The sequence below is a fragment of the Lissotriton vulgaris genome, chromosome 11, assembly GCF_964263255.1.
Source record: "Lissotriton vulgaris chromosome 11, aLisVul1.2, whole genome shotgun sequence".
In the NCBI taxonomy this organism is placed as follows: Eukaryota; Metazoa; Chordata; class Amphibia; order Caudata; family Salamandridae; genus Lissotriton; species Lissotriton vulgaris.
Genome location: NC_141699.1, coordinates 617,970,110 through 618,114,288, shown reverse-complemented (window position 1 = coordinate 618,114,288; position 144,179 = coordinate 617,970,110). Strand labels below are relative to the sequence as shown.

Here is a 144,179-nt window from a genome sequence, read left to right as displayed (position 1 = left end):
ACGTCTACTACTGTGGAGTTAACGAGGCCTACTGCTCAGTATTGGCCACATCGTTTTTGGTTGATTCTTTCATTTGAAATGAATCTGGTGCTTTTATCACGGCAGGATACGGCAAAAGTGCAGTTCTTGTTCCTTTCACTTTAAGGACTGGCACATGTATTTCTGTTATGAGGGGCCAAATTCCTTTGTGTCCGCGATCTTTTTCTCGCTCTGCCCAGATCCCCGACTTTTGGGATTCAGACAGGTATTGCCGTGATTACCTCGACTTCCCTGTGGCGGCCTGTTTCACTTTGACAGAATCTTTGTTTCTTTGTTTCCTTTAGTTCCTGCTAAACAGCCAAACGATCATAGATACAGAATGGTTTTCATCCGCCACTGTGCCTTCACATTTTTGATCAGGTTCCCACATTTGTAAATTGAGTGACACCTCCTAGAGAGCTTCTTGGCTGAGTGTGTATTGCCCCCCTGAATCCATATAAGTGTTTGACTCCACCAATGTCCCACCTAATACCCTAGCTGTTAAGGATTGCTATATGCCCCAGTCCTTCCTCTCCTCTACCTTAATTCCCTCAGGATGGCGTTGGAGAGGAGTATCGCAATACTACGTCCATCCCTTCAATGGCCTCTTAGTACGCTCGAGAGCCAAGTGTGGAGCCACAGTCAGGGTGTAAAGTTGATTGCGTATCTCCTGTTATGGACTCTCAAATCTTTCTATAACAGTTTTGAGTGTCAGCCGAGTGCTGAGGCCATACCTATTGGAAACTTGAGCACGGATCCACTGCCATCAAAATGTATTTTAAAGCCACCTCAAAATTTGAGGGGCCACAGTGGTCTGTTACATGACACGATCAAGTGGACAGTCTGATGCGGTCTAGCAATGGGACCTGCGCGGTTCTTGTGATGGTGTAGCCTGGCATTTGTTTGCAGATGTTGCAGTTCAAGATAAAGCCAATAGTCTGACTTCTTATCCCTGGCCACCAACAGCACTGTTGCAATGAAGAAATAGTAGCTATGACCCCCTGAATGCGTGGAGCCCAAGCCCTTGTGTGTTTTAAATAATTAATTCCTGCCCACTATCCATATTTGGAAATACTCTATCCCCCACTCCAGGAATCTGAGCATATGGAATGTTGTTTGCACCCAACTTGTAGGAGTATTTGAGTGGACATTTCTTAGCCACTGCTGTGCTGCCTTTGCGTGAAGCAATTACAGTCACCCTATTCTAACCATCTATTCTTGTTGTTGGATGTGTGCGCGCAGCTATAGCAGCGGTGTGAGCAGCCCTTTTGTGGCTTCAACAGCCACTGAATTCCCTTCAACGTGCACACCATCACGTTGATGACTCTGCATGTTAATCATGTGAGTTTTTGGTAGGTAGTTTTTCAACTGCACTACCTGTTCCCATAATTTTTGCGTTTAAATATGCCACCTTTTTTCATCTTTAAACCCATTTTGTTACTAATGGTGTAAATATTTATTATATCATTGCACACAGTAAAAGGAATCACACACAATGAGTGTGGGGAATTCGCGATCCGTATTTACAAGTGCAAGTATCAGGGCTTTTAAAGCAGCCAACCAAGCCGTGCTATTACCTAGAGGTAGTTTTTTGGTGCAATGAGGATGGAACTTGCCATCCAGCATCTGATCTTTAACAAAGGCGGCTGGTGGTTCAGACCCATCAGTGTAATTTTTTTTACATTCATACTGATCTAGAGGCAAGATTTCATTTGATAGATGATGTTCTTTTTCATATTGCAGGAATGCCTGTGTTTGGATTCAAAGTCTGATGCAGCAAAAGAATTAGCTCTTTGTATCCATTCTGGATGTAAGGATTTGGCTTTAGGAATGCTACCCCCAGTACCGAGTGACGACAATAATGCATCTTCCCATGAGCTAGTGCTCTTTCTTTTGCTACAGCAGTCTGAATGGTTGTCAGAATTTTTTTCTGTTGAATTAAAAATATTTTTGTGTTTGTGTACAGATGAGATTTGTATGTGATTGATGCAGTTTCACCTTCAATAAAGGTTTAATAAGTGTACCCGCATTGACCCAAAATGATATTGAGTACCAAGTGGTGCAAGTTTACACGTGTTTGTGCTTGGAAGCAATAATATCTTCCTGGAGTGAATAAAGAATATTGGTGTGTTCTTGTATCCAGCGTTTGACTGAAAAGTCAGGTTTGAAAAAGGTCGTAGAAAGGTTTAACTCTCTGCGAAATCAAAAATATATGTTCTGCCAAAATCTAGGAATCCCAGTACTGACTGGAAGTTGTTTAATGTCTTTGGTGGCTGGAGCAGTGCACACTTTTCTAAAAAGTTAGCTGCTAGGCTTTTCCCTTCACTTGAAAGTTCATATCCCAAAAATAGGACACTGAGGTGGGCAATTTCTGATTTCTCAAAATTAAATTTGTAGCCTCCAGAGGCGAATCCCATAATAATGGTGCTCACCCTGGTCAAGTGTTTCCCCAATAGGTTGTCCGTTAGATAAATATCATCCATATAGGACAACACTTCTTCATCAAAGTGCTTTAGCAATTCAGTAACTCTTTCAGAAAATACCCCATAGCTGTTCTTATACCCAAGGTGGCGATGACAAAAAATTGTCGCTGGGACTCTAACATACTAAATGCTGTTAGGTGCCTGCTTTCAGGTCTGTAGTTTGACAGAAAAATCCATTTGAGATTACTAGTGTCTTTTTGTATTTTTTCCAACATACCGTTATTCATTAATGCGGTACTATCTGCATGTTGGACAGCATATGTCTTTGTGCAAGTGTCCAAGTGTCTGTAAATGGAAACTAGACGAAAAGTATTATGTTTTGATAAGTGATGCAAGGGATTGTTCATTTGTGAAGTGCATTACAAATGATCTCCTGGTATTCAAGTTGATCTAAGATCTCCCTGACCTTTGTTTTTAGCTCCTTGCTCAATAGGATATGGTCATTGAGCATGTGGTGAAACTATTAACGGGATCACATGGTGGGTTGAGTCCTCATCCCATCCAGCGTGATATTTATACAATGCTGGAGCTTGGGCTACTGCCCACTCCCGTGCATATGTATGTATAAGGTGAACAGGAACATGGTTGGAAAATGCAGGAAAAATATACATTCTCCCTTTGGGCGCTCCCTGACTAATGCTGGCGGCTCATCTTGTTCTGCTAACAGTATGTCAAAAACAGACGATAGGTCCTTCGCAAAGAGACACTTTACTTTCCTGTGTTTGTCCTCCTCCATGCAGGGTGTTATTTTATATACCTTTTGTGGGACTTTAACCATTTTGTCTGGTGTTTCCACTGCGATTTAATCATTCAATTTTGCAGTCCAGAAATTCCTTCAGGTTCTAACAAGCTATTGTTACTTCTGCTGCTCTGTCTTAGCATTGTCTGAGCCCAATCCCCGTTCAGAAGTTGAGTCCTTAGTATTCTGTGCATGTCTACCTTTGAGACCTGCAACTTTCTTCTTTTTTTTATTTTTTAAATTGAGGTGTGGCTTGTCTTCTGTTCTAGAAGAGTCCTGAGCGCGCTTGTCCCTGGACTGCTTGCGCTCTTCTTTGTGTGCTGACTTTCCTTCTCTCCCTGTGTTGTTTGTTGAGAGGAATGTCTATCAGTATCCTGATACCGGCCAGGTTTCCTAATATTATCCATATTCTAAAGGTTATACCTCTTTGCAGAGGGCTCCTGTTGAGGAGACCTACCTCGGGACTGAGAATCTTTTCTGAAGAATGTTGTTTTTTATTATTATCCCACTTCTTTTTAGAAGAAGTAGGTGTCTACTTAGAAGTGTCCTTCTTAGGGCTGCCCATTAGCTGAGGTTTTAAAAGCTTTTCCACCCAAACTGTCCCTTCCCAGTTCTGCATATGTAGTTTTAATTATTTTGGGAAGTTCTTTTGGTTGGTCCATAAGACTGACCTCTCTTAGGTGTTGGCGGATCGTCACTGAGGCTGCTTCCCCTTTAATGTTATCTAGTATTATTGTTGATACCTGGTCGTAATTACTTAGTAATTTCATACCTAAGGTCAGAGCTGGTTCAGCTCCATACTTGTTCTGTATCTGTCGTAAGACATCTGGAATTACCGCCAAGGAAGGACTACCATGACTTCTGGTATATATGGCAGCAAAGACTGTACCCCAATTGGTGCAGTCCTCCAACTGTGGTGTTTTCCCCATGGGCAAGCAGAGTGTTCGCGTTATATGCTTTCAAATGGTGTGGTATTTAGAAATACTGCTTCTAACTGGGTGATTTTCTGAGCTACCCAGAAAGGAATCTGTTCACGTTTCTTGGGCAGTTTACCCATTACTGTGTGTGTGTTTTGTGGAGTGATTTTAATAGCGGTGCTCTGTGTAGGAGCTGTATTATTTGTAGCTACCTTGGGCTGGACACTAAGGGTCCTCATGACGAGGTGCATCATGGCTCTCTAAGAGTTTTACCAGCTCTTTGTGCTGTAAGAGCAGTGCATCTTGTGGCATTATATCAATGTCAGGAAGTGGTGTGTAGCCAGCTAATGTCGGCCATGTAGCTCCTGGTCTATCTAGTGGACCGAGCCTGGTTTTATTTATTTGTTGAACGGCACCATTAAACCAAAAATTGTGGTCCTGGTCAGTGAGCGGAACCTTAATCTCCTCCAATGGAGTGTAGACTTTTTCATGTATGTTAGAATGAAAAATTCTGAGTTGTTGCATGCACTGCTGAGAATGTAACCAAAGAATAGAACACATCTGTTTGATAATCTGTGTGCCTCTATTAATATTACTGTACCTCCTCAGTGTGTCAAACCATGTCTGAGACGTTTTTGTGTGAGTGTATGCCTGATTTTGGGTGAAAAATTTATTGCATTTGCTTCCTCTTTGTCGTTTGAGACCTGTGTCCCAGTGACAGGAGCAGGTGCTTCAACAGATATTATGTTGGGAAAAGATAAGGTTTTAAAAGGGCACAATTGTTCGGGAACTTTTTCCTACAAGCTTGATTAACCAACAGCCAATACATAGGAAGTTTGCCTACTCAGATGTGGTGGAATTATGTGCCTACCCACTCCAGACGTCTCTGGAGTTTTGCGAGTATGGGTCTCTGAGAATAAGCATGACTGAACAACTCAGATTCTACTCTTAAATAAGTGCCACATTAATGTTGGGCGCCATGTAGTGTAGTTCCTATTTCCCTGATAGGTTCTGCGCATTGGAATAACATACACGATAGGCTTGGCATAAGACTGAGGTCAGTATGCCCCTATCATGTATATTAAACTTAAATACTGTGTACCAGCTAGCTCAGAGGCCACTAGAAACTTCTTGAAGACAAGAAGGGACAAGCTTCTGGCAACCACATAACATAAAACCCTGATCCCTCAGGATCAAGGAAACAATATACTACTGTTCATTCAGTCACTCATCTCAGAGAATTACATAGAAGAAACAGTCGGGTGTGTTTACAATAAAATGTATTGCACAGTTGTTATTCTAGTACTGGTTATATGTGCTGCGACAACTGTTGGACAGTAGCACAGAAATATGGCCAGCAGTGTAGTTAAATAAAAAGGCATTGTATAGTTCTATCATTTTGCAATAGTAATTAACACATACATGAAATACAGAATGCATTAAGATAAAGCCTATACCCCTATGATGCCAAACTAGATGTACCCAAGTGTACATAGCATGTGTGTAGGTCTTAGAGAGCCAATAATCCCCCTAGGATTTAGTCTAACCCCATTACCTTAGTGGGACTTCATCCTGATCTCGAGCTGGACCCTCAAGGGTGGGTGGATGGACTTCTGCCAGCTGGAGCTGTGACATGACACAGGTTGCAGCGTCTCAGGTCCGAATGTTGGCATGGAAGTCTCGGTCTCCTCTGGTTTACTTGGGCAAAGGGAGGTATATTTATACCGGATAGGTGCCTTGGAATGTTAGCATTGACGTAAAGTCAGTCAGAGGAAGACGTTAGGAATAAACCCTTAGGGAATAGTGGTTCAAGCACCAGATAAAACAGAGGTGCTGCCAATTACTATCTCTGGCAGCCCTTGGAACGATCTATTCTGGCCGAAGGAATTAGGGCTGTTCCCAGAACCGGCAGTAGCTGTGAAAAGGTTTGGGTATCTACATAGATGGCAAACTGACTATGACGAATCAAGTATCTTCAGTCGTCGGAACGTGTGCAGGCCTTTTGAGACAACTCCGGAAAATCTCTCAACTTCTGTCTCCAGCAATTCTGAGGCGCTCCGTATCAACCATGATTTTGTCGCGCTTAGACTATGGCAACTCACTGTACGCTGGTCTTCCCCAGCACCAGTTGACTAGGCTACAAACAGTTATGAATGATGCAGCCAGATTGGTCTTTAAAAAACCGAGGACACATGTAACTCCTTTATTGCGTAAGCTACACTGGCTGCCAATCAGACAAAGAGTAATGTTTAAGGGACTTTGCATCACCCATAAAGCCCTATATGGAAACACGCCAAGCTACATCAAAGCGCGTTTGGTTACATATATCCCCAGCAGGGCTCTCAGTTCAACCAATGCTACTCTTTTGGCCCACCCACACTTTAGACTAGCTACTATGGGCGGGCGTGCTTTTTCAAATGCGATCCCAGTGGCCTGGAACAATTTGCCAATACATCAGCACAAAGAACCAAGCCTCCTGCCTTTCAGGAAGATACTCAAAACTGTGCTCTTCCAGGAGGCATGGGGCTTGTTTTAAGGTGGCTTTGGCCCTGTGAATATTCTGTGTGTACGTCTGGACAAGCATTTAGAGACCCCTGGGTGATAAATCTAAATAAATAAATAAAATAAACTAATAATGAGTTCTTGGAGAAATCAATAATCCTGTGCTAGGGAAAATCCCAAGAGCTTAAGGGTCCATTTCCAAGTTACTGTTGGACATGGAGATGACGTATTTAAGATGGACCGTCTTCTGCGGCCAGAGCACACGTCCAATAAGGGACAGCCCCTGTTGCTCATTATTGTGAAATTAGGGCTAATGTAGGTGAAAGGGCCTGCCGGTCTTTGTGGCACGAAGGATTTGTGCCTCTGAAACGGCGCACCTATGTTAGGGCCTCAATCCAACACATAACAATACCTGCTAGGTAAATCAATGTGACACACCCTGATGTATACCTTGGATGAATGTATTGGTGACTGTTATTAATGACACTTCATTTCTCACTCAGGTGATCGCGCATATGCCGTGTGGGCATTTATCCTGACTCCGTATCTCAACCCATCTACCCCAAGTGAGAGAAGATACAATGTGGCACATAGATCTACGCGCAATGTTGTGGAGCCTACATTTGGACTCTTAAAAAGCAGGTTCCGCTGCCTCCACAAAAGTCAAGGTGCAAGTCAGTACTGCCCCATCATCTGCTGTAAAATAATAGCAACATGTGCCATGCTGCATAACCTTGCCACAAAGAAAGGAACAGCAGTGGAACTTACTGACGACGAGGGTGAGGATTGTTCACAGCCAGAACACAGCGCAGCAGTTGTGGCAGCAGCACCAGATGGGGAGAGACAGACTGGTTGATATTACACGCAACTATTTCTAAGTAAGGAAACACAGCCAGTAACTGTAATTGAGTGATGGTGTTTTATTAACCTTAACTCCGGCAATAGCATAGCACACTGCAACAACATCAAGGCCTCAACATGCCATGCGAATATTCTATGGACATTCCAAAGGCGATATGGGTTACATCACCCATTTCACAATGCCAGGTGATGGCTGTCATTATTGCCCATGCGCAGCACTGCTGCGCTCCCTGGGTACACTGTCCTCAATGGCGGTATGTCCTGTGGCAGCGCTGTGCCATTTGCTGCGCCTCCTGGACTCGGTTATCGGGGTGTGATGCTGCTGCGGCTAGTTGCCTCCTCACTATCCCACCCCCAGCACCTGTAGTGGCTATTTGGTTTGTTTGGAGCACTTCCAGTCAACTGGTCACTGTGACCAGCCCCCTTGCCACGTCACGGCTGCAGTGGGCCATCTCCTCCTGCATGGCCACTTAGCGCCTGCAGAGCAGAGGTGGCAATGGAGAGGCGGTTCACCACCTTAGTGTAGCTGTCCAATTTCGGCTGGTCCCTGCGCCTCGCCAAACGATCCTCATCCAGTTTTCTGCAGAGCAGCCATACTGCCTTTGACATGTCCCTCATGCCCTTAGACACAGTACTGTTCATGCTGTTTACGCCCTCCTTAATTTCCAGCATGTGTCTGTTCATGTGGACCATCTGCTGTTGCACTGATTGAATTGCTTTGCCTTGCAGGCGCAGTACCTTTCATAATATTCCCCTCGAGACCGTCGAAGACGCTGGAATCCTCGCCTTGTGCAACAGGACTGGCTGCCCTTGCTCTGTGGCGTCCGACACCTGTTTGGGTACACTCGGTGGGGGACTGTGTGCCTGCAGTGTTGTCATCCTCTGCCAGCATGGAATGTTGCCCCCCCCCCCCCCAAGCTGTCCTCCTCGGACACCTCCATCTGCTGGAGGCTAGCGACTGTATGCCTTCTGGCTGTCGATGGTGGTGGCAGTGATGGTGGTGTGGGTCATGGTGGTGTGTGCTCTGCAGGCGACAAGACCTCCTTTGTGTTGAGTCTCCTGGGTTCCTTTCCTGTGTCCTTCAGCAGCCTTGCGCGATGTCTCGCCAGTGGAGACAGAATGTACATTTGCTCACTTGTCTGGCAGCATTGGCGTAATAGTAAATTTCATGACTGCCAATCAAACTGACTGTCCTCTGCTTGCTAATTGCTGATGTGTGTCACATGCCTTTGGGTTCAGTGGACTGACTTATGATGTTACTTCTGACTACATCTCCCATAATGCATTACTGGTTTTTAGGAAAACACGTACTGAGTGGGAATCATAATGCCTCATTGGGGATTGTGGTTAGGGAGTGGGTGGCACGGCATGGTGTGCATGCATCTTACCGTGCCTGTTGCCGGCTCTGGCTGAGCGGTCTGCATTTCCAATCCCACTCAAACTCTCTGGCTGAAGGGCAGACTCCACCAAAAGATCCAGGGCAGTTGGTACAGGTGCTGTAGATCTCCCACCACCTGTCTGCTTGGCTTGCTTCAACCTCTCTTTTGCATGTTTTCTGAAGTCCTACCAGCGTTTTTTTAGTTCAATTGTGCGCTGGGTTACGCCAATGGCATTTATCCTTCCCTAGATAACCAGCCATATCGGACTCTTCTGTGATTCAGGGTATTTTGTCAAACAGCTTTTCATGGTCCTTTGCCACCTCCTCTATCAGCACCTCCAGCTCCCTCTCACGGAATTTGTTTTCTTTTGCGTTCTCCTGCCTTTTTTTCCTTCTCCTGGTTGTCCATTTCTGGTCAAGCTGCTCCTGTGTGGTTTGCTGTGCTCCCTGCCTCTCCAACAGCTTCAGGATCAGTGCAGCTGCATGGGTGTGGCCACTTCCTGGTTGTGAGGTCATCAGAAAGCACAGGATTGGCCGATTCACCAATTTGCGATTTTTCTAAATACCGAATTCGCTAATTACCAAATTGGAATTAAAGAAATCTGTGATACCCATTCAGTAATGGAGAATCAGTAAAAAGAAATTGAGATTTTTACTGATTCGCTAAATTTTACCGATTTTGTATCTACATCTGAAATACTGAGTTCTTAAAAATGAATCAGTAAAATTTGCTATTAAGAACTCAGTATTTCGGTTTTACCTACATATGGCCCCAAGCATCTTGATAAGGTGTTGGGCACTCTGATCCATAATGACCAGAAAGGTTTTATAAAAGGAAAGCAACTCTACAATCTACCTCAGGATATAATAGGAGCATTAGACCTGGCTGGGAATATAGTAAACCTTTTACTGTATTGACCTTCGACGCAGCAAAGGCCTTCTATAAGGTCTGTTGGCCCTTTCTGTCCAGGATGTTTCAGCAGTTTAATCTAGGAGAGGTCTTCGTAGTGGCAGTTTGTTGTACAAAAACCCCTCGGCCAGGATTTTGGTTAATGAGAATCTCACCAAATTAATAAATATTGGAAGGGGAAGTAGGCAAGGGTGCCCTCTCTCACCTCTCTTTTTTAGGTTTCGCTGGGGGACGGAGCCGTTAGGCTCCTCCTCCAGAGAAATCTATTGAGTACAGTAAGCACTCTGGAACACGCCCCCCCGTCCCATTGGCTAGCTCCATAAATGGAGCCTAGCCATTGGACGAGGGGCCTGTCCATCAATGCCGGACCAGACACGGGGGCGTTCCCGAGATTCTTTGGCTTTTGCCGACGTCACGCGACGCCGGGAACGCCCCCGAGTCTCCTCCGGCCGGGCCGTGCTTGCTGCTGTCCTGCCTTGTGTCCCTCCTCCCGCCGTCCCCACGTTTCCCGCCTCCCTCCCGACGTCCGTGTCCTTTCCCGCCCCCCTCGTCCTCTCCCGCCCGCCCCCCTCGTCCTCTCCCGCCCCCCCCCCCCGTGTCCTCACAAATTGTGGTATCCCGTCCCGCCCGGGGGTCAACCGGCAGCTGCTAGGCACCTTGGCCGAGGCACGAAGGGGCTGCGACCGCATTGGTGGCTTTTCGGAGGCTCGTCGGCAGAGGCGCGCTCTGATTGGCCGCTGCAGTGGGCCTGTCCCCGTGAGCTGCGCCGCCGTTGGTTGGAGCCTCGCCGCGTCATCAGGATCTGCCCCGGGAGCCGCGCTGTGACTCCGGGGGAACCCTCGACGTCAGCGGAGGCCAGTGGGAGCTGCGACGGGGGCCGTGCCTGCGAGGGTGAGTCTTCGGCCCAGAAGCTGGGGGAGATCGCCTTCCACCCCGCACCCGCTGAAGAGAGGAAGTATGTTATGTGAATCATGCATGATTTATACATTAGCATTAACGGGTCATTGCAACAGTCGTTTTGGTAATATGGATGGCGTTCCAGTGGGTGATGTACAGTAGCTGCTGGGAGGGTGCTCTGAGAATGGACAGTGGAAATGTACATCAGCAGGCACTGGCTGGACGCTTCATAGGGGACTTTAGGGGGAGTCGCTGTTTACCTTCTCAAAGCTCTCACAGCTTCCCAGAGGACTCCTCTAAGGCCTTCTCACTACTATTGCTAGGGCCGTCTCACTAGTAGTGCGTGACTCCTTGTCTTTTCTCCCCCTCTCTCCCTTTCCGTGGTACAACAGGCATTCTCCTCACATGAAAACTGCACACTGTTTGCGTTTCTCTTACCTCCTCACACAACCCAACCCTCTCCTCATTGAATGCACATCAACGAACCATCCCTCCTCTAACCACAGCGCTTCATAGATTGCTGACTATGCCTGCCCCAAAGCCACGGCAAAGCCCACATCCTCTACTATTACACCCACAACACTGCACACTCCACCCTCCGCACATGCATCACCAGCCATTACCCCATCCTCCCTGAACATAACTGGGACTGGCAGCCCTTCTCTCACACACATGCTGGCCTTCTTTCATGCATATTTATACAATGCGTCTTCCTCAAGCCACACCCTCTCTTTGCACCTAACCAGCCCTCCCACTTTCATTCCACGTCACTGTCCTTTCCAGTCCCTTTACACTCTAACCGTACCTCCTATAACGCGACACCATCGCACGACTCTCCCACCAACTCACATGTACTCACCGACCTTACACGTTACACGTTACACAGATGCTGTCAGCCTGCTCGTTTTAAACACACCTATTTTCTCCATCTTCAGCCTGTGATGGAGGCAGACATAGTGCTGCTTATTTCGTACATCTCAAGCCTGTGATGGATGGAGCTGCTTCTATGCTGCATCTTCTCTAGAGTGGCTTTCCATGGTAGGATATTCGTTTTTTCTGCCCTTTTCACCTTCCACTCTGCATGCAAGACCCTTTCTTACCCTTCCATTATGACAATAAAGCACTACTTTGAAGGAGAACGCTCCTCGTATTGCAGCACCATCTCCGGCCTTGCTGTGTCCACTTCATGTTAGGTCTTTGGAGGTATGTGCCCTGTGGTATGGCAAACGTTCCTCTGGCCCTAATGTAAACAAGGAGAATGAGTCCTCAATGTACCATTGGGCCTCGGTGCCACTGCACCTGAAAACTATTGATAGCTATACTCGTTCTTGTAACCCTGTGCCTTTAGCCTCTTATAGCGTAAGACAATCCACTGTAAATAATGCCTGGAAAACTAGCTGCCAATCAGGACAGTGGAAGCAGACCTGAGTGAAAACCCTGTGTTGTGTGAGCATCTATCTTGTTGGAAGAACCTACGGTTGGCATTGATTACATATATCTGTGTGGAATAGGTGGCATGATACATGTGTACACATCAGCAGAGTGACATGCCATGTATAACAGTAGCATTTCACAAGAAAGCACCTGTTAAAGCAGAGTAGAGTACTGTCATGTAAGCACCACTTCAGGCACTATATGGGCCACTTTTAGCAATCCTTTGCATTACGGTGCTCACACCCTTCTTTTATCGAGCCAGGGCCCTTATATCTGCTGCACAACAAATCTGGTGGAACAGGCAGGATTCTGCTTCCTTCCTTGTCCATGCATTCAAAATACACGTCCTTATTTTGCTCCAGGCATCAGTGGCCATTGTGTCGACAGTCTCTCACTGCATTGTAAACGGTGTGTGCCATTTTGTCTCCATCAAAGAAACCTATAATGATTTTGTATGAGTTACGCAATGCATATAGCTATGAGGATCACCTTGCTACTAGTTGACAAGCTGTGTGTATACAACAATAGCAGGATTATATATATATATATATATATTTTTTTTTGCAAAAATACGCCGCACTCAGAAATCCTTCACTTCAGGTATTTAATTAAGTAAACAGAGCCAGTCTGTCACACCGACCTGTTTCGGCCACGCAGGGCATTTCTCACTGTTGGAGGACACTACTTTATAGCCTGATAACATTTCTTGCTAATAAAGAGATCAAAGAGGGGTTCTCAATACCAATCATTAAGAAAACAACTGAGATGCTAAAACTTACAAGAGCAGGTGGCACAGATAACTTATCAGCAGTAATAATAAAAACAGCTATTCCCCTTGGAACAACTTGCTCCACCTGCTTTTTCAAACAAATTCTCCTGAAAAGAGCTTCCTAGATTGCTGGAAGGGGCAGTCCCTCGAATCTGGGGTACACCTCCTCCACCTCTGGCCAAGTTCGACCCCCCGCCCCACGTATGGAGCTCTCCCTTCATTGTTTACCTCCTCTCTTTCATCACTTCTCCCTTACCCTCCCTCTATTTCATGCTAGAGGCTTCATGCGAGCCTCAGCTGGTGAAACTCTGCTTCTGTGCCACCCCTGACCTCTGCGTGGGGCTCTTTGCATGTGTGTGGGGCTCTTTGCGTGTGTGTGGGGCTCTTTGCGTGTGTGTGGGGCTCTTTGCGTGTGTGTGGGGCTCTTTGCGTGTGTGTGGGGCTCTTTGCGTGTGTGTGGGGCTCTTTGCGTGTGTGTGGGGCTCTTTGCATGTGTGTGTGGGGCTCTTTGCGTGTGTGTGTGGGGGGGCTCTTGCGTGTGTGTGGGGGCTCTTGCGTATGTGTGTGGGGGGCTCTTGCGTGTGTGTTTGTGTGGGGGCTCTTGCGTGTGTGTGTTTGTGTGGGGGGCTCTTGCGTGTGTGTGTTTGTGTGGGGGGCTCTGGTGTGTGAGGGGGGCTCTTGTGTGGTGTGTGTGGGGGGCTCTTGTGTGTGTGTGTGTGGGGGGCTCTTGTGTGGGTGTGTGTGTGCAAATGCAATACGTCTTGCATTTGCGACAGAGTAAGCTATTGGCATTGTAAATGAGAATGCCATTTATTTATCTGTTTTCAAAACCAACACATAAATAAAAAGTTTGTCATTTACAATGCCAATAGCTCAAACTTTTCCGAAGGTGAAACCGTTGCATTGTAAATGCTTGTTAACCTTTACATCGAATCACAGGCATGCAGATTGAGTGCATGTAGGAATAGCTCTCCCTTTGCCTGTAATGGATGGGAGAGAAAAAAGTTGATTTATATGCCGACGATTTACACTGGAGACTTGCCTAAGTCCCTCCCCGAAATTTGTGAGATTCTGCAAGGGTATGGAAGGCTGTCTGGATATTTCAGACAAAAAGTGGTTTTCTTTTGAATGCGGTTTGTAGCACATATGAAAAATGTGCGCAGCTAGAAAAAGAACGTAATGAAATACAACAGGAGTTGGTTGAAGTTAGAGAATTCTGATATAATGTGTGAAAATAATTATATAAAAAAATAATTTAAAAAAAAGAGTTGCAGATTACCAGCAGCGCGAGATCAATAAACTGTGTGTATGGCTCTGTCTAAAATACTGGACTTTCAAAATAGCCAGTGACTCACCGACACAGAATGTGGTTCAAGGAGAACTGCAGGTTAATTTACATTGCTCACAGAAGGTTTTAATCAATTCTTTGGAGGACTTTCCTCAGTTAGAAATTAATGGTATTTTGGAAAGATGTCAGCAGAAATCAGAGGGGGATTTGATAACCTGGTTGGTGCATTTGTTTGATTTAGGAGCCTCTGAAGTGATGTTAAATGGAGAAAATGGACCACAGTTTTATGCATAGTATTCATTGTAATGCACAAGAATATTTTAGAAATTACAGAGAAGATAAACAAATCAGCCTGTTACAACTAGCGGTAGTTGGTTGCAGTCACAAGTCAGACTGGTCAGTGAGTGCCAAACCTTTGATTTACATGGATAGCTACGCAGCAACGGAAAGAAAAAATCATGATAAATGCCATTTTTGAACATGACTGAGTGGGGAGAGATACAGAAATGTGCTTTTAAATCTGCATAAAACGCTATACAGTGAGCTTCACATGGGTGGCCAATACAGAGAGTAGACATTGTGTTACATATAACAGTTCAGGGGCAGTATGCCACTTAGAGAATGTGGGAAAAACAGCTTTTGGATTAAAATATTGGCAGATGCTCAAGAGTGCTTTACTCCCTTTGGAAAACAGTGTTTGTTTATTTTTGTGCGTTGACAGACACGGGGCAGATGAAAAAAAGGCATACTGTGATTTTGACATTTCTCTATTGCAATGGATGATGAATTACATTAAGTTTTACAGAACAGGTAATGCACAAGAAGCAAATGTGATCACGTGGTACATTCAGGCAGAAACTGCAGTTTTGTATGAACAGCTGGTGCAGGTCCCAGTAGAAAATCCAGGGGTTGTGTTTGAGGTACCCGAGACACGGGATCCCCTGCAAAGTGGAACAAGGAGATGTGGCAAGATGGGAAATGTTACAGCAAAGCACAGTTATTGTGTATCATGTAGACGCTCATTATCCCATAAATTTACAAGACACTTTAATTTCCTTACAGATGTAAAGCTTAAAATCTTGGCGGCAGAAGGGACGAAGCATTCAAAATTGGTGGGAATTACTAAGTTGGGACACCAAAAATATGGACATCTGAGAGATAAAGACACAAACAGATGGGCAGTGAATGAAGACTTACTTAGAACTGTGATTTCTGTGTGTTAGCACCCACAGAACAGACCACACCCACAGGAGGTGATGAGTCAGTTGGAGAAAAGAAAATTACCAGCGCAGATAGGGGAGATGGTTTGCCTTGGCCCCATGCCAGAAGATCAACAATTTACTTATTCAGCAGTGTACGGAGAGATAGTCAGGAAGGGGACTGTCCCAGCGGTTCTCACTGTGCGAGGAGAAAAGAGGGTTTGACTTCACTATGAAGAACACAGAGGCCAAAGTGTGGGTAGAATGCTCTGATAAATCCCCCAAACCAGCAGAGAACAGTGCAGAGATTGCCAAAACTTTGACCCTAGACTCAAAACAAAGAGAACGTGTTTTCTGAAAAATATTTTTTTGCAAGAGTGATGCTGGTTTATTTTTTTAGATCATACTGCAAAGTGTTGGTGTTCCCGATGTCCCTGCAATGCTTGTGGGTGCTTGTGTTTGAGTGGGGCTGTGAGCGTGTGGGAACCCCCAACCCTGAAGTGACCACCTGACAGCACAGACTGACACAGTTGCAAACATCCTTTGGCTGAATCAACCAGGTGAGCTTACCCAACACAAAATGTTTTTGAATGCGCTCAAATGAGAATGAACTGATCCTGAAAATGAAAAATTGTTATTCCAAGCTTACTTTTGAAAGAAAAATGTGAACGGATATAGGTTTAAATATAGCAGGAGGTCTGTGTAACTTCACAGTTAGAACTGATGGAGGATACTTTTATTGTATCCCGCATTGCACATCCAGTGTTACAAGCTAAACTGTTCATTTTGATGAAAATGTAAGGTACATGTATTATTTTAGGTAGCAGATAGGTTTGTCTGCTGCAATAGTTGAAGTTCCAGGATTAGCCATTTAAAACCCTAAAAGCATTCATAAGTTAACATGTTTTACTCTATTTGTGCATTCATCACACATTTATTTCTGTAGCTGAACTGTTATTGAATATACATGAATTATTTTAGATGGAACCCTTATAGTAATGTCATGATTTCATGTCAGTTTTAATGTGTGCTTCGTTTTATATGTGTGCTTTCACTTAAAAAGTTGATTTTTGCTATGCATGCAATGATAGTCAAAGGACATACGGTGAAATATAGTGCCAGAGGCACACCTATGTATTGGACCATGTGAGGACCTTTGACCACCATTGTTTTAATTGATTTTGTGTTTTATTTGCCTTGGCACTTGCATTTTGTGTTTCCTTAAAGCTGAAGAGTGGGAGGGTTTTCAAAGAGTAGAACAGCCTTGCCATCAACAGAACGTGTGGGATGTGTTTGAAGCATGAGAGAGAAAGGTGTGGAATGTACTTCTGTGTCTCGGTAGTGTTCTATTCAGTGGTGCTAAAATGTGCATTATGTTGTACATTTGCAAGTTTTATGAAGTTTTCACAATTGATATGTCATCTTGAATTCGGACTGTCTAGCTTGCGCTTCGTGCACACAGGCAGGCCCCCGATTACTCATGTGGTTTAGGCTATTCATGTTCAAGATTGTTTTCTAGATGCTTTCTACTTTCTCAAGCTTCACTAAGATAAGGGGCTGGAAGATGTGAGAGCAGAGGAATGTCCGAACTCCTTTGCCTTTGAAATGCTGGTGGGAGACCAGCCAACTCCAGTAGGTTGTTTCCTTAGCGCAGAGGTGGTCTTGGAAACTTCAAGTGCATTGCGATTATAAAACTGGGGTGTTAACTTGGAAAGTGTGATTTTTGTTTTGACCTGAAGAGGCAGATGTGCCCTATTCAGTGTAGCAGTTCCTGGCATGCGCAGGCTCTTGACCACAGCTGTGAATCCCCCAGTCGGGTGTTGGCCAAGATGGAACTTATTGCAGCCGGTGATTTATTTTCTCTGATTATTAGCATTGTTATGTGCGTGTGTGTGTGTACATTCAAGTCGCCAGTGGTTATAATTATCTAATGTATTCTGTGTATACATCTTTTCATGCTTTCCTTTGATTGTGCCCGATTACTTGTATTCGACTGTGTCTATTTCTTGCAGTGGAAGTGCAGTATTATCTGCTTGTATTTTATCCCATTAATTTAATAGTTGCATTTGCTTATGTGTTTTATTACTGCTTGCACACACATATATACCTATATATACACATACATATATAGTTTAATTTGACATCAGGCAAAGCATTTCTGTTCGTGTTGATGTCCCTCATTTTCCGAGAGTGAAACCAAAATTTCCAGGAGTTTTTCTTGCTTTGCTGCGTTTGTGCCTCCGTGAGGGGGTGAGGTATTTCTATTATTTGGGAGTGCAAAGTAGGACAATTGGTACCAGGAGTGGGGTGGATTTCAAAAGGAAAAGGGGAAAACTTTTTCTAAAATGTCAATGTTTTCAGTTGCATGTTCCCAGATGCAAACTGAGCTATTGGGATGGGAAGTTGCCTCTAATGTATGTTTAACAGGTGAGGGGCAAGTACAGATACTTAAATGTTTGCAAAACGTTTCCTTTGAAGACGGAAAACAGCTTGGTATTTCAGAAACAAAGTTGTTTTCTTTTGAAGGCTGTTCATAGCATGTATGAAAAATGAGTGAACCCCATTTCCAGGTGTTTTTTCTTGCTTCACCCTGTGTGTGCTTCCGTGTGGGGTGCAGTATTTCTATTATTTAGAAGTTCGAAGCATGACAACAGTTAAGACTTTTGACTAGATGTTCTTGATCTCCAGTTCAACAGTTAACCTTTGTTGCTTTTTGATGACTGAATGAAGTGAGAGAACCTCCAGGGCAGGGTGGTGATGGATCCAGGCCACTGGCAGAAGACAATCCAGGAATATGAAAGGGGTTCTCAATTGCTTTTTACTCATAAAGGTAGGGGAAACCACCGTCTGAACCAAATAACTGCTGTAACCCTTCTCTGCAATTCTTCCTTGAGCAACCTCTGAGCCTTCCTCCGGAATCTGTGTTGGTGGGGGGGGGTCTGCAGGTGGAGGAGTAGGTGTTGCCCTCAACTCTACTTGCAGCTCCAGTGGAGGTGGCACCTGTAGCTTCTGGGACAGCACATACAAAGTTTGTAGTTAGCCACTGAGGTGAAGGCAAGAGTCAGAGTCTAAGTCAACAATGTAGGTTGTCACAGGTTTTAACCTAAGACCCGGATGGTTCTTGGCAATGCAATTATAATGAATATTGCATTAAGGAAGGCTGCTGGATTAGTGACTGGTAGAATCTATGGAGGAATCAGGTCATTTGGTAAGTGAGGCACTGGTGTCAAAGGATCTGGAATGATCGGGGTCTGTGCTGATGCATGCGGCGCAACAGATGCCAGTAAGATCAGGCTGCGGAATAGACATGGAGCTAACTTTGTAAGGCTCCAAGGGGTCTAACTACATCATAAAATCCTGTGGGAGTCAGTGCCGCCTGTGAGTTTTACTTTTCCACAAACGCTTCTTGTGCTCCTGGTCTTGAATGAGGAAGGTGATCGAGTGAGGGTCAAGATGATAAGAGGACAATGTTTCAAGAAATCGCAAGCTCTGGCCTCAAGCTCCTTGGTGTCCTTCGGGTTCATGCGCACAGTCCGTACAGAGCTTGAAGATTGAATGCTTGAGTGGAAACATTGTACTGCAACAAAGATCCAGATCAAAGTTGTGGAAAAAAGGAAACCAAAGTGGTTGCACCATGGTGGGAACTATAGGGCTTCGGGGTAATCTGATGCTACTTTGGCTTTGATCATAGCCAGCGTCCGCTTGCAGGGGACGTGAGATTTAAATTTTCTGAATCCAGTCCGATGCCTTGGGTTGTTCTACAGGTGAGTAATCTGCAGTTAGAAGTATCTATTAGAAGTACATGAACACCCTCACAAGATTGAGTGTTGCAGAAAGGGGATAAGTCCTGCTTTTACCTGTGCTTCTTTTTGGATTTGGACCACAACAAAGATCTGCAGTGGGAGCAGGACTTTCCCTTCAACCAGTCACAGTGTGGGGTTTCAGTGTTTGGCAGCATACAGGTTTGCCTCACAGTTGTAGAAGCCCATTGGACTCATCACGTCACTACAGGCCTTGGAGTTGTGGTCCAACCCAAAACACAATGACAAATCTGGTGGGAAACCGGTCACAGACCATTGCTAGCAAAAGTCCCTACAATGTTTGGACCCGGTAGTAAGAGTGTAACATCCCTTCCACACTAGTATTTTAGGTCCAAATTTTTGAGAAAAGTGGTCTTGAAGTGATGGGGGGTAACTCCACACCAGCGCCTGGTGTAGCAGAAAGAAAGTAACTGCCATAAGTACACATGGGTGAAGTCCATATGCAGCTTTGCAGGTCACTTAGAGGAAAAAGGATGCTGGTGGGGAGTCGCATACCATCTACTGGTGCAAAGGGGTGTTGCTATTGATTTTTCAGTTCGTCTGACGCCTGCAAAAAATTCATAAGGTGAGGAATCTGCGGTTAGAAGTATCCGTCAGAAATATGCTTTTCACAATCAGTCATGCTTTATGCCTTCTATCCCAACTTATCATTATAAGCAAATCAAGCCTATAATATTCATCAGGGGTGTGTCATCATAACCAACCTAGACCCATGTTGGCCATAAACCTACCCATAAGGCAACTATCAAGTATAACATCACGAAATGCCCTTATAAAAGCCCAATTAATAGACTAATAAGGATTCTCATGCTGCAAATAGTCTATTCCCATGGTTAGTTTGGGGGGGGGGGGGGGGGGGGGCTCACCAACACCAAAAACCTTGCTTTACACAATAAATAGGTCTGGCCTACTGACTATCATATCATATCATAATAAACCGATCAGTCCTATAGCCATAATCAATGGCTTACCACCATAACCAACTAAGTCCTACTGTATCAAGTCACGTCCAAAAGGTGTGATAAAACAGTATTTACTGGAAGCACAAATTCAGCTCAAATACTATATTCAGGGCAACCAATATGTGGGAGGTGCCAAAGCCCCTCTATTAGTACTCTAGGGGAGTCATTTCGATGTCAGGTGGAATTTCTTCCGCCCAACACAGACTCAGTCATGGGACTGACAGTCACCCGGTTTGGCAGTCCAGACCGCCACATTACGATGCGACTCTACACTGTAGAGTTGCATTCCTAGATTTCATCATGGGAACATGCACTACGGACATACAGCATGCTCTCAAAGTGAAATGGGAGGTGCAATTCATACCAGGACCCCATGGCAGGCACCACTTTGTGCAGGGATCAACCGGAGGCAGTGCACCAAAGGGGCCCTGCTGGTTGCCCCCAAACACGCTTTCAAACATGGTTTCCATGTCAGACAGGCAGGCATGGAAACCATGTCAGAAACTGTGCATTGTAATCTCAAGGGCAGAAAGGCCCGCCCTGATAATACTAGTCTGCTTCCAACTAGCAGAAGTCAGCCGGAATGACAGGCCAGTTTTCCTTTGACCGCCTCCATCATAATTAAGGCTCCCTGTTTTCCGTTTTTACGGATTCTTACAGATAAATACAGACAGAAAACAATGTGTTTTCTGTCTGCATTTATTTTCAAAAGTGAATAAATACAGAAAATAGTGCTCTTTTCAAGTGACTCTCCTTGCGGACTTTGATGAATTACATGCCAGCAGCTGTTATGGATAGTATAGGAATTTGAAAAATAGGATGACATTTCTTTAAATAATGGCATATGTCAAAATACATTTATGGTATAACTAGAGTATTACCAGTGGATGTATTGGTATGTAATAATTGACAGCTTAAATGGCTAAAACACAACAGACATCAAATTATGTGTGCGCATCAGTTAAATAAATATGGAAATGTACAGTTTTTCAACTTCATTTATCCTCAAAACACAAAATAAATATGAATACATACAAAATGGCCCAAAAATAAATATGGATAAATGCATGTTGAAAAAATAAATACCATAAAACCGGAAGCCTTGATCATAATGAGGCAATCTGAAAGGAAACAGAGCGGCCCATTACGATGCTCCCCTAAAGGGCGGAGCCTTTACAGGCTGCATCATAATCGGCCCCAAGTTCATTTTGGATGATCACACAAGGTCACGACAGACGAAACAAATCCATGCAAGTATAGTTCTGGGCATTCCACATCACCCTCAAACACAAGTCTGCACTCCAAAGTCTAAACTAAAGTTAATGACAGATGGGGAGGATGCTGGTACTGCAGTACATTCCTCATGACAGCCCTCCGAAAGCACTTTCACTAAAGTATTATTTCATTTCAAAATTCTTTATTCTGCTTTAGATTTAAAACCATAAAAGATACAAAACTCCATGTAGCAATTAAAACACACAATTCATAGCCATAATAAAAATAGAGGGAAATAATATCCTTAAAAAGACAATATATACATCTAGCGCAACGAATAATTGGATAGAAAAAAACACACAATGGGGGTGCCTACCAACTTTAAGGGTTTGCTAGCTCTCCATACAGATCCTGGATCTCAATGAGGATTTTAGAAAGCCTGCTATAAAAGATATACATTCTGGTTTCAGCAGTTGTAAATAAAAAAGAGCGGGGCGGACCTGAATAAAGTTAAACTGCTCTAAAAGAGGTGTTAAAAAATATCTGCAAAGTACTTCATAAAATTTACAAAAAAACAAAGTGCAGCAAATCCTGAGGAGACACTCCATGGCAGCCACGGGATGCTAACACCGGACCTCTGCAGCTCCCTTTTGGGACAGCAAGCAACAGATGAAAATAGTCTAATCAGAACCTAATCAATAAAAACCGCTCATGAGAAATAAAGTATTACTTTGCAATTCATGCTCATGAAAGTTCACGTCCAGGAAGCCATATAATGCACCTAATGCAGCGGCATAAATTTAAAAAAGAAATCAATTAAAAAGAAAAATCACAGCTGCACGTGTGTAGCACACATTTGAAATATGCTCCTGGTTACCAACATGTGGGCTGAGCCAATACCCCTCTGTAGCATTCTTTGCTTTTTTTTTTAGGCTAATCACATTAATTCAGTTGACAGCTGTGCTATGAAGCCCGATATAAAAAAGCATCCAAAATTGTAACTTAAAATAACTCTATTCATACATTACTTATTTTAGGTTTGTACTAGTTTAATTTAAATTGGGTTTTAACTAAATTGATTCATAAACGTTTTCAAAGTTCATTTGTAATGTTTTGCTCTTGCTGATTAACAATTTTCTTTGAGGAAGGTCTTGCAACTTTCGACAAGCTACAACGTTTTTAAGCAGGGGAAATTTCACCGAAACTAAATTACTTGATAAGAACCTGACAGTTTTGATGCTCTGTGAACAATTTTGTTTTAGACACATACTTTGCCTTTATGCACTGGTTTGCTCTCCAAGATCCTCCCACAGATCCCCACCAGCACAAATGTTCTGCATTGCAACGTGTCATATTAAGATTTTTAAATCCAATGACAAAAAAAAATTACTAACACTATTACATAGATCATTCATTTGATACCATTTTTAACACTAAGTCACAAGAGAAGTAATACAAAACATGGAAATTTGAAAAGGTATTCAAGCTGTGAGAAAGGATCAAGTGTGAAATAAAACACGTGTTTAGCAAATATTGCTATCTAGATAAGAGCTAATCATATGATTTTGGCACCAACACTAAACACAGTTATAGAGAAATATAGCGGTGTTTAACGTGCTGTCAGCTCTTTTTCCAGTTGGTACGAGCATACCCGTAAAAGTTACTCTCACTTTGTCTAGGATGTTTCCTGTTTCAAGAGGATATGCTTTAAGTTGCATACCTGCAGTCGGATAGGATTTTCACCAAGTTTGCTGGTATGGATGGACTTTTAAATTATTGATCTTATTCTATGCTGCCTATTCCTTATATTCACCTGATACTATGCATTAACTTGCATGATGGATCATGCGAAGTGGCCTATTTCTACACTGAGCCATGTACGAATGAGTGTTTTTCCTCACGAGCAGTCTATCACATCTAGGCAAAGAAACTCCCAAATCAAACGTTATAAACACATATTTACATTTGCAATGCCAAAAAGAACATTAATAGACAATTAAGAAATATGAGACTAGTTTAAGTATTGTTTATTAATCAGTCATTAAAAGCTGAACAATCAACTTTCTTGAAATATAAAGGCACAGAAGACTGTCTTTGAGATTCTGAAATTAAATAACTTTTAAGACATATAATGCACATAAAAACCTCCAATAGTCAAATCATTCTCAACATATTGGATGGTTCACAAAATATAAATCACTATTGACTAAGTCATGATTGGTGCAAATCAAACTAGATTTATTGCTCTGTACATAAACTCTGTTTTGATTGCATTTGTAAAAGGAACAAAACATCAGCATTTTGGAATGGAACATTTGCCAGTAGTCATTTCTTTTTAATTTACCCCTTAAGAAGCAGACATTTTCCAAACTACAATTGTATGAAGTTCATTGATGAAGACCTGCCTCTCGAGGCTGCCAAGAGTTACCAAACACGTTCAGAACAATGGCTGTGTTCAAAACTTAAGAGCCAGGAAAGAAACAACAAATTATACACTATACAAATTAAAAAATATGTGAAGGATTGTAAAAACAAGCGGTTTACCTGGAAATAACTAAAAACTTCAGACACATTTTTGTAGTGGGAATGCAAATTGACTTAAGTGCTTTACAGTTCTTGAAGTACAAAAATATTCAAGCAAACTTTCTTTTGAGAAGCTAAAATCAGCATATTGGTTATGCATTCTTTAGCCTACGCAATAAAACACTGCAGCATCTTCAACAGATTAGTCAATCAGCTGGCAATTTACTTCACTCGCAACATGCTAATCTAATTGTGCACACGCAGTAAATACAATATTTGCAAGTCACAATGCATAAAACGAGTGCAATGGTGATCCCTTTTCAAATTAAAGGACATTTTGAAGCCAGCTATGTAATGCACTCCTTGGATGGAATGTATGTAAAAAATTTATACAAAACAACCCATAAACTGAATGAGTCAGAAACCGATGTGATACATGCAGAACACAAAAAAATATATATCCATGGCAAAGGTTTGCTGACATCCTTCGCATAGGCCCAAAACTATGGGGGATTTGAATGCAGTAAGGATTATGGACAAATCTTTGCGTGACTGAAATGCCTCGAACTACTAATGCTACACAAAGTCAGTCTTTCAAGAATGAAAAGCAGTAATCTCCTTTGTGGTTAGATAGCCTAGCGAAGCCCCCATAACTTGAGTCATGCAAACTAAATTCTTGATGAAAAGGTTACCAGACAGCAACTGTGGTCACAGTATAATTAAATCTAAGAGCAATGTAACCCCCACAATAAATGACATTCAACCACTCCCAATTTTTTAGCCATCACCATCACGACTAGTAGGTCCAGATTTCCTAATAGTTTGTACCAGGTTGCATCCCAAAAGGGACTCAAAAAATGGCACAGTGCTTTTGGGGTTTGCAATCCCGCAAAACGTCTTTTGCACTGAAAAATAGCACGAAAATAATTTAAAGAGTGGGTGTTTTCCATGGGCACTCCCTTACATCACCCACAGAACAGCCCTATTTACTTTACGAAAAGTAAATGCCACCGAATTGCACCAAAAAACATAAGCCTCTAAGGTATGAGAAACATTGTCGAAATTCTCTTGTCTAACTTTCACCAAATTCACTTGTGTGATCTAATGCACAGAACATATACAAATGTGCACATGTTTTAAACTGTATAACAATAGTATTTTGCACTGAAGGATACCCTTCCATTCCAAAACTTATACTAAACTTCAAGCACACACCGTAGCATTTAGGTGCAAGTGTGCTTCCATGGCGAATGCCTGCCTAAAGTTCGCCAGTGGGAGAAAGAACACCATCACAGGATAGTGAATATCAATCATAGCCAAATAAATATGGCACTACTCTCTCACTTTTCAGCCAACAAGCTCAGTTGCTGAGATTTGTTAAATGTCAAAACTCTGCACTGTAATTTGAGCTAAAATATGCTTGGTGCCGTTTGCTTCAAATAGAAAGAAAAGCTGGCCTTATGGTCAACCAAGACAGAAGGCCATTTGACTGCTACTGATTGATGCAGCTTCAGTTTGGTGATTTTTCTACAAAATTGGTAGTTTCTGTGGTTGAAACTTTTTACTGACAACCACCACTGAACAGAGCACAAAAACACTATTTGTGAAGCTTTGTAAACTAGAGCAAAGAAATAACTGATTACTGAAGAGGAGTACTTTGAATTTGAATCTCAAACCCAAAGTTCTCAGACCCTCTAATGTGAATTTGGCCTTCAAGTTACACTAGTCCAGCTCTTTGAGGGGGAAGTCGGGAAAACATTTTACAGAAAATGGTCATATCCTTATGAGAGGTGGCTAGATTTAGTTCATTCGGACAGCCAAATGGATAGGGCACTTACATTTCCACATATCTGATCAACCTGGGAAATTGTCAATGAGGACAGAACAGGGTTGTCCACGTTTGGAATATTTGATGATTAAAGGTGTTCTGTCAAATAAATAGGATCAATGATAGGTCAGAAGCTCACAGCGCTTCAACAAATTTCAAATCTGGTTAGGTATTTAGATGCCATATAGTGGCAAATTAGAGTAGCACTATATCAAAGAAAGCAGAATCATCCTCAGTTTAGTACGAACTGGGATTGAAATCTGGGAAGGAAACTTCAGCAATGCACAAATGTCTTTGCTCACATTAGATTATTATGAGGTTAGAAAATCTACAAAGGTGGTGTTATGACCTGAATAGGATGTCAATATTCAATGAGAGACATGTGAAATGTCCTATGAGGTGTAATAAGGAACAGTCTACCTGTATTTGGTGGCATCACCTGGTTTTACAACCTCTTAGGCCGAAGTTCTTGCGTCGATCAAATAGGATTACAGAGGAGTTTCTATTTAATCAATTAAGGATATTTTTATGTGTTTCCACAAAAGGTCAGAATGACCGTAGATGCTCTGGAAAGGTCCTAGAGCCACTCTTGGTAGGGGAATGCTTTTTATTTGTGACGGTGCAGATACCCATCATTACCCTACAACAGAAAGTGCGACATTAGATTTATCAATGCTTGTTCTACATTTTCTTTTATAGAGCCACTGCTTTCAGTGACTTGCAATGCATTAGCTAGGTGGATGTATGGCTGTGTACACACAAGGGAATTGTAGCGTGGCATTCATGGTGGGTTAAAAGACATGAAGGACGACAACCTACCTCCTAAATCTAGCTAGACCACTCTTGTGGAAGGACACTACTGAACTTTTGTATTAAGAAAGATTTTAAGATGTAAAGGTAGTAAAAAAATGTTTGACACTCTGGGGGTGGGGTGGGGGGGCCCACAAGGTCCAGAATTACAAGCAGTGGATCCATAGACTATGGCACATTCTGGGGCTGTAGAGGCTCTCAGCCATGCTAAAACAGCAAATAGACACATTCAGGGAGGCTTGGAGTCCATTTATAAGCTTATTATCTCAGGAGTTCACCATATTGACTTGCCCCAGGTATTTATGAATATTGAGATTAACCGACCCTATGGCCCAATAGAATTATCTAGTACTCTACACAGATTTCAGGAGCCCGAAGATAAGCAACACATTCTGGTTAGGTACGGGGAGGTGGGGCTCTTATTAACTAGAGAGGTGTAAGTGAGCACAGTATGGTTATCAAAACTCAAATTCCATTAACAATTTTACTGGACTCCCCAGTTTACTCTGTTTCGGAAGTCGGTTTTTAACTCAATTTTTTTTTAAGTTTTTAAAAGATTACTGAATGATGGAAATCTGATTAACTCAATTTGTTGCGCCAAAGCGGTTTCTAGGGAAACTAAAAAAATGTGTTTAAATAAATAAATTAAAAAAACTCTTGTGAAAGGTTTGAGGGGAATTCAGATGGTTTGAGCTCTCAGAATTGAAATGCTTCCAGTTTAAATGTCCCCACAAGTCTGCATGGTATTTGCCTCATTATGATGCCAGAACTTACAGAAACACAACCGTTTAATAAAGAACAGCAGTATCGGCAGAGCCATTGAAATAGCGGTTCTGTAACCACAGAGTCTACTACATAATTCACCATCATTTGCATAATTAGCAGATTAACCAAAAAATTGTGTGAACTGCATGCACTTTTACAGCCTGCCCAATTAGATTCCGACATACTGAGCAACTGACGTGCAACGGTCACCTGCAGAAAAAGGGCCAACTGATTGGAAAACCTTCAACATGAGGTCTTCAATTGTTTTAAATTAATTTTATCTGTCTGTGCCCCCTTCAGTGCAGAAGGTTTTGCTTTATTGCTCTCGCACAATGTTGGAAGTCTACCATTGTCTTCTGACAGATGCAAGTGTATATAATTATACATGTATGAATGTAGCCATCAATCGGTCCTAAGATGCGCATGCATGTATGTGCAAAAACTATCTGAACAGATAGTTCAATTGTGAAGGACAACCTGGCAGGGAGGCTTAAACAAAAAAGCTGGCTTGGGCAAACTAGCATGACTTTCAATGTCAAAGAGTTCTGTAGTGTGGCTTCTGCCTATTCTTTGGTTATTGCCAAAGGTGCATCACCACTGTTTTTCCAGAGGTGAGATATAATCTGGGAATTTGTCAAAGAATTAAGGATTAGCCAATTAAAGCAAATAGTGCAGACAACAGCACTAAAACAGATGTCACAAGTGTATTTTTATTTAGTTTCCATCTCAATGCTGCCAGCAATGATGAATTACAATTGAGGCACTGCACGCATTTGGTGCAAACAAGATCACCAACTTTTAGAGTAACATATGGGGATGTTTTCCTTGGGCTTAAATTAGATAGCTGAGCAGCCATCTAGGTTGTCGAGCACGAAAAAAAACAAGAAACATGAATACCTGCCTTGCTCTACCAATTTAGGTGGTTTTAACATTTTTTCAAGAGACACCGGAGCAGCAAGTACCCTGTAATAAGTGAAACAGAAAACTAAAATCGAATTCTAATTTTAACATTTTGGACCACACCGCATGAGAGGCAGGGCAAGGAACCCACCACTTATTCTTGCTTTCTCCAGAACATTTGAGTAATCTTAAAGACCAACTACTGTAGTGTCCTTAGCAGATCATTTGACTACAAGACTCAGACTGCAGCTTGCTCTCTCTGGCTTAGGTTGGATTCCCTCCACCATCCCAAAAGCTTCACGTGCTCAAAGTCTTCCACTCAAAAACGAATACTTGTGTAGATGCCAAGGTGAACCACCAAGGAGACTGTTCTGCACGCAAATTCGGAATGCTAATCTACACAAGTATAAAATACACTAGCAGTGCATTTTAAGGAGGGCAAATTACCAAGATTACAATCTTGCGCTGAAAGTCCTTACTCTTACAAAACGTGCTCTGCTTAAGTGAGTGCGACTATACACAACTTTCATAAAATTCAGACTGTAGCACAGAACAACTGCCTAATAGTCAAAGCTTAAAGTTTAGAGAACTTAGTTTTGAAAGCTGAAATAGGCTTCCTCGAGAAAGATAATAGCCGAAGGCATTTGAGAGAATTATACACTTCTGTTCAGATAAACATAGTGTTATACTTGAAAAATTAGGAGCCACTTTCCAGCCAGATTTGTTTGGACAAATGAACATTTTTCTTTTCTGCAACTGGCTGTATCCAGATTACACAGACATTCTGGTGTTGCAGCATTTAACCCTTACAATTAACGTGAAAGTCATGCTCTTAGGTTTTGCAAAAAGAAAAACGGTTAACAACATTTGAGAACACAAGCTACTTTTCATGGACGCAAATGGGGTTTTAAAAAAAAAAACTGACAAGAAAATAAGGGCCTATAAAACAGGCCATTTGTCCAACTTGACAATCCAAGTAAAGGCATCAGATTCACAAAATGGATACCAATGCGGTGTTACGTCAAGTATCATGTGATACAGAAGTCCTTAAGCAAGAAGTCTAGACTCCAGGATGCTGAAGTCGAACAAGCTCGCACATCTGTTCGATTGAGGAGCACAGTGAACAGATCAAGTGGGAAATGCACATATTTTTCGTAAAGAACATATGCACTCTCCAAACAAATATCGAAGTTAGTGACTTATAATAAGCAGTCTTTTCACAGTTGCCCTCTTTAAAGTGAATCCCGACAGTTTTACTATGGTGCCTCGGGATTACCTCACGTTATTGGTGAACTGTGAAAGGTATTCACGCAACTCCTTTGCTGCTTGAAATCGACCATATCGCTTCTTTGGATTGGCACACTCATCCAGTAAGGCCTCAAGACGACCATCTTTGGTGATTTCTGCCGGAGGATCATGAAGAAGTCCTCCAGACGTGCCACGCCAAGTTGCATGTCTGGACAAAAGGTTCTGACAGATAGCATAGTAATTGTGGTCCACATTAGTACGAGAACAGAGAATTTCTTTTGAGAATGACAGGCAAGCTTCTTTATCACAGTCATCAAACTTGCTTTCATACCAGACATCCCAATTTTCAGGCTTATCTGTAAAAGAAGCAGAAGAAGGTGTCAATACACTAAGAGGGCAAAAATAATTAAGCATTGCAATTTAGAGGTTAAATCCGTGCAAGCAAAGGAATGCCTTTTCACTTTATTTCACTATTTAGGTCCAACCAACATTCACAAGTACATTCCACAGCTCACAGCGGAATCCCAAACCTTTTATTAGGGAAAAAAGTGATTCTTAGGACTCAAAACAAATTTAAAAAATAGCTAGTCTGATTCATTCATAATTTTTACACTTCATTTCTTGGAGTTATCCTAGCCCCTTGATATAACTATGTAAAAAAAAAAAAATCTTGTCAAGAGATTTAAATTTTTGATTTGTGTTTTTGTATCAGAAAGATTAGCTTGGGTAGACATTGCTAATCCTGCCGCATTTTTATGAACAACATTTTTTAAATGGTGGATGTGTTGCAGTGATAATGTAATATTTCAGGAACCATGAAACCTATATACTTCATGTTGGTGTCAAAACAAAGGTTTTGGGGGTCAAGTAGTCTTCTAGAGAGAAAATAACTTCTCCAACCAACCCTTTGCCATTTTCCAACAAGCATTTGCAATGCAATAGGTCTCGCATTTACGCAAGTTTAAGCTATTGGCATTGTAAATGACAATGCCTTTTATTTATGTTTAAAGAAAAAAAACAAAAATCAAAGGCATTGTCATTTGCAATGTCAAAAATGCATGGCTAAACATATAAGGTCCAAAATGCGAGACCTATTGGCTCTGCAAATGCTTGGTCTTATAGCACCAGACACATATCCTCATATTGGCCACTCCATGCCAAAACATTTTACGAATGGTGTCTCGTTAACAAAATACACATTTATACATTTTCTTTCTAGGAACTTTCCATTAACAAAATAATGTGACTTATTTTTCTCTGCATTCTAATGCGGGTTTGCGCCACCATTCTAATTTCATTTACCATTTCTCTGGCTATTTAGAGTACATTTGCATAAGAGCATTATAAATTAAATGCAATGAATGAACACGGTTTAGGAATTGCTCATGATTTCTGGCTGTGGTAATTTCTGTTCTTAGGTAGGAGAATCAAGTTTGTAAATTCTCCCCAAAAGGTACTGTGCTAGTTCCAGATCGAACGTTACTGAACAATTAACTTTGCCTCATTTATCATATAAACACCAGTTGGGTACAGCTGCCAACCTATTCACCGCACCTGTTGGAGCCTGTGAACAACCCCCACCCTATTCTCTCACCCTGGAGAAATATCTGATTCACACTGCTGTTTAAATCGGGCTAATCCCTGCTGCAACTCTGAGTTTTCAACTAGGCAAGGTTCTCCTATGACTAAATCAAACAAGTAAGGGGGAGGAGGGGGGGGGGCAGGAGCTTGTTGTGGTCCAGTGCCCGTGCGCCAAATCAAGTGTTATAACCAAATAGGGGGGTCACTGTTGCATCGGAGTGCGTGCCATGGAGTCACGCTCACACTCAGATAAAGAGAAGGGTAGAACAGGAAATCCTATAGAAGGAAAGAAAGCTAGGTTATGTCGAAGGCCCTCTCACAAAGGGAGAAGGGGGAGGGAGGGGAAGAACACTCTCTCTCTTGTTCCCCTCTCACAGAAAGAACTGCTGCCCCGGGGAAAGGCCTGTGGGCTTAAATCGTGCCTGGTCCGACCCCTGAGCACGCCTGGTGACAGGACAGGCTCGTGCTCATTAGTCTCCTCGGCTGCACGAGACTTCAGCATTCTCTCGAAATCACTTCTTCCAGGGCTCCGTTGAGCAAACTATTCCATATTCCAAGCTCCACCAAGGCTGAGGCGCTCTTCTAGGAAGATGTTCCCAAGCCAGGTTGCGATGCCTCCATGATGTGTTACATGTACGCCATTGCGCGAATGAAAACAAAAGTGCTCATCCAGTAATTAAGACAATGTGCAATGCCGCAAGTAAAAGATCCAGTCCGGGTGGGCGGGGCCAAAAGAAGACAGGGCGGCAACAAGGAGGGACTAAGAAGCCTCCTTTACAATGAACAGCCACCGTTTAGCATGAACGAGGACGCCAGCCAATGGAAAGGGGCGGGGCTTAAACTCCTTTTCTTAAATTTCCCGAATACCAGAAGCCTTGCAGAGCGAGCAGCGCAGGTGCACTGCAACGCAGGTCTGCAAGACCTAAAAAGGAGGCTTTAATGTGTTTTAGGGATTATATTGGTAATTTATTTCACCATTTTGTTTCAGGTTGTCTGTTGATTCAAATTCGTAAACATGAGTAGCAGGTGGTATCAGAGGATCTTTACCTCCTGACAGGGTGGCTAGCTACAACATCTGAAGGAGTCCTCAAAGACAAATGTTTCCTCCGCCAAAATAATCTGAAAGAAAGGCAATCAACTGCAGCTGGACAGGAGAGTTTAAGATGCTGCAGAAACAGAAAAAGACAAAGATCACAAAAGACTAAAACTGGTGTGAAGATCAAATATTTTTTTTATCATTGTAACAAGCGAAAAAAGTCAAATACAATGGTAAATAGCCTGGAAAATATTTAACAAAAAAATAGCAAAAACCAGTGAATCACAAGAATCTGAGTCTTCTGAGAAAGTGACAACAACCAAACCCAATTCCCATCCAATTAGAAGATCAATGGCTTCCCCTTATCCACCTCCAACAACTGATCATAGAGCAAAGGATCTTTAATGTTTTATCTGTGGTTTATCCAGAACAAAGGTCAATGAGATTGATGAAAGAACAAAGTACTGGAGTATGAGAGTCTCAAAGGGCAAACATGTTTTTATCTACAGCTAATTTCTTCCAAGATGACATTTTCAGTCGAGCAGTTGATCTAATCTGCAGCATATTTGTATGCCCAGCCGTACTGCATGCATTAAAAAATATGCAAATCCAGTGAGCTCCCAGCAGCAAGGTAACAGACAGTCTTTAGTGAAGTTTGCACTCTGAAAACTGCTGGCTACAGGTTCACACTCCGTGAAATCAAAGAAATAATGGTCAACATCGATGAAACTGTATTGATCCATAATAATGAAATCAAGATTTTTCTAGTGACTTTTACATCATTGTTTAAGATCAGAAAAGCAACTGTTACAAACTTTTGAATTCAGAACAGAAGCAGACATTGATAATGGCTTTGAAGATCTAAGCGAAGAAGTGGAAGACAATCCCATGAACTGCAGCTGTGCAAATGTACTGTCTTTTCCAAATCATGTTTTATGAATTACATCACAGCAAAAAGAAAACTCCGCTACACACGACTGCCCATGTGATCTATGACATGTGCAAAAGTAGGGCGCTAATCACTTCAATGAATAGGACTGGTGTATCAACAAGTTATGACATAGTATTGAGCAGGATCTTGTTAGCAGCTCATGCGGTAAAATCTTGTTAATCAGACAGCACACCGCTTCCAATTCACTTTATCAGGAAAGTATTTGCAGTTGCTGCTCTTGTTATTTTGATTTTGAAGACGGCACCTTGGTCTGGTCATCCAGGACACAAAAAACTGCGATGGTGCTTTTTCAAGACTGTACTAATGAGGTAGCTACTGGGAAACAAGCTGTATCAGCTGTGGGCATAAACAAATGAAGCAGCAAACCTATAACTCGACTGCCTTGCCAATGTGTCTAAAATCACTACACAGCATCAATACATCCCAGTCTACCAGAACGTTTCAAGGCGACTGAGGACATGGATCTTCTACCAGATGCTGCGGTTGGCAAAGCTGATTTAACAGAAGAAATCATAGATAGGATGAAGAAAAAGCCAGTTCCTACGTGGGCTGGAATTCATGCTCCGATCTCCCAGAATACCGCCCCACATAAGGAGGTTGGGTTTTTATTAGCCATAACATCTCCAGTATCTTACTGCCAGACAGTAATGACGATTGTAAATAATTTTCTAAATATGCGTGTTCAGCTTGAAGACCAGCCTAGCCTGCCAATTTTCTACAATGAAGGTGTTTAATGTATTGTCATCCGGTACCATAACGGGGCTACTTCCATCCAGTGCTTCTTTACTGGCCCTTATCATGGCAGCTCGTATATCACCTCGGTGACGCGACTGAGCGACGCCATCTTGAATCCTTGGAACTAACTTTTCCAGTCATACTATTATTCGACGCAACACATGCCCTGACGAAGTTCTTTCAAGAACTAAACGTGTTGGCTGTTGTTTAGTGTTCATGCACTTGGATTTATATGAATAAAGATTTTTTTCTACGAAGAAACAGATAAAGTTTCATTATTAATTCCTGAACATTTTGGTAGTGCACCACTCCAGCTTCTTTGCAATTTAATTTCCCGGTTACGGGTTAAACCCCTCAGGTACACCACATAACTACAGACACTAAAGCAAATATTGGGGAATAATAAGAGGTCAGTGCGGCATTTGGAGTCCACCGTTGGCCCCCTGCATGTAGCACAGTGTAATGTATTGTAGTTGACATTATGAACAATCTAGAAGAATTTCATGATCTTTATCCAATGATGAGCATTTTTCACATAAAATTGTGTTGCGGTGTGCAGGAAGCTCACTGGATGTGGCATAGAGGATTAACTTATTGAGGCTGAAATCTCTGGAAGAAAAACTGTCCAGTCAGTATAGAGCAGAACGCATTATGTTAGTTTGTTATAAGGAATGCTCATATGTAAGGCTATACAAACATTGCGTTGAGTGCTTTCTGGAACAGAATAACAAATTAGGTTTTGTATAGCTCATCTCAGAAGTTAAGGCACAGGGTGCACTTCATTCAAAAGACAGGATGGAAAGCGAGGCAATCTTCAATGCACTCAGTTCAAAATCAGAAAGCCTAAAAACCAAGTTTGTAGAGTTTGTTAAACAATGTTAAGAAAAATTAGAACTTTGAAAGTATTGGGAAAATGTTTTACACAGGATATCTTTAGTGAAAAAAACTTGGTACATGCTGATTGGGAAGGTGATTGGGAGCTTAACGTGAAGACTGTGAAGCCACAGATTACTGTGTTTTGCGAATTCGACTGCATAAACTACCCGATATATGGGTCCTGGTATTTGGAAAGAATGAAGCTACGAGTGGAAAAACCATAACTCTACTAACAAAATGTCTTTGGATTAATTTTCTATAAAGACAGAGAGGAAGGGAAGGTTCAATGCTGTGGCTCCAGATATGAAACTGGAACAGACGATCCAGAGATCACAAAAAAACTCTTAAGGGAACTGTTGATAAGACATGTAAAAGTGAATGTTACTCAATTCCAGCTTGTTTACCATGAAGCCCTTTCTATTTGAAATGTTTCAGTGAGATGACAAATAAAAAAATGAATGGACCATCGTAGAACTGTTCCTCACAACAAACTTGAAGGGAACATTTGAATAAACATGTTGAAAGTCTTCATTTAATGCAACAGCAAGAAACCCCCTTTGAAATGTATGTGCGACGACACAACTTCATGACCAAACAATGTAGATAATATGTCTACTAGGTGTCTTACAACATGGATCTAAACTATATGCTGAACTGAAGCAAGAGCGATTTGCATAGAAAGAGAAAAAGCTGTTTGACATAATCACTAAAGATAAACTTCCATGCTTTTATTGTCATAATAAGATTTTCATCCAACCAGCCACCACAAAACAGGTTATGAAAAAACAACTTTTGCAAGCACAGAGATGAATGTAGCAAAATAAAGGCCTAGGACCTATGATTAGAGCATAGGTCTACGATTGATAATGTAATTATTTGTGATAAATTCAGAAACCTTATTACCAGGGTTAAGGTTAGAATGACAGAGTTTAAGTGACCATGCTATGCTCACTTGCTCGATGGTTTGGAGGGGGGTGGTAAAAATAGTAAATCATCCCCAAACCGATCCTTGCAAAAAACACAATGGGTACAGACTAAAGTGGGATACGGTTGGTGAGGTCACTCTAAACACCAAGACCATAATTAGAATGTCCTGCACTGCTTAGACCCCATGGCAAAGGTTACAGAGGTGGCTGAAGCATTTGAAAAGATCCTAGCAGAATTAAAGTTACAACTAAGCTGCCCTAGTCCCACTGATATGGTTCCTCAGCACCGCTGTTTGGATAATACCTGCTCATAAGCCTCAGAAAACTTACGTAAAGCCATAAAAAGCCAACCTAGGGGAAAAAGATCCAATTCGAACCTTAAGGCTAAATTAATAAATTGGCCAGAGCAAACAAGCTGAAACAATTAAAGGCTGAGGCATGGGATAACTTAAAGCAAGCTTCACTTCAGAATGATAGTAAAGCCTTTTGGTTGGGATTAATTTCCCCCGTATGGTAGGACAAGGAAGGCCCATCCCTGGATGTACATATTAGTGAGGAAAATTGGGTCGCCTATTTTCAAGATATATTCCAAAAGGCTGATCATCTCCTTGCAAACGAGGCAATTTGCCCTGCTAAGGAGAAAACATTTATGTCATTAAGTCTAGAAGAAATTCAACCCACTCGCTCTCTCAGTCTTCCTCCCTGAAAGCTGCAGGGCCAGATGGGATCCCAGTGGATGTTTTCCTTGCTAATATTTTATTATGGTCTCCCCTATTGAATCATTAATAATACCAGGCTATTAAAAAAGGGGCACCAACTAATCCTGTTAATTATCGTCCCATATCACTGACAGATTGCACGGCAAAATTCATGGGCCGGGTTCTACAACTGAGTTGAAGAGAAGAGGATCTGGGCCTTAAGTGCAGCATGGGTTCAGGAAGGGTAGGGGTATATCCTCGATCAATGCCTGAAAGAGACTTTAATGGAAGCAAAACATACAAACCGCAAAGACACATGACATTCATGACCCTGTCTGCGGCATTTGCTTGCATAGCACATAGCAAACTGTGGGTCATCATGGAGGCGATAGAATTAGACCAACTCATAATTGATTTCATAAGACCACTTATACAGGTGAAACAGTCTCAGACCACTACGGGATTGAAGGGTAGTGCACCAGACCTTTCAAAGGAGAGAAGGGAGTCAGACAGGGCTGTGTACTTGCCCCCTTTTTATTTACTCTCTACATTAACAAACTGAATGAGGCCCTGATTGAAAGGATGTGGGGGTTTAGCTGACATTCAGTACGGCTTTAGGGAAAGGAGAGGCACAATAGAACAGTGCTCAAACTTGCATCTGTTGGCCGCCAAGTATACGGTGGTCAAGGAGGGGTCCTTGTACTTAGCGTTCATGGACCTCTCCTCGGCCTTCGACTTGGTCAACAGGTCCAAGTTATGGGAAATCTTACTAAAGATGGGCATTGAGGAAGACTTGGTGGCGTTTATAGCGTCCTTACACCGGGACCTCTTCGCCGCAGTTAGGGTAACAAAAGAGGGAAGATGTACTACCCGTTTCCATTCGAAGCGGGGAGTCAGGCAGGGCTGCATATTAGCCCCCCTGCTATTTACAATTTACATAAATGACTTAGGAAAGCACCTAGAAGGGGCAGCTACAGACGTCCCGCGTGTAGGAGAAGCTAAGATCCCTGCTCTCCTATACGCGGACGATGCTGTACTCATAGCACGTACAGGGGTGTGCCTCCAAAAGCTTTTAGACGCATTTGGGTCCTTTATGGACCGGCTCGACCTGAGGGTTAACGCCACAAAATCTCACACTATGGTCTTAGGCAACCAGGGGAAAAGGGCCAAAGCAAAAACATTTTGCTGTAGAGGTGAGGTAGTGTCGAGAGTCCATGTCTTCCCATATCTGGGAGTGCTTTTTGATAGTAGGGGGACCTGGAGTCCTCAGATACGAGCTAAAAGTTTAGCGGTTGCAAGAACATCTATGGCTACCCTAGGTTTTGCCAAAAGGTTGGGACATAGACCAATGAAAGCAATTATAAAGGTGTATAATAGTAAATCCCTTCCCGTGGCCTTATATGGCGCACCATTATGGGGCTATGCATGCATAGATAAAATCCAACTAGCGGAGAATAGGTTTTTACGTTCTCTCCTGTCCCTCCCCCAATCTTCCCCGACTTTCTCCATTCATATGGAACTTGGCCTGGATTATGTCCAGGATAAAGTGAGACTGGCACCCTTGCTATATTGGCTTAAGACTTGGTTAAACCCAGAATTAACGTTAAATCATATGATCATGAGGGATGTGTTGAGTCTGGAGAATTGTTTTAAGTGCCCATGGTTGGTCTATATAAAAAAATCCTTCAATGATCTGGGTCGCCCAGATTTATTTACTGTTCCCTCTGGTATAACTAAGCAGGATGTGGACATAATTAAAAAACAGTTTATGACAAGGGAACGCTTGCTCCGAGAAGAAGCAGAATTGCAAAAGTCTACAGTACGACTGCATTATCTCTCACTCTATTCCCCTGCAATTGAGCCCTATTTATGTTTTGTCACAAACCCCTTTCATAGATTTTTGTTAACTAAATTTAGGTTTAATCTTATACATTTTTATTTGGGTAAATTTAATTCCTGGATGAAACCAGAGTTAGCACCTCCCTGCACATGTGACAATTTTTCAGTTCAGGACACGATGCACTTTGTTATGTTTTGTGATTTCTTTTCTGTAGTAAGAAAAAAACACTTGTTACCTGTTTTAAGGGAAGCTGGTTTCCTACAGGTGAGACCAGCCATGCTTTATTTAAAATCCCTGGGAAACATACGCATCACATTCGCCATGGCTAATTTCCTAGTGGCAGCGTACAGAACAAGAAAATGTATGAACTAGTCAAACCAGTATGCATAATTTTTATTCTTTTTAACTATCATGTCAAATTAATTCGAGTGCAAAGAAATTGTCTAATAATTTTTAATTGTAAATAATCTTGTTTTTATGTCCTTTGTATGATTTTAATTGAATCGAATAAAGTTAATTTGACTGACTGACTGACAGGGCTGTGTACTTGCCCCCTTTTTATTTACTCTCTACATTAACAAACTGAATGAGGCCCTGATTGAAAAGACTAAAGACGCCCCAAGTGTAGAGTTAATTCCCCTTCTGATTCGGTTATATGTGGATGACACTGTTCTACTGGCTCAAACTCCCCGGGCCCTTCAAATACTAATAGAACAATACGCAGCCTTCATGGCGGACCCGGACCTTTTACAAAAAAAATATATATTTTTCACCATCAGTATTCCGTCAAGTTTTACAAAAAAGAAGATAGATAAATGTAAAGAATATTTACAATAAAATGCACAATTGATCTAGCCAAGACATGCCATTGACGAAAACGTAAAAGCAGCATTACAGCATGTCAAACATTTTTTATACAATATATATCAATAGCTAGCCAGGAATTATGGTCGGGATTGTACCATCCTAGCCTTCCAGTCTGCAATCGGAGCCCAGATGCGTTTCCCCAGTGTCATAGTTTTCCACCCTTTCTTCTCATAAAGTCCTTTTTCCAGATTGCAAGTTGCTAAAAGACGTGAGACCTATTGTTGAAATGTGGGGGGTGGGGGGTTAGAATCTTTCCAAGCTGCTGCTACACAAATCCTGGCGACCGCCATGGCAATGAATAGAAACTCCCTGTGCGCTATTGCGACTCCCTCCCTACAGGTATCTAAGATCACTAATACATTAGATAGGTTTACCATAATCTTCAGGGATTGACCTATGAAATGCTCTATTGCCCTTTTCAATCGGTCTAGTTTTGGGCAGGCTGCGAACATACGCACCACATCAGCCTCAGTGCAGGTTCCCGTTCGTCCTCCCCCCTGAGCTATTTTAGCCGGAGTATAGTAGATGTTAAAAATTGTTTTAAAATGTTGGGCTTGTAGGTTCGCTATTCTCAAAACAGTGCCAGCCATCTTGAGCGATGTTACCAGCTCATTACCTTCGATACCCAGCTTCTCCCGCCATTTCTCAGTGCGTTTGATAATATCATCGTTTTGCTTTTTGTTTAACTCACAATATATCTGGGAGATGGAGCAGCCTTCGGGATTTTGAAGCCTATCCATTGCAACATCTCTGTCAAAGACCTTTGCTTCCTCACTTTTTTTTTTTATTAAGAACCAAACATACTTGTAAAGACATAAAAAAACTCCCTACGCTCCAAATTAAACCGACTTTGTGCCATTTCAAATGTAATTATGCAGTCAGGATCTATAATGTCTCCAATTGTCTTGACCCCCATCCCGTCCCATCGCTTCATTACATTGTCATGAAATGTCTCTGGCAAAGAAGGGGTTCCCAAACAGGGGAGTATAGCGATTCATTCTGCCCATTCCCAACCTTCTCCTAACAGAAGACCAAACTGATACTGCCGCCCCTAGGGTCTTAAATTTCACTTTTTTATAATAGCTGGCCCCATGAAACCTGAGTAGCCAGATGCACGCTTCACCTTTTCAAAGGAGCTCTTATACATCTGGCACGGTTTCCTCCTCCCTCGACTTATCGGTCACAGTCCCCCCCAACAACTCACGAATACACTGTCGTACAGCAGCCCAATAATATAATTTTAGATCGGGAACTGCCCAACCTCCTCTCTCCCTTGTGAGAGTCATCAGCCTGATCTATTGATCATTTTCTCCATTTCTTGAAACCAGCTATTATCAAATTTCAAAGGTATGGTTCTAAAAAGATATAAAAACCTTCGTAAGAAACAACATTAATAATATTACATCTTCCCACGATTGTTAGATGCAGATTGTTCATCCTATCAAGATCTCTCCTTGACTTCTGAATTATAGGTGAAAGGTTTGTTTCAACAATCTGCGTTACATCAGAGGAAATTACAACCCCTAAATAAGTAGCCGATTCGGTCACACGTGAGTCTGCTAGGCTAGTCTTCTCATTAATAACAATCTGAGTCTACCCCCTGTTAAGACTATAGCCGGAGACTGCCCCAAAGCAATCTGCCTCCTGTTCGATTTCAACCAATGCCTCAGCTGGGTTAGCAGGCGTGATGGCCAGATCATCCGCGTATCCCAGAATCTTTGTTTCGAACCCATTAGGTCGGATTGGAACAATGCCTCTATTTGATGCTAATCTCTTTATAAACGGGTCAACAAAAAAAGCGAAAAGGAGGGGTGGACACGGACACCTCTGCCTGGTTCCTCGTTTAATATCGGTTATATCACTTTGTCCTCCCATGACCCGAACACTGATTCTAGGATTCTTATATAGGACCTGTAATGCTTTTATGCACCTCCAACCAATATTAACTCTCCCCAGTGCGGACCAGAGAAAATCCACGAGACCCAATCGAACGCCTTCTCTGCGTCAAGCAGGATAAGTGCCATAGGGTGTCGTGTGATTGATGTGCCATCAAACAGAGTACAAACTCTCCTAACCTGTTCAGCAGTTCCCCTACCCGGGCTAAAGCTGTGTTGCCGGGTCGAGATCACTTTTCCTATGATTAAGCTAAGACGGTTAGCCAAAGGTTTGAAGTAAATCTTGGAATCGCTGTTCATTAGACTTATTGGCCTATAAGACCCAAGTTCATTAGGGGGTTTACCTTTTTTTAAGAATACAATCATGGTAGCTTCTCCCCATGACTGCGCGGGCGTTCCACTATTTTGCACAGGTCGCATTATACTACACAGAGCTTCATTTAATGAAGAAAAAAAAGTTTTATAGAACTCGAAAGGAATAAAATCTTAGCCAACCGCATTGCCCGATCGGTCAAAAATGGCTTTTCTAATTTCTTCGTCTGTAAAGCAGACTCCTAATGCGGTTGAGTCTTCTAGAGAAAAAGCATCAAAAGAAATTTGCTCTAGATAATCCCTAACTTCCTTGGGGTCCCCTGACGTATCCTCATTATATAGAATTTGATAAAACCCTTGCAAAGCCTTACAGATATCCTTTGGGGTTGTAGCGATAGTCCTATCTGATGTTTTAATCCCCATAAGATCCCCCTTAGTGGCTAGCTGCCTGGTCCATACAGCCAGTATATGCTCCACTTGCTCACTAAATTCATGCGGAGTTTGCTTCCATGCCAAACATTTCCCTGCTGCTTTAGCAGCAATAGCTTCCCCTGCCGCAGCCTTTGCCAGAGCCAAATTTTGTAAAATCTCTTCTAAATTCAAGCTAGGATTTATTGCGTGAACCAATTCTTCCACTAGATCCACAATTAATCTCTGCGTAACCTCTTTCGTTTTTTCCAATTTACTCCTTCTCAGAGAGTAGCTAATCGTTTCTCCCTGAATTCCGGTTTTAAGAGTGTTCCAGACAACTGCGAGCTCTGAGCTCCCCAGTTAATCTCCAAAAATTATTTGAGCCAATTATTCATATGTGCAACATATTCTGTATCATGCAGTGAAGCTTGATCAAATGTCCAGTTGACTGCTTTTTTTTAGCCCCTGCATAGGTTTGAATATCTAAGACCAGGGGACTTCGATCAGATACCAGCCGAGGTAGTTTCTTTATCTTACAGGACGAGATAATAGAAGAGGAGACTAAAAAATAATCAAAGCGCGCCAGTGTCCTGTCAGGTGCAGAGTAGTAAGTACTACCCGTAGCCAAGGGGTTATAGTACTCCCATGCATCAATAGGCACTTTATCCTCCATCATTTGAGTCACAGCCCTATGGCCTTTCTTCTTACGGCCTGTACATTTTGTTGGATCCCCCTTCTAAAACCCATTCAGACCATTATTAAGATCTTCGCAAATGATGATCGGAAGTGGCCAATTCGCCAGCTGTTGATTAACAGAGTTAAGCATCTCAGCATCATCAACCGTGGGACCATAAACTGAGCAAAGCGTGAACAAAAATCCTGATGTTTGGCCCTCCACGATTACCCACCAACCATATCTGTCCGACAGACACTTTTTAAAAGTTAGCCCGCTATTTTGAGCTAGTATTGCCACCCCTCTAGTCCTGGTTCCCTCGAGGTACAAACTATTAGCTGGAAGCCCAATTGTTCTAGAAGGAATTTTCGCGCCCCCTCAACATGTGTCTCCTGTAGACAAATTATATCTGCACATAACGTTTTAAGATATTCACCAAGCATCCTCCTTTTGACTGGGTCATTCAGCCCACAAACATTAATGGTTACTGCTCGCATAGAATATACAGTTGAACATAGTGCCTATCACCATATACTGTGAAGCAAGCAGACCTAGGGTCCCTTTGATGGAACCTGAGAGTCGACCCCCCTCACTGCACTCGTCTATTCTTTCTGTGCCAAACCTGTAGCGATCCCCATTAACTACTAGATGTCCCGCTCCCCCTCAAATCCCTGGATATCCTTCCTTTTTTAATTTTTTTAAATTTATTAAATAACACCTAACCCTCATTTCAACTCTCCTTGCTCACTAGGTTAAGAGTTTGTTTGATCTAACACATCTAGAGAGCTTAGTCAGCCTGCAAATTAGAAAAATAATCCATATAGGCTTCGCTTGAACCTCGGATGTAAAGACTTTGGATGTGTTCTTGTAGATCATTTTTAGTTTTGCAGGGTTCATCAGGTAGGCCTGTGCACCCAGAGCTTGGAAAGGTTGAATCATTTCTCTTAATCTGACTACAAAAAATTGGGAAATGGGGTTTACAGCACAATTGCACTTATCCTATATAATGCCTTATTAGAGTGGTGACACGGATCGGAGATTCCTTTCCCTAGATCTCCTAAAACAAGAAACTTGTTTTAGCAAACAATTTTTTTAACAATTGATCCAGCACACAAGTATTTCAGAAATCTGTTACACTAAAGAGCATTCAACACAAGTCCAGAATTATTCAATGAATTGAGTAGCAGAGTCCTTAGGTGTATTTTTGAAGATTAAATCTTTATTCATTTCTTCTATCCAGTAGACAACGCGTTTCGTCCTCCACGGACTTCTTCAGGGCAGTTGGAGTGAACTCTTCTCGTCACACGAGAAGACGCCACGCGATGGAGCCGGCCTGATTCATATTTTCAAACAGTTACTTTTGGGCTATCTGACCCTATCTAGAGAAAACTTAATGAGGTTGGAATGACTCTTCATAAAATAAACAAACAAATCTTTTTCTAACCTGGAGCATACTCTGGAGGAAATTTAAGTCAACTTTGTAAAAATTGAGAAGAGTTCACTCCAACTGCCCTGAAGAAGTCCGTGGAGGACGAAACGCGTTGGCTACTGGATAGAAGAAATGAATAAAGATTTAATCTTCAAAAATACACCCAAGGACTCTGCTACTCAATTCATTGAATAATTCTGGACTGGTGTTGAATGCTCTTTAGTGTAACAGATTTCTGAAATACTTACGTGTGTGCTGGATCAATTGTTAAAAAAATTCTCTTAATCTCCAGCGTCTTTCCACTGTGACATGGCAGAAGTCTGGCCTGGTAAAAAAAGACTGGTTCTCGAAAGCTCGTTTAGAGTTTGGGCGTGCCTTGCTTAAATATCCTCACGTAGCAAAAAGTTCCCAAAATACATTAAGATCTCTCGGCACAGTGGTTAAATTTTTGGCCGCGTGTGAGGATTTCTTTAACACCAAAAGGAAAGCGATGGACACGTTGAATCTCGGCCTCCCAATTCCAATGATGCAGCTCTGGGAAGGCACTATTCATCAACTTCAAGATGTACACCCGGATATCATCGCCTTCCACAACTTCTTCGATACCAAGAACTCAGAGGTTATTGCGCTGCTGCCTGTTCTCAAAATCCTCCATTTTCCATTGGAGATTTACCAGCCGTGTATCGTACGACTCAGCGTGTGCCTGGGTTTTGGCTGCATTGTCCTCCAATGTGCAGGTATGCTCTTCAACATGGGTCATCCTTGCATTCACGACTACATATACTAGTGTGCATTGTAAACTCACGACGGAGCTCTCCCGGCCGGAACGTGTGGCTACCAGGGCTTACATGCCACTGAACCAAGGGATACGAATTGCTTCGGGGCCCCGCCTGTTAAGTGTCCCAGTGACTAAGCCCTTGATTCCGACCCCTCTTGAGACATCCGTTTGAACAAGTTTAGGAGCCCGTCTATCGACCAGCTGACAGTCTCGAATCCTGACTGCTAGATTGGGACTGTCTGCATTGAAATTCACTCTGAAGAGAAATCAGTTACCTTGATGCTAGGATTTGTTGTATCTGTGACTACCCGCCGATTTTAAAACAGGATCCTGTTGAACTCGCATGGACTCAGAGACATCCCGGGATCCAAGTAGGTCCATGGCGCGCTCCTCTCGAGAATAACAGCGCGTCTTTCAGCTTGGAGTTTCCCCACCATAGATCCCCTGCCTTGGGTGCAGATTGGCTGCTTTTCGTTTATTGTTGCCCCCTCATTTCCCTACGTGCATCTGCCCTGGTGAAGGTGCGCCCGTAGATCGGGCCTGGCACCGAAACGCGCGTTGGCGCTTCCACTCTTTGCCCTGAGACCACCACCTTGGGTCTCTGGCATTGTGCTGCATCTGCATTTTACAACCTTGGGAATTGTTCGGATTATGATGTTTTGTTTGTTATAAATTGGATGTGTCGAATGGTGTGTACGAGGATATGTTTGATGTGTGATCCCTGTATCTGAATGAGTGACGGTTAGGGTAATGTGGGGTTGTTTGTATGATTGAACTTTTTGTCATATTAAATGTCTTTTTATAATCTAATTGAAAGAAAAAATGAAGTCTCTGAAAAAAGAAAATAAATAAAATCACGTTTGTATCTTTCTATCTCCTGTTTTGTCCAGGATGTGGTGCGGCCTTGAAATGTAGTGAGCTCACAATTGCGCAACTAAAATCATTGGACTCATTGGAGCCAGGAATTTAAACATATAGGGCAGCCTCTCCTTCGATTGTTTTTGCATCCTTGCATTTACATCTGTGCAGGCTTTGACCATTTTTCTTACTGCCCCTTGTAGCTTTTTCGCAGGAAGTCTGTTTTTCTTTCCATCCATGAGAGTCTGCTCCTGCAGCTGTTTGAAGGAATCAAGAATCATTTTCAGAGATGGTGAGGATTCATCTCGGTCTTCTTCCTGCCCTGTTTGATCCGGATAGGTACTCCTGGTGGCAGAGTAATCCCATTTCAGGGCAGGATCCCAGCTTACTCGGTTTTCTCTAGGAAGGTCCTCCATGCTTTTCGCCAGTGCTGAGCCATCTCTCTGCTTCTTCATAAGTTTTTCTCCTCACAACTGTCTGCTGGAGAGGAAGCAAGATGGCGCTTGAGTGACGGCTGTGGAGCTCGCTCCTCGCTGCCAGGCTTCAACTAGAGGTTTTAATCTGCCATCTTGATATCTGAATATATAACAAGCTACAAACATACCCCTCATGTCCCGCGGCTGAAGTAGCAACGACGCCAGTCTGTTTGCTACAATCGAGGAGCTGCTGGCAGCGGTTTCAGTGGCGGTTCGGCTGGTGCTTGTGGAGCTCCCGATCAGGACACAAACAGCCACCAAGTGCGGAGGAACGAGGACGGGTATGCCTGTACTGCCCAGGTGGCTGACGGCTGGGTACTACTCCCAACAGCGGCGAGTGGAGAGGATGCCCCCAAAGACAATGCGTGGAGCCCGGGGAAAGGCTCCGGATGCACAGGCTTGTGCATCACCCCAGGTCAGCACAGAAACGGCTCTTTCTAAGGGAGGGAAAGCGACAGGCTCGGCCATCGTAAAAGGTACAACTCCTCAGGCTCACCTGGACTGCCCAACTAAAGGTGAGAGCTCGGAGGCATGTAAAAAGAAAGAAAAAGGCATAGTGAGCACAGGAGCTAAGAGGGCAAAAATGGGGCCTAAGGATTCCGGTAGGGGGAACACTATCGCAAACTTCTTCTCTGGTATCGCGCCAGCTTTAAGAAAGGATAAGGTACTTGGAGGAGACGGGCAAATAGCTATATATCAGAGGGTAACTGATGAACTTGGCTTACCCCCACCCTCTCAGCTTGGCTCTAATGCATCGGTGCAGTCTGTTACTACCTCGGGACATACCCCACGAGCTGGTCTTGCAGCAGGAAACCAAACTCCTCCAGTTAGTCATGGCTTAAACCACTCCCTGACAACCGAAGGGACACAGCAAGGGATCACCCCATTATCAGCTAACGCATCAGGGGCTCCGGCCACTACTAAAAGCCAACTGAATACCAGGGCCCTAATAGATGGCATTGAAGTAAACAACGACCTGGAAGAGCCAATAGATCTTGATCTCGTTTTAGGGGACAAGTTTTACTCAGTGATGGATGGCTCTGATGGATCTGACCTTAGTCCTTCCGAGGTGGGAGCGAGTGATTGGTAGAGCTCCAGCGCCACCAAAAGCCGTGGCACGCCGCAAAGAGGGACAGTTGTGACGAGAAAGAAACTTATGAAGAAGCAGAGATGGCTCGGCTGACCTGGACCTTAAGGTAAATAAAAAAATCTTTTATTATGACGTTAAAAATCAAAGAAGTTTAAGATTTTACTTAGATGGAAATGAAATCGAACAAGGAGAACAATTTACCTATCTTGGTGTATTGTTTGACTTTAAACTAAAATGGAAAGAGATGATCTAAAATAGAATAAATCGCCTAAGCAAGAGTATAGCGGCAAATTTTAGATTTTCAAAAAGACTGGGAGGCGATCCCAGTCAAGAAATGGCTAAAATCTACCCCGCAAGAGCGACTGCTACATACGGGGCAAGAATTTGGGGGTTAGTATATGTGGAGGGACTCCACGTGTTGGAAGACAAATGTGTCAAAAGACTGCCTGTCCCAGGAGCTTGCTCACATTTTATATCTAAAAGAATTAGGTTTCCCTTTTATATGTGGTACAATCAAAATGACTCCGTATTTATTGTGGTTATCAATTTGGAAAACGGTACCACTAAACCAAATGCTTTCAAGACATGTTGTTATGAAGTTAGAGCATGCCCTTAAATTCTATGGTCATCCTATATCAGAGAATCTTTAATTTCATTGGGTTTAGAGGACCTTTATGTTACAACAATAACGGTGCGAAAGCTTTCCTAAAAGCAAGCTGAAAAATAAATCTTTATAGCAAAAAGCATAAGGGCAGATGGGAAAGATATAAAGGTAAAGGCACAGTATTGACATATCAGGATTTACCGGTAATACAACATGGCTCCCTCTCATCTCTCCTTTGTAGAGAACACCAGGCATCGTTTTATTCTGACAAGGTTTTGTTTCAATTACATACCACCAATGCTGGGACACCCTTCAACTGTATTTTTATTGACTCACCTCTCCCTCGGTCACTGTGATGAAGTCAAAACAATCTACCCTGTACATATTTTTCAGCTCCTTTTATGCCACAGAAAGGAAGGAAGAAGAACATTATCCCATTGCTGCGAACATTTGATCTGCGTCACACTGAGGCATTATTTATCCTCCAACAACTTGAAACCCCTTATATGTATGCTTCGTAACTGCCTCTTATTTACTAGCAGCTACAAAAATTTATGGGGGTTGCAAATACATTAATATAATAAGGGGATCAGTTTGAGGACTATAGTCTAAGGTCTAACCATAAAGAGTTAATGCACTGTATGTATGGTACCTGCAGGATTCTTAACCAATTCCTAACAAGACAGCTATTTTATCCTTTTAAAATTCCAGGTTTTTAGATTCTGGTTTATATAGATTGTGATTCTGCTGCTAAACCTTACAATGAAGGTTTGATAAAATCTGTTTCTAACTTTTTATTTAAGGTGATTGATACAAGGCAGCATAGGTAATATGCCGTGGTTATGAAATTAGTGATAGGATTCTCTAAAAACAACCCCTCATTTATTTAAATCAAATGATTTTGTTTTAAAATAATTCAATCATTCTACTCAGATTAAACTAGCCTGAACTTTACTGTAATATCTTTATTGCTCTATATGTATGAAGTGAATTTTATTCCATGTACTTTTATGCATTTTATCTTTAAATGCGAAATAAAGATTGATCAACCTTGTCTGCATCAAAAATTTGTAACCGAATACATTCTGGTCATCAACATCGAACAAGATGAACTTGGAGATGTTAACTAGCCAAGACATTGCTAATGCTTCTGTGAACACTGAGTTTCCAATTATTTCAAGTGGAATGATTGTCAATTATGAGTTTTTGTCTGCAGAGATGTATTTAAAAAGGTACTGGCCATATTATAAAAGAATTACCAGCAAATTGGAGGAAGCGGACCTTTGTGTTGTCCCACATGCTGAGTGGGCTGTTCAAAATGGTTCTAATCAAGTAATTGTACTGTCAAATGGCAGATGCATTATTGTGCTACTTAGATTTGTTGCACTGTTTTTGAGTCAAGGATTGTCAGTTATGGAACAGGCAAAAAAAGACACTTCATCCCTCTTCATATTCTGTACAAGAAACTTGACCCACATAGGCCCAGTGTTCTTATCAAGGCACAGTGATGACCGTGAGCAAAATTGGAACAGCGCTTGGTGCTTTAACTGATGAACCTGTGAAATTTCTGAAATGATTTGCTGAAACAGAAGAAAAATGCGGCATTAAAGAGGTAGACAAATATCTTGCGCGTGTGTACAAAAAGAGTGACTGTCAACACATTTACTATCTTCGGTACAGTGAGTTTAGGAGCTCAGTCCCGCTAAGTGACCTTTCACCTTAGTCATTCCAAGCAGGGACACATAAAAGAGTTCTACTTAAATCAGAAGATGTGTAAGTGTTTTGGATCATGCATATGTAAAAGTGTGAATTTGGTTAGGAAGATATTGATGGGGTGCTAAAACCTATGACATTTCTAAAGCCTTGACCCACAGAACTTACACGTGCATGCAAAATCGGTGGTATGAAAAGATTTTCCTGTCGATATGCTCGCCTCACATGTTTAACATTCTGCAAATGTATCACAAGTGATGGGAGAAAGAATTAAAGTGAACTATGAAAATGTATCTTAAACAGGACTAAATAAAAAAAATTCATATGCCTCCAACTATTATAGCTGGACTTTTTTGAAAATTGTGGAAGGGTTGCTCTGAGGAGTTATTTTCTGTAAGACTACTTGACCCGCAAAACATCTGTTTTGACACCAAAAAGAAGTATATAGGTCTCTTGGTTCCTGAAATATTAAATCACTACAACACATCTGCCATTTTTAAAAATGTTGTCCAGAATAATTTGGCCCGTATCAGCAATGTCTACCCAAGCTACATTACTGCTCTAATGATCCAAACACAAATCGAAAACAAAAATCTATGGACACATTTTTTTTTATTTTTTTATAAAAATTTTTTAACTGAGGTATATCAGGGGGCCAGGATTGGAGCAGCTGAAGCTAGTTTAGGTGCTCACGCAACAAAATACAAAGCATAAGTAGCAAAATTAACTTACTTTGCTTAATTAACCTTTTATCTGCCACCAACACATTTTCAGCATCTACAATTATGACCTTCCCATCTCTTGGACCGACTGCAAAGTTGTCAAAGCTGACATCTAGGAGGTAGAGGGCAAACTCGAAGTCATTGTTTGTTAGCTGTTCAGCTATTTCCATTAGTTGCCAGGCAAGGTCCACTCTCTTCTCCCATGGTGCATTGTAAAAACTCCATAACTCCTCTCCAACGTAGTTTACCGCAACCATTCTTCCACATGCACCCAAGTATTTAGCAAAAGGCCATCCTTCATCTGATGGAAAACTCTGTAACAGAAGAGTAAACATAAATTTCATATAAAAAACAAAACATGCACAAGACTAAACCGATATGACAAGTCAATTTCTTATCACACTGGACAAATATTTCAATTTATACTTTAAACAGACATGCAATCGTATTGACAATACGCTCCTTTAACCCCACTATTCCGCCACGGCGCCGGGGATGTGTTGGAACACGGCGCTTCCGTGCTCGTGACGGTGGTGTGTGCTCATTGTGATTCAGTCATGACCACGCACGCTCATCAATTCGCCCGCACAGGCAGGGAATCTGTGGCCCACACCGTCATGAGCACACGCTGCCCGTGTCTCATGACAGCGTGGTTCAGTCATGAGCACGGAAGAGGTTAACATGCCCTTTTAAGAGTGGGATAAATTGGTGTGCATAATGTAAAAGATTAGAGTTTGGCTTTATATGGTAAACACATGAATAATGGAAAAGCAAACAATTTTCCAGATTTGAAGATTAAGAGAAACACAAAAGAAGCCTACACAACTGTAAACCATACAAGCTCGCCTATTATGATAGACAGTGTGATATTAACCATGCTTTTCTGCATTGTATACGCTTTGGGAGCTCCCTCTAGAGGTTACTAAACATTAAGGTGAACTCCTATGTAATGATAATTTAGATTGGAGCCTACATGGAAGAATAATTAATTTTCTAGTAGCACTTTAATGATGTCAGACGATCTGGCAATGTGGGCCTGCATTTTCCACAACATATACACATTACTCTCCTGTTTATTTTTTACTCTACTGTTTTTACAGTTCAATCTTGCCGTTCATTGTTATACTTTTTGAAATTGGGCTACCGTCGTGAACATAACGTGCATCTATAAGTAAGTGCACTTACTTACATCTTATTCCCACATTTCCCTCCCCTCTCCATATTTCTTCTGCCCTGGTTGTTCAATATGAACTAATAAACATTCCTTTTTCTTCTCTCTGGTATAGATTTCTTGAGTCTTTATATAACACAACCATTGGCTTCGCACATGCTGATCCCTAAACGATTTGCTGTTACACCTAAGGAGCCCTGCCTACTCAATGTTTGGTAGGTTTATACACATTCTCTATAACTATTGTTGAATCTTAACTGCCCTGCCTACAATCACGTCATGGCTCATTATGCAGTCTTTAGTTTAAATCTTCCCTTTACTCTTGCTTTTCTTATAACATTGTTCATATACTGTATATATGACTCTTTTGGATATACGTATATAGGACACATCGAATTGTTAAAATACTATGGCAAATTCTTGACGTGGTCACTTGGAGTATGTTTGTTCAAATCCATATATATATGTATTACAATCCATTTCTGTACCCCTTAATACTGCAATATGATGACCTTAATGTGGATAAGTCAAATAGAGCTACATTGTATTTGTCATTATACATCTATTAGATAAATGTCCTATGAATGATGGTAACAGTTAATGACATGCCTAGTTTACATTCTTGACATGGGGTTTGTGTAAGTTTTGTCCATAGTTAAGGCCTGATGCCGGACTCTGCCTACTGTATGTAGAGGATATGATTGAGATAAAGGAACACTGACATCCGTACGTTTTTAAATTTAATATGTAATTGTTTGTAACTCGGCTGAGTTAACAGATGATTCATAATTTTAATTCTCGGTTTCTATGTTTTGTTTTGTGTTACAATACAGCCCTGAAGAAGTCCCTGTTGGGACGAAACACGTCTGCTGTGTCTTTGACTAATGAACTAATAAAGGAAAAACTTTGATAGAAAACGTTCTTTGGAATGGATTCTTGGTTGACCTGGTATCAAACTTGTGACCTAGTTCACATAATTCCTATATGTGGTTGTTGGAACTGGGGTAGCCTGGCCTAGGGCAAGACTAACATACAGAGGCACAGTGTAAAGGTTGCAGACCACCCAAAAGTAAAGCCACGCAATAGCACTCAAAAAGAAAACACTACACCAAAAATGTGGGAAAATACGTACTGTTTTATAAAAATAATATATTCTTTGTGGTCAAAAATTTACAGTTTATGACATTTCAGATTATTGACGTTTCAGCAATTAAACCTCGTAACTTCTAGCAATTTATCAGTTAAACTCCCAATTACAGCTCATTCAGTTATCTAGAGATCAGAAAAACCCACTTCCAAAGATGACCACTAATACAGTACACTTTACAGTAGAGTAATAATTACACTTTCAATTAGTTCTCAAGGTTCAGCATTAATTAACCATCTCAACAGGCTCTGAAATTAGCTTCAATAGGTTATTACACAATGCTCAACACTGGTCACCCACAGCACCAACCTCCCTCAGTGTTAACTCCTGGCAGTTGATCTAAATCAGGCTCCAACAATTTCCCTCTGTGGATTTCCTCCACCACCACTGAGTTTATAGCGGACCCTTCTCTCACATTGAGGTAGCTCCAACTCTAGAAGGAACTCTCCACTCCCTCCTTCTTGAAGAATTGTTCCCCTCCCCTTCAGGTGACACTCCTTACTTGTAGGCAGAGTTATCTGCGATGTCAAGGGAAAGATCCTGCTTCACAAGAGCAGAGGAGGACTCAGCGCTGATGTAGATCACCAGCCACTCGGTACACTTTTCTCTCCTCTCCCGCTCGCGCTGTATTTGCTGGTAGCGCTTAAGCGGGGAGAGAGACCTAAACAAAAGGGTGGCGGCTGGGTTTCTCTATTCTCCCTCTTGCTCGCGCTCGAGCCAAATGGAAGATTCACCGTTGCTTCCGTGGCCAGGGAAACTCCCGGCGCCACTCCTCAGGATCTCCGATGGTAACGGTGATCTCCCGGGCATGCGCAGAGCTCCCTGGCAACTCCGCCTCCGCTCCCGCCTGTCTCCGTGGGCCGAGCTGATCTCCCGGGCATGCGCACGACCCTCGCAGATCACCTCACCTCACAGCTCGCCTTCCGCTGCTTCCGCTCGCAGGACAGACGCTTTACCCCTGGGCCTGCCCGATCCTAGGCCCCTCCTGCCTTCAAAAGCGGACGTGCTCAGGACATGCGCGGAAGCGCTTCCGTACTCTCCAAGCCTTGGGATTTGACACTGACGCGGCCGGTGCCCCCCGGGGTCCCGCAGACGATCGGAGCAGCGCCGCTCCTCTCACTCAGTCACTTCCCTCACCTGCTCCAGGGGAAGTATACTCTCGAGCGGCGCCCTCGCTCCCCAGGACGATATGGCTCCACAGACACACGTCTTCACCAGAACACGTCAAGGGAACTTCAGCCACGTCACGGGGCTCACAGCTGTTCTTCAACGCTGGTAGGTGCAGCGCTGGGAATTGGAAGTTGGGGATACCCTCTAATAAGAGCGTCCTGTCAGGATTCGCTGGGGCTCAGATTTAGAAGGGACTTCCTTCACACGTAGCTTGTTTTCCTTATCAGCAGATGATGATTGGGGAGGGATTGGTCAGAGGCTGAAGGGGGAACGTCTCTCTGTAGTGACTGTCTGTCTCAAAGACAAACTAGCTGCTCCCAGTGCGTCCACCTCCTATCACCACTGCCTCACTCCTCCACACTCTGGTCAGCACAAAATGGCTGCTGGTCACTGGCCTTTTATAGGGTGGCCTGAGACCTGCAGAAGTCACTAGATGGTTCTGGAAAGTTCCTCATGTTAGCCTATGGGCCTGTTCTCCAGTAGTGTCCGTTATGGCAGTTGGTGGACACCATTTTAGATTCCTGAGTGTCCCTAGATTTTCAAGGAGCATAACTAGGCCTCACAGAATATGAGGGGAAAATGGCGTCATAATCAAGGAACACCTAGCCCCCTGACAGCACTGAAAAATCCTGGTGGACATGTAAAAAATAAAAATAGAAACTCTGGGAGGCTAAGGGGGACAAAAATAAATAATGTTGGTTAGAGTATCCCCAGATGCAGACAGGTCTAACAGTGGTGCACCCGTGCTTGTAAATCTAATTATCTACAACTGTAAACCTATACATAACGCAAGAAACAAACTTACATCTACACAAACTTCTACATAAAGAGCTTACATTTAAATCATAAAGAAATGCAAACTCAAACCGCATACAAAAAGGTGAGCAAGCTGGTAGCCAATTATCTGAATTGGAAACCGGAGAAGGAACCTTCAACATACCCAGGAATATTTGTCATAAAAATCTAAAATTTCACATTTCCACACATTAATTTGCTACTCTTTATTTGAAAAGCTAAAAATTCTCATGTTGAAAGCTTAATTGAAGTCAGTCAGGTTTAGACAGCCAATTTCTACTTCCACACCTTCAAAGTCATTCTCACCTTCACCCTAGGTTTGGTTCAACAATGCAAGACGTGTCACACTTAACAAAAATAAAACCTCCATAACACATAAGGCTCTAAGAGATTCCTCAAATCCTTACTAATACTTTCCAAAATGCCATGCCAACCCCCACACATGGTGCATGTACTCCAATAATGTTTATGGGCCTACATGGGCATGTAATTTAGAAAAATGGCTACTTGTCCAAACAAGATGGTCTAGAATCTAATAGTGCAGTTAAAAGAATCCACTTACCCCATTTTAGTGCCATGCATGGAGACGAAAAATGTTCTACTACGTTCTCATTGAAAGAGAGGGGAGATAATAGCTTCACAGATTATGTAAAGGTTCTATGAAACGTGGGCTTGGATTTTAGCAAGGTTCTAATTATGCCACCTTTCAGATAACAGATTCGATACATGCCAGTGCTCTACTTGTATCAAACCTTAGAACATTCACAGACTCTGCATACATAGAGGTGCCTTTCATTAGTGGTGTAAGGAATTTGGGTTATTGACAAGGGGGTGGGGATAGTTACTGGTACTAAAATAACAATCACAACCCTTGTCCAGACGAACCACAAAAGTCACTAAATTAAGCTGCGCTTAACTCTGGTAGCTTGACATAAAAGCAGTCTGGCTTTACTTAGTGGTTTTAAGTATTTATGCAGAACAGGTCCAGTATTAAAGTGAAAAAACACAAAAATCCCAAACCAATTTAGAAAAAATAAAGCAAATTCAATAAATGAAATGACCAAAAGTTAAGAAATATTTAGTAGAATAGGAGATGTGCAAATCTAAAGGTTTAAGTAAAAGAAGCTATAAGCACTAACTGGATATCTGGTCGCGCTGGACCGGGACAAAGTCACAAGTTCCGGTAAACTGGAGCACAAGCCGGAGACAGGGAGGGGCTATCCGCTGAAAACGTTACCTTTTCAAAGAATGCCACACACATTTCAAAACTTTACAGGAGGAGCTCATACAAGGGTCCAGGACATAGAGATGCATCTCTTGGGGTTTAGGAAGACATTCTAGCAGATGCCATGGGAGCTCAGGCAGGTTCCATTGCAGCAGGTCAGCTGCAGAGAGGCCTCTGGAGCTTGTGTCACTGTAGCTCAGACAACTGACCCTTTGATTCCCTTTGGAAGTCCTGGGATGAATCAGCAATGCAAGCCGCAATCAGCAGGGCAGTCCTCTGAGGGTAGGTGGCAGGCTTCAAGCAACAGGACAGTCCTTCCGGGGGTTCTCCACACATCCAGTAGTGAACTGATGAGGGAGTATGGAGGTCAAATATTTTAACCTAGAGCCACACACTGAAGTGGGGGAGCTTCTAGTCAAACCAACACCAGGTTCTGGAAATTTACTTCCTTCCCCTTTCTTTTCCTGCCCGACCTTCAAGGGTTTTAGGGTGACAATAGACAGGTGCCCAGTTTCTTTGTGAGCTTAGGAGGTAAGTCCTTTGAAAAATAAGAAAAGGGAACAGCTCTGCCACCAACCGTGCCGGCAGAATGGCATATCATGCCCACACCTAGTACCCTATTTTTCACTGACTGGGCCCAATGCACATTCCTGATGGTGGAGCAATTAACAGGTCCTCCTGCCTGAAAATATTATGGCAGAAAAATACCAAAAGTCTCAATCATCACCACAATTGCCAATATGGACACATTCATCAAATCACTACACTCCGTGATCACATAACTGAACCACTGTAATAACCATTTATTTGTAGAAAAAAATGTTAATTCTGGATTTCATTAAAGTTCATGTGAAATAATGTTTTCATATTTGTATATATACAGAAAGAACATAACTGGCAAGAGCATGACTGCGCATTTTTTATTTAAACATTTTTTTTATTTCTGCATTGCTGTTACACCCGCATAATCAACACAATCCATACCTCAAAAAAACAAGCATTGGCATAGCCAGTAGGTCTTGCCTTTGGGACCTTATAAGTTTTTAGCCATGCAGCACATTATCCTGGATACTGGGTGACAGACAGAAGGGAGTGGGCAGATAGCAGCCGTAAGAGCCGGAGCAGCTGGGTGGGGGTGGAAAGTAAGGAGCAGCTGAGAGGAGGAAAAGGAAAGGGGTGAGAGGCACTGCCAGTGAAACCAGGAGAGAAAGCTAGAGATTGTGGAAAGGGAACTGGCACCAAACCTCACCAGGTGTAGAAACGTGAAGAAAGGGCACATTAACCTCTTGTGAGCTCGGCTTTCAGCATATTAACTCCATGCTCTCAAATACTTTACTGGAGCAGGCACACGTGATTTGCAAGCATTTCAAACATTTCTGCATCGGGCACTTTAACCCCCTTAGGCACGTCACATGGAGTGCAGCCTTCAGCAGAAAACTTACATTAACATACACTTTAGTGTTTTACAACAGGAAAGTGTTATATTTTGAAAAAACATCAGGGCCGCAATAAAGCCGGTTTTGCTTACGAAAATCGGAAGTCATCTGCCTAAATAAGTCTAGTGACATACACGGAACAGAAACTGTTCTGGAGACAATTAGCAGCAAACAAAACAAGCAATGACTAGAAAGAGGAGGAGTGGTGGACACGGGGCGGGATGGGTGAAGTGGCAGAGAGACAGCATGGGTGTGTACTATGCGTTTCACATAAATGAGGTCAAAACTATTATGTACTTAGTAAAATGGAAATCGCGTGTGTTTTATCTGTGAAGTGATGAGGGAGGGAGAGAGAGAGAGAGTGAGATATATTCTATGCTATCATTTAATGTGCGTTGTGGACTTTAGAATTGTGAGACTTGGGATTTGGGACCAAAATCCTGGCTGATTTTGAGCAGCAGTGAAACTTAACCGCACCGAGTTTAATATGTTCATTCCGATTTTGACGCAAAAAAGCATTGCTTTCAATCAAGTGCACAGCTTGGACAATGATAGGCTTATTTGGAAAGCTAGGCTGATGGATTACAAAAAGGAAATCCATAGGGTCAAGGCAGCACACTTTTCTAAGGTGATTCTTGATGCCCCAAATAGTTCTCAACGTTTTTTTAATATTTTGAACAGTCTTACTAGCACGGACTCCTCCAAGAACGAGTTTCCCCCCTCTCAGGAACTTGGAGTACCTGGCTAGGTTCTTTCAGGATAAAATTAAAACGATTACTCATGATTTGGGGGTGGAGCAGCAACAGATTGGAGCCAATCCCTCAGTGTTTGGTGCTGTGGCAGTCTTTTGGAGCAGGCTGTGGTGGATCGTGGGGCCGTCTCTGAACAGGGGGAGATAAGTCCCTTTCGGAGTTTGCGCTGCTGACTGCAGACGACTTCAGTAGAGTGGCCCTTCGTATTATGTCTGGGTCTCCACTTGATCAGATTCCATAAAAAATTTGGAAAGAGTTTGAGGCTGAGCTTTTCCTTACGCTCCGGCTGGTTTGTAGCCAGTCTCTTTCCACAGGAGTGGTTCCACCTCAGGGGAAACAAGCGGTGGTGACCCCATTGTTGAAAAAGCCCTCTTGATCCTGAGTGCTTGAAGAATTTTAGGCCTATTTCGCTTCTACCCTACCCAGCAAAAATTGTGGAGCGGGTGGTGGCGGGCACTCTCTCCAGGTACTTAGAACAGCATAAACTCCTGGAAGAAGTCCAGTTTGGCTTCAGGACAGCCCATGGAACCGAGACGGCTCTGGTGACCGTGTTGGATGAGCTTCGTTGGCGGGCAGACAGGGGTCAGGCAGGTGTTTTGATCCTGCTTAACCTGTCTGTCGCCTTCGACACGCTGAACCATGGGACCCTGCTGGACAGGCTGAAAGAGGTGGGAGTTACAGGTAGTGCCCTTGGGTGGTTTCAGTCCTTTTTTCAGGGCAGACAAGCTGTGTCCCGCCCTCTTTACCAATCCGCCTTTTCCACCATCTCACAGGGCGTTCCTCAAGGCTCGGCAATTAGTCCGATTTTATTCAACATCTATATGAAGCACTTGCTTGCGGTCATCAAGCAATATAACATCGAGATCGTCAATTATGTTGATGACATGCAGTTGATTCTCTCTTTGGAGGGAGATCCTTCAACTGCTTTGGAAGCATTTCACAACTGTCTGCGAGACACGGCGGGTTGGCTGAAGGCTAATTCCCTGCAATTTAATGCAGTTAAAACGGAGGTGCTTTATTGCCTACAGGCCAGGGTTCAATCAGTCCTACCTTGCAACTTCTGGCCTGCCGATTTCTCTCCATCGGTTCAGCCAGTGAAGGCGGTTTGGAACCTGGGCGTTATGTTTTAACAGTAGTCTCACCTTGGAGGCGCCGCTTTCGAAGATAGTGGCTGGTTGCCTGGCCATTATTAGATTGCTCAGGAAAATCCTTCCTCTGCTGCCTTCCTCGGCCCGGGCGGAGGTGGTGCGCTGCACCGTGCTCAGTAGGTTAGACTAATGTAACTCTCTGCTGCTGGAGTCCCCTAATTATCTTATGGACAGACTTCAAAGAAACCAGTCTGCCGCGGCCAAGCTAGCCCTGGAGTGGCCTACTAGGTCTTCCTCCTCTAGGGATCTGGCTCAGCTGCATTGGCTCCCGTTGAGACAGAGCCCAAGTCAAGTCTATCTGCCTGGTGTATAAAGCCCCTCATGGGTTGGGCCCTGTTCTTTTGCAAAGGAAGTTTGCGTGGCATGTGCCGGTCTGTAACCTTTGATCCTCCATGGCTAGACTGGAGAGGATACCAAAGTTTAAGAGAGCCAAAGCAGGAGGCAGATCATTTGGTGTGGCGGCAGCGAAATTGTGGAATGCTGTTCCGATCAAGCTTAGACAAACCTCTGACCTTCTACCGTTCAGGAGGAGTCTTAAAACCTGGTTATTCCAGAAGTTCTAGATGGTCACCAATCTTAACCCCCCATCCCCCCCCTATTGTCTCGAGCCTGCCAGGACACTTTAGAAATTAAATAAATAAAGTTGTAACTTGTCTTCGGCCTCCACTCCACCTCTGTACTGTTTTACTTTTGCTGAAACTACCAAACTGGTTAAATACAACAACTATGTATGCCACGTGAAGAATACGTGAAAAAAATTAAATTTTTCACTGTTGACAACGTGTCTATTTGTGAAGTGGTTCTGCTTGTTACATACACGTTTGTGAACGCTTTTTGTTGCCAACATACAGAATTAAATTGAAAAAGGCACAGTGTTCCATGACGACCTCAATAATGGAAGTTGGAGTGCAGCAGCTGTGAAGCGAGATCAACGTTGATCAAATAAAGCAAAACGTGTTCAGCTGTGGGAAGTGCTTAAAACGCAGCCAAGCAAAAAAACACCAAAAACTGATGAAAATAAAAGAAAGGCCCATAATACTTCCAGTGCGGCCGCAATGATGGAATAAAACTAAGCAGGATTCGGTGAACCGTGTGCAGCGCTGGTTCCTAGTTTCAAAATCCAACAGTCCAATGAGGTTTAAAACTAACATTGGCCGCGGGAAGCTTGTAGTAATGTAAAAAAAACTATTTTAAAACATGCTAGTGATGCGCACGCAGCAGCATGAAAAAGTGAAAGTGATCGTGCTGGAAGGGAGGCAGATGGCGGATGCGCGTGTGAAAGCAAGCGATAGGCCACCAAAAGCCAAGTATGTATGCATGTAACTTGTTCTTAAAATAACTAATTGTGTTTGCTCCAAGAAACTCCAGTTATAAACAAGGTATTACTCTTGTACTGTTGCTTGGCCAGTGAAGCCATTGTTGGGGTTACCACAATTTCAAAGACAGTGCCTATCAAAAACCATTAAAATAATGCTCACAAATTGAACGTACCCCGCTTCCCCTCCCAAACAATACTGGCATGTCAGAACTTAAAGGCAGCTTACTATATATTAGAAGTCTAACGTATTAAAGTCATCATTTCGTGCCAATAGTTAGCTTCCCACCGCACAACCTTATCAGATATGTAAAAAGTCAGCATCGTAATTTTCTACAACCCCCTCACCCACCTAAATCGCATTATGCATGAAGAACTTTAATTGCCTGAAAATTATGGGGGAAAACTCCAATGATGCAGCCTTCACTGACAGGAGTTACGCAACAATGCGGGGGCTGCCTGCAAACACATGCACCCTTATTTAACCGAAAGAGAAAGTAGTTCTGGACGCAGAGAAATTAACTTGTGCAAATGAGTAGAACATGTGCCATGGTGGACAAACACATACAAATTAGTTAAGGCGGCACGTGCAGAGTAAACAAGCAAAGAAATTAAAGCTACGATAAAGTCAACCAATGGAAGGCACTGGTGCGCCGTAAGCCCCCTAAAAGTAAACAAAATGACTCGCAAGCCGAGCGTGCTGTCGGAAGTGAGACCCAAGAAAAAGTGAGTGGAAAGATATTGCATACCTACATGAGTGGACTACTCTACATTGAACATGCCTGTTCTCCTTAATTCAAGCATCCCACCTTCTTTCGTGAAAATGCGAAAGTTCCTAGTCTTCTAACCAGAGGTGCTGGAGTGTCCCCACTTAAAGCCCAAATCTCGCCCAACAGTTACTCCTGCCTTCAAGCTACCGACATACCTCTGTATGAGGTTGAGTGCCACACCCATACAAACAGAAAGAAAAAGCACTATCAAAGATGGCCATAAAAAAAAAATTTAAAAAACACGCTAGTGATGCGCGCGCAGCAGCACGAGAAAGTGATCGCGCTGGAAGGAAGGCCGATGGCGGCTGCGCACGTGAACGCAAGCTCTAGGCCACCAAAAGCCTGCGACCTACTGGAGGTAGGTAATGGGATACTGTTCGACTTGCAGGGAGCACACCGCATCCTTTATAGGATGTGGACACTCCCCTCGCAAGAGAAGGAACGCAGAAAGTCCATATAGCCTGCGGAGATGGAGATCCAGATCACCTGCCCCGTCACCGAGCTTGATGCAGGAATGGGGCAGTCTAAGCCTTAGGCACATCACCTGCCTCTTGCAGAGTAGTTGGAACAGGAATGAAACCCGCGGGCGAGGTCATCTGCAATCTCAACATTCCTGGCACATTTTAGCATGGGTGCGGTAAAAAGGTCAGCTCGCGTGCAGCTCAACATGTACGTGGTCTGTAAAACAGAGGTGAAATGGACGCTGCAGTCACAAAGATGGTGGGGCACATGGCAACTTAGGAGATTCATGTTTCACAGTCCCTCCTTTTGCCATGGCCAACACCTCAGTCAATATTGTTCCGCATAAGTTAGTCTACAGCTTGTTGATACTGGAACTGTACAGTGTGTTGAGTTGCAGGAGGTAGAAGTCCACAAACATAACAGTTAGTTGCACCCGCAACTTGATTAAACTGGTGCAGCATTTGGATGAAAGTATTATTACTGAATTAAGAATGTCTGTTTAAGTGAGAATCAGGCCCGTAGAACATACGAATGTTCAAGACCTTCAGATGGGTGTGGGGTGTGAGGCAGGAAAGTGTGATGGGATGGAGCTGTTTCTTCAATAATCCAGAACACTACACTGAACAGAATAGCTAACGTAGTCAGGACAATAAGTACTGTTGTCCGGGTACTGTAAACTCTCATTCTAGCTTTCTTTAACGTGGGGGTAGTACCACGGGTGCATGTGGCCTCTGGATTCATACCGGTCCAGTGTCGTTCACTGTTTTCTTGATTGGGGAAGGGGGGGGGGGGGGGGGGGGACATTGGCAGACCTGGATGATAGCCCTGGTTGGAAATCATTGTTCAAGGGGGTGCGTAGTCATTGGTACTCATGAATAGGACGGTTATTGACATATCCGGGTTTTGGGGACATTGTTCCCACATTATCATAACCTCCAGCCATAATAGCTCTACAAGTGTCCCGAGAGCACTGCAATGTCCCTAATAGCCGCCGATAGATGTTGGTTGCTTCACTGACCAATATCTGGCCGGTAAACCGCTACTAGGGGTACCCAGGACCCTCAATCAGATTTTACTACACGCTGTGCAGCGATTGACAATGGAGAACTAACGGCCCTTGGAGCTGGGCTGGTTCTTCAACTTAGCCTTGGATCGGAGGTATTATCAGTCTGTTCCCTCGTAACAAAGTTCTAATTCAGAATCTGAGTCGCAGTCTATTGGCCTGTTGTAGGTCAGAACTTCTTTGTGTACTTTCAAGTTGTCTTCAGTTATGGGATTCACTTTTCTCCAGTGGGAGGCATGCACCCATGATTTCCCTCTACTCCCAAGGCTGTTCTGGTCCCCAGCAGCACCTGCAAGGGACCTTTCCAGCAAGGCTGCAGAGACTGGGTGCATGCAAAGTTCTTCACCAAAACGAAGTCTCTGGGTTAGATATCATGGTCAGGGACCGGAGATCTGTCTGTGACGGAGGCCAGGACCTGTTCATGGAGTAAAGACATTGTTTTAGTGATTTTGTACAGATAATCAGTCAACACTTCCCGGGGAAGGTCAGTCAGGGATTTCGGAGATGGGGCATTCCAAATATTCATAGGTCTACCAAAAACTGTCACGTAGGGCGTAAGGTGCGACTTAGAATGTGGGACTGATCGAATAGACAGCAGAGCTAGAGGTAGAGCATTTACACAATTCAATCCGGTATCAGTTGTTATCTTAGCTAATTTCTCCTTCAGGATTCCATTATAACGTTCCACTAATCCTGCTGCCTGGGGGTGAAATGCACCGTGAAATTTTCGCTTGATCCCCAGTCCCTCTGAGATATGTTTGACTGTCTGGCTGACCTTCGATCACTTAGCATCAATCTACAAAGGCCATACTGGGGAAAGAATTCCTTCAGGAGTACTTTAGCTGTAGTAATGGCAGTATTATCCTTGGTGGGGTATGCTTCCACCCATTTACTGATGCACAGACCACCACCAAGACACTTGTAGTGGTTAACTCTGTTCATTTGGATATAATCCATCTGGAGGACTTTGAAAGGGGCAGAGGGCAGTGCAAATCCTGCTGTTGGAACCTTTGTTCCCTTTCCCATATGGTACCTTAAACAGGTCAGACAGTGCTTGACAAATCACTCGGCCAGGGGTCTCAATTTGGGATGGTCCCATACTTTCTTGAGCATAGTATACATGGCTTGGGACCCAGTGTGCGCAGGTAAGTGTGTCATTGTAAGTAAGGGAATAACATATGCTGTTGATAGTTTCCCCCTAAGAGTATCCTGAGATCTCCAACATCCCTCCTCATCTAACATACCATCTGTTTTCCACTATTCTTTTTCTTCTATGGCAGCGGATTCTTGTATGTCAATAATCCGTTGTCTGGCATCATGCCATTTCTCAGCTTGTGATTTTAGCATGTACATTGGTGCAGGTATTATTCCTAAGGCTGTGTTCCTGGTTGTGCGGTCGGCCAGAGCGTTCCCCTGTCAGACTTAGTCAATAACTTTCTTGTGTGTCGTGCATTTGATCACCGCTAACTTAGCAGGGAGAGTGATGGCTTCCAAAAGGGCATTAACCAATTCACCATGTTGTATAGGTGTCCCATGAGAAGTGAGAAACCCACTTTCTTTCCACAGTAGTGCAAATTTGTGTACTACCCCAAAAGCATACGGACTGTCGGTGTAGATGTTTACAGTCATGCCCGTGCTGAGGATGCAAGCGCGCGTACGTGATGTTATCTCTGCCGCTTGGGCTGATTTCTGTAATATTCGGGCTGTCTCAACTACTGTAAGTGCTGTTGTGACAGAATAGGCTGCAGGTGTGGTACCATTCAGGAGTTTCAGGCAAGAACAGTCTACCCACAGGTGGCCTTCTGCATCTGGTACGGCTGTGTTTTAAGGTCCACCCTTCCCTTGGTTTCTGTTTGGAATATGCAATCATGATGGGGTGGCTGAGTGAGGGGGTCGGTATCAGGTAGGGTAAGAGTGTAGCGGGATTCAGAGTGATACAGCGTTGAATACTTATGTGCGCATTTAACAGGGTAAGTTTGTATCCATACAGTCGGGCACTAGTAAGGTGTTGGGTTTTGGTTTTATTCAACAGAATATCAACGGCATGTGGTACCACAACTGTTAGTGGGTACCCGAGAACTATACCCTCTATCTGGCGCACTGCCACAGCAGCCGCTGCTACAGCGCGCAGACAGGTAGGCAAAGCTCGGGCAACTGGATCCAAAACAGCAGAAAAATAGGCACAGGGTAGTTTGTGTGTACTATGCATTTGACAGAGAAGTGAGAGGGCACAACCCGATCATTCGTGTAAAAAGAGAAAAAATGGCTTTAGATAATCCGGTGTACCCAAGACTGGGGCTGAACACAGAGCCTGTCGTAGGGTCATGAATGCTTCCGCATGCTGTGATGTCCAGGGAATAGGATCAGAAACCTCTTTAGTCATCAGGGAAAGAAGTTGCTTGATAAGGAGTGAAAAATTTCGGACCCACTGTCTACAGAAGGAGGCGAGACCCATTAGTGGTCTCACGTCTCTTTGGGTGGTTGGAGTAGGGAAGTTCAAAATAGTCTGAATCCTATCTAGTGTAAGAGTGCGTCCCTCCTTAGACAACAGGTGACCTAAGTAAGTCACCTATTTTCTACAATACTGCAATTTGTCTTTGGATACCTTGTGGCCATGTTAGCCAAGGAATTGGAGGGTCAGTAATGCTGCCCGTCGAGCCAATTGGGTAGTATCTGCTGCTAACAAAATGTCATCTACATATTGAAAAGAGCCACTCCCTCTGGGAGATGGACCTGGTCAAGTTGTTTTTTCAATTCTTGGCTGTAAATGCTCAGACTTTCTGTATAGCCCTGAGCGGCGCAACAGAATCTATACGATCTGTTCATTAGAGTGAAGCCAAAAAGAAAACGCGAGTCTTTATGAATGGGGATGGAAAAGAATGCATTTTTCAAATCCATTACTGTAAAGGCTTTAGCTGTAGGTGGAATCATGGTGAGGATAGTAGGTATGTCTGAAACTACCAGAAATTGTGGGACTACTATCTTATTAATGGCCCGCAAGTCAATCACAAATCTGTACACCTTTTGGTGTGTAGCCGATGGTTTTAATACAGGCAAAATGGGGCTGTTGCAGATGTTGGAAGGAACCTGTTCCACCACGCCAGCCTGAATGAGGTCTGTTACAATTTTTTGTAGTGCAAGCTCTACCTCTTTAGATATTTTATATTGTGGTAATCTAGGCAAGTGTGCACCTTCCCTGACAGTGATGTGAACTGGTGGCATCTGGATAGTACCATCATCAGTATGAGAAGTTGCCCATAAGGTGTTTGGGATGGTAGCTAAAACTTCCTGAATGTCGGGAAGTTGGAGTAGCTGTACAGACAGTTGGCACGGGAAACATGGTCATACAGAATGACTAACTTTTTCTGGGGAACGTCTGCTAGTGGCACGGTAATGTTTTAACAGATCCAATCCCATGAGATTCTCAGGACAATCTGGTGATAGCAAGAATGTTGCAGAAGTGTCAGCACTGTTGATAGAGAATGGTGTAGGTTTGGAAAGAAGGTTCACAGAGTGCTTACCATCGAACCCAGTCGATGTAATTAGTTTGTCAGATGAAGGAGCCCTCTGAATCAGTGGGGTGGTCAAGCTGCTGCGGGATGCTCCCGTATCTACATGGAAACCTCCTTTAGCGCCAGCCACCGATGCTGTAACATAGGGTCGCTGTTGATCTACAGGTACCTCCACTGGTTCCTTCCCCCATCCTAGACCTCCCTAGGCTGATCAATATACTGGGCACATCTCAGTATCGTCTACGGCATAATCCTGAAGGGTAGCCTGGCGTTCTGAATTATCAACCCTTTTGCCTCTATATTGATATTGGGGTCGGGAAGGGGTGTTGAACTGTCGCGGTTGCGTTTTGCCTGTGGCAATGTTATCCGCTAATATCGGGAAATCCTTCTTTTAATGTCCCAGTTTCTTGCAATAGGCACAAATATCAGTAGACTGGGGACCAGATCGATATGATTGCTGGTTCTGTACTGGAGCGTTTTGTGTTTTCGGGGTGAACCTGGCATTTTGCTGACGGACATTTGTGTCACGGGGCGATTTCGGGTGTCTAACTGGCTAAGCAACACTTGTTCTTTTAATTTCTTCTTTTTAGTCTCTTTTTCTTATTCTGCGTTTTTGTACTGAGCCTCGTAATATTGTACCATCGTCAATATAGGGGCGGGCGTTGCTACTGACTAGCTACTTTCACTGGCCATAAGCCTGTTCCCCACTGCTGGTAAGAGCCCTTTAACAAAAGTCTGAATAAGCAGGTGGTGAGCAGTTTCAGTCGCGACATCCTGACCACTGAAATCGGTATATGCTTTTCCTAGTCCAGTAAAATAATCAGAGACTGATTCATCAGTATTCTGTTTGCAAGCATTGAGGAGGGTCCAATCTACCTTTCTCTCTGGAACGAGAGTTTTTAGTTTGGCTAACAGTGTTTTCGGCAGTGCTAATATAGCTTCATGTGGCTTTTCACCAGGTTCTCTCTTTTTCCCTCGTTTCCAGGTCTAACCATGTACCATGGAAAGCTGCCTGATCGTTAACGTATCTGAGCGGTTTCCAAAGCTCGGCTGGCAATAGAAGGCCAAAAAATTGAGTGATGTCAATTAGGGTCAAGGTACAAGTGTTCAGTATCTGCTGGACACTCATAGAATCCTGTAGGATTCTTTCTGATATCAGGTATATATTTTCGTAACTTTAACATCTCAGCCTTTGTCCAAGGAGTATATACAAAGCTAAACATTAATCTGGAACAGGCATTAGGGTCATCTGGGTTATTCAGGACTGTTCCAGTACCCCGCGGAGGTACACAGATGGGGGAGCCTCTTTGACTGGCATCTGAACAATACTCTGTCTGACTATTAGATGGCAGAGTATTTTTTATCATTGCTAGTAATGCATCTGTCATTTTCTGCAGATTAAACATCGTGCAAGCGCCTACATATTTTCCGGAAATCAAGCGGTACTTCCACCCTTTGGTCCTCCCGTTTCTCTATAAGGTGGTAAGCCATTCTTTCTAAAAAAAAAATAGCTCTTTGTCGAATGTACCTGGCCCTCTGCTGCGGTGTGGAGGTCTGAAGGGGAGGCACAGTCGATAATTACTTTGTAAGCTATGCGATCTATTTTTTTCTTTTCCTCGTCCCAGAGTCTAGGAGAATGTGACCTTTTATACTCACCCGGGTCAGAATCATAACTGCTGCCTGCATCTCTAACCTCCTTTCGGAGTCCCTTTCTGTCATATTTCTTCACAATTTCAGGATTAACTACAGGGGCAAGGGTTTCAGTCTCTGGGTCAGGTACCTCCACCTGAGCCTGTGGGTTTGGGGCGTCAAATGGGAGCGTTCTGGGAAGGTGCTGGCTGCGGCTGTATCAATTGCTGTGTCTCTTAATAAGCGGGAGGTCTAAAAGCAACATAGGATAGTCTTCATCAATTTTGGGGGGGGGCAGTAAGGGGTACTGTCTTGTTGTGTTAAGTCTGTGCTCCCTATCACACCATTCTATATTTCTCTCCATTTCTCGCCCTCTAATGGCTGCCATTTCCTGTTGAGCAGTTTTTCTGAGTGTCTTATTCTCTCTAGCTTGAGCTCTTCTCTTTCTTTCATTAATTTCTTTCCGCCATGGACCAAAAGAATCAAACATACTTGTTTGCACCTTCCGTCTATGCAACTGCTCTTCCAAATATGTAAGTTCAGGTACCTCAAAAGAACCAAATTCTGGCCAGCATTATTTTTTTGTGTTTTTCCGCCATAATTTAGTATAAATTATACCGGGAATACCATATTTGATGTAAATCTCTTTATTAAGGATCCCCTCTGGAGGGGCTGGCTGACTTTCTTCTAACACATCCTGACTGTTCGAGCAACAACAACTGAGTTTACAAACTTTACTAAAAACAGGCAAAGATCGAATTAGAAACCATCAATCAAAACAGAAAAAACAGACACATGCATGCGTAACTGAATCAGTATACAAGAATGATTTTTATGTCGCTTAAAGCTTAAAGCGACCCTACCAGAATACCCAATGTGTTTCTCTGCTCCCGGGTGAGTTTCCACCTTCTTTTCCAGACAGACTAGACTGACCAGAAAGGGATTCCAGTCAGGACTGGGGCAACTTTTAGTCAAAGACACAGTCGAGGGAAGAAGATCCAGGCGACGTCAGCTGCGGAGACTCAAGTCTGCTTTAGGCAGGTGCACTCCTCAGTTACCGATCTTCCCCCTCATGTCCGGGTTGTCAAGCTGAGACCACCGGGTGTCTGATGGAGCCCGCGTTGATGTTCCAATTGTAGAACCAGGGGGTCTTAGAAGTAGACGACCCAGCGGTGGAGAAAACACCCAAGTCCACAGCTTCCTCCAAGTACGTTCAAAAATGGGAGAACACATCACTGGGAGTGAAGCAACACAGGTTTATTCATCTTACGCAGGAATCTCTAGAGATGGAAAAGTGTCCGTGACCCACTGAAGGTAGGTAATAGGAGACTGTTCGACTTGCAAGGAGCACGCAGCATCCTTTATAGGATGTGGACACTCCCCAAGCAAGAGAAGGAACGCAGAAAGTCCATATAGCCTGCAGAGATGGAGATACAGATCACCTGCCCTGTCACAGAGCTTGATGCAGGAATGGGGCAGTCTAAGCCTTAGGCACATCACCGGCCTCTTGCCGAGTAGTTGGTACAGGAATGAAACCTGCGGGCGAGGTCATCTGCAATCTCAACATTCCTTGCACATTTTAGCATGGGTGCGGTAAAAAGGTCAGCTCGAGTGCAGGTCGACATGTACGTAGTCAGTGAAACAATGGTGAAATGGACGCTGTAGTCACAAAGATAGTAGGGCACATGGCAACTTAGCAAATTCAGGTTTCACAGAGAGTGACAACTAAAAATACTTTAACCTATCCCCTCCCTTCACTCAAAGAGGAGCAGGGTCTGAACTTCCCTATCTCTATCAACGAAATTGCAAAGGTGATTTGAAACTGAAACTTCTCAGCCCTATTCTACAAGACATTTGGAGAATCACTGTTGACCCCTTCTACAACTACATACCCAATTCGATAATTCAGGAATGATCTCTGGTACACCTTCTGTGGTCATAATTGCAGTTATTCCCAAAGAAGAAGACCCTCTACTGACTAAGAATTACAGGCCCCTCATCAACATGGACTGTAAAATCTACAATAAAATCCTTGCCAGCAGATTCCAACAATATATGCCTAAACTGCTACACTCTACCCACGTGGGCTTTTTAAAAAATTCATCCTTCCACGTTCAATACCAGGCTAATTTGCCATGTGATCAACAAAGCTTAAAATATAACAACGCCAACTATCGCAATCACATTATAGACACTGAAAAAGCATTGGACTGCAGATACCTTAACACAGTGTTGATGAAATTTAACCTAGGCACCTCTTTTATGCGAATGGCAATAGCTCCAAACTCTAATCCCAGTGCCAGAGTCCGAGCCAGTGGATTCCTCTCAAGACATTAAGCTACGCCTAGGCACACTTCAAGGATGCCCGCTTTACCCTTCCCTCTTTGTTCTCCTGGCATTTGAACAACTACTAGTTATTAGAAACAATGACAACATTACAGGAATCAGATTTGTTAGAGAGAGAAAACGTTTAAGTAGCTGCATATGCAGACGATATTTTGATAGTGTTGTATCTTATATCCTCCTGCTGCTCAGCTAGAATGCAGGTGATGTGGAACGTTGGATGAATGGAATGTTAGTGGTTTGTAAATGTCAGTTGGGTGAGGGCTGAGCAGCAGGACAGCTGCTCCTGATGGGGTTATCATTTCCATCTTAACAACTTATCTTAATAAAGTAACTTGAATAATCTAACATGAAGCATCCATCATCTTATTGGTTATGTTAGACAGTCACAGAGAAAGTTGACCAATCCATCTCACAAATAAATTATTCCATCGCTGAAGTTGCTGAAATCTCAGGATACACAAGTCCGAGATAATCTTATTACAAAGTTATGGGCTCCAAGGAGTTATTGGGCTACTCAGATATTGCATGGCAACCACATCATATAAGATACCTCGTGCTAGAATTCTCCAACAATGTCATCAACTTGCTCAGTCACAACAAAAAACTGAATCAGGAAAGTAACTGGCTTGTTGGATGGCTGGTCATCTACATTTTTAACATGGGGGGGAGGGGGGAGGACCGAGACAGTGAAATGAGGATTGCACCCATCATAATTTACTTTATCACTGTTAAAACTCACCGTCTGACCACCAAGGAAAATAGACTGCCTCATTAACAAACTTTTTGGACTTTATTTTGACTACATAAACTGAAACTTATGGAAAACCCGATGTATTGGAAAACTGTAAACCAGGGGTTGGTGACCTCTCACATGTGATCTTTTACTGCCCATTCCAAGCAACATATTGGGAGGACATATTTGAGTTAATCAGCACACTTTTCTTATCAGATTCACCACTAGGAGAATTCACATTTCTTCTAACAGGTCCTCTTGATTCACATCTTAAAATGAGGAAGATGTAAACTTATTAGATCTTTTATTCACATTAGTGTGTAAACTCATCATTAACTGGAAAAATACAGCTGCTCTTACATCAACAGTCTGGAGGAATTGGATCTCCTTCATTAAGGGTGTTGATAACATTTCACTTCAAACCACCGCCTGCAAAGCAAACTCAAGAGCAATTTGGTCCACACTAGACCATTTCATGGCGTAAACAAACCCCCTTTTAACAATACCCCCCTTTACTGCACACATTAGGGAGATAATAGCAATGAATGTTGTAAAATAAATGACAGCACTCCAGAATTCTAGACACAAACTTGATTGGTGCAAAGCTATGGTTATGACGTATACTGTAGAACAGTAAGTAATTCATTTTGCGACTAGTATCCTTATTATGGACACTTATTAATACTATCATGGTTTAGTTTATGTAATGCAATGTTAACTTACTATTGTTTTCTTATTATTGACAAACAATTAACTGATACATAAAGGTTCCTGGTCCCATGGATTGATTGACCGATACAAAAGACTATGCATTAATTATACAGGACAGACATGACAATCAATAATGAATTCTTGCATCGGTCTATTCACATGTAGAATATTTGTCTTTATGTATCTATTTTACCTATTACTATTTGGTTATAAAATCTAATAAAGGTTTAAATAAAAAAAAGCTTCTGAAATGAAAATAAGAACTATAATTTAACAAAACTATGTAATCTTCATTTTGTAATTACAACTTTTTTCAGAATCTTATTTTGAAAGCACAGAAAATTGCACAGTAGCTTATCTAAAAACGGTCTGCGATCATCACTCTTTTTCTTCAAGTGGCAAATCATTTTTAGGTAAAAAAATTTTAATGCAATCATCAATCCTGCTTCTATTTGTATGCAGGTATTAGCATACTATCAAAAAACATTCCCGAAGGATTCTAAAAAGCCGAAGTATTTATACTTCGCAAACATTTTTATACTGGATCCACTGTCAATAAAGAAAGCTACACTTACAGCTTGTAGTATTTTCAAATCCTCTGCTTAACAGTTACGATTCATTAAAAAAAAAAAACGTAAATAAAAGTCTGAACATCTGGTATAAATATATTGCCTTAGATGTAGCAGCCAATCATTGCACTGTAAACTGGCAGGCAAAGAGTTTGGGCTGCAGAAGGTGGGTTCTACTTACGGAGATAAAATAAACATCAAGATTGGTCCTCAACCTCAAATAGGCCTTCGGCTTCAGGTGATAGAATTCCCCACCATTAGTCTATAGCCAACTCATTCCTCCACTAACTTGGACATGGCCAGACACCAGCAAATACATTTGTACATGTTAACAATGCATAGGCACAGAAATCATATAATCATGTATAGTACAACTCTGCCCGCCTTGTTGAGCATCAATTTTAATTGTTTATAAGAGCTACAAAGGACTGCAGTTTAATAAGGCTGCATTCTAAGGAGCAACATACTAATAATGAATCCTCAAAAGAAGATCAATCTCATTTTAAAGCAAAACTTCAACAAACTTTAAGCTCAGGTACTACTACAATGTAAGACTCAAGTAGCCAAATAGTCAATTTTAGAAGTGCTGTCAAGCTCGTACTAACATTATCCTCTTACCGATCCTTTAAGCCAATTAAACTCTTACTATAAATTCTGCCGTATCTGAGTACCTCTAACTAAAAAGTGGCACAGCAAAGTTTGTAGCAGCATCAAACAAAAACCTCCTAACACAAACTAGGCTATAAATGGCAAGAAATATTAGGAAGTCTCATATAACCTGCCATCATCACAACTTTATTTGGCCAACGACCATAAAAGCATATACACAAAGGACAGATAAATACTGCAGAACACATAAAAAACATGATCATAGAAAAACACTGAAATAGAAATCCCGTACAACTTTGCAACCAGAAAATAAAAAACGTACATAATTACAGTGTAACAGAAGTGCCATAACATTGTCTAATGATCAAAGCCACTATGATAACACTTAGCAAAACTCCAGGTTGGTTAATTGTTGTAATAACAGTAACACAATAGGATGTTGTCAGATATTAGCCACAAGTAGGCAAGATGCAAAACACCTACGTGCGACACTATACAATGGACATAAAAAAAACAAATTCACTAGTGCTTTGTAACTGTTGAAATTCACAGTAGCAAATAGAAGTTGGTCAAACCATGTGTCCGAGTCGGAATGCAATTACAAAATGCTAAGGATTTGATATAAGAGGAGCAAGATAAAATCTGGGCATTTTGGATACAAGTTAAATAAGGTTCTGTCCCGCAAACTGGTACAGAGGGTTTAAATGGGTGACCATTTGAATAGAACATGCTTTTAAATTACCCAGCCTGTCTACATAACACAAGTATATTCTTTTCATATCATCCTGGAAACGTAATCGAATACATCAGAAAACATCTAATAAACAGGAACACCCATTGCAGTAAAAGTACATTTCAATAGGTAAACCAGGGAGTTGAAACAAGTTGTTGAGCACTAAACAATCAGTAAGGAGTAATCTTGAGAACCCAGATTCTGATGAACGCCAAATTTTGTGCCACAAGAAGACAGGGGCCATACCTAACATGTCCTTTAAATAAGTCATCCCTGTTTCAGCATGACCTATTAGGTTTGCTGTACTCTTGGGTACCGGTAATAGCTTATATAAAAAGCTGTTCTCAATCATTAGCAATGGTAAAGAGTTAATATAGCCCCACTCTCCTGCCCCATATAGCCCAACTGGAATACATTTAGACTTCTAAAAATACTTAAGTTACTTTACTGTCTATGTAGAAGCCTCAATGCAAACTTATCACAGAGCCCACGACTCTCTGGAACTGTATACATTAGCGCCGGGACACCTCCTCGCGAGGTAGCTGTCGCGCTTTACAAAACCCAGTATTATTATTATTATCTATAATTTGTTAGGTGGCACCATTTTAGTTAACCATCAAAAGGAATGCCCAAATAATCAAACGTTATCTACTTATTTTGCACTCCTATCAGTTGTGTTTTGGTGGGCCACAGACCACGATGTAAGGTGTGGGCAGGTTACCCTTTAGGTCCAACGCGCTCCTGAATAAAACAAGTTGGCAGGGTATGTTCAGACGCGAGTCCCTTGCTCACTTTGCCACTGGATTCAAGATAGAATGGCTGATGAGGATTATGAATCCGAAACCGGTCCCAGGATGCTTGTTTCCGGTCCAGGGAAGACATGGCTTGGCAGTTCGGGCTGGACTGTTCCCATGAGGCACAGGGTCACACTGATGTGCATATGGCCGTGTCTGAACTGGGGTGGCTGAGTGAGCTTAAGAATGGTGATGGATTAAACCCAGATCAGTTGACTGGGGGGAGGGGGGGGGGGGGGGGGAGTTTGATTTGCTCAAACGCTCCGTCCATCATCCCCTTTTGTATCGAGATGAATAAAACAAAGCAGTCCAGCAGGAGATGTAAACAGTTAGCTGTTCTCACAAGGACAGTGTTGTCTGTATATAAAAATTGGAATTTGGCTCTTCACAATTTGGAGCATATTCTTCCCCTAAAGAGAAATATTATCCAGGCCATTTATTTTCAGGACTCCCCGGGACAACTGAATATGGATGTACACTGGTCTTAGCTATACTGGACCTTATCAAAAGCATTCCAATGTAAACAACAAAGACCGACTAGTGCTTGCTCGACCCCCATGGACATTAATATAACCTAGGGTTTTGCACGGTCAACAGTGTTTACAGAAGAGGTCTATAAAAGCCATATGCATGACAACACCAATCTCCTGCCCCAAACCGGCCTTCACGTAGTTCCCCAGATTAAGGTACTGGTGTCCAGTACCCATACCCCACCGGAAACAGACCTAAATATTGGACGTATTGTTATCGTCAGCCCATTTCTCCAACCTAGATACAGACTCTACTCTGGACTTTAGAAGTAGAACCGAGCGAGGAAATGGGACTATACCAGGATTGCCTCGTTCCCAGGCTCGGGCAATGGACCCACAATAATCACTCAGAGCACAGTAGTTACATAAGGCCCCCAAAGCTCAATCATGGATTAAAAAATTGCAACTGGGGCGCCATAAGGCCCCAGGACTTTCCAAAAGGCGCATTTGTTGATAGCTGAAATCATCTCCTTGAGGTTAATAAATTGGGAGTCGCTGCTTTGATATCCATATGTCCCCATCCTCAACTACATAAAATGTTGCTTACCTACTTAGAAGACCTTCCTAAAATGCTCCTCCCAGCAATCAGTCCTAATATGGCACAGAAGATCTGGCACTTCATCATTTATAAAAAATTAACCTATCAACAAGGTTCCCAAAAACCTCATCATCCTGTGCGGTCTCCGTCCCTTCCAGGTCTTTCCAATGCTTTCCATCTGATTTCCTCTTTCCAGAATATTGATACGATTTTAAAGGGTTATTGGACTTTCTTTACATCAGCATTACACCTAGGACTGGTTTTTAAAGTCCAATTTCAAGGCTTTGTGTGCTACTGAACAGGTCTCACACCATATATATTAGTGAAATACACCTGGCTTCTTAACCCCTTCGATGCTTGTGAGAAGGTCAACTTGTCATGGGTGTTACCTGCGCTGTGCGTTTGACGAGCTGACCTTGTCACATAACAAGGGATTTTTAAAATTGCAGCACAGCACGGGAATGTGCTGTAGCAATGATGCGGTTAAATACTAGCTTACTTGCAATTCTCTGATACAATGAACTAAAGCCCTCCAGGATGCCATGCGTATCAGTATCTAGAGACAGACAACCTCTAATAGCGGATGCATTGGCTATAATCATGTCGTGCAAGAAAATATTGCAATCCAATTGATCCCAGCTCTTTTTTGCTAAACGGACTATTGCCTGTCAACTCACAACCCTCAAGGACAAAATTAAAGGATTGTGGTCACAAAAGCAGTGTGCAATTTTTAAGAACTTAGCAAACAATGGAATCAATTCCCTTGAAATTAAAATAAAAATCAATTATGCAAGAAGAACAGTGAAATTAAAAGCAGGTATTTGCGGGGTATCAGAGAAACCAACATCCTGCACAAATACCAGGTTATTTTTTAAAATGAGCTTACTTAAAAGCATCCACATAAGGTGAATTGTTAAAATGTAAGAAGTCCTCATGACTCAAATTTAACAAACCACATGTTATGATAATTAAAAAAAATGTTTGCTAAAACACACAAAGTGTAAAATGTGATACTAACAAGCACAACTGATAACTTTTACCTTGGTGGGAATTACTTTCAACGACATAACTGCAAACTTACTTTTGTTTGCCCTGCCTGGGACATAATTTCAGGCGTACAAAAGATTTAAAACCATCATCTGCAAAGTCTTCAAACATTCAAGTTTCCTGGCAGCAAACTAAGTAATAATAAAAAAAAAAGACATTCAGAAGGAGGGGCCAAGCGTCGGCCCAAGATGGCCGGGTGAAACCTCCACTCCGCCGAGAGCCAGATATACGTTAACATATCCTGCCCCGGAAGTGCGGCCATCGAGAGTACAGTGGAAGCGGTGCCCATTGCTGCAATCCCGGTTTCGCGACATCCCGGGAAACCGGAGCAACGCGTCACGCCAGTTTGGGCCTAGACAAGGTTGTGGAGCCGGGGTCCGGCGTGGATTGCCTGCTGAGGCGGAAGAGAACAACCTGAGTGACCCGGACCGGAAGTCACTGGTCGGGCCAGAATAGCCACCCAGTACCGCGTCTGCCCCTGTAGTGATGCTTGCAAGATTGCCAGAGGAGAGGGGAGCGCCCCCACTCCCCGGGAATCACCTCACCTTGGAGTCCAGGCATAAGGACAGGCTCGAGTGACGCCGTGTTGAAGTGACGGGGCGGTGCATGGCGGGACCAGCAGTGGAGGGGGGGGGGTGGTGAGTAGATCTTGTGTTTCCCCTCTCTCCCTCGGACTGTAGTGGGAAGCGGAGCGGCGGGGATCGCTTCAGCAAGATACTGCCAGGGAGCGGTTGAAACCCCATGACGCCAATCACTACGAGAGGCACAGGTGAAACTGCGTGTGCAAGGGGAAAACAACACCTGACCAAGTGAAGAGGGTGTGAACGTGGTAGTCCTGCCTGTAGGAGCCTGGGCAGTGCCAGGATTGGACAACCTCCCCCCTATTTATATTCCTCTGAGGCACCAGTAATACTTAGCGGTTTGGTGCCGCTTAGTCTCCGTCAGACGGCCCGGAGTGGTCGAAGGCACCCTATTCCACACTGCGATAGGCATTGGAACTGGGGCCCACAAGTTACGTCAAGACTGATCGCTCCAACCGGGCTGCTTTTATCTGGTGCCCCCCCCCCCCCCCCCTGTTTTCACGGACACCTGAATTCGGCGGCGAGATACCTTGTATAGGGGCCACTGGCATACCTCGTGAATCTGCCATCCAATGGCAAATAAACCAGACTCAGATAAGAGCCAGACCATGTTGACCAAGGGAATGAGACAGGTCCAGACCAACAAACTGGATCGCTATACCCTACCTAAAGGCTCGCCGACGGATCCTCGCCGCGCCCTCACGGAGGGGGGGAAACTGTGCGCCCCATCTCAGAACTTACCCTGCATGACGTTATGGCAGCAATAGATTGGGTCAAATCAACGTTAGGGCACAAAATGGAGTGCCTGGAACATAAGCTAAGCACAGTCTCCATTGAGGTAAATCTCATCCGAACGGATCGGACTAAGGTTAATGAAAAAGTAAAATCCCTGGACATAAAGGCGGCCAGTTTCACGGATGATGTGTCGGAACTCCAACGAGAAGTACAGGACCTTAAATCTTTTTGTGCAACAGCCGAACGGAAGTTGGACGGCTATGAAGGGAGATCCAGACGCAATAATATTTGCATACTGGGAGTGTCCGAGAAATCAGAAGGGCCTGCCCCTGATTCGTGGAGGAAATTATTTTATCACACCTTAAACCCAAGGGATTGGGTAAATTCTTCACTATCGAACGTGTACATAGGGTCCAAGGTCACTATCGAATGTGCACATAGGGTCCGAGGGGGGCGGCCAAAGCCCGGGGCGACACCGCGTCCGATGATTGCACGTGTCCTAAACTTTAGAGACAGACTCTATCCTGCAGGCTGCCCGAGCTGCGCCCCCTTGGGCTATGAAAATTCGACTCTCTCCTTTTCCCCAGATTTAATGCAGTTGGTGCAGAAACAACGCAGGAACTTCCTTGCCGTTAAGTAGAAACTAAAAGACAAAGGACTCAAGTACGCCATGATGTTCCCGGCGCACCTGTGTGTGGAGGCGGAGGGGAGAGCGGGGTTCTTCGACAATCCTGAAGTGGCGTCTGACTTGCTAGACAGTCGGCCCCCAATGTTTCTGGGTCACAAGACCGAGGTAGAGATCAGGAGGAACAGGAGTGAGGTCCAGCAATGGCGATTGCAGACTGTGTCAATGTGGCAGGTACAGGGGCCATAGCCCCCACAGTTGGACAAAACTTTCACTATACTATGGTACTCAAACAATGCTCAAGGGACAATTAGTTTGGGTAGGAATGTGCTCGGGGATGGGGGGGGGGGGGGGGTGCAGTCTCTCCTCTTTACTACTTTTAGTTGTTAGTTAGTATCAGTGTGTAGGGCAACAGGCCCTTTGCCAGTTTGTGATGGGTGGATATTGCGAGCAGGGGTGCAGGGATTCCCTTTGCATCCTTAATTAGATTAAGGCAGTGTACAACTTAATGCTTCAAATCCCTCCAACTCGGTCTTTGAGGAATAAGCTGAGGGTGGACTGAATCTAACAATAACATAGGGCGTGCATTGACGGGGGAGTTGAAGAGTTGCATTATGTTGTAGGCCCTGATCAAAAAACACTGTGTGGAATCACTACTTGGCTGGGGTCCTGGTTATTGTTGTTATTTAAACAAGCTCCATTAGCCTCAACTGGAGTAGGTGGTCATGCTAACCACGGTGCTCCTAAAAGTGATCAGTTATTGGCAAAGATGCCCGCCCTGCATGTGCTGAGCAGTTCGTGCAGTGGTCCCAGTATCATTAACACCAGGGTAATGGGCGAAACAAGAGCAAACGAGCAAGAGGATCAAAGCATTAAGTTTCTTTTCCACGCCAATGAGCCTCTCCAATAGGTTAGTTCCAAAGGAAAATCAGTTGGAAAGTTAGTCTGCTAAAGAGCTGCACAATGCTCCATTTGGTTTCCACTGGGGTCAGCTGGGCAGATAGCACCCAGCACTGGTTAGTCAAACTGCCAAACTTAACAGCTTCTTTTCCTCCAGGGGAAAGATTACACACCAAAGACTGCGTTCGCACTAGAGCAGACACTTTAAAAAAATGTGGTTTTCTACTTGCGAACAACAATTTCTTGAAAATGGATTCCAGTGAATTAACACTTGATCTGATCTGAACAAGCAAACTTCAAAAATAATATAAATATCTTGGCAAAACATTTATTTGAATAAGATGCTGCATATGGTCGAGGAAATGGGCAAATTTACCTGACTTAAGAGCCATTGTCTATGGTTCAGCCATATCTTGTTTAAAATGAAAACCACACAAATCATCCCAATCCCGGAGTCTCTAAAACCATCCACTGCACTGAGATTTCATTACATTATTTTCCCGAGCCGATCAACCAGTTTACCGGGCTATTCCACAAGGATGATCAAATCATTTTGAAGAAGCTATGTAACTTGTTGCTCAACTATTATTTTTGCTTTCATCAATCCCCTTTACCTCAACACAGACAAAAACTTGATTCAACGCGAGTGATAAAAACTTTTTAGGTCTCGCCTGTCGATGCGCATGCGCATCGAGCAAGCGAGACTATGGGGGCTTATCCACTCTTTGTCCAACTTGCAAGGAATCGTGGCGATTCCTTGCAGTGCCCGTGACTTTTAAGCTCAATGCGCATGCGCATTGAGCTTAAAAGCGCATGCACATGCCCCCAGCCGCCTGCCTTGCCTACTCTCCCGCCCCCTCACTGCTTGATTGCACGGCCGCTAGGCCGTGCCTCCCCTACTCCTCCTCCTACTCTCCTCCCCTCGCCGTCTGTTCCCGCACTCCTCCCACACCCCCGCTCCGTGTGTCACTTAAACCGCCAGAGTTCCCTTCGAGTTGTGGTTGGTGCAAGCAGTCTTCAAGTCCCTCCTTTTGGAGATTGTTTTTCGGAACAGATACGGTATCATTGGAGGACTTTCTTTTAGGCTTTGTTCTGTCCCCGATAGAGCATTTCCTGTGGCATGTGTTTTTTAACGCGTTTTAGGGTTTGTTTTGTCTTTTATAGCAGAGCATTTCCTGTAGCATGCGTTTTCTAACTCGTTTTAAGCTTTAGTTTGTTTCTGATACTTTTGTGTCCGAAAGCAGAGCATTTCTTGTGGCATGTGTTTTCGAATGCATTTTAGGCTTTGGTTTCTCTTTCATAGCAGAGCATTTCCCGTACTAGGTTTTTTTTCTAAAGCGCTAGCCTTTTTTTCATCTCTGATGGCAAAGCATTTCTCCTGTTGTTCGTAAACATATTCTATTCCGTTTTCGTAAGCGCTCGGCTTTCTTTCATTTACGATAGCAGCGCATGTTTTTGCGTGTTTTTAACGAGCACATAATTTCACTGCACAGCAAGCGTTATTTTTTTTGCTGGAGCGGCTCTTATTTACTGCGCTTATTAATTTACGGACCCAGTACTTGTGCTTTCTAGTTGCCGGCATGTTAGCTTTTTCCCTAACTGGCTCTTTATTGTTACTCCGTGGTAACAGATTTATTAGTGGGCGCTGTGTGTGCGTCCTCTTACCGCTTTAGGGATACTTTGCTGCACCTTCTTCTGTTTACTATGGTTATTTTCCTTTTTAACTGTCTCCCCATTGCTTATTTTCACACACAAGTCAGTGCGTCACAGTTTTACCGGAGAGGGCACAGCTCTCTCTAAGACACAGCTCTTCCTCTGCTCTCAACACTTGGGCCCAGTGCGAGGAAGGGGGTAGTGTTATTCCTTAAAAAAATCCTGTCCGTTCTCATAATCAAACTCACTTACTTCACACAGCACGGAGCGCACCACGCATTGCAAATAAAATTTGCTTTTTTATTATTAAAAAAGCAAATAAAGTAAATCTGCAGGAGCAGGGGAGCAGGGCTGCTCTAGCTCGTTATTATTAAGGTCAACTTAACATCTGCCAAATGTAAGATCTAATTTCAAAATTAAAGGTGCTAGCTGCATACAGTATACCACAAGTGATATGCAATTATTAATATAGCAGCACTATCAGTTAACCTGTTGGTGCAGGGCTGCTGTGGCTCAGTGTTATCTTAGGGCATCACTGTAGAAAGCTTATGTTCATGGGTCAGTGCGTGACATTTTTACCAGGCAGCCTCGCTCTCATCTCGGGACTGGGGATGGGTGGGAGTGAGGAAACTGGGGAACAAGGGGGTACCGTCATTTCTCAGAGGCCACCTGTCCAATTTTATAAAACATGTTTAAATCTGCAGGCAGGGCTGCTCTGTCTCATCATCCTTTGGAAGTCAGGGAGTCTGGTTTAGATGCACTCGGACCAATATTGTTGAATTCATAGTAAATCTGCACACAGGGCATGTTCTATTTTAGTTTCATGAAGTTATCATAATTGGGCATCAGTGTACTAACTAGTAAAGTTTATCTTCACACACAAGTCAGTGGGTCACAGTTTTACTGGTGAGGGTGCACCTCTTTTTGTGCTCTCAGTAAAAACCCTGTCCCTTTTTATAATAAAAGTAACTTATTCACACAGCGCGGAGCGCACAATGTATTGCAGATGAAATGAAAACGTTCCCAATTTAAGACACAGACACATTAAATATGCAGGTGCAGGGCTGCTCAGTGGCGTTCTCCTTCAGGTCATGTTTAAATCTGCAATGTCCAAGATTTTACCTTTAAAATCAGAGTCAGGCTGCTGCAAAAGACCTATGGGCCTCTAACCTCCCTCATTCGCCCTCACTCACCCTCACCCACACTCACCCTCACCCTCCCTCACCCACACTCACCCTCACCCTCCCTCAACCCCTCACCCTCACCCTCCCTCAACCCCTCACCCTCACCCTCCCTCAACCCCTCACCCTCACCCTCCCTCAACCCCTCACCCTCACCCTCACCCTCACCCTCACCCTCCCTCAACCTCACCCTCACCCTCCCTCAACCTCACCCTCACCCTCCCTCAACCTCACCCTCACTCACCCTCAACCTCACCCTCACCCTCACTCACCCTCAACCTCACCCTCACCCTCACCCTCCCCCTCCCTCAACCCCTCACCCTCAACCCCTCACTCAGCCTCACTCAGCCTCACTCCGCCTCACTCAGCCTCACTCAGCCTCACTCAGCCTCAACTACTCTCACTCACCCTCAACCCCTCACCCTAACTCACCCTCACTCACCTCACCCTCAACCTCAACCCCTCACCCTCACCCTCACCCTCACTCACCCTCAACCCCTCACCCTCACACAGTGCAATAGGTCTCAGACCATTTCAGTTAGAGCTTTAAGAAATGTTTATGGCTTTTTTTATTTGTAATTCTTTAGCATTGGCTACAGGAAACAAAAATGCTAAACATTTACAAAAAAAACCCATAAACAATTCTAAAAGCACTAACTCTAATGGTGCGAGACCTATTGCATTTCCAATGCTTGTTTTTTTTAAACAGGGGTGGGGTTGCACAGAGATGAAGATGACCACGAATTATCAGGAAACTAAATACGGACAGATGACCAGCCTCTGAAGTAGGCATCAAAACACTCCAGAGCCTTCTAATTATTGACTCGGGAGGAAATAATCAGTTATATGATGCATGGATATAAACCGTTTTAGAAATGGAGATGGGTGGGCCAGTGTTTGTAGTGTGCTAAGAAAGAGGGCATGTGAACCTGTTGGAGATAAGTCTCTCCTGGTAAGCCATAGGCAGTGAGTAAAGCGAGATCCCTACTGTGTCTATGAAGGCTTAAGCGCCTCCTATAGGAGTGGAACAGGAAGGGCAAATATTTGATTTGGAAGAGGAAATTGAGATCACTGTGTCACTGAAGGCAGGCTAGGAACACCCGGTGAGAGGTGCTGAGAAAATCCTAATGAAATGGAACAAGTGGGGAAAATGCTTGACAATTTGGAAGAGGGAAAAAGGATTGGTTGAGGGAAATGGCAAAAATTCAAGCTTTCTTTATCCATTAGGGAGCATAATGGTACCTACTGCCATTTACAGTTCCTCAAATACTTTCCCAGTGAAAAGGGGTGGGCAGATGACTATTAGGTGAGGAAGAAACGGTAAGAGACTGAATTTGAAGTCAGAAGGGAGGTGACTGGCAACAATTACACACGGCTGCGAAGCACAAAACGAAGTAAATCACAGAAAATTAATGAAGCTATTAAAAATAAATGTCAGAAATCTGAACGCATGTATTGGGAGAACATAGAAAAGGATCGTGGTATGCAGCTATCCTACTTGGCTCCCATTTACAGCACCCTCGTGCATGACACTGTCTGGCATATGCCCACATACAGAACCCCACAGTGCATCCTTGACGTGGGAAACAAAATGGTACTGTAGCAAGAAAGCAATATGAGCCAGAGTGAAGGGCTGGTAAAAGGCAGAGTACTCTTCAATATGCTGCCCTCCCCTCGGGGATCAAGATTCACCGCTAGTTTTGATCCGTTTAACACAAGATCATGACACACCCAATTACGTCAAAGGATGGATTTTCTTTTTCAGGAAATTGCGAAAATAATAAACTAAAAGGCATTAAAAGTGTATCTGGCTACCAGCGATTTTGTTTTAAGTTTGTAAAGATGAAGAGGATGTACATGACCAATGAAATTAATGGAGCACACTTCTGGCACCGTGAAACATTTAGTCACAGATGGACACTTGGCCAGGGGACACATCTGAACTATTTACAGTGACAGTCTGTTTAACAGTTTGAGCTTAAAGCAATCCATCCCGTCACGATTACCACTCATTTACGGCAATGAGCTTTATCAGGTTTCAATATAAGTGAGAAACCAAAAATCGCACCTGTCAAAAACGAGGCCACCAAGTTAGAAACCAAGGACATACTTGACGCTGCTGCTAGTGGATGCCAATGTCAATTTACTGGGCACTTATGCGAAATTTATTTTGAATGGAACCAGGCTTTGATGATGAAGGCCGTCTTTAAGGCTAAGGATTTATGAGGAAAGCTGCGAAAAGAAAAGCAAAATACTTGCCCAAGTGCTGCCCTGCACATCATACCTGGTTGCAAGAAGAAAACTCAAGGGTCTACGGTAGTCCAACGGACACAAAAAGGCCAAATTAAAGGCTGCTCTTCAACATAAATAAATATAAAACACGAATGCATTGTGTAGGAAGTCTCAATTGAAGCAATTAAACACGTTGGAAGGATATGGCGTGAGACGAGGTTTATTCAAACATCCACTCTCCAAGATGTCCAGTCAGATAATAACCCAATCCCCCAACAGTACTACTGATAATTCCACATATTCAAACAATAACATTGTCCCCAACATTCCCATTGAACACGAGCTAGTCACGAGCTGTAACACAACCACGCCCGTGACAGCTCGCATCACATAAGCAGTTCCCAACACATTCAGTCAATCAATCAATCAATCAGTGACACTTGTAAAGCGCTTTACATACCCGTAGGGTCTCAAGGCGCTGGGGGGGGGGGGGGGGGAGGGGAGGGGAGGGGGGGGGGGGGGTGCCGCTACCGCTCGAACAGCCAGGTCTTCAGCTTCTTCCTGAAGGAGAGGTGGTCTTGGGTCAGGCGCAGGTCGGGAGGGAGGGAGTTCCAGGTCTTGGCGGCCAGGTAGGAGAAGGACCTTCCTCCTGTAGTCGCTCTTCGGATGCGGGGGACGGCGGCGACGGCGTGGTTGGCTGATCGGAGGTGGCGTTTGGGAGCGTAGAAGTTGACTCGGCTGTTGAGGTAGCTCGGGCCTTGGTCGTGTAGGGCTTTGTGTGCGTGGGTGAGGAGGCGGAAGGTGATTCTTTTGTTGACGGGAGGAGCGAGATGGGGCGGTAATTCTTGAGGTCGGTGGGGTCCGCTGTTGGTTTCTTGAGTAGAGCGCTGAGTTCGGCGTGTTTCCAGCTCTCAGGGAAGATGGTGGTGTCGAAGGATGTGTTGATGATGTCTCGTAGGTGGGGTGCGATGACAGCGTCGGCCTTGTTGAAGACGTGGTGAGGGCAGGGGTCGGTCGGTGATCCGGAGTGGATGGAGTTCATCGTGCGGATGGTATCTTCGGTGCTGATCGGGGTCCAGGCGTGTAGGGTGGTGGTGGGGGGTGGTTGTTCGGTCATGGTGTGCGTTGGTTGGTTGTTGAAGCTGTTGTGTATGTCCGCGATCTTGTTGTGGAAGTATGAAGCGAGGGAGTTGCAGAGGTCTTGCGATGGGGTGATGTCTTTGTTTCCTGCGCTGGGGTTGGAAAGCTCTTTCACGATGTTGAAGAGTTCCTTGCAGTTGTGTGCGTTGTTGTCCAACCGGTCCTTGAATGCTGTTTTCTTGGCGGCGCGGATCAGCTGGTGGTGTTTCCGGGTGGCAAGTTTGAAGGAGGTCCTGTTGTCCGGTGTCGGTTCCCTTCTCCAGACTTCCTCGAGGGCTCGGCAGTTCTTCTTGGAGCTCTTGAGTTAGTCGGTGAACCATGGGGCCTTCTTGCTGCCGGGTCTGCTAGGCGGGGTCCTCAGTGGGGCGAGTTCGTCCGCGCAGTTGCTGATCCACTTCGTGAGGTTGTCGGCGGCCTGGCTGGGGTTCGCTGAGCTGGCAGGAGGGTGCTGGCTCAGGGAGGTGGCGAGCTGGTCTGCTGTGATCTTGTTCCAGCTTCTGCGGGCGGCCTGTTGCTGGTGTTGGTGGGTCGTCGTTCTCTTGAAGGTGCCCACGTGCTCTTCTTTGTTGAATGCCGGAAATATTCTTAAAATGAGTTTCATGCAAACTAATGGACTATGATCACTGTGGAAACTTCTCATATAAGCAAACATTAATTAAATGGAACAGAAATAGGTATTGCAAGTAAACTTCACATATGCATAAGTGAAAACTACATGCACAGCCCCAATGGTCAGAAATAAAGAGACTGAACACTACGGGATTTAGCGAGTGCACTGCATATCCTAAATGCAACGGCGACTCCTAAGCTAAGGCGGAGGGGTGCCGCTCCTCAGCATTTTGAGAAGTGGAAATAGGAAAAATTAAATGATAACACTATGTTATTTTATTTTTTCGCTGTCAGGTAGGTTAACCGGGCGGGGCTTGGCTGTGTCACAGTCAGCAAGGGCGTGGGGGTGGTGGCTACTTAAGTGTGCATGAATGTTTAGCCAGCCGTCTTGGGCCAGCCAAACCGGCATGCGCACTGTGCATGTTCCCCACCAGGCTGTAATGCACACCCTGGTGGGCAACATGCACAGGCTCCCACTGCCTGTCTGAGCGCCGAACCATGGTGCTCAGACCAATCAAAACGCAGCGTTGTAATTGGCTTTGGGGGCCTGGGCCACTTTCCTGCTTCAAGCACAAATAGAAGCAGATGGTGCTAGGCAAGGGGGCGGTCCGGTAGTGCTGGAGCAAGGTAAATTTTATTTATTTTCCCCAACCTCACCCGTGCTACTCTGTGGCAGCCGCCACTGAAATTGTCCTGAATTTGCCTAGGAAATAGTCTGGAAAACGTGCTTTACTGACCTTGCACTGGCTCCTTATTCGGGAACGTATCTCATTTAAAACCATGTGCATGGCCCATCGTATTGCACAGGGCAAAGGTCCGGTTTACCTTCAAAAGATGCTGACTATGTATCGCCCCAAACGCCTTTTGAGATCCATGGGTAGTACCCAATTTCTGGCACCTCGGATCCATAAAGCGCGGATGGGTGGCCGCTCTTTTAGGTATCTAGCTAGCAAACAATGGAACGAACTTCCTACCGAACTCCGGATAGAACCTTCAGAATCTCAGTTCGGGCTCAAACTTAAGACCTACCTATTCCCCAAAGACAAAATCTGAGTTCCGACCCCTGCCCCCCCTTTCTGCCTCCTTCATTGTTAAGTCTGCTTTTAGTGGCTCTGGTGGACTGTATCCACAGCGCGGGACACTGTTCTTTAGTGTAACCAGGCGCTTTATAAATGTTTTTATTATTACACTTAAATCCACTGAGGTCTTATTTTATGTCTTTAAACATTGTTTTTAAACTGTCAGTCTTAACACAATTTCCTTTTATTCGGAATATAATATTCACATATCACCTGAAAACGGGATAAGGAGAAAAGAAAAAAGAAAGAGAGCCTCGTGAAATAAACTTCCAGGGTGTAAAGTCACTTTAGACTATTACACTGCAGACAGGTGATTTAGATCTGCACTTACCACTTGGTCCAGCCAAGTTAAGACATGAAACTAGTTCGCAGCAACATCAGAGGGAAACAGTCAAACACACTGTTGTGATATGATCCACACACTAACCATTGTAAGGCCTTCAGACACAAGCAAGTCTTTGTGGCAATAAAAAGCTCCTTGGTAGCAAGGGAAATTGGAGGCGAGCCAAAGTATCCACATGTGCAAACAACTGCTCTCTGCATGTGGCTCGTTTCCAACTGGCAGAGATTGGCCAGGGATACATTTCATTAAGGGGGCGGGGCTAAACACTTGCTCTTCAACCAGCTACTTGGACGTTAGATAACAAAGGCAAGTACAGCAGCATGGAAAACGCTTTAACATTATGTAGCATGGTGTTTCAACTGCCACTTTTAAGAGTGTCCGCAGTGGATTGTCTTGTTCTCAATACAACGTTGAAAGCGAAACGACGCAGAATTAACCTGCTTCGCATTTATTTCAGTAATGCGGGCGCTACAGTTGGCTACCTTACCAATAGGCTGAAGCCATTACCATGCAGCAGGCATCCATTTTAGATTTTAAAAAATAGTAGAAAACAAATACAATCCTTTCTAAAGAATTTAACCAACCGCATCATTCTTTCACAACAGATTTACAGTCATTTACTACCGACACTCGACTGAAAATAGAGGACTGCATCTCCAAACACGTCTGTCAAGATCTACTTTGTCTCCATGGGAACATATTACAAGTACCTACAAGAACGCTGTAAATGTGTCAATACCACCACCACCTGAATAAGGAACCGTACATCACTCGGTTAACACTAGTAAGAAGCTCGTCTTCATGTCACCTACACAGACTCTTCACATCACAATACTAAACAACTTAAGGTAATTCTACAGGTCAATGTTTTTATGTTGCCGATAAATCATACATTCCATGATATTTCAGCAAATACTTGGGTAGGCTACCCAAACTTCTACGCGTTAATAAGAAACATTCTGTAAAGGTGTGCCTCTTGCTCAAACGGAGATTAGAGAGCTCGAATGTGGATCATGAAACATCAGAACACCAACAGGTTGGGGTTGTTCTCATCTTTCTGTGGTTTGTACAATTTTATTAGCCATCTTTGGAAAACGCTAACCAGACATGTTTGCTCTTTTTGTGAATATTTAACATATTTATAAATCTTTAACATGTATATAACCAATTACCAGCCAAAGAACTTCCCCAACAAGGATGCAGTTAATTTTTGGGAAGAGTTCGCATATGGTGTACATCTGGCATGAAACCACCATTACATTTGGAATGGACATTATTTGATTCTACATTGTTATTTTTTTAGGGGGGGGGGGTGTACAAACGAAAATACTCTCTATTCTCCCATTTCCAAATTCTGCTTTATCTCTTCACCCTTTGTCTTACTTGCCTATTGTCTCCCCCCCCCCCCCCCCCCAAGGCTTTCTCTTTTAACTGCTATGAGGAAACTTTCCTTGGTCTCTATTTAGACCACACATACAACCCTTTGCCACCCATCTGCCATTCCAATTTTCACTTCTAACACTTTTTCCAAACTATATGGTATGAACTACATGTATTTTGAACCATATGATTGGACATATTGGGTAGCAATGGAATGGCATTTTAAATTAGCTGGGTTGGGAGGATACAACAAGTAGCTTTTAATTTTCGATTTAACACAGCGAGAAAATATGTTTTTCCATACTAGATCGTGGCCCTTGTGGCATTAACCTTAGAAAACTTTGGAACACATTCTATGTAATGAAGCTTTGCACAAGCTGTGTACCATCCAAAAATATATGGTGTTGTACAATTTCCCGAAGAGAATTTAATTTCACTGGACCAGAAACCATGAGCGAATGAATGAAGGCCTTATATGTATGATTCAGCAAAGTAAAAATCAATAGCAAGGGTCTATTAGTCAACCCAAAGCACTCGTTCAATGCAAACTAATAGAGACTGTTGGAGGGGCCTCTCTTGGTTTAATGTCTCTATTCAAAAGAGACCAGTGAAGTAAAGATTGCTTTGTCCAGGGATGGCAATTATACTGCAACCCCGTCAGATTTTGTACACATTAAGAAAAAAGGCATCCTGCTCCTAAAAAGATCAGACAATTAATACATTAGGCAAGGTGTACCATAAGCAAAGGAGAACCTAAATGTGCAAAAACAAACACAAATGTGACATTTCTGCAATAATATACATATACACATACACACATACATATACATATACACATACATACATACATATATACACATACACACACACACACACACACACACAAACACAGAAGGATAGTGGGTGCCAATAGCGTAGGTGCTACATGCTAATAATGTGGTCACTGGACGATGTTCATCATGTTGCTGTCGGGGTTGCAATATAAGATGTAGGGGCTCCAGTTTATTTTATTTCCATAACTGGTACATAGCAAAACTTTTTACTTCAAGAACAGATAAGATCTCACTGGGGTCACCCTCTTGCAAATAAAGCACACTATGCAATAATACACCTCTTCTAAACCACTCTCCATCTCTTCTGAACCAATCCAAATGACGTCAAAAGGATTGGTTGGCAGGTGATGTACCCAGTATGCAGTTACAGGAAAAGGGTAAGGATAATAAAGCTCACTTTCAAAAAAGAAAGTTTACTTGCTGGTTTCTCCTTCACCGGAACCATACTATGACCCAATGAGTACCTAGTCAAAAGGGCCACGAGGTATGTAGCAGCTGACTTGCCGTCGGATGCCAACCTTCTCTTGAAGCAAAGATGTGATTGTTGCACCTTTGGGCTTTGTGTGCAACCATCAGGACATGAACGGGTGTCCATGAAAATTCTTCACCCAAATGTAGGAGGCAATTTATTTCTTATTAGGGAAACTTATGGGGGCTCGGAAACTGGGCACAGGACAGATGCTCTTCAATCAGCACACAAGTGAATTATCTTGTCCTTTAGATTTGCTAAACACACTGTGCTCTAATAACCTGGGACTGCAGTAATCTGCACACAAATAGACTACCCCACTGCACTAAATTCAAAATTATCCAATGACTGGATCAAGGATTAAGCCGTTCCTCGTCGAGGAACTGAATGTCCCTCAAATGCATGTGTAGTCTGTTTCTGCCCTTGAGTACAAGTGGTCCTGCAAGCCACTGAGCCATGGGACTAGTCGATCGATCCTTCTAGACACAACAGCACCCCAAGTAACATATAGTGTCCCGCCTACAAGACCAGAGGTGTGTGATAAAAATTGATAGGGTGGTTCATTCTTTAAGCAGTCACCACTTGAACAAACCAATTCACCCACAGATATCTTGCCACTAGCCGAGTATCACTTCAGCACAGCGAAGATTATATGAGAGCGACAAGTTGCCATGGCGAAGAACGAGAGGCTTCTTCATAAGATGCAAAATGCTTCCATTATGTGCGTTCTTAACCCTCGAAGTGACAGACAAATGAGCGAAATGGTGACCGATGACAATGTGACAAACTAACGTTAAATGACTAGAACAAGTCAAACGTAAATTACAATTACGCAAGCTCATTAAGAATCAAACACTAATGAAGCTGATTACCCTATCAGCCAGAATCAAACATGCGTCAGCTGGGTCAGTTTCAATAGCAAACTGAAATACAACCAAAACCAATGACACTGATAAATCACAACGAAACTGCAATAAATGATTTGTTTGTATATTTCTTTTTAAAATTACAGTCTATTTGTGTTGTAACCTAGTTCTGGTTTCCCCCCGGAACCCTATGGCAAGTGGTGTCTACCAGCTCTCCTGCGCGAGAGCATCCATCGTCCCCTACCCTCCCCATTGGTTCCCCAACATTCCACCCTGTCCTGGTTCCGTTCCCCTGCCACCCTATACTTAAACAACCTCTGTAACCGCGTTTAATGATGTCTAAGCTGTGTGTTAGCGTGTGAAGTGAGACCCTCCTCATATACAGCGCTCACCCAAGGCCATAACAGTAACGCTCTGTGGAAAAACAACGTCGAAGATTGTGCAGCGCATGATAAATAAGCCGAGTCTTAAGTGAAAGTGTTGTGCATTTAGTGCGATGTAATAGTGTAACAGTCCGAGTGAAATAAGGGTGACTCTCCCCAGCGAGAGGCGAAGAAGCTCGTCTACACCCTACAGATGAATCGGCTTCGGCGAGTGTCAGCTGTCCTTCTGGCCCCTTTCTGTGTGATTTAATGGAATGATTAGCTTACCTTGAAGCAGCATATTCGGGAACCTGAGGGAGGATACGGCTGGCAGGCGGCGCTCGGCGATCGTAGAGTTTTCCTCAGCACTTTGGCGCGAAGGGGAGAACGACGCACTTCACGCAGCAGCGCCACCTTGCTGTCGAAGGCCGCAACTGCATCTGCACTATATAATTGCAAAGAATGATGAAATCGAGTGGTACAGCAAATGAGTGATTAAGAATAGTACCCCCTGGGTGGAATGTACCAGCAACACTTCAAGATAAAAGTGTTTAAAAAACAGAAAATATATTTCTTTTACACCATATGGGCAAATAGATGGAAACGTTAAGGAAAAGGTACACCAGTTAAGTGAAAAGGTCTGAACGCCCACTTCTAAGTAAAATTCTGAAGATTAACTAAATGAGCTATGTGAGAAGAATCCGAACTGAACTCCAAGGTGTAAGGAAGATTAACCGAACTAAGCGCATCATCCACAGCAATATAGGAAGAAACAACGGTTTTGTTAACACATAAAGAGAAATTACATAAGTTGAATTTGTGTGCTGCAGTAACATGGATAAAAACATAATGTGCATCTTACCCCCACCAGAAAAAGAAGTCAAGAAGGGAGCGAACAGAAATGCATTTGTGGAGGTGATGAATGACTTAAGTGAACATTACAAACAAAATCTGTTTGTCAACGCACAAAGAGACAAAATTCACAGGGAAAATGGTGATTGCAAAAATGAACTGAACATAAGTGAAACCAAACCTGAGAGTACCATGGACATAAGTGGAGTTGAAATTGACGTTATCGCTGATTCAGGTTCAAATTGTACAGTGATAAGCAAAGGTATTTGGAAGAGTAAATTGGCTGTGACACTAGGGAATGAATTAGAAGAAGCTGACACGTTCCCGAAGACATACACAGGAGAAAACATTAACTTAATGGGTTGTAGAGAAACAAAGTTGAGCCATATGAAGAGAAGCACATGGTGTGTGGTTTATATTTCAGAAGAAGGACCCTCAGTGCTGGGGTGGGATGTACAGAAGAATTGCAAAATAATGAAAGATCCCAACCGTTCTGAACCTTTGAAAAGGCCGGCACAAAACAACATCAGACTCATTACAAGCTCCAAGATGTTGTGTGAGAGCAAAGAATGGAAAAATGAAGCAGCCATTTACAGATTCGAAGAAAAACAAAATGCATTCATGAGTTATGATGATGAGGACAATATTAGCAAAGAATTCAAGAAAAAGATCAGTGAAGAAGTTCTGGTAGATAAAAGTGAACCGGCCTATAAAGAAACATGTATGGTATCTCAGTCCACAGTGCTTGTGGAGGACTGGTGCAATTCTACCTGCCACAAAGAGGGGGAAATGTGGCGCTCTACTGCACTGAATGTGTCAAAACCCATCACAAGAAAGAATGATGCTGATTACAGTGACCAGGAAGAAGATGATGGACAGTGTCTGGTGGAGTCTAGGTGTAACATGCAAGGAGAGTACTATGACTGGTTATACAATGAAGAGTCTGGTAATGAAAGTAAAGAGGCACACAAACAAGTACTATGTCCTCACCCCAGAGTCCAGTTAAGGAAAAACATGAGGCTTGTGGAAGGCTGGAGAGAATGTGACACAGGGGACCCAATCACATTCTCTAGTGGAACTTACTTGATGAAATTGGAAGGAGGACAGGTCTGTGTGGAAACACGTATTGTAGGAGCGAGAGTGGTTGGAAAGGAAAGTGCAAGTGACACTGGTACAGAGTACGACAAGAGAATTGATGCCAGACCCATCACCGAGGGTGACAACGTGAAGGATACCTGTTGTACGAGTAAGCGTAGGCGTAAACTAAGTGCAATTTGGTCCTGGAAATATCCCAAGAAAAAGGATCCTAAAGCCATGGTCACTCGCCTCGATGGAGCAGTCAGTACAAGTGATTGCAGACAGGAGCACAATACCAAAATGGATTGCCAAGGCGGAGTGAATGATAAGGAATCAGAGAAAGGGGACAGGAAGGCACTCAAACCAGTACTGTGCCCACACCATGTGGTAAACGTTGGAATTGACTTGATGCATACTGGATTTGCGGGCCAGCATAAGATCTGTGGACCAAAGGTCTCAGCGAGCCCTCACGGAAGTTCAACATCCACGTTGGGAACTGAACTGAACTGTGTGTGAGCCGACACGAAACATTGGCAAGTTAAACGATGTAGAATCAGACTATGAGGAATGGGACACACTCAAACACCTACAATGTTCCCACCTTCAAGGCTCTATGCAATTATATGTGGGTTGATGATGATAGAAACAAATTGGACGTGTTGGACATGCACTCCGTTTACCAAACGGAGCTGTACGGTGACTCCCACTCTGTCTCTGAAGCCTAGTCTGGCGGTCACTGCTTCAGCGGTAGGATTGGCAGAACCTATAAGCAATCCCATTCTGACACAGAGAGTGTTCCTCATGCCCTTGAAGCCCAGGGAACATCAGGGACAACCGTCCACAATCCCGATATGTTACTAAGGCCTTGTTGTGACAAATGTTGACTAGTTTACTTATCACCAAACCTTTCTCTTTGCAGAGTGTTCCTCATGCCCTAGTTTCCAAGGGAACATCCAAGGGAACATCAGGGAGCACCACCCACTATCCCAAATGTTATTGAGACCATGTTTGTGGCTAATGTTTATTTGTTTCTTCTCTCCAAAGTTCTCTTTACCACACGTTGAGCTTACCTGTTATAACCCTCAAGAGAGGAAGATGTGTTGTAACCTAGTTCTGGTTTCCCCCCGGAACCCTATGGCAAGTGGTGTCTACCAGCTCTCCTGCGCGAGAGCATCCATCGTCTCCTACCCTCCCCATTGGTTCCCCAACATTCCACCCTGTCCTGGTTCCGTTCCCCTGCCACCAACTGCCATTATGATTCTGACTAACTGACCTACGCACCGCCTTAAGGTGTGGGGCTGATTGAATAAACTTCAACTTCTTACTTCACCTTGATTCTGACTTTAATTGTAACAATTTGTTATAAAGCGTAAGAGCAATTCTGCTCACTTAGAAATGCTACTGCCTCAACACTCCGTTAATGCAACACACAATTTGCCAATATCAAGCTCGCCCCACTGGCGTGCCTTGTGGACCAGACCAGCTGAGCACCAATTATTGACATGTTTTTGCCATCATTCATGACAAAAACAAAATGTAATAAAGACACCCGCCCGAAAGCCCCCCCCACAAACCAACGTCCCTCGCAAAATAAACTGCTAAAGGTTGTAGGCAAGGTACAATGTTGATGCTTACTGGCCTTTAACTAATGAGTGTATTCAGATACTGATGCCACAAAAATGCCGTGAAAAAGTATACGAGCAAGCCAAACATTTCTAGTGAGAACAAGAAAAAGGGACATCTTGTCAACAACTGTTCTTTCAGTAATATTAATATTTGAAATTAGAAACCTATCCTTAAGGTAAATTTAGCATGCAAAAGATTTTAAAGGGATTACTATCCGCTAAGAAATTCTAACAGACATTGGTTGGTGTTCATGGTTACTTTAAATTTCCTTACACATTATCAGGGTTAACACTTTTGCCAGCTCTTTTACAATTAGCTACACTGAAACCTGTCGTGGAATCATATTTCATGTTCTTGTAAAATTTGAGAAATGACAATTCAATAGGGGATGTATAGCAACTTATTTTTGGCCTGTACGAAACTGTTCCGCAGAAAGCATTTTTTTTTAATGTAGTACACCTTTTTCGAAGCAGTTTTCACGAGGACTGGCTTCGACGGACATCCTAGCCCAATTTCTAAGCTTGAGAACAAAATGTTTCTAACCTAGCACATGTAAATTGTGTAGGCCTGGTACTGAGTGGGGATTAATACAAACTGAGAAATTAATGACAGGGCAAGGGAAAAAAAAAACAAAAGGGGTAGGGAGATGGGGCACATGGTCACTATTTATAAGGGACTTCGCAAAATCATAATGCCATTCAAAGATACACGAAACACAAAATGTGATGGAAGGAATGCCTGCAACTTGTCTAACCGCTAGCAATCGCTAGGGGTAGAATCTCAACCCATCGCTCGTTTGCTCACCATGAAAATCTGTCTTACCCTGCTCCTCATGGGAACAGTCCAGCTCGAACTGCCAGACCATGTCTTCACTGAATTCTAGCACAAGCAACCCAGGACCGGTTTCGCTCTAGTTTTGGGCTTCTCTTGATTAGAGTGATTACAGTGGCATGAGACCCACGTCTGGGCATACTCATGCCACTATGGGCAGTACATGATGTGGGTCCATTGCTCACTATGCCACTAGAACCAAGCTACTTCCAACTGAACTCAAATTGGGCAAAAACAGTCTAGAGCTGCTTGTGTTCTGGTTCAGGGACACCTGGGCTGACAGCTCGGGCTGGACTGCTTCCATTGGTGCTGGGTCAAGACTGATTTGCATATGGCTGGGGCCAAACTGAGATGGCGTGGTAGGCATAAGAAAGGTGGGTTGGAACGATACCTGGAGCGAATTGCCATTGGTTAGACAAATTGCAAGCATTCCTTTCATCATCTTGCGTGTTTGATGCACAAGTGCCCATTTTCAATCATAAACTGCTTTCTACATTATGTAGAAAAACAGAAGCCAATACAACTGTACCAAGGGACAGAACTTAAGGGCTTCTGCGGCCTAGGTCTTTTGTGAATAATTATGTATTTGCCACAAAGTCTTCATCTGCAGATTTTAGCAGTGAAGAGTCCTATGGAAAGGCTGACTGGTCATCTTTCAGGTGCATATTACTGTATTTTGGTACTAATGTGGGCAAGCATAGCATGTAAGAGAACAAAGGTATGAAGCAATAGGCTCACAAAATGTTCTGCATTAGGTTGCATAATTTTCTTCTTCTTTCAGCATAATTTAGTCGGGCTTGCAGCTTGAAGCAAGGTTGGCAGTAAGAGGCAAAGTTACTGACAACCTTGCTTCTTGTGAGCAAGGACCATAAGTACAAAGTGAGTGTTAATGCACGGCTTCCAGGTTTTCAAAACACATACATAAAAGGCATTGTCATTTACAATGCCAATAGCTCAAACCCTCGCAAACGGGAGACCTATTGCTTTGCAAACAAGAAACATGACGCCAGGCTATGCCTGTCAAAAGCGGGGGAGGGGAGGATGAGGCAGCTGCAGCAGCAGCAAAACAGACCTCTGTCTTTGACTGCATAGCAAATGTGGCAAGATTTACAGCTCGATTTAGAACAGAGCTCTGTAAACCACAAGCACTGGTCTCCAGTGCTCCAACTTAAAGAAAGTGCTCACAAGCTGAGTAACACATATAACAGGGATGTCCTTGAAGATGGGCGGAGCGGTTAAAGCCCATATGCTGGAATACAGCATATCTCACAGAGAAAGCTCAAGCGCTGCCTCGGTGACACCTAAAAAACCTGTTGTACAGTCACTTTTAAGAACCAGCTCACTTCAGTTTTGCAAAGGGAAGCTGTCATGGATCTATCTTAACTCAAAACATACAAGTCATTTTGAAATGTATTTAGATCATGTGACACCTGGTCTGAAGAGAAGATTTCCAGTAACATTTTGATGAGGGATTCTCCAATGTCTGAATTTTACTGAGAAGCTGTCTCCCTCCAAGTCTACCTCCGACTTCTGCAAGTACACATTCAAAGGTGAGAAACTTTTGCACACTTATTGCTGATGTGCTCAATTATGATAAGACATACGAAACTACTTCTCCGTCCTATATTTAGGGCTTACAGTGCAAGAACATGTTAAGAGTTAACGGTCCTACATTGAAAGAGCAACCATCATATTGCTTTCTATATTTCATATGCATGGAAGTTAACAGGATGAACCGCAAGGATCCAACTTGACAACAGCATGGTTCCTTGTGCTAACATCGTTGAAACGAAACTGCTATTTTTAGTATAAATATATATATTTATAATTACGTTATAGTGTGACTTTAAGCTGAAACAAATTGATTTCTTAAAAGATGTAAAACAACCACAATCATTTGAAGTTGCGCAAGTTTAAAAACTTAAACAACTCCTTCGGTCATCTTGTTGTGAATCGGCCATACAAAAATGACAATGAATTCATTGTTACGATCTGACAGTAGAACAAACACTATTGCATACCTGTGTTGGTTAACTAGCGTCCATGTCTGATAAAAAGGCCCGTCATACAACACATTTTTCTGCACAATTATGCACCTGGTTACTGTCAGCATTTAGTTAGGTATCCACTGTATGGTGCGACAGTACTCTAACCGATCAGTTGCGGTGGAAATGCTTTGTACCCTGCCGCTTACAGCAAAATACTACTATTTCAGCAACGTCAAAATAGCATGCACGAAGTTTTGCAAATGCAAAATTTATGAAAGGGACAAATTTGCCACTTATACAAGTTTATCTGATAGCCAGTTCTACATCTGTCCTCGTGAAATAACCAGTCGCGTAAGGATAAACTAATAGAATTATGACAACGATCCATAACTTCAAGACCTTCAAATCGAGCAATAAGTGAACCTTTGAACTCTTTTCTTTACCTCGCATGAGTTTAAAGTAGAGGGTAAGAACAACCAGGATGTTAGCAAAATGTTAAACCTGAGGCGCAAGAGCAGTAAAATGAAATCTGAACCAAAGGTCTTCAGCTAACAGTCTTACAAGGTGCCCTCAAAGTTCTACTAAAAACATCAGGCAATTCAAATTCTGAAAAATGTTAATAAATTAATTTCAAAACGGTTACAGCTCTGTTATACCAATGCTGAAGTAATGATTCTATGTTAATTACATAGGTCTACACAGTTTCACTTAAACATTAGCATTGAAAGATAAGCCACTTAAGAATAATGATGGTAACAAAATAAGGTAGGCTACATGTTAGTGTACTGTAAATAACATGCGCAATATACTTGCCACGATTTTCGAGAAGGTACTGCTGAGCTCTGCTACTAACAAAGGTTCAATTCAAAGCCAAAAAAAAGTTTATAGCTGAGGTAAAGCGACAGTGTTTATCCTACTTTTCACTTCGTGTACCAAGGCTCGAACAGTAAACAGACAGAGCGTCCCAATTTTACTGAAATCAAGGATAAAAGTTAGCTTTAGATAGTATGTAGTATCTCTGATGCTACAGTCATACAGTTTAAACAGGTATGCAGGACAGTAAGGACTTTACTGCCGATAGGGAAAGCTGTTGGCCAGGTAAGCATAGAGCTATAATCACTGCTTTCCTGTAGTGTGATCCGAGGCAAAGGGTTACAATTCGGCTCTATAAACCTTGAGTGAACCAAGATGCAGGCTTCAACCACACAATGTACACTAGCAAACAAATCACCTTAGTGTGTACACTGTTTCACAAACAAGAGAAAGCCTCTCGAATTGCAGTATCCAAAGAGACTAAATAAATTCTGTGCATGTCCGTCCATGTCAACAGGATAACAAGAACTGGATAAAGATGATTGCAGCTAATCTATCTTCTATCCACAAAATACTTATCAACGGTTGAAGGCAGCCACCAATAGCAATGATCTATTTGGTTCTGCCCTAAAAAGCGAAGGACGGCTTATACCAGTACACCCATTCTACATTACAAGGTCCTCCTTGCAAGGTAAAGTGTAAACATGCTACATGACATGAGAGAAAGGGAGTTGTAAAATTAAAAATAAATATGGCCTTTTTACGTTTCGATGGGGAAAATCAAACCTTACCATCATGAAAAATAAGCGTTTCTACATTCAAGTAGTTAGATTCTCAAAAGAGTAATTCTCTGTGAACACAACAGAATTGAAAAAGATCAGCATGAACCATACAGGACCTGTCCGAGTGTGAGGACTATTTTTTTAATACAATTAACAAGGGATGACGTTTGATTAATGAGGCCGATGTGTTCCCAAACAGTGTATGTCGAGAATAAGAGTGAAAGATAATAGAATTTAAAACGTGAACTTGGTAAAAGTATACAATTATCTTTGAGTAACAAGATCACACACACGGGCAGAAAATAGGTACAATTGCTGTGTTCCTAATCCCTAGTAACGATAAGTGAATTAGTTTAGACGGATAGTTGAGACCTCGAACTCTATAGTCTATTGTGATAGCTAACGTCGGTTGTGCCATTTAATACTGACGGAAAAACAACCTACTTGTGCCAAGGTAAAGTAGTTACAAGTAGTCATCTGTTAAAGGCCTTTTTGTAGCATTACGGTCTGGCTTTACACTATTTTCATCCGGAATATCTCCCGTCGCTGTGGTGGGTGTAACATTAAATCGTCACTGTATGTTTTGCCTCCTCTGGGGTGCGATCTCATCCAAAAAAGAGCGAGTGCTCCATGTTCCTCCCAAGTCTGGCTCGGATTACCACAGGAAGTGCCCGCGTTATGCTGCTAGTGAGAAGTGCTTTTCCTCCCGTGTTCTCAACTGGCACTTTTTTTTTTTAAACTATTTCCGCCTATCACGTACCCCTTCCGTCAACACGGAACACCATGTTTTCCTGAAGTGCACCAGTTGAGCTTCATCGAAAAGTTGTATCTGCAGTGACTGATCAATGCAACTTTCTCTATATTAGTATTTATATACCCACACGCACAAGGCTAAACATATGGACATCAAAAAGACTTGGGAAAAATACATCAGGGCATATGCCTGTAGAGCAGTATACTCTAAAGAGAATTGAAAGATTACACAGACCGAAACAACATGCACTTAATGTGGAGAAGACTGGCATACAATAAATACTGCGCGATAAAAGTGTTAGATGCACGAGTCTCTATCGCTACTTTAAAACATTCGTGGCTAACAGCTAGACACTTTAGGACACAGCACAGAAAACTCCCTAGTCCATTCATTAGAGGGTGGTCTGGCACATGAAAAACAATACTCCCTCTTTAGAATATCCGCTTTTAATGGGGAAGGTGGTCATATTAGAATGCCTTGCATGCAGACTGACTGGTGCGGACACACGTTATATGCATTCAAGCATACCAAAAGTGCTTCATAATCCAAGATTACAGTAGAACGGTGGCTCTGCATAAGCACCCCCTGGGAAACTCGAGACCACCACATAAAAGCACAAAGACCTCAGTAATGTTGAGCACTGGCAACGAGAATCATTAAAGAAGTCAATCTGAAATGGCTATTTTCCTAGGCCTTTCTCAAACTGCGAGTGAGTGCTAAACAGTTGATGACGAGATGTTAAAATACTAATACCTTAGCAAAGAAACAAGCACACAAACACACCTGATTAAACACTTCTAAATTGCATCCTGCTGGTGCACGGGCAGACAGCATTACGAAAAGAAGTTACAGTACAAAAATGTCCGCCAAGTCACTGTGGTTTAAGAGGCAAGGTCCTGAATGCGTGTGGGTGTCCCTGCGGTGAGAACGGCAAGGGCACAGCGTTAGAAGCTGTGATTAACTAGTGCTGCGGTCAGTATGGACAGAACACTGACACTGAGTGGTGGATTGTAACTCCTACGGTTTCACACCGCGAAACACGTTCAAACATGCAGGGTAGTTCATAGAAGCGGCTGTCGCCAGTGCATTCCATAAAGGAGGCGTAATCAGACAAACTAGACAAGTTACCTGGAGTAACGGGAACTATTGTCTAAGGGCTAAAGACAAGAAGAACTAAGGACTGAAATGAGTGTGAATGGTAGGGGTGCGATTCTTAGTAGCAGTGGGTGTTTACATTAGAAACTAGTGAGTCCACAGTGAGGACAGAGCGGGGTTACCGGGAGGATTGAGACTAGAGATTACTAACTGCCGGATCATGCAGGGTAGTTGAGGATTATAAGGGGCTGCAACCAGTGTGTGACAAAGTTATGGCTCTGGGGTATAAAAGTACTAGTCACACATAGGGTAATAGGCATGACAGTTGAGAGATTAATATCAGAGGAGCGGGTGAGGTGATGCAAGGCCCTACATTTAGCACGGCGTGGGCATCGCGACTAATACGGTTTCTAACCCCTAGATGTTCATCAGGTACAGGGTAACTTATTGTAAGTAGCAAACCAATATGGATGCGGCAAGGCTGGAAAATCTGACATGCAAAAAGGAGTGAAGCTGAAAGACATTAGTTTCCCGGGCAGAAAGTTCAAGTGAGGTTGGGCTGAAAGTACGCCAGAAGTTCCTGAATTCTCCCACCGACTGACACGTACCCAATGCTCTGACTGCTGAAACAAAAGATGGGTTATTTGGATAACGATAGAGTAGGCTCGCACTTTAACTGGTCACGTACCTGCAACACGAGCGGCTCGGGGTTGAATGCCAGGGTGAGTAGCAACTGCATGCGCTCGCTGTCCTTGAGGTTGCGGAGCAGGAAGCTGCCAGAGTCCTTGGTTTCGGCGTACCTGCGCACCAGGCGGTCGAGCAGACGCTGAGAGGGGCAATGCACCAGGTCAGACCAACCTTCCACGGCCTGAGGGGTCAACAGCCGCACGTCTCCGTTAAGCCGCGCGAACTCGGTGCGGGGCATGGCCTGGATCAGATCGCATCGCGTTCGACCGCCGGTGGCGCGCCGGCAGATGTCGCGATCCAGCTCGGCCAGCTCGCGCGCAGAGCCCAGGCGCTTGAGCACCACGCGCCGGCTGCCCTCTCGCGGCTCGCCGTAGCGCGCAAAGTACACGTTCTTGACGTTAAAGAGGTCGAGCGCGCGGAGACGGCCCCAGGACTCGAAGGTGAGCTGTCCGTTGAGGAACTTACGGCACCAACTGGTGCCAAAGCACGCAGGGCACTTGTTGAGCGCCAGGAAGCGACGGTCGGTCAGCTCATTCCGCTGAAAAGAGGCTAGGAGCGAGTGCGTGTTGAGTAACATGACGAGTAGCACAGCCGCCAGCAGCGCCAGCTTCAGTAGCCGGCACAGCCGGCCCAGCTTCACTGGGAGCGGCCGCAGCATGCTGCGGGCCCCCGCTGGGCGGCCAGCTTCCCCCTCCGAGGCTCTGTGCAGCAGCCTCGGTGCCTCACCTCTCGCACTGTCCGAGCACCAGCGCCACTGCTGCCAGGAAATCCAACTTCCACTCTGGGGCGACGGGAGCGCGCCCGAGGGCGGCCCTCCCGGATCCTCCCACCAGTGGTAGAACAGACGCAAATGGTGGGAGGGCCGTATGGGATGTAACTCTTCTCTAAACGTCTCCAGTGCGAGGCGGGTACAATATTCTATTGAACACTAGACTGCTTAGGGTAGACTGGTATAAAATCACCAGTCTTGTTACGTGTGCACAAACTCTTTAGCTGCCAATGGGATACAGATGACGGGCTCGCATTTCAGATCTCAGCTATGTGTCATTGGACACTGGTAGGCATTCGTACATGTAAAATGGCCACATGCCACGTGACGTCAATAATTATATCTGCGCTCTCTAGTGTTTGAAATAGCGAGGGGCGGGCCTTTCACAGAAAGCCAACCCACTTTTCTAAACGACGACCTCGTTGTGTCTCTTTGTGGGCAGGTCCTGTAATAGCCTTCAGAGCCCATGGCTAAGGTAAACAGAAACCGCAACACAGATCACAAGCTGCAGCGCGAGCCATAATAATGAGTTTACAGTAGAACACAGTGTCAAGATGCACCGGGGTTCTCTTATTAAAAGATAACACCCTGTTATGTAATGTTAGTGCTAGTTATCACGTTACAGGTGAAATACCTCTGAGGAGTGACTTGAAAATAGTGCCCCGTTTAAAGGGCGAGGGCACTGTAAACAATCATAGCGCACTTCAATTTCAGGCGCCTCCGTTGAGCATTGCTACCATTCTCTAAATAAAAGAAAAGGTGTCCCATTGAAGTATGTCTTATCCAAAATCAATATGCCACCGCAACATACGCAAAGACTGTCAGATAAGAACAGTGAACACATAGGAGAAGGTGCATAATAGTTCCCAGAGACGAGAGAACAATGCTTTAAGGACACCGTTCAGATGTGTATGCATATTCTATCCTCATTTCCTAGCATAGTGAGCTATGTGGATGCGTTTTGGTCTCAAGATCACATTCCAGGGATTTCTTTTGTTTCCAGGGGCACCTTGTTTTTTGTTGTACAGAACTCTAGGTGAGGTATCCTTATCCAAGATGGACGCGACTTGGCTTCGGCAAGGATCGCACGAGACTCCTCCCACGAAAGAGGATCCGGGGAAATAGGCGGTGACTATTCGGAGGAACAATTTGTTGATTGTAGATAGGCGTGTAGACACGGCTTCTAATGTTAATCGGCTCCGAGATCACTCCACACTGTTTTTATGAAAAATAAAAAGTGCAAGCTTGGTAGCACAGACTAATATGCGAACATCTGCAAAATAGGGTATGGTATACTAAATAGAAAGATGTTCTATTCAGAAACAATTGTACAACTGCAACTTGATCACTTTGTGAACGAAGGGAATTCTGGATCCTTCATTGTGTTGACTAGCTGCTTGTTTCCATGGCAGCTCTAAATGAACAAGAGCCACTGACAGCATCACTATTTAACGTCGTTTCTGGTGTGTAATAATGTTGATTGAAAATCGCTGGTAACTTCTTCAGTATAACACCAGAGGCAGAGAGACAGATGTTAACTTATTAAAGCAGGCCAATTGAAAAATTTTACTTATAATATTTCAATTTTAAAGAATACATCTTACATTTTAAAGCAGGACAATTGAAGGGTTTCACTTATAATATTTCAATTTTAAAGAATACAGAGCACTATTCACAAAACTGTTAACGCATTTAAGATTATTTGGACTATGGCGATAATTTCGTTTTTAATCGGGGTGGGCGGAACTGGTGCCAAGATACCGTTCTGTTATCAGCCGCACTAAAGGTTATTGTGCGTCTTTAATGAATTCCCCATCTGCTCTGTTGGGCGAACACTTGAATTGAAGTTAAGAGTTCTCCAGTTTATGCCCTAAGTAGGAACTGCACCCAATGTGATCTGCAGTTGTTTTAGCATAACGCAAGTTCCACTGAAAATGTCTTAAAATCGTGATGTAATCCTGTGCAGGTTTAAAGCTTCAACTGGGTTCTCCGATTCCTTACTAGGCTGGCAACCTTTCGATTCTATGTCAGGACCGGAGGCTCCGATTATGTTTCTCATTTTGCTGGCGGAGTTCTGTGGATACGAGTCGGATTGAAGGGATCACGCCTCGTTCTACGTGCTGCATGATTCATTCGTGACAGCACCCAGTCGGTAACTTTTGAAATGGCGATTGCCGCCGGGACTTGTCGTTTTTCTTCCACCTAAAACCTGCGTGGACCCATTCAAGTCACTCTTATGAGCGCCTATATACGTGACTATACCGAAATTAACTTCACCCAGACCTCGCGGATATATTCATATTGCACCAGGTCGGCATCATCAAAGAGTTGGCAGTTCCTCGTAGTAGCCAGCCCGATCAGGAGCAGACTACTACAGCGCCTACATACGTGACAGTACCAGACCTCGCTGACATATCTCTATGGCGCAATGTCTGCATAACTAATGTTGGCAGTCCCTCGGAGAAGCTATTTCCACCAGGAGCAGTATATCAATTGGATTCCCTACTGCAGTGAATCTTCTCTACCCCAAAATAGGACGGCCCCACTTCGCCCCTTCCCCCACTGCAATTGTCCTGATGAAGACCCCGGCAAAGGACTTAATTTAGCCTACATATAGGGGTCGAAACGTCGACGACTTTCACAATTGGACTTCCGGCACATCCCCTGGATTACACTAAACCATATACGTGACCGTAGAATGTCCCCAGTCGAACTGTATTTTCAATACTTGCCATAATCTGTGTAGGCTTTTGGTTTTTGTAATAATTCCAATTCCTGTTTTGAAGTTTGTAAATACTTACTCCTTGTTTGAGTCTGTACTTTCCCTAACTTTTTCACCGCTTTTGACACTACTTCTTCTCTTTTCCCCCTCTCCCCCCCCCCGTTTCCCTCTCCCTACATGGGGCTTTTCAATTTTTCTAAAGTGATTGTAAAATGCTTCACTGATTCATACGTAGTGTTGTTAAATAAATGACAACATTCATATAAGAATTATTTTGATTTTGATTTTTATCTTTCTTTAATTATTTGGCAACTGTGTTACTGTGTTTTCACTCAAACACGTTCTCATTTACTGTTGCAGGCTTGTGGTGTGTTTGCGTCTGTTCAGACGCCTCTTTTGCTGTCTTGCACGTGTATCGCGCCTTGCTTAAACGCTTGATACTGTTCTTGTAGGCTTGTGGGCTATTCTTGGGTGCGCGAGTGTCGCGTCGATCTTGTTTCCCGTGTATGAGTCTTTCCTACCTTTTTTGGCATGCACAGGGCTTGGGAGTGGTGCAGCGTCGCTCCAAAAATTCTTCATAAACCATCACCTTAACCATCGGAGCTACTTACTATTTTCTCACAACTTGGCCCATCATTCTTACCTTGCATTCATTCACACATTTACTCTGCTCCGAAGATTCAGTAAGGATTCAAAAGAGGAGTTGTGGTGCTATAGCGGAGTGCCTGAACTAAACTTTATACATTATTTACAACTGCAGTTTTATTTCAAATACCATGGTTTCTAAAAGAATTAAAAAAATCACCCCACTATTCTTTTATTTAGTGGATCTACTAGTAAAAGTTAACGAAGGGATAACAAGACCGTGTGGCTGAAGGCAAGAAGGAGATGGTGGCACTGCAACCCCAGATGTCGGAGGCCCAGCGGACATTGTTGAAACTTCAGGCCCAATGAAAGACCCTAGAGAAGCTGGCAGCGGATGCCGAGGCCCAATCTCAGAGAAGCAAAGTCCGCATTTTGGGCTTACCTGAAGGACGACACCCATTGAAATCCCTGTTTAACTGGTTCCACTCCTTCGCCGCAGCTTCAGACCTCACCCATTTTTCTCCCTGGAAAGGTCACACAGGATTCCAGCAAGATCACTGATTCTGGAGACACCTCCCTGCCCCATGCTAGCCAAACTACTCGACTACAGGTACCTAGACACGATTATGCAAGACTGGATAATCAAAATGTAAGGCTGTTCCCAGTCTCTACTCCTGCTGTACAAGGCCAGAGGTCCTCCTTCTTGAGTGCCAAAAAGAGAGTCAGTGATCTTGGAATTCAGTATTCTATACTGTACCTGCTCACCACAAGCTGCTCTCGGAGGGCAAATCTCTATTCTTCACACATCCAATATATGTCTGGGATTGGTTGGACCAAAACCAGGCCAGAACATCGGCCTCCCACACCACCGGGAGCAGGACGGCGGCGGAGACGGGGCCCCTCAAGAGAAGGAGTACCTCCCGCACCCCACGCCCACAAATCTGCTCCCCCTGGAGCAACTCATCGAGGACCAGACACAGGCTATACAAGGGGTTGCATTGCTGAGGGACAGCACCAACTACTCGGAAAATGAACGGTGCCCCCACATCCTCACAACTGGTGAGGAATCAAAAGCAACAACTTTGGCTCTCAGACCCCACTGCTGGCCATGCTACAGACTACAGACATCATCATTTGAGCCAGCAATGCTGCCCTTAACTCCTCACGCACACCCCCCTCATTTACCCTCTGTAATTCCCTCCCCTTTCCCCCTCCTTATACCAATCCTTATCTAGATGTCTGGTTCCAAACGCCATCTTACCTGAACAGACAGGTGACCACCTACCACTTCCACTCAGCTTTTCCCCCCAACCAAGCCACAACCTCACCTTCAGGCATGGTACTAGATTTTAGCTGTTTTATATGTTGCTGTTGCAGTACATCCCAAATGCTGTTCTGTTGTACACCCTCACCAGTTTCTGTCGAGGCCAGACCAGTTCCACAATGATTCCCCCACCCATTTATGCAACCGGTACCGATCGGGTTGGCATGTGCAGCAAGTAGGCCTGGGGAGACGCCCCAGGGGACACACCTTGCACACAATATGTTTCCTCAGGCAGATAATCGACTCCTGACCATGAATGTCAGAGGGATGCACACAGTGAAGAAGCACTACACCATCTACTCCTATGCAAAGCACCAAAATGTCGAAATCCTATTCCTCCAAGCAACACACATCATACTGCCCGAACTGCAGTGACTATGAAAGCTCTGAAGGAAGCACATTATAGCCAATACCTGCTCCGCATACGCATGCAATGCCCTCATCTGGATCTGCCCCTGATTCCCCTTCCAGGCAAGCGACACAGTAGTGGAGAGTTAGGGCCGCTTTGCTGTAGTAGAGGACACCTTGATGCCTCCAGGTTGCTTCTGGACAGAACCCAACACAGAGCAGGAAGCCTTCTGGACCACACTATCATAAATACTGGCGCATAGAACAGGAACCCCATGTAACTACAGTTGCTCACTCGATGTCTCCTTGGACCGCTCACGCCCCCATACATGTAAGAAGCACACCGCCAACAATCTGCTCATTATCGGACGCTGATTGATGCGTGGTGGTCCATCCACTCTAACACGAGTTCATGACCTGTATATCCGCCTCAATCGTATCTTCATATTGGCCACTCTTCTAGATGCCATACATCAGATAGACTATCTAGGCTGTATACTCTGAGTTCACGATGCGCATACAGCCAAAATATCTGGGAATACCCCTTGCTCCCTGGTACCCATGTAGGTGGCTGCCCAAAGAGACACTGGAAGACCCTTCCGTTCAGGTCCCACACACCCTCATATCTCCCAAGTCTTCTTTAAAAACAGCCTCTCAGGCTCCTTATGCGCAGTGGAGTCGGACGCCTTCAAGGTGACCACACATGGGCATTGCATACAAGAAATATCAGGGCTCTGCAAAACACTAAAATGGGAAATAACCATGGCCGAACACCAGGTCACCAACATTGATAAGGCTCCTAGACGCCTCTAAGAAGGCGGCCCTTGCAGATGCAAATCCCAGCACACTGTAGTTGTGAACCAAATGCATTGCTTGAACTTTAAAGCCTATAAAGCAAGAACCATCGAGAGGGAGACAAGTCTAGCAAGCTACTGGCATGGCTGGTCCACCAGGAGACCCACTCCGGATCCATACTGAAGATCACCTGATCTACTGGAGCCACCTTTTAAACCCAACAGGCTATCTTAGAGGACTTCTTCACTTCTTACTCCTCAATCTATGCAGTATCGCTGTGTCCGCCAGTGGCATAAATTAGCTCCTTCCTCACTGAAGCCCCCCTTTCAAAGCTCACACCTATCAGTTAAGAGGAACTAGATGAACCACTGCCTTTCAACTGAATACTAGAGCACCCTAAGCTCTCTACTGTTCGAACAATATGCCCACATCTTACAAATCCTAGTCCACCCTAAACAAAATGGTATCGTCCCCGGGCGGAGTACCTCCCAGATTATATGCCGTTTTTTCCACCTAATGGACCAGGCCCCTCACCAATTCCCCTATGCAACAAGCCATATGCTGGACCTGGAAAAAGCCTTCGATACCCTGGAGTGGGACTACTTCTTCCAGGTGCTGTCTGCACTGGTAGTTGGCGAACGACTCATCGCATATACACAGCTGTTGTATACCATCGCCAGGTCAAGGGTCCACTGGCTGGCTGATTTCTCCAGCATTCCCTATAGAGGGGGGCACAAAACAGGGCTGGCCCCTCACCCACCTACTATTTGTGCTTGCAATGGAGCTGCTGGCCACCCAGCTCCAATCAGAGAAGGAAGCCTAGGGAATACCTCTGGAAGACACAACCCACAAGGTTCACCTTCTATGTGGAAATTCTACTCTACATTCTTGCTATTCGCATGGACCTTTCCCCATCCATGCCACTTTAGTCATTTGTGGACTTTGCCAGACTATGGGTCAACTGGCCTAAAAAAGCAGAAATACAGCTTGTTCCCTTGGGAAGATTCTTGCCCCCTACTGAGATTCGTCTGGACGGGCAGTGCCCGGAGGGGAGAGGCGACACCGCTCTAAACCTAGGGGTGCAGCTAAATAATATCTCTGCAGACCTCTTTGAGGGCAACCTCAAGAGGACCTCCACAGCCCTGAAATCCAGGTAAAAAACTGGAAAACTCCTCTATTAGCCACAACAGGCAAAATAGCCTCTAAAATGATTATACTACCATGCCTTCTCTATTATTATGCCAACCTCCCCATTGTTCCTCCTTGCAGCTTCTTCCAGAACCTAGATGCGCTACCCAGTGAGCTCATCTGATGTAACAAGTGCCACCGCATAGCACTACAAAATCCACAGCTAACCATGAGAAAGGCAAACGACGCAGCCAAAGCTTACCCCTTAGCAGCTCAACTATAATGGTTTCATGGTGGTTGGCACAACACAACCTTGACCCGCACACACTGACCTCCGGAGTCTCCTGCTGCCCACAGCGGTATCCCTTTACAGACCACTCCCACTTCTAGTGGCTATCGCACATAAATGCATTCAGCGAAACTAACTCTGACCTGACACGTAATCCGGTATGGTATGTACACAGAATATCGAGTTGGAAATGTTGACCTTCACAAATATCGATCATTCACTGAACCCAGGGCGGTGAGGGCTTGACACGTGCACATAAGTTGTTGCTCTTGGATAATATTAAATTCAAATAGCAACGCTCCACTCCCTGTGGCCCACCGCTCACAAGCCACAATCCTCAATGAAACAATACCAATAGGAAAGGAGCGTATCGCCTTTCTTTCAATGTTATCAATCAATTATTGAATTTCTCAAAGAAAGTCCAGTCCACGGGCCATTTTTGCTTTGCACTCTATTCTCAACTATAAACAGTTCCACATCCAAAAATGCATTTTTTTCTTTACGGGGACACAAAATAAAAGTAACTTTGAAATCATTGCTTTTCAGAAATTCAAAATATTCTGATAACTCCCCATCTGTCCCTCTCAATATAACCAAAACATCATCAATAAAACGGCCCCAAAACAAAATGGAGTCCATCCACTTAGCTGCCCTCCTACCCCAGGCAGGCTCCCTCTCGAACCAACCCATGAAAATGTTGGCATAAGTGGGAGCAAACCTGGAACCCAATACCATACCTCTTATTTGGTGAAACCATTCCCCTTCAAATAGGAAGAAGTTATTCTTTAGTATTAAAGTACTAATTTCATTAATCATTGTTGAATGATCTTATCAGCTTGTACTCCTGTTTCCTAAAAAATGATTCAATGCTTGCTCTCCTTTCTCGCCCTCTATACAGGTATATAATCCTACAACATCAAGAGTCACATAACTCATACCATCCTCCCAGACCACATCCTGTAACTTATTCAGCACATCCATGGTGTCCTTTATATAGGAGGGTAAATTAATAACCAGTGGTTTTAAAAACTAGTACTAAAGGCTAGTAATTGCTAATCGTTCCTCTGTGGACAAGTTCTCATTACATCCATCATTTTTCCTCCTCAATCTACCCTGGTCCTCAAGTCTATGTAGATCTTCCATAGAACGATGAAAAGGGAGAATTATGGTAATGAGGTGAGGAGACAACTTTATAATTATTTGTTAAATACTGTAAGTTTTTTCATTGAAAATAAGTTTTAATTTTGTAATTCATTTTGTAACAGTTTCATTTTAGCTGTGCGTTGTGGGGACTATAGGCGTACAGTGTGGGGAGTTAATGAATTTTTAGGAGTTAAAATACATTTTTAAAATTAATTATATTTCTTTAGTTGGTAATTAATTATGTTAATTATGGAAGTAATTTTTTTTTAAATGTAGATGTGGTTTGTGAATTAAGTGGTGTAATAGGGTAGGAAATAAAATAAAGTAAATGTATGTAATAATTAAAGATTTTGTTTTTAAAGAATTTGTAATAAAAATATTTAATTGTTTGAATTTTTTTATTTTTTATTTAATATAATATTTGTAGGTATTTGTCATGTTTTTAACATAATATGCTTTAAAAAATATTAGCTATATTTGTATTTAGATTTTTAACATTTATATATATATATATATATATATATATATATATATATATATATATATATATATATATATAAAAAATATATTTTTGTTGTTAATATTTTGTCTGTTTTTAATTTTGAACTGACTGTAGTGAGAATATTAATTGTTACCCCCCTGCAATCCAACTCTTTCCCTACTGTTACACTCACTGGAGTGGGAATAGTACTTTTTATCCCTCCGCTATCCAACACTCTACCTACAGTTGCACTAATTGGAGTGGGAATATTAATTTTTATCCCTTTGCTATCCAACGCTTTTCTTACTGTTGCACTAACTCATGGGTACTCACAAACTTTCTCTAAGGGGCCAAATTTACAGTGTAGTTTGTGGCCGAGGGCCGCACCGGTGGGGGCGTGGTCAGTGAGAGAGGGGGCGGGGCTAAAGACAAAAAAAAACCTGTGACCATGAGGTTGAACACAGGCCCTGGCAGCGGATGTCTTTGTCCACTGAGCCACCAGACCGAGCATACACACATATCTCTCTCTCTGTCTCCCTCCCTCTCTCTCTCTTCCTCCCTCCCTCTCTCTATTTCTCTACCTCCCTCTCTCTCTCTCTCTCTCTCTCGTCTCCCTCACTCTCTCTCTGTCTCCCTCACTCTCTCTCTGTCTCCCTCACTCTCTCTCTGTCTCCCTCACTCTCTCTCTGTCTCCCTCACTCTCTCTGTCTCCCTCACTCTCTCTGTCTCCCTCACTCTCTCGGTCTCCCTCACTCTCTCTGTCTCCCTCACTCTCTCTGTCTCCCTCACTCTCTCTGTCTCCCTCACTCTCTCTGTCTCCTTCCCTCTCTCTGTCTTCCTCCCTCTCTCTGTCTTCCTCCCTCTCTCTGTCTTCCTCCCTCTCTGTCTCCCTCCCTCCCTCTCTGTCTCCCTCCCTCCCTCTCTGTCTCCCTCCCTCTCTCTGTCTCCCTCCCTCCCTATCTCTGTCTCCCTCCCTCTCTCTTTCTCTACCTCCCCTCTGTCTCCATCCCTCTCTTTCTCTCCATCCCTCTCTTTTTCTCCCTCCCTCTCTTTTTCTCTCCCTCTCTCTCTGTCTCCCTCACTCCCTCCCACTTCCTTCCTTCCTTCCTCCCTCCCTCTATCTCCCTCCCTCTCTCTGTCTCCCTCCCTCTCTCTGTATCCCTCCCTCTCTTGGTCTCCCTCCCTTTCTTTGTCTCCCTCCCTCTCTCCGTCTCCCTTTCTCTAACTGTCTCCCTCCCTTTCTCTAACTGTCTCCCTCCCTCTCTCTCCCTGTCTTCCTCTCTCTCTCCCTCTCACCCTCTTTCTCCCTCCCTCCCTCCCTTTGTCTCCCTCCCTCCTTATGCCTCTGCCTCCCTCCCCTGACTCTCCCTCTCTCTCCCTCCCCGACTCTTTCCCTCCCTCGCCTTCCCCTGACTCACCCTCTCTCCCTCTCTCTCCCTCGCCCTCACCTGACTTCCTCTCTCTCCCTCTCCCTCACCCTGCCCTGGCTCTCCCTCCCTCCCTCCCTCTCCCCTGACTCTCCCTCTCTCTCCCTCCCCTGACTCTCCCTCTCTCTACCTCCCTCCCCTCACTCTCCCTCCCTCCCCTCACTCTCCCTCCCTCCCCTCACACTCCCTCCCTCTGTCTCTCCCTCCCTCGCCCTCCCCTCACTCTCCCTCCCTCTGTCTCTCCCTCCCTCGCCCTACCCTCACTCTCCCTCCCTCTGTCTCTCCCTCCCCTGACTCTCCCTCCCCTGACTCTCACTCTCCCTCTCCCTCACCCTGCCCTGGCTCTCCCTCCCTCCCTCCCTCTGCCCTGGCTCTCCCTCCCTCCCTCCCTCTGCCCTGGCTCTCCCTTTCTCTCCCTCCCCTGACTCTCCCTCTCTCTACCTCCCTCCCCTCACTCTCCCTCCCTCCCTCCCTCCCCTCACACTCCCTCCCTCTGTCTCTCCCTCCCTCGCCCTCCCCTGACTCTCACTCTCCCTCTCCCTCACCCTGCCCTGGCTCTCCCTCCCTCCCTCCCTCCCTCCCTCTCCCCTGACTCTCCCTCTCTCTCCCTCCCCTGACTCTCCCTCTCTCTACCTCCCTCACCCCCCCTGGCTCTCCCTCTGTCTCCCTTCCCTGACTCTCCCTCTCTCGCCCTCACTCTCCCTTCCTCAACCTCCCCTGGCTCTCCCTCCCTCTGTCTCTCCCTCCCTCTGTCTCACCCTCCCCTGACTCTCCCCCTCCCTCTCTCACTCCCTCCCTCGCCCTCCCCTGACTCTCTCACTCCCTCAACCTCCCCTGTCTCTCCCTCCCTCTGTCTCTCCCTCCCTCTGTCTCTCCCTCCCTCTGTCTCTCCCTCCCTCGCCCTCTCCCTCCCTCGCCCTCTCTCTCCATCTCTGTCTCCCTATCTCTGTCTAGGCAAGGTGTATTAATTCTATTAGAAATATCACGAAAAGCAAGAGCTATTTGCTGCACACATCGAACCACCTTCCCCAGCCTTCCCAAAATCTGCAGCACATTATTAGTGACTCCCTAATGTAGAGGGTGCACGAGAGCTGGCTGGACCACTGCAGCAGAGATCAGGTGTAATCCGGAGGGCAGAGATTCCAAATAAGGCTGGGCTGATTCAGACTTTCATCCCTTCAGTGTCGATAAAACAAATGCTACTTGAGGCTGCGCAGAGTGATCTCTAAGTTCATGCTCGGCTCGGTTCAATCCGTCAAGGGGTTTGTCCTGATCACTGTAATTGTCCAACAATCCCCGCCCCCCCCCCCCTCCTCTGTGGCAGCCCGGGATGAGTCAGCTTGCCTGGCGCGCACACAGCCAGAGCACTTCACAGGTCTTTAAAAGACCATTAAATCGTTAATGAGGCTTTGTTCAGTTTCACCTCTTCTGAGGCCCCTGCAGCTCCACTCTATGGCTGGAATTTCCCGGCCTCCCTAGAGCAGAGCCTCTCCGAGTCAGGCTGCATCAACCGGCAGTGTTTACTAAAACTCTTGAAATTTTTTTTTTAAACTGGTACATGTCTGCAAGGTCCGGCGGGCCGCCAAGGAAGGCTTGCCGGGCCGCCACCGGCCCGGGGGCCGTACTATGAGTACCCCTGCACTAACTGGAGTGGGAAATGTAAGTTTAAAGATATTTAAATAGTTTAATGTTTTAATTTATACTAAAATGGTTTTTAATTAGATTTTATGTTATTGTACATTTTTATCTAATTTTAAAATGATAAAATTAATTTAAATTAATAGGTTATTAGTTGTGTTAAAGTAGATATATATATTCATTATTATGTATGTGTGTTTAACTTTTTTAATTAAGTTGATTATAGTTGTTAAAATGTATAATAAATCTACTTCATTTTATTATATTAATTTTATTATTTAACATATCTAATATTTATTTTGTTTTATTTATATATATATATATGCAAAAAGTAGCGGCGTTCCTCACGGGCACTCGGACAAGGATCACACAGCAAACTCCAGGGTTACCAAGATCAAAGATTTATCTTGGTAACCCTGGAGTTTGCTGTGTGATCCTTGTCCGAGTGCCCGTGAGGAACGCCGCTACTTTTTGCATATTGAATCCGGCTGCTCCGCCGGCTCGAGCCACACCCACGAAGGCGAAGGGTTGCAGCAGGAGCGCTGTCCAAGTGAATATATATATATATATATATATATATATTTATATATATATATATATATATATATATCGATATTTTGTACAACAATATTTTTTACGACGATATTTATTTGAAATATAGGATGTTGATATTTTTTATATCGATTTTTAAAACTCTATATTGTGGTATGGGGATATTTTAGGTGTTGATATTCTGTCAGTGGACCATCCTGTAGGCAACTGCTTTCCCTCTGCAGGGCTTCCCACAACCCCCATAGCCCCTGCTCATCTAGAGACCTCTTGCCCTGGCATGACTGCTCTCTCACCACGGTTAGTGACCTGTTCCAAGACAGTCAACTCCTTATCTTTGACCATCTCATTAGAAATGTAGCCCTTACCAGGGGCCTACACCTACGGTTACACAAAACGTGGTACATACTCCACGCGAAATGGTCCATAATAGACACAGAGCCACCCACTGACTCAGTTATTCAATACCTGCTAACCATGGGCACAGTCTGCAACATCATAACTTGGCAGTATAGAGCCATAAATGAACACTCAGGGACCCTGCTCAGGTCACTCAAAGACAAGTGGGAAGTAGATATTCGGCGAGCACCTCATGACTCTGAAAGGGGAAAAGCCCTTGAATTTCCAGACAGAGTGTTCTGCAAAACTCAATTTAAGAATATTCAATTTGTCATGCTTCACAGGGCCTACCTCACACCGCATCAGCTCAACCACTTTTTCCCCACAGTACACCTTAGCTGTCCGCAGTGCCAGCTGATCTCCAGCACATGCTATGATCCTGTCCTATCCTTTCCATGCACTGGCACGCAATCCATGAGATGCTAGTAGTATTGGAACACCTGGACATAGGCCTGAGAAGCCTGTGCCCTAGCATGGGAAGCATGGGGAATGAGTGGCGGCCAGGGCACGCTTTAGTTGCCTCACAATACCGCGCTACCAGCCTCCATTGGCGATCACCCCTGCCTCCCATGTTGGAAGCCTGGCACAATGCAGTACAGCAGTGGGGGAGGGGCCGAGGGTGGGGCTCTGTGCTTTGAAGAGGTCTGGCGTATCTGGAGATGCCCTATTTCCTCGGCATGGGACACACCCCATGACCACTTTCTTCAACTCTCCTGAGATGACAACCTACCCCCATGGTCCGAGAGACGTAACCCTCCCAGAGATCGACACACCCTTTGGGAGACTGCCACCAAGGGTGCATCCCGCCCATGCCCAGGAACAAACTACCATCCACATCGAGCAGCACCCTGGTCTCCACCCGCCCCCAGCTTTCACCCCAAGACACATGGTCTACACTACCACCATTGAACTGCCCATATAGCCAGGCTATATCCCTCATCCATCTGTCAAACACTGGCTGACATGTCCCAAACCTCCCAACCCTTTATGTGAAGCAGGAGTCTCAAGGAAAGGACACACTTGCTGACACTATGTAATTAATAATCAGTCACTGTGTCTTCTGTTGTTTTGTTAAAAACCCAATAAAACCACCTGTATAAAAGAAACACAAAGAGAGCACTTAAAGCAGACACAACTCTTGCTTATTTCAATCCCCGGAAAGTGTCAGAGCTGGCCATAGATGCCAGCCCCACAGGACTTGGAGTTGTTTGGTCCCAGCGCCAAAACTGCAGAGAGTGTGTTCCAGGGGCTTGTGCGAGTATAACTTTAACACATAAGAAGCAAAGCTATTCACAAATCAAAAAGTAAGCCATCACTGTACACTGGGGGTGTCACCACTTCCACATCTCCCTGTTTACGCAATATTTCACTGTCCACGTGGATCATAAACCACTCCTCCCGCTATTCAGGGACACTGCTTCCAAACCACCACAGAGGATCGAGAAATGGATTCTCCAACCCCACAAATTCTACTTCGCCAATGAATACCGGCCAGGTTTGACCCATCTGGGAGACTTCCTCTCATTACATTCCAGAACAGCCACCTCAGCTGAAGAGGAGGCTGCGCAGAACCCCGAAGAGTATATGAGGTTGGTGTTGGAGAGATCCAGGCTGCTCCCCATCACCATTCCAGATGTTGTGGCTGCCATTAATCAGGATGACTAACTCCAGCTAGACATTACCCCAGTCCTGAACACCAACGGGAAACTCCTTCTAGACAGTTTAGCAGACCACACCGAGGATGCATGACTGGCTCTCCAGTTCTACTGTCATGTGTGCCAGAAAGTCACTGTCTCAACAGTAGGGTGTCTCATGCAGGTGACAAGACTGATCCTTCCCAGCAGCCTACGTCAGCGGGTGGTGTAACTAGTACACAGCTCCAACCAAGATGTAGTGAAGACAAAAAACATCTCCAAAGTAAAGTATGGTTCCCTGGTTTAGACCAACTCAAGGAGAGGACCGGTGCATGAATGTATAGCATGCAAAGTGACTGAAGACCGTGATCCCCAGCTCCTGTCATCACCAAAATAGGACCAACAATTTGTGGCAACAGGCCAGTGCCGACTTTCGTAGTCTCCCTGATAGCAAGCACATGGTGAAAGTCATTGATGACTTCTCAAAATTGCCTGAAATTGAGATAGTGGTGTCCACATTGGCTGCAGAGATCATACCCCAGCTAAAAAAAATTATGACTACACATGGCCTCATAAATGAGATATGGCAGACAGTGAGCTTCTGTTCAATGGGCATTGGTGAGAAGAGTACCTCCACAGTCGACGCAGCAAGCATCACCGCATCACGCCGCGCTGGTCCTAAGTCAACAGGACAGTTGAGAGATTTATATGGACAATAACCAAAGTCAATACTCTTAGGGGGTGGGAGCGCGCCAGACACGCCCCAACGTAATTACCTCTTGCATGATGGTTCATGTAGTTCATTATTTCTCGCTCAATTCAATTCAAAGTGTTCATAGCCAGTGCTGTATTATTAGTTTCAATTCGTATCCCTAGACACGTGTTTCATGATTCCTCAATCGTCAGTAGGGCGTGCTGCCTCATCTCTCAGGACCAGTTCCACTCACAGCATGAAGATGCAGGCTCCCGAGCTCGTCGGCTCACAAACTTTATACTCTTAGGGGGGTGGGAGCGCACCAGACACGCCCCAACGTAATTACCTCTTGCATGATGGTTCATGTAGTTCATTATTTCTCGCTCAATTCAATTCAAAGTGTTCATAGCCAGTGCTGTATTATTAGTTAGGTATTTACGTTGGGGTGTGTCTGGTGCGCTCCCACCCCCCTAAGAGAATTACCAAAGTCATCCTAATTGCAGAAGTGGCGAAAACAAGCATAGAAGGTGCCATCTTTGCCTTTCTAAGAGAGAGTACAATGTGATTCACCTCATAAGACATACTGGGGTCTCCCCACGCAGTTATGCCTAAGACGAGCCATAACAGACATGATTTCCCACCAACTGTTGTGGGTGGAACACCCAGACACCTGACACTATGGAGGCGATCAAAACATCATAACCGCCGACATGGAGAACAAGTATAAGTGAAGGTCCGGCATCCAGTAGAAACGTTCTGTCTCCCATTTAAATCCGAACCATGGGTAGTAACAGATAATAAAGGTGCCATGATCACCGCACGCCAAGGTGCAGAAACCATAAGCCGCAATATCCTGCATTTCAAAAGACTTCAAACCACCCCAGAGGATACCCCAACAAGCAAGAACTGTTCACGATCCATTGCTAATGATTAGCAAGACGACTAAACTGAGAATTGTACACCCAGGTCCACATCGGATGACGCTTTGCCAACGTTTGCAAGGGCTGGGTATCAGCAATGTTCAGAGTACAACTCCCAATCCAGATAACCGCCAGAGAGTATGTGGGGCAAGCAGGGTTGATGGAGCAAGGACTAGTAGAAAAGAGACTTGCTCAAAACAATCCTCTCATATAACTTCTAATATTGTATTAACCATGTATTGTGTAAATTAATATACACTACATTGAATATACAAGAAAGAGAAGCTTGCCTACGTGTATTACTAATAAGTATCTCGAGTGAAATCCTAAAAATGGCTGCTAACGGGAAATCTTTATTGCGCATGCGTCAGCTGCATCTACGTAGTATGACAAGCTGTCGCTTGGAGGGAACTTCTTGCGCATTCGCAGACGCTATTAAAATGACTGCTTGAAAGCTCATATGCTTAGCATCTGCTTTGCCGAAATGAACACAAGCTACTTTACTAATGTTAATGCGGGGAAAGCATTATTAAATGGATGGGATTAGAGTAGAGATAGGTGGTATACAGTGAAACCATTTATTTTTTAGATTAGCATATGTCTTTTTGACTCTTTTATTAGTGCGTATTTTGGGCCTTTCGTATGAGTCTAAAGTCTGTTGGCCACCTGATCTTTGCAGATGCGTGGAGTGACTGAGCCGGAAGAAGTGATGTGACACTTGAACACAGTCCAAGGATGAAAGAGATACATACCTTGGGAACCAGGACTCAAGTCCTCTGGATGAATCGGAATATATGATCATTTTTACACTTCTTTCAAATATGATGTGAATACGGGTGGGAAATAAAGATTTATGAATACAAATTAAGGCGTGGGATTTTTAACAATGAACTGAAAGATTACATTGGAAAATAAGCATGGTGTGATGGTCACCCCCTTGCCTGTTCAATCAGAATTAGTAGTTTCATGATATTGAAACATTATAGGGAGGTACTTGAATATTGTAGGGTATAATTGAGGTAGTTCCTAGTTAGAGAGTTGTTGGTGCTGAGAGCATGAGACCAGAATGCTGTCCGAGTGAACCAGAGACTAAGATTTGCTGAATGCTGCAGAGCTCGGGATGCTGTCGGAGTGGCGAAAAATGCTGTTGAAGAATTGAATGCAGAACCATCTAAAGTTAATTTACTTGGAAGAAGATCACAGAAGAATTTCGAGGAGGAAGAGAGTGTCAGAGAGGGGTGCTAACTGAGCATCGGTGGTAAAGAGGTCATCTATCTTGTCCTGATTCCTGTCCTGAAGCCTTTGTCGCTTGATCTTTCCCGGAGGACCCTTCCCAACTCTTTAGCCAGGGGGTTGGTTTTCACACCAGCCTAGGTAACTTTATTTCTATGCATGTGCCAATGTTCTTTTCTCTCTATCCTCTCCTTTCTGGGCATAAGTCATTGCTAGAGATAAAGAATGTGTTTTGATTATTGATTATTGATTAAGTGAATCTTCCTTCCTGTGAATGACGGATATTGTACTGTACTTTGTAAGTGGTTCACATGAAATTAATTTAGATAAAGATTTAAAATACTTCCCGAGTCTGTGGTCATTTCATCAAATGTAAGAAGATTATTTTATGTCATTTCACCATCAACTAGTTCAACTAATGGTCCATTGATCAGAAGAAATAACTTTTTGATCAGTGAAAGAGTTGAGAATATGAAGTGACTAATCTTGAAATGGTAAAGAATCATAAATAATTGACCCCAACGGTTTATTACCAGGTTGTGTGAATGTGTGTTTATGGGCCCAGGTGAGTATATGGTATTAGAGTACTTGTTGCTGGTAAGCTGCTGGATCTTTTTTCTGGTGGCAGAGCTATGGTTATTATTGACTAGTTTGGTGATAAGTATTGATTTTTGATTATTGATTTATGTTTAACAAAAAGAGTTAATGTCTTGTTTTATGTCGTCTGGAAAAATTCCCGGGTGAATGAATAGCGGGTGGTGATAGAAGCCATACTGCAGTGAGGTTACTCGTCTTTTGGAATAGCACTGAGAAGCTACACAGGGCTGTAGTGGTAATTAATGGACAGTTTTGTATAAAAGTTGAGTGTGAGTGAAAGCAAAGGGGTTCGCTGATACAACTTTGGTCTTATATCACCTAGAAAAGGTAACACTGAAGAAGTAACAGGTTCTCTCGAGCTTAAATGAAGGGTAAACGTAAGGTTTTACTCGCAGTATAAGAGGAGCAATTCTGAGTCTCCGGGATAAGTCAGAATCTATCCTTTGTTTAGCAGAACAGACAGAGTAGTGAATGTTTTAACGTTGTTACTAACAGAATATAGATAAAGGAAGAGAACAAGAAATACGTTTTTGTATTACCTTGTGAAGGGTGGGTCTGTTGCCGGAGTTGCACTGACGTCACAGAGTGCAGCGCTAGGATAGGTTGATCAGCGGGCATGTAACTAATGCAAATTGTAAAGGAGGGGTCAGTAGTAAGGAGCAGAACTGACGACATCAGAAAGGCAGCGCCTGCATTGGTCAGATTTGGTAGATGAAAATTTGTAAACTTGATTTTCATTTGTGAGAAACACTGACAGAAAAGTTCGAGGTTTAACAGAATATTTATCATGTATTGAGTATCTAGTATGTATGGAGACAAGAGAAAAATGTCATTTCCTCCACCTAAAACACCTACTTCCTTTATGATGATGGAGAGAGGATATCATACATGTGTGTGGATGAAAAATAGGATGGAATACACGAAGGACGATAGTGTTTTAGCTTTTCCTGAGCATGGTACCTTTAATGGAAGAATTTTGCAAAATTTGAGGTTGCGGATGAATGATTTAAAACCAAGACCCAGGTTAACACAGTATGAGGCGTTAAATGAGTGGGAGACTGAGTCGTATGACAGGGAGATAAATCGGAGTGGAACATATATGGGTAATTTCCCTAGGTACTTGAGAGACATGAAGCAATGGAGAAAAGCAATGGTAACAGAAGGTTTATACATAGTATTAGTGGCTAAGGAACAGACAGGGAGTAAGAGTAAATAAAAATTGAAACACCTGAACTTGCTAGGTTTTGGCGAATCAGAAGATGAATTGTTAGAGGATAATTTAACTAAAAACTCTCCAACATACCAAGAAGGACCAAGTAGAATCATCCCAAGTGCACCGGTACTAGGAACACCCCTGATTCCACAAATTGTACATGATCCAACAGTTAATAGGGTACTTCAAGATTGAGAAAAAGAAGCATTAAATAAAAACAGAGAAGAATTAATACAGAAGATAGGGCAATTATATTTGAACCCTGAGGCATTGACAATACCAGTAACCATAGGTCCTGTTGTTCCATTGTATGGAGGCAAAGCACATTGTCTTAAACCATCAGCTGTAACATCTCCCTTAAGTAACCCCAGAAAAGAAACTATGATAATAGATGATCAAGCCAGTGAGTGTGATTCAGTGATTTCAATAATGGATTTACCGATAAGAGACTCAGTAAGTGAAACCCCAAACAGAGATACACCTAGTAGTTCAGAGGAAGGAAGATGAGTGGTATCCCCTGAAACCAAAAGTACAACAGCAGTAACTCTAGAAGATTTAGAGAGATGGGCACAGGGAATAGAAAAACAGAGTACACCCCCTAAAATATAGGATATTTACAAATTGAAAGTAGAGTTGGAAGAGAAGATAGCTGGAAATGTGGGAATAGAAAGATTGAATACTTACAATGAGGAAGAGTTGTTATTCATTTGTAGAAGTATAACCAGGAATGCAAGATTATTTCATGAGAAAGTGACAGAATTTGCCTCTGAAATGGGAATTGAGATAGAGAGATCAAAAGGTACTACAGAAACCCTACCAAGTGGAGTTTACTGACAAGGATCTAGAAAACATGAATGTGTCTGCAAAGAAGTTGCAGGTAAAGGAGTTGTTGAATGTTTTGCGAAAGTGGGGAGACATTGACAGGTAGAGAACGAGGTAGACAAGGAAGAAGGAGGAAGCACAGCCGAAAGAAGCATCTACTGCATATATGTTAAGAGAGTCAGGAAAAGTAGAAAGATTCTGTCCTATGAGAGAGGTACCTGGTGGTGGATATGTTCATGTTCCATGGAGTCGACAAGATAGTTTGTCATTTACAAACGATTTCCCTAAACTGAGAGAGAAACCTGTTGAATGGTACAAACAGGTTGAAAGGTTTGTGAAGGTTTCGAAGGTTTTGTTGAAAGACTTGGATGGTCTGTTTGATATAGTGGTACCTGCTGATTTATGGACAGAATGTAAGATCACAATTGATTGGCCAAATGAAGAGTACCCAAGAGATACACAAACAGGAGCACCTTCAGATTATGTAATGAAGAAATATCACCAAGTAAATACTTTCCTGAAATGAAAAATTCCTCCTAAAGAAACAGATTAGGTAAAAATAAACAGAACGACCCAAGAGCCGAACAAGTCTGTTCATGCACACTATGAATGACTGCTACAAGTGTTCAAACAGTATAGTGAGTTTGAGAACATTGGAGATAAGGATATGGGTCATTTTGTGTATCGGTTTGTGTATGGTTTGAAGCCAGAGATGTCAGATGATTCAACAACCCATGTTGTGTTGGCAAGGAAAATCCATCAATGATATTTTAAAATATGCAAAGTATATGAAGAGGCCATGGTAGAGGCGACATGCATGTAGCCATGTTGAGGTTGGATATGAAGGAGACGCGTGACGGATCTGGTGCAACTGGGGTGGGTGGGATCCGGGAGGGGGGAGTTGGAGGGGAGTAGGCGCGGAGTGCTTAGTATTGCTTTGCTTATGTTTGTTTATAAAACCCCCAAAAAGAAAAAGTCGCTTGCATCTCAATTGATGTGGTATATTTCTCCTGCAGATATCTCTGGTGTGCAGAGCTCTGCGGAATATGTGCAATCTTTCAATAAAGTTTGTTTAAAAAAAAATATGCAAAGTATTTTGGGGATCATATTGAGGCAAGACATAAAAAGTTAACAGAGAAGATGATGTGGACACAAGTGAAAGTGGCAGAACAACAGAAAGAAGAATCAGAGTGATTAACTGGTGAGTGTGGTAAACCAAGAGGATGAATGAATAGAGAATATGCAAAAAAAAAGTTTCCATGTCATGGGTCCGGAAAGATGGGACATTGGAAAAATGAGTGTGAGAATATTTAGAATAATAATGGCCCAACCCAAAATTTAAATCCAAAGACGCAGAATGAGGTGCTTATGAATCAGCCGCAGCAGGAAGTTAATCAACAGTGTCAGGTGCCACCTGCCCCTATGCCAAATTTTGTGAATCAGCCAAAGTACAGTGCAGACGCCGGATTTCAAGGAGAAAGTGGTATGAAAAATTCTGTGATTTCACAATATCTTTTGTTGAGTAACAGTGACAGTGAGAGTGAGCAATGACGGTGCCTGAGGGGGAAAGAAGAGGAATGCGTACGTGGTGCATCCTTGTTGGTAGATCAGTCAGGTCCATTTATTGATGGGAAAGTGAAAGGCAATGATATCACTATTCTGTTGGATACTGGTGCTACCCGTTCTACTGTGAGAACAGCAGACATCCCAAACCTACCCCTCTCTGGAGAAGCGATCCAAGTAGTTGGAGTGTTGAATCAACAGATTAGAACCCTAGTTACTGAACCCGTGGAGGTTCATATTGGAAATTTTAAAGACGTGCATAGATTTGAGGTCTGTGATTCTAGTCCAGTGAATTTACTAGGAAGAGAACTGTTGTGCAAAATGAACTGCACAATTTATGGCACACCAGATGGTGTTGCTCTCCAGACCCCTGATGAAGATATGGTATACAAGATAATGTTAGCTAAACAAGGCACAGAAATAGATTAAATGTATTCCTTGATGACAAAAGATGACTTACCAGAAGAGCTGAAAACAACTGTGAATCCAGAAGTATGGGATTTTACAGGAAAAGACATAGGGCTAATGGCAAACATAGACCCTGTGAAAGTAACAGTGAAAGAAGGTGCAGTTTACCCCGACACCGGACAATACAAAATAAGTCCAGAAGTAAAATCAGTAGTAGCTTCAGAAATTGATCGTATGTTTAAACAGGGCATTCTAAAAGACATAATGAATAGTCCTTGTAATTCGCCTATAATAGGACTTAAAAAGCCTAGTGGAAAGTACAGAATAGTCCAGGATTTGAGGAAAATTAATAAGATTGTAGTGAAATGGTAGCAAATCCAGCAATGATTCTTTATCAGATCCCTCAGAACGCAGGCTGGTTTACTGTAATGGATTTGTACCAAGCCTTTTTTCTCAATTCTCTTACATCCAAATAGTATGTTTTTTCATTTAAATTTGAAGATCATAGCTTGCCATGGAATCGCGTTCCTCCAGGGTATACCGAAAGTCCCTCAATTTTTATTCAAATACTGAAAAAGTGTTTTGAGAAGTTAGTTATGCCCAGAGAATCAGTTTTAGTGCAGTATATTGATGACTTACTTATGACATCGAAATCAAGAGAAGACTGTTTTACCGATTCCATTGCAATACTAAATCATTTGGATGAGGGTGGACACAAGGTGTCCCCAGAAAAATTACCATTTTGCAGAACAGGAGCCTAATACCTGGGTCACCAAATAGAAAGAGGAGTGAGAAAAGTGACCACTCAGAGAATTAAAATAATCAAGCAAATGCATATACCACAGACACAAAGAAAGATCAGAATGTTTCTCAAAGTGGTGGGGTATTGTCGACAATGGATTGTAGGTTTTTCCTTACTAGCCAAACTATTGATTCAGATATCACGGAAAAGAGTAAAGGATCCAATAGTCTGGGATGATGAAAGTGTGGAAGCATTTGTAAAATTGCCAAATTGTCTATGTGAGGCTCCAGCTTTAGGTATGCCTGATTATTTGAAAGAATTTGCACTGTTCTGTTGTGAAAGAGAAGGTTGTGCACTTTCGGTCCTGACCCAAAGACATGGACTAAGCAGACGTCCAGTTGCATATTCTTCTGCTACTTTAGATCCTGTGGCTTCAGCATTACCTGGCTGCCTAAAAGCAGTAGCTGCTACTTGTATGAGCCTAGAACAAAGTGAATCAATTGTTTAAAAAAATATATATATATTATTGAAGTTCTTGTATCATAATTTCAATTAATAGAAAGGAAATACATATATTGGCAACCAAAGAGTACAGAATCATAGTTTACAGAATACTATGTCCAATATTACTCAAAATACGATTTCCAAATTTAGTCAAATTTCCTTATCCCACCAATTCGCTGTGCATAACGAAATTCACTTATTCTAACATTTCTCATTTTCTGAAGCCAGGTATTGAACGAAGGAGCTTGTATTAATTTCCAATTCTGGAGCACCAGAGACCTTGCTACTGCCATTACAATAAATAATAGTTTAACCATCTGTTCTAACAATCAAAGATCAGAATCATATCCATAAAGTATTAATTTAACGTTGTAAACAATCTGGATCCCACAATACTTTTGTAAATTTTTGAAAATCTCATTCCAAAAAAGCACAATTTTAACACAGTGAGCTATAGTGTGAGACCAATTAGCAGGAGTGTATTGCTGACATCTAAAACAAATGGCACTAGCATTTACATACATTTTAGAAATGACGGCAGGAGTTCGATATAGGAGCCATTTACTAAAAAAAAAACATTCTCCTCCAATTAGATCCTCGAAGAACACTAAAATTCAACTTATTTATACTTTTCCAGGTATTCATAGTAAGGACATGATTTTCTTGTTCCTGCCATTTTTTGATGACTTTTATACTGAGATCTAATTCAATATGTTGAGCTAAACAATGTTTCCATGCTCCTAGCTTCCTCATCTGAGGAATCAAAAACAAATTGTCCCACAACTGACATGGAGAGTCAATCATTCTTGGCTCATCTTGTCCCAGTGTTTTAAAAATCGAAACATAGGAACTTAATAACATAAAATTCCCTGAAATTAATTGCTGCATCTCTCCTGGTAACAACCAAGCCCCTTCTCTTAAAAAGTACAGAACCCAGCCCGTTCCCATTGAAAGACAATATCTGCTCCGATTTTCATTCCCATAAAAGTGAGAGCATTCCTTAGGGGAGTTCTAGAATTAAACTGCATGAGAGAATACCTTTTTAGAAAAACATCACAACGTTTAAAAAACCAATACATAATTTTATACTGGGTGAGTTTTGGCGAGTTAGGGATGTGCAGAGGAACTGGAGTTTGAACCTCTTGACTAATTTGGTCAGAAAAGAGATTAATAAATACTTTTGGACTCTGCATTCCGGGTTTAAATCGTTCTAAATATTGGGCGAAATATCCACTATAATAATCTCTAAGGTTGGGAACGGATAAGCCTCCCAGTTCGGTATCCACGTAAAGTGTCTTCATTGCTATCCTAGGGCGTTTTTTAGCCAATATAAAACTTGAAAATAATGATTCTACTTTTGAAAAAAAGCTACTAGGTAAAAAACACGGAATAGCTGAAAATAAAAAATTAAATAGTGGAAGTATAGACATCTTTATAAGTGCCACCCGTCCCATAATAGTAAATGGCAGTGAATCCCATCTAGTAAATAGGGATTGTACCTTCCGTAAAAGTGGATCAAAATTCAGCTTAACTAAATCGGATATCAAAGTGGAAAACATAACCCCTAAATACCGTTTTGGTCTTGAGTTAATGCAGCCAACTAAATCATCATGTAAATCCACCTCCCCCCACCACACAAAGTGAATCAATTGTGATGGAACATCCAGTGAAAGTTTATGTTCCACACTCAGTCGAGATTCTATTAACAAAAACTTGAACACAGCATCTTACTCCTAGTCGGATGACTAAGTATAAAAGAATAATTTTGGGAGCAGAAAATGTGACAGTGATCAGGTGTACCATGGTGAGCCCAGCTACTTTATTGCCACATTCACGTTGTGAGGAAGTGAAAGATGAAGCTGAACATGATTGCTTACACGTAACTGAATTGAGCACCAAGCCCCACCCCGACATACAGGAAGAGCCTCTAAAAGAAACAGACCATGAACTTTTTGTTGATGGTTCTTGCTTAAGACTTGAAAGTGGAGGACTAAGTGCAGCTTATGCTGTTTGCAAAATGTCTGGGATCATTAAAGCATCCTGTTTACTGGGAGTCAAGTGTGCACAAGTAGCCGAATAGATAGCTTTATTAAAAGCATGCAAAATTGGGAAAAATTGGAAAGTAACAATTCAATTCAAAAGTGCTTTATTCGAGTATTTACTCATAAAAGCAGACAAACAAACACATAATAAAATACAATTAAATTACTAAGTCAGCATGACTATAAGCACAATACACAAAAAAAAAAAAAAGAAGTTTTAAAACACATTTCATCCAGTTATTTACCATCGAGGTGCAAAGTTCATATTATAAAGTCATATTAAAAACAATCCAATTACATAGTTAAAAATTAGTTTAAAATTTTTTCGTCAGATAGACACCTGGCATGGGAACAGAGAATAGATGAACTAGCAGTCTCTGATCGTCTAGGCAGAGAGTAGTCACCCTACTAGCAATCTCTGCCTAATTACCCACGCCCACCCCAAGTACTTTGCGGTCGCTATGATAATCCAGTTTAAGGAGGTAGTTTTAACAATGCGTAGAGCTACCATGGAGCTTTTAGTACCCAAATTTCTGCACATGGGGGCCAACCACACACGTCTAGGAACAGAATATGCATGACAGACAAACAAGAAGTGTCCCAGAGTCTCATTGCCTTCCCCGCAAACTAGGCAAGTTGCTGGACCTCTATTTCTCCATTTAGATGTTAAATTACCAAGAGGTAGAGAGCCAGCCCTCATTTGGAAAAACAGTTTCCTGTCCATGGGTTTAGTTATAATATCCCAGTACATTTCAAACATTGGAAACAGTTTAGCTTCAAGGAAGGCAGTCGTCATAGACCCATTATTGCTGTTAAGGAGACTCTTATTTTCGACCTGTTCCCAATAAAGGTTTTTTATAAACAACTTTGATGGAAAGGATGACCCGGTTGGATCCGACCACAATTCACTTAACCCTAGTTCACTTAGTGCAGTTCTCAATGATCTAAACCATTTAATTTCATGAAATCGATCTGCTTTGATCACATCAGCAAATCCTTCTGCATATTGTTACAACTCGGGGGTGGTCCAGATTCTACGCCAATATAATATCGGTCGAAGTTTACACATAGCCGAGATTTCCTTCCTAGTCAATATGGTTACAGGGTTGTGCATGATTTTGGCTAGCTTTGGATGCAGAGAGGATTTCTGACTTCTTCAGGGTCCCCCATTCAAAATGGGAAATTTGTAAAAGAATGGTTTGAAGCAATACAATTGCCAAAAGAAATAGCTGTGGTCAAGTGTGCAGCTCACTAGTCAGGAAATGACTATGTGGTGGCTGGTAATTGATACGCTGACCAGGTGGCTCAATACTGTGCCAGAAATAACATGTCATTGAATAAGAAAATGGAAACATGTGGAATCAGCTGCCAACTTATGCTATTCTCAGCTTTGAAACATGGGATGAGGTGAGACAGTTGCAGGATGAGGTAGAAGAAAGTAAAAGGAAAAATTGATAAAATTAGGTTGTGGAGGGAGGACAGAAGACGATGTGGGGGTATATCCTGATGGAAGACCAGTCCTGCCAGATTGCTTGCTTTCACAATTTGCAAGAATGTATCTAGGAGACACTCATGTAGGCAGGGAAGCTATGATAAGATCATTTAGACAAAAATTGGTATAACCCAAGGTTTAGGGTAGTCACAGAAAGTCTTTGCCCAGATGTTTAATATGTCAACATATAAACCCAGGGAGGAAAACAGTGGTCAGTTGGGGAAAGATTGGAAAGGCAGAAAGACCATTCATCAGACTACAGCTCGATTTCAAAGAGTTATCACCATGCCAGGGAATTAAGTACATCCTTGTCATAGTGTGTTTGTTTTCACAATGGGTGGAGGCATACCCCGCTAGGAGAAATGACAGCATAACAGTTGCCAAGTTGTTGTTGAGGGAGTTAATTCCGCGTTTTGGTTTTCCAGTAAATTTGGAATCAGATAGAGGACCTCATTATAATAATGAAATAATTTAATTAATCTGTGAAGCACTTATAATTGAACAAAAACTGCACTGTGCATACCGCCCAGCGGCTTATGGAGTGGTAGAATAATCAAGTCAAGATTGGCAAAGGTGTGTGCATCCACCTCCATGGATTGGCCGGATGCATTGTCTCTTGTCTTGATGGGACTCAGAAGTATTTCTGAAGAAACACAGGATTGAGTCCCCATGAAATTCTCATGGGAAGGGCAATGAGACAGGCATTTATACCAGGACATAAATGACTGAATATATCTGATGATCTGGTATTGGAGTATTGCAAAGGATTGGCTGACCTAGTGAATTCTGTCTCTCACCGGGTTGGTGAAGACGCAGTTGCAAGGCAGCCAGATCAGGCGCATGATTTGAATCCTGGAGACTAGGTGATAGTGAAGAAGCACACCAGAAAGTCGTGCCTAGCACCCAAGCGGGATGATCCACGTCAAGTCATACTGGTCACTACTACAGCAGTGAAGTATGCAGGTTTGCCCAATTGGATGCATGCCAGCCACACAAAATAGGTTCCAGCTCCTGCTGAAAAGAGACCACAACTGACTAGAACAGTTGAGGCTGCAGAAGGTTGTACAGTCGAAGAATCTAGAGAAATAGATTCTGAAGGGACGGACCAAGAACAACCGAGCACAAGTCAAGAGGACTGGACACCAGTCGTTGATATACCTGAGGTGGTTTTTAAAACAAGCAGTAGAACAAGATTAGAAAGACAAGAAACTAGTGAGGATCAGATAGGTGTAGATGAACACGCTCAGGAAAAAGAGAGTTTCAGTTTCATCAACTTTTATTCGATTATAAATTTGAATAATCATAAAAAGTACATATTAAAAAGTTTTAGGCAGAAGAAATTTAGAAAATAATGAAGTCACAAAGAAATTAAATCACAATAGAAAAAAGGACATTTTAAAACAGTGGAATCGTTTTTACAATTTGTAGTAATACTGATTTAGCTAGAAATGTTGCGACGTGTTGTTATAACTGCTTTGAGAAAAGTCGCTATGAGTTTGGCTTCATATGGCGATTTTAAGGATTGCAGGTAGGAGAGTGCTGGGTAGGATTGTCTAAGTCCACTGGATCGGAGAATAGGGATGATCCATGTTTTCCTTGCTGGTTTGTAATATTTGCAAAAAAAGGACGACATGTATCGTAGATTGTGAGGAGACTCCGTCACAGGGGCACCTCACCAAGTTACGGGACCAATTCTGCGTTTCCGGGAATGAAACCAAACGAAAAAAGACATCAAAACGTAGTCTTGTGAGTAAAAACTTTTCGTGATTGGATAAAAAATATGTCAGGTAGGGCTGAATGGCTTTTCCGGGCTGCAGTGCACAGATTTTTCTGTTTTGTGGTTTGATAATCTCTGCCTGGTTTCGGAGGTCTCTCAGGTGACCCAAACACATTTGCTTTAGTTGTTTCCTGGAAATATCTTCGACTGAAGGAGGTTCGTCAAAGTAGTGTTCACAATCCAGGTCTTTGAAGAAATTACGTATGTAATTTAGCCACGGGAGTTTCCGCCAGTTTGTCAAGCCCAAACAGTCAGTAATAAGAGAGCGAGTTAGATGGCTTTCAGGATTACACCATATTCGATGCCACAATAAGATGGGCTGGCATCGAATGGTGTCAATGATTTATTCCATGCCAAGCTCCCGGTGCGAGGCTAATATCGGGGAACTTTGGGGGAGGGCTAGGATGCATCTTATAAAGGCATTTTCAGTGACCTGAAGCTGGTCAATACTTCCATGTCCCCAGATTCCAGCTCCGTAAGTGGCCACACTATGGCATTTTGCATAGTATATGGTTAAGAGTTCAGGTGGAGCTGGTTTCCCCAATTTCCTCGAGAAAGAGGTTATTGCTGAGGTTGCACGGCGGAAATGAAGGTTTCTGGCTTCAATTGCCTTATGCCAGTTCATTGCGTCATCCACCAGGATGCCCAAATATGGATAGACCGGGTTTTTTTCTAATCTGTTATTATTGACCGTTATGGGTTTTGAGATTTTTGTCCTGGGGCCGATATTCATTGTAAACGTTTTCTTGATGTTGATTTTAAGGCTAAGTGAGTCCATGAATGTTGTGTATTTGTTGAGCTGTAGCTGAAGTTGATTTAAGGTCCGTGCTAGGATTACTGAATCGTCAGCATACAGGAGGGTGGGTATCGGGCGATGATTTATCTGGGGCAGATCCTGGCTCCCTTCCAGCATCGCCTGTTCAAGCCCATTTGTATAGAGGTTGAACAGGAAGGGAGCCAGTACACATCCCTGTCTTACTCCCTTCGTTATTTGGAAATGTCGTGACAGTTCGCCGCTGGTACCGAATCGAACTCGACCTTCTGCGTTTGAATAGAGTTCTCTTAGGAAAGTTAATATCGGGGGATCTACACCAAGGTCGGATAGTATTTGCCAAAGCTTCGCAGGCTGGACGCAGTCGAATGCCGCGCTTAGATCGACATAAACGAGGAAGATGTTGCCTCCTTTGGCGCGAGCATATTTTCCAGCCAGGAGAGCAAGGTTGAGGGCCTGCTCCACGGTCCCGAGCCCCTTCTGGAAACCGTATTGCAGGTCAGTTATGATGTTATTCTCCCGGGCCCAAGATTGTAGTCGGTCCAGGAGTAATCGACCTGCAATCTTGCCCATGGAGTCCAGAAGGGAGATTGGTCTGTAGCAGGCGGGATCGTTGCGGTCACCTTTTTTGAAGATGGGTAATAAAATTGAGGTTGACCATGAGTGAAAGAGACCGGTTGAAACTACTGCTGACATGACCCGTGTGATTATTTTTGACCAGGAGTCTACGTCATAAAGGAACAAGTCCATTGGAACCCCGTCGGGGCCAGGGGCCTTACCAGTTTTTGAAGCCTTGATTGCTTTTATAATTTCGTTAAGGGAGAAACGTAACTTGATCGGGTAGATGTTGTTTTTCTCCGGTTGGGCTTCTTGTGTTGGATTATTTGGTACGGCGTCTGATGGTGTTCCAAAGATTTTTGAAAAATGGGAGACCCAGTCATTCTCAGTTATTGCCACGTCAAGGTGATCAGGGTCAGTGCTGTTGGCCAAAAAAGGTGATCTTATGGTTTGCCAAAATGCAGTGCTATCTTTCTTTTGGGCACTGTCATGTAGACATAGCCAGAGATCTCGTTTAATCTGTTTTTTGCGGTCTTGCCGAGCAGAGTTATAGTTTTTCCTCAGGTGAGAGATTTCCTGGGGGTCTCTCGTGGGCTTGCGCAGAGCTTCTTTAAGGGATGTGAGTGCCTTCCGACAGGCGGTGTCAAACCATCTCGTGGTAGAGGGCTTGGTCTTGTTTTTTAGGTTGACAAATAGCTCGTCCCTTATTGTTTCCTGGATACTTTGGAAGCACCTGACAATTATATCCGGTGGCGTCTCCAGGGACATACATTCGGATAGCCAGTGGTGTGTTTTTTCGAGGATCCTCTGTGTGATCTCTTCTGGGTCAATCTTTGCCCATTTGATTGTGTACCCGTTCAGTTTATTCATGGACACCGAGTGTTGAGCAAGGGAACTAAGCTTTACGGGGTGTGCTCCTGCTTGTTTCATGTGGATTGTCACGCTGAGCGGATAGTGATCGCTTATTGGGTTTGACCCAATTTCGTAGTTAGTTAGTTGCCCTTTGAATGAATTTGAGGCTATTATATAGTCAATGATTGTAGAGCAGCCTCGCCCGTGGAAGGTGGGTAAATAATCCTGCTGCGGATCAACTAGTTCGTTAACAAAGTCCAGATCTAGGGAGAAAAGGATTTCGTTGAGTTTGTTACCGCATGACGAATGTGCGAAGTGAGGGGTAGGATTCCCAAGTTCATTCTGGAGACCGCAGTTCCTGTTTTTGTGTTTTGGGCACAATGGGGAATTGAAGTCGCCACCCCAGATGAGATGGGTTGGAGATTTGTTAATATCGATTTGAAGTGGGGTTAGAAATGCGGCTATCTCTTCCAGGTTTGACCAGCATTCCAGAGTGCCTGAATTGTTGTAATAGGTTATGAGTATATGCTTATTTCCTTTAGGTACTGTTGCCTGCGTAATTTGGATGATTTGAAAAGTGTGTGACTCCTTTATTAGTTTCACTTTGAAAGGGAGGGTGTTAGCAATGTAGGTCGTGAGGCCCCCCTTTGGTCTGCCCATGTTTCCAGGTACTGCTTGGGTAAAGAAAGTTTTATAACCCGCAAGATGCAATGGGATTGTGCACCAGGTTTCTTGCAGACACAGAATCTGATGTTGCTTTGCTGTGCCAAGCCACAAAGTCGATGTCATTTTTTAGGTCAGGCCTGCAATGTTCCAGTATGCGATGGAAAAGCTCAGGTTTGCGGTGACCATCGAGACGTGTGGTGGGGTTATCAAGGTGTTAGCAGTCTGGATTTCTGATAGTTGTCGTGGTTTGACCCGAGGGGGTTCGAATGAAACTTTGGGAGCTACAGTTGGCTGATGGAACAAGCCAGGGGCAGGTTCATCTTCTAGTGGAAGGGTAGTGTAGGTACCTTTTTTAGGAATGTTTGAGGAGGCAGTTAGCAATTCCTGGAATGGGTTGTTATAGTTATCAGGAAGGGACTCTGAGAGTGGTTGTGGTGTGGTAGCAAGTTTTGCGTGTCTAGGTTCCTCCCTGAATGGTCAATCGACCATCTCTAGACAGTCAAAACGGTTTTTCGTTGAGAGGCCCTGCCAGCCTTCATACGTTTGACAGGGTCTTTCTTGCCAGTATTGCCTCGGCCGTTCTCTCAGCCTGTTTCTGCCTGCGTGATCATATGTGTACTCCATTTGGTTCCATGGCTCTTGGTTCCATGGTTCTTTGGGGATCTGATGCCAGGACCAGGGCGGGATATTGCGATGCTGTCTCGCTGGGGGATAGAAGAAAGAAAGGTGCCGAGCATCGATCCCCCCTTTTTTTTCCAGCGAGGGCCAGGCGCAAATGTAGTCCACTGCGGAGGGGTCTCTGCATGTTACTATAATACAGTCTCCGCGGATTGATTTTGTTGTTTTGCCTACCCAGGCTACCCTGCGGACTGTAGTGATCCCTCCAGAAAGATGGGATTCTAGAGGTCTGTTGATGCTTAGCCACTGCATGACCTTGTTTTTAAGTGACCATGCAGTTTCAGGTGTATCATCGGTTAGTTCTGGTACGCCTGTGAGCACTACTGTGTAGGGAGTGGCTTCCGGGGGCAAGTGGGCAGGACGTCTGGTTGCTGGTGTTTTTTTGGTGGTATTCTTAGGAGACGGCTGCGAGGCCGCTGGTTTCAATGGGAGAGGTGGTGGCTTTTTTCCCGGATAAGATTTGCTGACGTTATTATTTGTCGCTGATCCTGGAGTATCTACAGTGACTGAGTCTGAGTTTTCTGTTTGTTGATTTGATACAGCAGAGGTTTTGCTCCGCTGTAGTTGGGGCGTTGTGGATGGTAGGTTTGGATTTGCAGTGTTTTGTTTGTGACTTTTTTGAGGTAAAGTGGTTGGATTTGAATGTTTTGCTGCTTTCTGTGGTTGCGCTTGGGATTGCTTTTTGGGTGGCTGCGGTGGATTTCGCTGGCCCTTTGTTTCTATGCGCGTGTTAGTGTCGAGGAGTGTTGCAGAGATTATAGTCAGCTGAGCTTCTATGTTTCTGATACTAAGTTGAATGGGTTTCAGGTATTGAAATAAGAGGTCTTTTGTTGTAGTCAGAACTTGCGAGGTGACTTTGCATGTTCTGCAGAGGTTATCGGAAGCCTCATTCGAAATTGCCAAGTGAGGTAGGTTGGTTACAGAGGGGAGTAGTGTGTTTTGTTGTGTTGTGGAATTTGGATGAGTTATAGTGTGTTCTGAACAGGGAGCTATGGTTAGTGCATTTTCAGCAGTTGGTGTGTTGTTGTGTTTAGGAATAGCTCCTTCCCTTTCGCCTTGAAGGAGCCGGTTAACGTTTATCTGGGCGTCCTCCTGAGTTTGACAGATCGCCAGGTCAGGGGTTGCTTCCAAATCGTCCAAAGTTAGTGAGAGGTCAGACTCGGACTGCGTTACAGAAAGATCTACTATGGATGGCACTGTGTTTGTGTCAGGTGCTGACAGGGTCACTGGAAGGGAACAGTTTTGTGAGTTGAGATGAATAGGAGAAGTGGCGTTTGCTATGGCGCCTAAAGAAGATCGTTTTGCATTCGCGTTCATAAGATCTAGTGACACTCTCTTTTCCATCAGGGCAATGCTCTGGTTTATTACCTCATGGGTCCGTGAAATGAATAGGTCGATGGGACCCGTTATTTGGGCTACCTCCTGTGCATGTTTAGATTTAGTCTTTGAGGTACTCCTGGTTTTCGGTGGCATGGTGTTGTCTGCTAGCTGTAGTTTCAGTGATGAAAGGGGGATGGCCCGGTCCGGTCTCTACCGGGCACTAACGGGCAACAACGGGCCCGCCCTTGTCCCGGGCTTCGCCCGGGCTGCGACCCGCGCGCGACCCGCGTTGCGTGCGGTGGTCTTTCTTTTATGTCTTTGAGGTACAGAGGGGGTGTGGCACTGGGAGGGGGCGCGGCTCCCTCGGGAAGAGGACCAGCTGTTGGTGTTGCTTGCTGGTCCTCGCAGTCCCGGGGCCGCACCTCTCACCTCCTCTGCGGCCTCGCTCTCACGCTGCTCCTCACGTCGTCGGCTTGGCTCCAGGGAAGCGCAGGTAGGCAAGTGGTCTGCTCCTGCAGTGAAAGGCAAAAGTTCTGGGCAACAGGAAACCTCAATATGAGTGGCACCCGCGAAGCGGGGGCCGCGAGATGTTATTGACGCGGCAGGGAGCGTGGCACTGGGAGGGGGCGCGGCTCCCTCGGGAAGAGGACCAGCTGTTGGTGTTGCTTGCTGGTCCTCGCAGTCCCGGGGCCGCACCTCTCACCTCCTCTGCGGCCTCGCTCTCGCGCTGCTCCTCACGTCGTCGGCCTGGCTCCAGGGAAGCTCAGGTAGGCAAGTGGTCTGCTCCTGCAGTGAAAGGCAAAAGTTCTGGGCAACAGGAAACCTCAATACGAGTGGAAAAAGAGAGTAAAGCTACTGGAGATCCAGAGCAGGACCAGACAGGGACAGAAAAACATAGTAAGGTAAACCAAGCAACTGAAATCCCTGAGCAGGGACAGACAGGTGAAGAAGAACACGTTCAGGCGGCAGAAGAACGAATTGCCATAAGACCTGAACAGGACCAATTAGGAGAAGAATAACAAGTTCGGGTTGAAGAAGAACAGCCTGAAAAGATACCCAAACAGGAACAGTTAGAGAAAGAATAACATGTTCAGGTAGAAGAAGCCACAAGAACAAGGCCTGAACCAGGACAGATATAGAGTGATACTGAGAAAAGGGAAAATCAGATTGTGCCACAACATAACAAGAATAAAAGATCACTTGAGAGAGACAAAGAAGGTGAAAGTGCAGTGCAAGTTAAAAGGCCCAGAAAAGGTGATTAATCGGCCAGGAGGGGCCAAAAGGCTAACATATTGGCTGAGAAAATTAATGAAATTCCAGAACAAGTGAATCAAGTTACTAGTCAATCCCAGTTGGAAAAGCCAGTTGCTAAAATCATTCAGGGAAGTCCAAGATTGAAAGTCTTGAACAATAAATTCAAGGATCCTGAATGGACCAATATAATACTAGAAGATTTCGAAAATCTAGACTTAAATGAAGATACAGATGAAGAAATAATTGCAGAACAGATTGATGAAGGTGAAGTGAGGCCACCTTGAAGTACATAAGATTCTGATTCTTAACAAAAGAAAAGAAGAGAAATCTTCCTAAGTCAAAATGGCTGCAGATAGGGTTGCTGAAAGACCAACTGGCACATGCATCAACGTAGGCTTTTGCGATTCCTTAATCACAAAAGCCTATGCATGTAGGAATCGCTATAAAAATAGCGATTCCTACACATTCCTTAATTGCGACTCGCAAATTGCTAGTCGCAATTAAGGAATGCTGTCCCACTCATTCCTATGGCCCTCCAGGCCCATAGGAATGACTTGGAGATTGCATGAGCAATTTGCGAGTACAAGTAGGTGCTCATGCAATTTCAAGGGTGCAAGGGTGTCAAAATGACACACTGTAGAACCCCTGAAATTGATCTGTGCACATATGTTGCGCACACACATGCACTAAGGGCATGTGTGTGCGCAACATGAAACTTTGAAAAATGCACAAAAGTGCATTTTTCAAATTTTTTGCAAATTACCATGAAGTTTAACTTCATGGAATTTGCTACTCCTATTAGCGAAATCGCTAATTTCTTTACTTTAATTCATATCATTTAAGGAATCTCAATTTGGGATTCCTTAAATATCCATAGCAATTTAAGGAATTGCAATTTAGAGATTCCTTAAATTGCGATTTTTGCATTTGGGTTGATGCATCCCAAATGCAAAAATACCGGTCGCAAAACGGCAGATTCTGAGAATCTGCCTGTTTGCGACTGGTTTTTCCTTTGATGCATGTGCCTGCAAAAGTATAAAGAAATGCTGTAGGTTTTGCATATGTAGTATTTTATTAGTGATCATAGTATGGCTATTTCTAACAATAGCAGTACCTTATTTTATAATAACAGACAAGAAAAATTACACAAACACCAATGAAAAGACAGCTAATAATATGAGAGGAGATAGAGTAGAATTAGAAACAACAGATGAGATAGATCTACATCACACAGTAACAGATAATGACACGTCTTTGAATCTATTTACAAAATTATTGTTTCAGTACGTAGATACAATGGAAATTAGAGATTGTTACGTTTGTATGAAATTACCAACTTCAGTAGCAGAAGGAGTCACATATCATCATTTCCTTTAACATATGGCATTTCATGTAGCATCTTGTCAAGCTTATTTTATAAGACAGGAAAACTTCAATATTATTATTCAAATCTAGATGTAGTGTTTACAGAAATTCATATTCGAAAGAATATGAATCCAGTGCTTAGTAGTCTAGATGCACAGTTTATGGGTACATTTTTCTTAACAATAAAGTCATTAGATATAGTGAAGGCACACAAGAATAACCTTACATGCTCATTATGTGAAGAAGAGAGAGTGTTTTTGAATTTAGTTGAAGAAAGGAGACAGGATTTCCAAAGAAAAGCTGCTGAGCAGAAAACCCATATACCACCCTGGGCTGAGAAAGAGGAAACTTATACAGCTGGAAAAGCTCATGCTACCATGTCCCCAGACTTTGTAAAGACAGGGAAAACCTGCCTCCATAGATTAGAAATAGACTATAACAACGTATTTATTCGTTCCAGTGAATGTGAACATAACTTCCTAATTTTGGGAGGTTGGGGATTAAAAGGGGGAACTAATCCAGTATTTCCTGGAGTTTACTATGTGTGTGGGAATAAAACTTACTATAAGCTGCCTGCATGGTAGTATGGGAGTGGCTACTTCGGAATAGTATTTTCAAAAATTTATCACGTAAAAAGAATCACTGGAAGCAATGAAAACACCAATGAACTAACACGAAGAAAGAAAGCTAGTTTATCAGAAATAATTGGTGACACATTTAGTGCATTTATACCTTCAGTAGGAGTCCTTATAAATTCACATAGAATCTGTCAATTGTCAACAGTAGTTAATTGTCTTTCGACTGATACTGCTGGAGGTTTCTTGATGATTAATTCCGAAATGGTTGCAATTAGGTCTCTGGTCTTGTAAAATCGATTTGCGCTTGATATACTATTGTCAAAGGAACGCGGAGGCTGTAAAATGTTGAAAGTGCAATATTGTTGCACTTCCATACCAGATAAAAGTAAGGAAATTAGAGGATGTATTAGAAACATTACAAAACTTCACGAAAAACTGAAACCACTGGAGGTTGACAATGTATGGGAAAGACTAACAAAGAGTATTTCCTCAATAGGTACTTGGTTCTCTAACTTTGGGAAACGTTTCTTAGGCCAAGTAGTTCTTCCATTAGTTGGTATAACTATAATAGTCTTAACAATAGTAATAAAGTGTTGTACAAATACATTGAGAAGAAGAAGATATGAAATAAATGGAAAAGGAACAAAAACAAAGTATAAAGAGATACACTTAGAGGAAATGAAGGGATAATTATGTGATACAATGAAAGATTTGAAGAACAAAGATGGATGAAAACAAGAACAAAAAAGGGAAAGAAAATGAGATATGTTACAGTTGGCATCTGGTTGGGATGGGTGATTTGTGATGGGTCAAAAATGCAATCAGAGAAGGGCTTGATGGAGCAAGGACTCGTAGAAAAGAGACATGCTCGAAGACAATCCTCTCCTCTAACTTCTAATATTATATTAACCATGTATTGTGTAAATTAATATCCACAACATTGAACATACGAGAAAGAGAAGCTTGCCTACGTGTATTACTAATAAATAACTCAAGTGAAATCCTAAAAATGGCTGCTAACGAGAAATCTATATTGCGCATGCGTCAGCTGCATTTACGTAGTATGACGAGCTGTCGCTTGGAGGGAATTTCTTGCGCATGCGCAGACGCTATTAAAATGGTTGCTTGAAAGCTCACATGCTTAGCATCTGCTTTGCCGAATTGAACACAAGCTATTTTACTAATGCTAAGATTAAATTGGAAAATAAGCATGGTGTGATGATCACCCCCCTTGCCTGTCCAATCAGAATTTGTAGTTTCATGATATTGAAACATTATTGTGAGGTACATGAATATTGTAGGGTGTAATTGAGGTATTTCTTATTTAGTTAGAGAGACATTGATGCTGAGAGCATGAGACCAGAATGCTGCCCGCGTGAGCCAGAAACGAAGATTTGCTGAATGCTGCAGACCTCAGGATGCTGTCAGAGTGTTGTGTGGCGTTTTAAGCTCCGAGGTAATTTTCCCGATTCATGCCCTTATATAGGTACAATTCACATTGCCCTTATATAGGCATAGAAATCAAGCCCTTATTTAGGCATAGCCCATGCTACCCAAATACAGGCATGGTTACTTCCACCCATACCAAACGTCACAACGATTTCTTGGAAAACCAGCTTAAGCCGTTGGGGTACTTCTCCTTGCTTGAATATTGATTTTTTCAAGAACTCAGTTACTTTACAAAGAATAACTATTCCCTAGGGGTTCTTTCCTGACGTTCATATGCCCGACTTTACGTCAAACATTGGCATTCCTAAACACCTTCAAGGTATAAATATGCGTTCACTTGCTCTAGCAAGTTACGGTGGTTCAGAGCAGTTCGAAGACCTACTTGCCCGACGCAGCTCGCAAGGGCAGAAGGAAGCCGACTCTCCTGCGGACGCACTGATCAGGAAGCTGCCCTTCTCCTGCCGAGAATCCAGCTCCAGTGTTTCGGGCTCCCCTTGCGGGGTGTTGGGAAATCGAGTCCCGAGACAGAGATACCAGACCTCCTTTATTCTAAACAGGGTATGGAGCAGATTAGAACCTAGATAAACCTTCGGTAGATTCTTAGAAAAAACTAAACCTATGCTACACAATACTTACTTCTTCCCTCGTACTAGACTTAGGTTAGGTACATTGGGGTAGGCGTATTTTAGAAGCACCAGTTGAGTATTTTAGTCAATGTTATTTATGTATGTATTTTTATATGGCTTAGAAACCATACAATTCCCTCACAGAATTATTTCATTTTACTGTTTACGCTTTACGCATTATACTTTGCAGTCTGCATAACGATTGTAGCAGTTCACCTCTCTTGCATGAGAAAGAAGACTGTTCACTAAATCCTTTTTATTGAAAACGCCTGTCTCACTAATTCTCTGCAACTCTGTAGAAACGAAGCATGCATGATTGACTGAGTGAAATACTTATCTATTGTTTTCACGACTCTGAGAGATATATTCTTATTCTTGGGAAACAAAGTTGTCATGTTTATGCGGTTGTCAGAAATGAATCCCTTCTAGTGTGTTCGAGATAGTTTCTAGTGACCTCTGAGTTAGCTGGCACATACACAATTAAGTTTAGTATATTCAATAGAGACCTAGTTGACCTCAGTCCTACGTCAAATCTATAGGATATATTATTCCAATGTGCAGAGCTTATTGGGAATATAGGAACTACACTACATGGCGCCCAACGTTTGGTAAGGCATTAATTTAACGCTAGATACTAAAGCAGCTCAGTCATGCTTTTCTCAGAGACCTCTTTTTTTGTAATACTCCAATAGACGTGTGGGGTGGGTAAAGGGATAATATCTGCCATAGCTGAGTTGGACGAAAAATCCTTAAGGATACAGTGTTCCAAAATATTGTGCACCTCATCTTTGTTTCCTTGAAACTTGCTCTGCAACTTTCATTAAATAATGTCGAATAACGGCAACAACACAGCGACAGGTGGAGCTTCTGCTGATGCAGCTGTAAGTGTTTGGAACTGTACAGGTTTCCAAGAGACCGATGATGATGCTATAAGCATTCCAGAAACTTTAAGGAAAACCATCACTATAAAACTCATATGAAATGGCCTATCAGCAAAAGGTGGTAGGGTAGTTTTTGTGATAGAGGCTATGAATATCATCAGACAGAAGTATACTATTAATGGTCTTCCCTGACACAAATCCAGGAACAAAAGTGTTTCACTTCTACAAAGAAGATGAACCACCAGAGGAATAGATTCCTTTCGAGGACATTGATATTCCACTAACATACCAAGAGCATGTGCTCTGGTTTAAAGGCGCCCAAAAACATATACATCACATTACCAGGCTCGGTCCACTAGGTAGACCAGGAGCAACATGGCCGGTATTAGCCAGCTATACACTACATCCGGCCTTTGAAGAAATGTCGCATGAGGAACTATGATGTTCAACTAAAAGAGCAAATCAAAATCTATAGACAATTGGTTCAGTATGTCATGCAGACTCTTACAATCCAACCAGCAATAATGATTCCACCACATCCCCTTTACCAGGGGAACACAAATAAAATTACACCACAGACTTTACACTCAGTCAGTAAATTATCCACAAAACGGGAACAAATTCCATTCTGGATAGCTCAAAAAAAGACTCAAATCGAGGCAGTATTTCCTGATACTCTCCCTCATGAGAAACACAGAATTCTAACAATCTGTTTACCTATGGGGATCGCACCAGATCTGGAGGACTGCGACACTTGGGGTACAGTCTTTGCTGCAATCTACACTAAAACAGATGGTGTTCCGTCTATGGCAGTAATGCCAGACGTCCTGCAACAGGTTTAAAATGAACAGGAGGCAGAGCCTGCTCTAAATCTAGGTATGAAATTACTGAAAGATTTCAAACAGGTCTCAATAATAATATTAGCTAAGATTAAAGGTTAGGCAGCATCCGTGGCGAACCACCAAAAGCTAAGAGAATTTGATGTAACTGAGCAACCTCATGAACTGCCCAGAATAATTGAAAAATCCTATGAAGAATTAGGCAGAGATAGCTTGGGTGAGAAACCAGTTAAACCTCAACTGTCAGAAAGTCCTGAAAAGGTCTTTATTAAAAACACTCCTACTCCTCCTAAAAATAAGTGGGAGAACACTAAACAAACGTCTAAAGGGAAGAAATCTCAATACAGAGGTAGGTCTCCTCAAAAGGAGCCCTCTGAAAGGAGGAATAACCTCAGGAATAGGGATAATTTGAGAAAACCTGATAGATATCAAGATACTGATACACGTTCCTCTCGTACCTTTCAGACTTCGTCACAGAAATCCACAAGAAGAGGACGGTCAGAACAAAAGGAAGAACGCGTGAAGTCCAAAGACGATCAACAAGTTCAGAAAAATAAGAAAACTCAATTCACCAAAAAGAAAGTAGCTGATCTAAAAATCAGACATGCAGAGGCTCTTGACACAACTCAAGAACGGGGAATGGGCTCAAACGATGTTGGACAGCGCAGCAGAAGTCACCATAGCTCGCAAGAACTTGAAGGATCATCTGGAGACAGTGGACTTGAATGAGTTGCTAAAACTATTCCATGATCATCTCCCCAGAAAGATAGTTTTTATTTGTGTTGGTTTTATCGATATGTGTATATTGGTTGAAAATTGTATATTATTCCATGTGTGTACCTTCGAAACGTCAGTTAATTTGTTAACGCAGGGTGATAACCATTATGGGGTTCTAATTGGGAAAAGATTGATATTGACCGTAAGTGAGCATTACCTTTGTTTTCCTGATGTTTATGGTTAACAGGTACTTTTTTGTGTAGACGGACATGTCATGCAGTAGGCGTTGGAGGCCAATTTTTGTTTGGCTCAGCAATACCACATCGTCCGCGTATGATAAGTGCGTTACACGGAGGCTACTTAACCGGGGAGGATGTGCGTTGACCTTGTCCAGGCTTTCTGTCAGATCACCCATAAATAGATTAAATAGATGTGGGGCCAAAACACATCCTTGCTTTAGACCGTCGGCAGTGTTGATCTTCCGGGTTAGGCAGTGCCCGTTGTCAATTTTTACCTGCATCCAGGTGTCAGTGTACAGGTTAATGATGGGCAAGAGAATAGAGTCCGGTAGGCCCAGTTTTTTTAGTTTTGCCCATAGCAATTGCCTGTTGACGCGGTCAAATGCCGCCTTGAAGTCCACAAAACAGGTGTAGAGCTCCTGGTGGTTCTGTAGGCTTTTCTCTGCGATCAGGCATAGGGCCATAGCATTCGTCATTGTTCCCATGCCACGGCGGAACCCAGACTGATTC

The 144,179-nt window shown here is 43.4% G+C and overlaps 1 protein-coding gene and 1 non-coding gene across 2 annotated transcripts; both read right to left on the bottom strand.

The window, feature by feature from the left end:
• Nucleotides 1-23,404: 23,404 nt before the first annotated feature.
• Nucleotides 23,405-102,686, bottom strand: DIPK2A (divergent protein kinase domain 2A). Its single transcript, XM_086943726.1, has 3 exons — nt 101,639-102,686; nt 49,950-50,253; nt 23,405-29,823 (listed from the first exon to the last, which is right to left on the bottom strand). The coding sequence occupies exons 1-3, from the start codon at nt 102,293-102,295 to the stop codon at nt 29,492-29,494; spliced, it is 1,293 nt and encodes a 430-aa protein (XP_086799852.1). The 5' UTR covers nt 102,296-102,686; the 3' UTR covers nt 23,405-29,491.
• On the bottom strand, nt 60,099-60,232 carry LOC147683245 (small nucleolar RNA SNORA76). The gene has a single exon (XR_015302013.1). It is a non-coding gene; the product is annotated as a small nucleolar RNA SNORA76 (small nucleolar RNA).
• Nucleotides 102,687-144,179: the final 41,493 nt, after the last annotated feature.

What these genes read in the sequence shown, in the direction of transcription:
- DIPK2A (XM_086943726.1), bottom strand. Translation starts at nt 102,295, where the DNA reads ATGCTGCGGCCGCTCCCAGTGAAGCTGGGCCGGCTGTGCCGGCTACTG. An exon ending in CCGAGCCGCTCGTGTTGCAG is followed by an intron (nt 50,254 to 101,638) that starts GTACGTGACCAG and finishes CTTCTGTTACAG; the next exon opens with AGTTTTCCATCAGATGAAGG. An exon ending in TAAAAGGTTAATTAAGCAAA is followed by an intron (nt 29,824 to 49,949) that starts GTAAGTTAATTT and finishes CTTCTTTTACAG; the next exon opens with ATAAGCCTGAAAATTGGGAT.